The sequence below is a fragment of the Urocampus carinirostris genome, chromosome 2 (genome assembly GCF_059441175.1).
Source record: "Urocampus carinirostris isolate Australia breed hairy pipefish chromosome 2, RoL_Ucar_1.0, whole genome shotgun sequence".
Lineage (NCBI taxonomy): Eukaryota > Metazoa > Chordata > Actinopteri > Syngnathiformes > Syngnathidae > Urocampus > Urocampus carinirostris.
The window spans coordinates 6,888,863-7,031,738 of NC_142350.1; the positions used below are offsets into that span (position 1 = coordinate 6,888,863).

The 142,876-nt window shown below is 39.3% G+C and overlaps 9 protein-coding genes across 11 annotated transcripts in view; 5 read left to right on the plus strand and 4 right to left on the minus strand.

Moving 5' to 3' along the window:
* Window positions 1-18,415: 18,415 nt before the first annotated feature.
* LOC148370834 (uncharacterized) lies at window positions 18,416-26,818 on the plus strand. Its single transcript, XM_088326164.1, has 5 exons — window positions 18,416-18,431; window positions 18,769-18,935; window positions 19,018-19,110; window positions 22,720-22,887; window positions 25,423-26,818. The coding sequence occupies exons 1-5, from the start codon at window positions 18,416-18,418 to the stop codon at window positions 25,597-25,599; spliced, it is 621 nt and encodes a 206-aa protein (XP_088182290.1). The 3' UTR covers window positions 25,600-26,818.
* A 1,140-nt stretch (window positions 26,819-27,958) lies between these two features.
* On the minus strand, window positions 27,959-35,023 carry LOC148370835 (saxitoxin and tetrodotoxin-binding protein 1-like). Its single transcript, XM_088328609.1, has 7 exons — window positions 35,005-35,023; window positions 32,095-32,209; window positions 30,986-31,113; window positions 30,811-30,905; window positions 30,563-30,691; window positions 28,684-28,803; window positions 27,959-28,117 (listed from the first exon to the last, which is right to left on the minus strand). The coding sequence occupies exons 2-7, from the start codon at window positions 32,194-32,196 to the stop codon at window positions 28,086-28,088; spliced, it is 606 nt and encodes a 201-aa protein (XP_088184735.1). The 5' UTR covers window positions 32,197-32,209; window positions 35,005-35,023; the 3' UTR covers window positions 27,959-28,085.
* A 237-nt stretch (window positions 35,024-35,260) lies between these two features.
* Window positions 35,261-40,260, minus strand: LOC148370836 (uncharacterized). Its single transcript, XM_088328605.1, has 6 exons — window positions 40,092-40,260; window positions 38,756-38,901; window positions 37,338-37,402; window positions 37,098-37,265; window positions 35,406-35,510; window positions 35,261-35,327 (listed from the first exon to the last, which is right to left on the minus strand). Exons 1-6 carry the CDS (start codon window positions 40,233-40,235, stop codon window positions 35,281-35,283), a joined length of 675 nt encoding a protein of 224 aa, XP_088184731.1. The 5' UTR covers window positions 40,236-40,260; the 3' UTR covers window positions 35,261-35,280.
* Window positions 40,261-46,716: 6,456 nt separating this feature from the next.
* On the minus strand, window positions 46,717-52,942 carry LOC148370837 (uncharacterized). Its single transcript, XM_088328607.1, has 6 exons — window positions 52,775-52,942; window positions 51,274-51,419; window positions 48,159-48,223; window positions 47,913-48,080; window positions 46,861-46,965; window positions 46,717-46,785 (listed from the first exon to the last, which is right to left on the minus strand). The coding sequence occupies exons 1-6, from the start codon at window positions 52,892-52,894 to the stop codon at window positions 46,745-46,747; spliced, it is 645 nt and encodes a 214-aa protein (XP_088184733.1). The 5' UTR covers window positions 52,895-52,942; the 3' UTR covers window positions 46,717-46,744.
* A 1,882-nt stretch (window positions 52,943-54,824) lies between these two features.
* On the minus strand, window positions 54,825-60,976 carry LOC148370838 (uncharacterized). Its single transcript, XM_088328608.1, has 6 exons — window positions 60,782-60,976; window positions 57,689-57,834; window positions 56,801-56,865; window positions 56,553-56,720; window positions 54,973-55,077; window positions 54,825-54,891 (listed from the first exon to the last, which is right to left on the minus strand). The coding sequence occupies exons 1-6, from the start codon at window positions 60,899-60,901 to the stop codon at window positions 54,854-54,856; spliced, it is 642 nt and encodes a 213-aa protein (XP_088184734.1). The 5' UTR covers window positions 60,902-60,976; the 3' UTR covers window positions 54,825-54,853.
* Window positions 60,977-69,584: 8,608 nt separating this feature from the next.
* ube2g2 (ubiquitin-conjugating enzyme E2G 2 (UBC7 homolog, yeast)) lies at window positions 69,585-74,777 on the plus strand. The gene is made up of 6 exons (XM_088328615.1): window positions 69,585-69,712; window positions 69,972-70,007; window positions 71,035-71,080; window positions 71,180-71,298; window positions 72,805-72,945; window positions 74,258-74,777. The coding sequence occupies exons 1-6, from the start codon at window positions 69,670-69,672 to the stop codon at window positions 74,368-74,370; spliced, it is 498 nt and encodes a 165-aa protein (XP_088184741.1). The 5' UTR covers window positions 69,585-69,669; the 3' UTR covers window positions 74,371-74,777.
* A 1,498-nt stretch (window positions 74,778-76,275) lies between these two features.
* LOC148370840 (uncharacterized) lies at window positions 76,276-93,502 on the plus strand. Of its 2 annotated transcripts, XM_088328612.1 has the most exons (22): window positions 76,276-76,418; window positions 76,640-76,702; window positions 77,695-77,837; window positions 77,906-78,043; window positions 78,109-78,186; window positions 79,137-79,207; window positions 79,278-79,443; window positions 79,510-79,616; window positions 80,368-80,565; window positions 81,421-81,469; window positions 81,552-81,671; window positions 81,732-81,835; window positions 82,114-83,427; window positions 83,494-83,542; window positions 83,604-83,681; window positions 84,933-85,117; window positions 87,512-87,639; window positions 88,399-89,276; window positions 91,105-91,185; window positions 91,254-91,520; window positions 92,763-92,936; window positions 93,002-93,502. In XM_088328612.1, the coding sequence occupies exons 3-22, from the start codon at window positions 77,700-77,702 to the stop codon at window positions 93,224-93,226; spliced, it is 4,548 nt and encodes a 1,515-aa protein (XP_088184738.1). In that variant the 5' UTR covers window positions 76,276-76,418; window positions 76,640-76,702; window positions 77,695-77,699; the 3' UTR covers window positions 93,227-93,502. The 2 variants fall into 2 exon arrangements, with proteins under 2 accessions (XP_088184738.1, XP_088184739.1); XM_088328613.1 differs by lacking the exons at window positions 77,695-77,837; window positions 77,906-78,043; window positions 78,109-78,186; ... (1 more) ...; window positions 79,278-79,443; window positions 79,510-79,616.
* A 4,472-nt stretch (window positions 93,503-97,974) lies between these two features.
* LOC148370841 (semaphorin-6D-like) lies at window positions 97,975-129,396 on the plus strand. 2 transcript variants are annotated; one of them, XM_088328610.1, is made up of 21 exons: window positions 97,975-98,199; window positions 99,314-99,372; window positions 109,643-109,817; window positions 109,921-110,035; window positions 110,112-110,169; window positions 111,116-111,172; window positions 111,254-111,355; window positions 111,430-111,520; window positions 111,581-111,703; window positions 116,169-116,347; window positions 118,402-118,529; window positions 119,395-119,526; window positions 119,586-119,741; window positions 121,232-121,405; window positions 122,781-122,924; window positions 122,999-123,076; window positions 123,194-123,249; window positions 123,326-123,364; window positions 123,488-123,732; window positions 123,792-123,902; window positions 128,278-129,396. In XM_088328610.1, exons 3-21 carry the CDS (start codon window positions 109,706-109,708, stop codon window positions 128,986-128,988), a joined length of 2,811 nt encoding a protein of 936 aa, XP_088184736.1. In that variant the 5' UTR covers window positions 97,975-98,199; window positions 99,314-99,372; window positions 109,643-109,705; the 3' UTR covers window positions 128,989-129,396. The 2 variants fall into 2 exon arrangements, with proteins under 2 accessions (XP_088184736.1, XP_088184737.1); XM_088328611.1 differs by lacking the exon at window positions 97,975-98,199 and adding an exon at window positions 98,261-98,351.
* A 2,198-nt stretch (window positions 129,397-131,594) lies between these two features.
* LOC148370842 (cell adhesion molecule CEACAM5-like) overlaps window positions 131,595-142,876 on the plus strand; it is a 25,786-nt gene continuing 14,504 nt past the window's right edge. The window contains exons 1-5 of the mRNA XM_088328614.1: window positions 131,595-131,758; window positions 131,833-132,168; window positions 134,670-134,830; window positions 134,901-135,027; window positions 136,868-137,146. Of these exons, the coding sequence (XP_088184740.1) occupies window positions 131,632-131,758; window positions 131,833-132,168; window positions 134,670-134,830; window positions 134,901-135,027; window positions 136,868-137,146 (1,030 nt within the window). The 5' untranslated portion in view covers window positions 131,595-131,631. The remainder of the gene's footprint in view (window positions 131,759-131,832; window positions 132,169-134,669; window positions 134,831-134,900; window positions 135,028-136,867; window positions 137,147-142,876) is intronic.

The window sequence follows — 142,876 nt, forward strand, 5'->3', positions numbered from 1 at the left end:
AAAACTGCTAGATTCAGGGAAATTGATTTATAATGAAATTATATCATTTCAAATTTTAAAATGTATTGATACAATATATGTGGAGGAAACTGTTCGGTTAAAATGTGCATTTCCTTTGCATGTTAGCTTACTAGTAAACTAAGTTAGCACTTGCATCGGTTTTTTGAACATAGCTAATAAATATTGGATCTGCAAAAGATAGAAAACACCGCAAGGTGTGCAAAATGTTCATACGAAAATGAAATTTTGCGAAATTACGTATTCATAAATAAATGAGAAGATATTTTTGATTAAAGATCTGCTTCTTACGTCAAGATATTAGATAGTGGTGTGGCGGTCACGTGACTGTGACTCTGTTAAGAAAAGTTAGGTTCTTTATTTATTTATTAAATAAATACATTCATGATCTTGGATGAAAGTAAAATTAAATACCATGTCAAATAAAAGAAATGGTAAAATTAACAATAATCAAAGAATAACAGCCGAAAGAAATTTCTGTAAACGTCCCTGACGTAAATTTTATTTTGAAAAGGACTCACATGCCGTTGCATTTCCTGAAACAAGCCCAAACAACAGGGAGAAAGCACACGTGTAATTCAATTTAGATTGTATCTGTCTACTTATTCATTTATTTGGAAGTTTTATTAATTATTTTGTATTTTATTTTTGAATTAGTTGTGCTTAAGGAGAGACACTATTTGACTGCCTGTTGTTAGCAGTGCTTGCTTGGCACTCGCAGCCTAAAATCTTGCATAGCGCTATCTAGTGGTTGGCGGGCTGACGACTCAAGATGAGACAGGCCGCCTTTTAAAATGCCTTTTAAACATTTATTTATATATTTTTAAAAATCCAATTAACTAGTTTGTTATTGTTTTTCATTTGTCCGAAATTTATTTTAGCTAATAGGACTCAGATAACTAAAAAAAGGCGAAAACTGTGTCCGTTTACAAGTCGCGTTTTTAGGCACGGACTAGGCGGGCAGGCATTCATACCATGATGTCACAGGGGGGCGGCATGAAAATGTTCCAAAAAATAATAAATGTAAGCCACAAAGAGGTTTTGTGTTCTTTAACAACATGCCACTTTGCCTCTTGTCAAATGGGCGCCCCATTCGTTGCAGGTTTGATGCCCCTGTTTACTGCAATGGTGTGCAGAGAGACCGACAAAGCAAGATGTAAGAGACAAGGAAAAGCGTAGGAGAGGATGCGCGGGGGACAGTTCACCTCTGACTGGGTCTCTCGCTTGGACGGGGTTTGATCCAGGGGTTAATATAGTGTAAAACCACCACTGCTGTTTACTTCTAATGTCATAAAAAAAAAGTTATACCCCAACACACATCCCGACAAAAAAACTCTTTGCGAATGTGTTTAGTTTTGAAAAAGAAACTCCGGAAGTCTCAACAAAACGTAAAATGTAAAGAAAAAGTACAGTACTTTTCCAGTAAAATAGGCAACCAACCACTTAACGACTAAAAAAAAAAAAAGATAAAAAGAAAACAATGGACCTACATTTCCACATCTTCCAGTATTTTACCGCATTTTTAGTTGATAAAGATTTTGCCTGTGCGATCAATAATAACAAAAATTAAATTGTTTCTTTGTGGTCAAGCTTTTTAGTTTCCACAGGTTAGAGGGAAACACAAGTTTCAAGCCAGAACGGAGACAGGACCCATTTGTGTTGCGTTTCTCACAAGTTTTATTAGAAAAAAGAGAAAGGGTTGCGCCCACGATCCGGTGATTACTGGGTGCCGGAAGCAGGTCGCTCTGAACGCGGAAGTGGAACTTCAGTGGCGGTGATGGCGGTGTCGGGAACTAAAACGGGTCAGTAGCCGGGACACAGAGCAAAAACTTGATCGGGGTCGGAAGCGAGTTGTAAGCCAGGAAAGGAGAGTAGATGTGGTCAGGATCAAAACACGGGTCGAAGCCGGGGTACAGACGGAAGCAAAATACAGGTGGGAGTCAGGGTCGAAAAAGGCTTGCCTAGTGTAACTGAGGTTAGCAGATGGACTGACAACAGGGGACAGATAGGAGTGGGTTTAAATAGGGTCAGGGAGCCAATCAGAGTCCAAGGCTGTTGGCGCCAAAAGAGCGGGCACAGGTGCATCACATCAGTAATCATGTCAACAAGGATTTTATATCATGTCGTTGCTATTGAGTTCTCAAATCATGTTGATTTTTTTTCAGAAATAAGAATTGAAAGAATAGAAAATATTTATAAAAATAATGCATTGCCTTTTAGTATTTGTCCATTTAAGTAAAAGTTAAATCATTCATAATAACGAAGGCTGTTGGTAAGAAATACTTATTTTTTATTTTCTAGTTTACATATTAATGCTATTAAATTTGTCTCCAATTTTTAGGAGGAGGTTTTTTTCATTTTAAGCCATTTTTGTGAAAGACTTAACCAAGTTAGTGGGCTAACCCCTGATCTTAGTACCAACATAGTAAAAACACAGTAATAAAATAATGCTAACATTTATACTATTTTATTGAATTATTGTATCAAGAGTAAAATTATCGATGACACTGATGCTTAAAACAAAGTCAGGAAGAGACGCTAGATCGTCCGGAGTCCGTCAAAAGAAAGGACGGATCTGGAAAGGGAGGCGCGCGACTTGATCTGAGGGTGAGTGAGTCTACACAATTTTGTTTGTTGTCAGGACGCTTCATTGTTTGCAAGTGTGATGCAAACCTTAAAGGTAGCTATATTTATAGTCGAAATGAATTAGCCTTTTATCTAATTATGTTCAAGAAAATTGAAGAGTTATTTGAGACGCCTGATAGTTTTTCAAAATAATTAAAGAGGGTCAATCTGAGTAAAGTTGTGCTAAATTGTCATTTTTAATAATTTGTTGTTCTACAGGGAAAACATTTTAAGTATTATTTTTATTTTGCTACACTAAAAAATACTTAAAATGAACACAAATATTTTATATAGCAGAGGTTGTTAACTTGACTACTTTTAAACATGTTTTGATTTTTTTTTCTCAATCTTATGAAAATGAATTATCAAAAATAATCCCTAACATACGTTTTTAAAATGGAAAAAATAATTTTAAGTATCCATTTTTTTTGTTTTATCAAATACTTTTAAAATTAGCAAAAATACCTGTTTTTGCAAAGCTTATTATTATTTTATATTTTTCGAACCTTTTTATTTTTCTTATTTTAAGCATATTTATTAATATATATGTTATTTTCCGCAGCACGGCGCCACAGTGGTCAGTGCGTGTACGGCACAGTTCTGAGGTCATGAGATCGAACCTTCCTGTGTAGTTTGCATGATCTCCCTGTGCTTGCGTGCCTTTACTCCGGTTTCCTCCCACATTCTAAAAACATGCATCTCAGGTTAATTGGCTGGTTCAAATTGTCACTAGGTGTGAATGGGCGAGTGAGTTGTCTGTCTCTGGGTGCCCTGCGTCTGGCCGGCAACCGGTTCAGGGTGTCCCCTGCCCACTGCCCGAAGATAGCCGGGATGGGCTCCGGCAGCCCTGCGACCCTACTGAGGATAAGCGGTGCAGATAATGGATGGATGGATGGATGTTATTTTGACATTTTACTCAAAATATATCTCAAAATAAATCTCAAAATAAATATATTGAGGAACAGCAAAATATCTTTTAAAAAGTTTTTAATCCAACAATATTTTTTTTCTTATTTGAAAAATATGTTTTAACAATTCAAAATATATATTTATTTCCCATTCCACTAAATGCACTCATTAAAATAATTCATAAAATAAAAATATTTAGAATCAGCCAACCTTTTTTTTTTCACCAATGATTAATATTGTAATATTTTGGGTCAGCTTAAGAACATTTATAAGTATGTTTTTTCTTATTTTACTAAATATATTTATTGAAATAATTTGTTTAAATTTAAATGTGTAAAATCAGTTAAAAATAGTTTCAATGATTGATACAAGCTAACAATAATAATTGTATTCATTTAGAATTACAGTTTCTTCTTTTTAGAATACCTATGAGTACATTTGACTAATTTAGTAAATATGATTATTGAAGTACTTCTTGAAATAAAATTACCAAATCAGCAAAAATGATTCAAATAAATGATAAAATAATTTTACAATAATATGTTGTCTCATTTAAAAAAAATAGTTTATTCGTTTGAAGAAAATGTATACGGTAAGTATATTTTTCCCATTTAAGTAAATATATTTCTTGAAAATAATACTCAAAATAAAAATATTTTAAATCAGCAATATGTTCTGAATGATCAATATGATAATAATAATTTTAAAAATATACCTTCATTTTGTTTTACTAAAATATACATTAAAATGCTTCTTAAAATAAGAAAAGTAAAAATAAATACTATATCAGAATATGAAAAATAATAAGAATATTTATCTGCCCATAAAAAACAAGATAATGTATTTGAAAACATGATTATTTTATTTATTTTATTACTTTTTTGAGAGAAGTTTTTACAGTAAATTGTGTTATTTTTGTTGTTGTTTTGTTGTTGTTTTTGCTTTTTTCCTCCTCAGTGATATTTTGAAATATCAGGGAATATTTACATTTAATTGAACAATGATGACAAAAAAACAGGAATATGTCATGACCTATGTGGGGGGTAGAAGTCCCATGTCAATTAGGCCTTCATTTTTGCAGCTACACAGGAAGTACGTGTCTTCGCAGGCAGAGTTTCATCAGAATTGGAGAAACCCACAATTCTCTGGAAAAGAATGACATCATCGTTAGTGGGTGATGTCAATCTCACCGATCTCTGCTATTACACTGGTGACAAGTCAGTTGTCCTATTATTTATTAGGTGACCAATTGGTTATTTTTCATATAGTGGCTTTTGCAAGGCGGCAGCGCTCAATCAGTATCAGTAAACCCCACAATTCTCTGGAATAAATTGACATCACCCCTGCCACTACTGTCAATCTTCGCGGTTAGTGCCAATGCACTGGTGACAAATCGTTTGTCCTGTTTTTAAGCAAGCGACCAATCGGTTATTCTTTTCATTTCGTGGCTTTTAAAGTAGAAGGGGCTTAATCAAAATCCGGAAAATAGCATAATCGGCAGAGGTTATATAAATTTTGATGGTCACCACCAATGAACAGGCAACCAGTTGGTTGTTCTGTTATCTAAAAGGCGACCAATCGTTTTTTTTTTTTCATTTTTTGGCTTCTGAAGGGGGCAGAGCTTCATCAAACCCACTCCACGCATCGGCCCGGTATTGCAGTACCTCCGGGAACGGTGCATTCGCAATGATCCAACAAGGCTTTAAGGCTAGGACCTTAGCTTGGCCTTTTGGCTGAGAGTAAGAGTCCCGGCTCCTTGGCTTTGTAGCGTATTATGAACTGACCGATAACGGATAATGGATAATTAATAAAGAAAATAGAACAATAAACCTTACCCCCCCCCCAAAAAAAAAAAAAAAAACCTACATATTTGGCAGGCAGGCTGCAACCTCAACAGTCACTACCAATGCACCAGCACCTAATCGATTGGTCTGTTATTTAGAAGACTACCAGTCTGTTATACATTTTTTTTCATTTTATGGCCTTTGAAGGGGAAGGGGCTTCATAAAAATCCCCAAAATAACATAATCGTCAGGGGTAAAGTCAATCTCGACGGTCACCTAAAATGTACAGGCGTCCTGTCATATGGAAGGCAACCAATCAGTTTTATTTAAGGAGTTTAAACATTAACCAAAAAATTACATATTCCGTAAGGGTGTTGTCAATCATGGCGATCACCACCAACACACAGATGACTAGTCGATTGTCCTGACATTTGGAAAGCGACCAGTCTGTTATTTTTTTCATTTCGTGGATTCTGAAAGGTGGATTGGCTTCATTACATTTCCAAAAATAACACAAGTAGCAGGGGTATTGTTAATGTCAACGCAACAGCAACAAATGGGTTGTCCTGTTATTTGGAAGGCAACCAATCAGTTCATTTTTTTATTTTGTGGCTTCAAATTCCAACAAATGACATAATCAGCAGGGGTTATGTTAACCTCAACTGTCACCACCATTATCCCGGTGACCGGTCGGCTGTCCTGTTGTCTGGAAGTTGACCAGTCTGATTTTTTCTTCATTTTTTCTTGCCTGAGGTCGTGTGACCAGATAGACTGTTACGTCACGGATTTCCTTCCCACTAAATGTTCTCTTCGTAGACCAAAAAGAAGCGACTTATCATTTTTCACCATTCCTCCGTGACAAACTTTAAAGCTGATTGTTTCGTCGGTGATTCGTCGCGTCACATCCAGCTTGGGATGACATCATCCTACAGGGGGTGGGGCCATTGGGGATTGCTCGGTTCATTTTCTGCTCATCTTTCTTCTCTTTGCAGGACTTAATCAAAATCAGGAAACAATGACATAATCGGCAGGGGTAATGTCAATTTCAACAATCAGCGCCAATACATATGCGACTAGTCTAATATCCTGTTATTTGGAAAGCAATTAATTGGTTATTTTTTAATGATGTGGCCTCCAAGTGGCTTCATCAAAACCCCCAAAACATTATTGACAGAAGTGACGTCAATCTCGATGGTCACTGCCAATGCACCGGCGAACATTTGATTGGTCTGTTGTCAAGAAGTTTACCAATGTTTTTTTTTTGTGGCTCCTGAAAGGTGGGGGGTAGCTTCATCAGAATCCCCAAAACAACATTATCGGCAAGAGTGACGTCAATCTAGTTGGTCACCACCAATGGACAGATGACCAGATTCAGATTCAGATTCAGATTCAGATCTACTTTATTGTCATTCTAGTACACGTGTATACAGAACGAAATGTCGATGCATCTGACCCCCACAGTTTCCTTGAATGTACAGATATAAATAAAGTTGTATTGTAATTGGCTACGTATAGTATTTTACCATAGTGCCGATAGTGCAAGAAGAGTAGCTAACCAGATGTGCAAAATGGGCAGCCAGGTTAACAAGTCAGGTACACAGTAACATTAACACTGTAACAATAACGCTGTAATTACCATAGTGCAGAGAGCAATGTGCAATGAGTGGCAAGCTATAAAAACTGCCAGTAGTGCAAAAAGACAGATTAGCAGCCGTTTAGATTTAAGTTAACTATATGTTAGATTGACCATTTAACAGTCTAATGGCCAGGGGGACTAGACTATTGCGGAGCCTGGTGGTCCTGCACCGCACACTGCAGAACCTCTTCCCAGAGGCTAGCAGAGTGAACAGTCCATGATGGGGGTGAGAGGGGTCCCCGGTAATGTTCTTAGCATGGGATAGGCAGCGCTTCTGGCCAATGTCCTGAATGGAGGGAAGTGTAGTCCCGATTATTTTCTCTGCTGTCCTCGTTACCCTCCTCACACTACCCCAGTCGGTAGCGCTGCAGCCTCCACACCACACAGAGATACAGCTGGTCAGGATACTCTCTATGGTGCCCCTGTAGAATGTGATGAGGGAGGGTGGGGGCAGGTGGGCTCTCCTCATCCTCCGCAGGAAGTACAGGCGCTGCTGTGCCCTCTTAACCAGTGATGCAGTGTTCACGGACCAGGTGAGTTTGTTTGTAATGTGCACCCCTAGGAACTTGATACTGCTGACAACCTCCACAGCCTTGTTGTTGATGCAAAGTGGGGCATGGTTGGGCTGGTTTTTCCTAAAGTCGACAATGATCTCTTTAGTTTTGTCAACATTCAGGACCAGGCTGTTGTACCTGCACCAGCCCACCAACTGCTCCACCTCCTCTCTGTAGGCTAGGTCGTTGTCATCCCTGATGAGGCCCACCACTGTTGTGTCGTCAGCATACTTCACGATGTGGTTTGTGGCGGACCTAGGGACGCAGTCGTGTGTCATCAAGGTGAACAGCAAGGGGCTTAGGAGGCAGCCTTGGGGGGAGCCCGTGCTGAGGTAGATGACATCTGAACTGTTCTGACCTATCCGCACTGATTGGGGTCTGTCACAGAGGAAGTCCAGCAGCCAGTTCCGCAGGGGGGTGTTGAAACCCAGGAGTCTCATCTTGAGAGTTGACTGTCCTGTCATTTGTAAGGCGACCGAACGGCTATTTTTTAATTTATTTTGTGACTTCTGAAGAGAGCTTGTTCAACATCCGAAAAATGACATAATTGGCCATGGGCTTAACCAGCCCAATTTTAGGAGTGCTCAACCCAAGCACCTTCAAAAATTATTGTATCTCTGAAACAATTTTCCTTAATAAAAGACAGGATAGGCTTGAATATGGTGAAAAAAGCGAGTCCACTTGATTCCTAGCACCACTCTCGCTTACCTCCCCACTCGTCTTTTGCTCGGTTAGTGTCCCTTGCGGCATTGCGCCAGAGTCTTAATCCGTAAAGTAAAGGGTACAATTATAAAGTGTTGAATAGAATGCATAATTTTCTAATAAGTCCCATGCTTCTTCTTCTGTATGTGTATATGTATGTGTATTATTTTGGAAATAATTGAGTAAAAACTAGGCATGGTTTAGTAATAGTGTTTCTGCTAATCACAAAGTGTAATATGGTATTCACAAATAAGAAGAGACGCTCCTGAACAGTGTTAAATGATCCTAAATCACATTAGTGAAACGAAACATTTTTCTAACCATTTAGACACTCTGGGTGCCAAGCACCCCCAAAGCTCTGGACCAAAAATTGCCCCTGTTGATGTCAATCTGATAGGTTGTCCTTTCATTTAGAAAGCAACCAATCTGTTATTTTTTTATGTTGTGGTGTCTGAAGAGGCGGGGCATTATCAAAACCCGAAAAATGACATTATCTGCAGTAGTGATGTCAAACTTCATGGTCACCGTCAATGCCCCACGACCAGTCGATATTCGTATTATTTGGCAGGTAACCAATTCTTCTTTTTTATTCATTTTGTGGCCTCTGAAGGGGGCAGGCTTTCATCAAAATCTAAAAAGTAATATGATCGGCAGGGGTGATGGTGGGTGATGGTCACTGCCAGTGCACCAGCGACCAATCAGTTGTCCTGTTATTTGGAAGGCAAACAACTAGTCATTTTTCATTTTGTGGCCTGTGAAGGGGGCAGGGCTGAATCAAAATCCGAAAAGTGATATAATCGGCTTCATTTAGTGGCTTATGAAGGGGGGGAGGACATCATCAAAGTCTGAAAAAATACATCATTGGAAGGAGTGATGTCAAATCCTAATCGTCACTACCAATGCATCAGCGATCATTCGGTTGTCCTGTTGTTTGGAAAGCGACTAATACGTTTTCCAAAATTTTGTGGCATCTGAAGGGGGCAAGGCATCATCGAAATCCCCAAAAATCAAATAATTTGCAGGGGTGATGTCAATCCCAACGGTTACCACCAATATATCTGCGACCAGTCAATTGTCCTGTTATTTGGAAGGAGACCAAATCCTTATTTCTTTCATTTTGTGGCCTCTGAAGGGAGCAGGGCTAAATCAAAATCCAAAAAATGACATAATCGGCAGGGATGTCGTCAATATTGATGGTCATTGCCAATGCACCGATCGATTGTCCCATTATTTGGCAGGTGACTAATTGTTATTTTAATCATTTTGTAGCTCCTGAAGGGGGAAGGGCTTCATCAAAGTCTAAAAAAATTACAAAATTGGCAGGGGATTTTTAAATCTCAACTGTCACCACCATTACAAAAATGACCAGTCGGTTGTCCAGTTGTTTGGCAGGCAACCAGTCGGATTTCTTCTTCCAATAAAGGGGATTAAAACCTTGATGGAGGTCGTGGGACCAAACAGCCCGTATCATGACATTTCCTGCCCCCAAAACTTTCTCTTCGTAGACAAAAAAAGGAAGCGACTTATCATTTTTCACCATTCCCACCCGTGACAAACTTTCCAGCAGATTGTCTCGTCTGTCATTCGTTGCGTCACATCCAGCTCGTAATGACATCATCTTCCATGGGGCTAATGTGGATTACTCACTTCACTTTCTGCTTGTCTTTCTTCTTTTTGCAAGACTTAGAAAAAAAAACTTTTTTGTTTTAGTTAAAAGGGGGGGTTGGAGTGGTAGGAGAGGGTGGTCAACGTGGGCGTCGATGCTTGAATAGTGGCTGGCTGATGACTCAGGTGATGTGTCATACTCATATGCTATAAAGGGGAACTTTCACATGTCCACAAACACACGCTTACTGTACAAACGTACAGTAGACACACACACCCATGCTGGATTTATTTATTACAACAGGACGGGACGCACAGCATCATGAGATGTAAGTTGTGCTCCTTTGTTCACACTTTTTGGGACGTGCGTGCTTATATAAACATATAAATGTGGGCGGGGCCGTGTTGACGTAAGCGCGGTGTGTCAGAGTCATCAAAAAGTTGACTTAGACGTTATTTATACTCAAAGGCATCAAATGAAACTATTTTTGACTGACAAAAAATAAAGCTCTTTTTTTAAAGAAGGACACCTAGTAGCTGTACAGGGAAGCACTCTAAGATCAAATTTTTCATAAAAAGTAGCATTGTTGCAAAATCTATAGTTTCCTTGTATTTTCATAAACAATTGACATTTTTATTTTACAACAAATTTTAAACATATTTTTAGAGTAAATGTTTTCATTATTTTACATTCCCATTCAAAATATTGTGCAAATATTCTCTAAAATAAAAAGTATTACTTTTTGTAGTATTTTAATAGTATTTCTGCAGTAATGTAGTAGTTCTATCATCGTGTTGTTGTTGTATTTCTGTTGTAGTATTTCTGTAGTATTTCAGTAGTGTTTTTTAGTATCTCTGTGGAAGTATTTTTATCTTTTATTACTTACCAGCTCAGTAGCCTAGATGGTAAGGCGCCCGCTTTGAGACTGGGAGGTTCGGGTTCGCGCCCCGGCCGAGTCATTCCTAAGACTTAAAAAAAAGTGGTCGGCGGCGCCCTCTCTTGGCTGCGGCTGCATCGGGTCAGATGCAATTGACATTTCGTTCTGTGTACATTGTTACACAGAATGACAATACAAGGAAATTATTATTATATTTCATGTTGATTATCTCTGAGTATTGTCTGTACAGGACTTTGAGACTTCTTGTGATTAAGGGCTATACAAAAATACATGACTTGACTCGACATGTGTGTTTTGAAAAAAATGCTGGAAACAAGATTTAAAATATAGTCGAATGAAATAAATAATAATAGGAAAAAGTATAATTTTAAGAATTTGTTTTATTTCTATGTTATTTTTGTATGGTCAATTTAATAGTAATAATAATAATTCACATATTTCAGTAAACAAAACATCTTGAAAAATATTGTTTGAAATAGATAAAATTTAAAAAGAGCGTTTTATTTTGCTGAAAAAGGGTAACGTATGATATGATTTAAAAATAGTAAGAGGACTTGGAGGCACTGCAAGATTGTAAAACGTTTCTTAAAAAGTAGCAATGCAAAAAAGAGCTAATATCTATAGGGTTAGGATTATGGGCAATGGTTAAGGTTAAGCGTTAAAGTTAAGGGGTTAGGGTTACTTAACCCTATTATTTACATTTATTTTATATTGTACGTATTTTTGTAGTCATAAAAAAAGACACATTTTAAATAATAGTTTTATTGTTTTTAAAAAAAACGTATAAAATACCTATTATCGGTTTTTTTTCAATGAAGAAAATGTTACAAATTTAATACAATTAATACAAATTAATAGTTGTTTTTGTTTTTATCTTATTTTAAGCCATGATCATTAAGGGTCAAATATAATTTTTTAAATAACATTTTATTTGAAAAGTAAAAGCAACAAATCCTTTTGCCTTGTTTTAAAGACGATTTTCAATATTGTTTAACAGGGTGGAAGCATTTGTTGTCCTGGAGAGGGAGGGGCACCACCAGCCTAAACTTGCCCAAGACACACAACTGGAAATGGTGCCCCTATGACCCTAGTGGTTATGAGATCCAACCAACCACCCAAACAATTGAATTTTTATTTTGTGAAATAAAATTCTAATAGTGGTATTTTTATTTTACCTGTCTGTCCCTGTGTGCCATGCGATTGGCTGGCAACCAGTTCAGGGTGTCCGAGGATGGGTGGGATGGGCTCCAGCACCCCTGCGACCCTACCGAGGATATGGGCAGACAATTCGCTCGCTCATTCACACCTAGGGACAATTTGGACTGGCCAATTAACCTAACATGCATGTTTTTGGAATGTGGGAGGAAACCGGAGTGCCCAGAGGAAACCCACTCAAGCACGGGGAGAACATGCAAACTCCACACAGGAGGTTCAATCTCATGACCTCAGAACTGTGCCGCACACGCGCCAACCACTGTGCCGCCATATAAAAAAAAAAAAAAAAATATATATATATATATATATATATATATATATATATATATATATATACATATATATATATATATATATACATATATATATATATACATATATATATATATATATATATATATATATATATATATATATACATATATATATATACATATATATATATATATATATATATATATATATATATATATATATATATATATATATATATATATATATATATATATATATATATATATATATATATATATATACATGTATCCCTGTATACCTTAACCACCTGGGTCATTAGGGCACCACATTTTGTAGTGTGTCTTGGGCAATTACAGTCTGGTGGCACCCATCGCTCCCCAGGGTTTTCTCCCCCACATGAAACAGATTGTAATGGTTTCCATGGTTCTGATTCAGATACAGCACATTTTTCAACTGGTCACAGTTGTTTTTTCTGTGTTAAGCATTATCTTTGATTTGTCTTACAGAATGAAAAAGAAAGTTACAGAATTTTGCCTTATTAGCATCAACAGTCCATTTGCATCTCCATACGGGCAGTCACTTCTTTGGACAATGGTCGTAAGGCTTTGATTGGCCTGTGTATCTGACTCTTGAAAAAATAATAAAAGTATTGTCCCAAATTTTCTGAAACGTTGCTACTTTCGCATCAAATGACTGTTAGCAATTTTAAACAGGAGTTGTCACGTGACTCGGGTGGCAGCAATTCATTGGACGACGGTCATAAAGCTTTGATCTGCCTGTGTGTCTGACACTTTTGAAAAAAGAAAAAAATTAAAAAGTGTGGGTGTGTCGTGTCAGGATGTCGCAAATGATTCACGCTTTTTGGCCCGTTACCTTTTCTTCCTGGCGCCTCGCCGCCAGCCTGTCAGGAGGTCGCGACAATGTCTGAGTTTGTGTGTCTGTGTGTGTCCATATGCACAAAAATCCTACGCGTATTTTTGTGTGCACAAGCTCCGGTTTGTATATATATTTTTCTGCGTGTGCCAGAGCGTGTGTGGGCGTGTGCAGACAGCCATGACATCATCGGCATTAATGCATCCTGAGCGCGCTCGCGAATTCATTAAGAGGTCACAAAGTGTGTCAAGATTTCCAACGTCTAGACAAGGCGAGGATTGTGATGTCGCTCAAGGTCGCTGGGAGGTCGTTCAAGTTTGCTGTGACCGGACACAAAAAATAGCTAAATGAAGCTAAACTTGATTTTAAATGAACTAGAATTGACCTAAAAATATACAGAGTGGGATCAAAAGCTAAGAAGTTGACCTAAAGCCACTTATAGCAGAATTTAAATGAACTACGGTACAACCAAATAAAGCTGAGTGGAATAAATGAGCCACAGAAGAGTAAAAATAAACTAAAATTAAATTAAATTAAGAAGGAAAAAATCGCGTTAAAAGAAATATTAGCCCTATCAAAAATTGTAATTTATAAGCTAAAGTTGATTGAAAATGAACTATAATTTAGATAAACATATGCAAAGTGGGATTAGAAGGAGATAAATTGACCTAAAAAGAGTTAAAGCAGGATTAAAAGGAGCTACAATTGAAGTAAATAAAGCTAGAAATGAAATTAAATGAATGAATGAATAAAATAGAATTAAATAGGAAAAGCTGGCATAAAATTAGCATTAGAACAAATAAATGTGGCTACTTTTGAGCTTAAGTTGATTTAAAACTAACTACAATTGAGCTAAAATATATAAAGTGGGAATAAAAGGCAAGAAGTTGAACTATAACCAGTTAAAGCAGAATTAAAATAAGCTACAATTGAACTAACTAGAATAGAATCGAATAGAATAGAATATATGAATATAATAAATGAATTTAGAGTGGAATAAAAAGAGCAACAGAAGAGTTAAAATAATATATATATAAGAATTAAAAAGGAAAAGCTGGTGTAAAATTATCTTAGCACAATTAAAAGTGTCTTCTTATGATTTTAAGAATATAAAGTGGGATTAAAAGGCGAGGAATTGACCTAAAACTAGCTAAAACAGAATTTAAATGAGAGACAATACAACCAAATAAAGACAGAGTGGAAATAAATGGGGTTAGAATAGTAAAAAATGGAGATAGATAGGAGAGGTTTAGCTCCAAGGAGGATTATTGCAGTTAAAAGGAGCTAGTTATGAGTTCAAGTTAGTTTAAAATGATCTGTAATTGACATTAAAATATATTAATTTAGATTAAAGTGGATAAAGTTGGCCTAAAAGGAGTTGAAGCAGAATTGAAATGATCTACAATTGAACTGAATTAAGGTAGAGTGGAATTAAATGAGTCACAGAATGGTTTAAATAACCTAAAATGGAATCAAAGAGGAAAAATTTAAGCAAAAAGAAGTAACTTAAGCTCATAAATTCGTTTAAAATGAATTACAATTGACTTGAGAATATATAAATTGAGATTAAAGGAGGTAAACTTGACCTAAAATGAGTGATATCAGGACCCTAATGAGTTACAACTGAACTTAATGAAGCTCAAGTGGAATTAAATGAGCCACAGAAGAGTTAAAATAACCTGAAATTGAATTAAAGAAGAAAAGGTTGAGCTTAAATAAGCTTAAGCTGTGTTAGATGCTCACAATTTATTGGGGGAAGAGGAGGGTGCGCACACTCGAGCCGGGGATCGATGGTCGCAGGAGTGCGAAAAGAAAAGTTGTCAAAAAACAAACGGATCTGACCAAAAACAAAACAGGATCGAATACGGGCATATTCACAGAACTAGGCATTTTAACAGGATTTAACAGAAGTCCCACATAAGTCTCACAGAGTTTAACCAGGTTTGACAAACGTTCCAGCGACGTACCCTTCACAGGAACACGCTTAAATACTGTCAAGAAGCAATCAGCAAATGCGACCCAGCCGGTGTCCATGGGCGGGGCCAGCTGGACGCCATGGTAACCGCGCCAGAAATGACATAAGCAAACAAAAATAAAACAAAACAAGTCAAAAACAAAACAATCTCAACATATATGTGCGAAAAGGAATAGGAAGAAGCATATGCTTACTTAATTCTACCTCCCTCTTTCATACTTGTGTCTTACAGCTAGATCTTCTATGTATTTACACGTAATAAACAGCGTATAAATGTACAGATTTTCAAAGGTTCTCTGGACGCACAGTCACCTTATCATCATCAACAACATAATAATCACCACCACCACCACTATTTCCACCGCCTTCATCATCAACATTGTTGTCTCCATATATTTTAAGCATACTATATAATAAGAGTATTTATTATAATAACAAAAGATCTCATTGGTGCTCATTGTGACAACTAACTGTTTTGTGGTGTGTGGTGTCCATCATACAAGTAGCTGGACCTGCTGCTATCGGGGGCATAACCACCCATTAGTAAGTGACCTGATCTGTGCAATAAAAAGACGATATAATACATGGGAGCTTGAGCCAGATACCTCCAGTATCAAAACTCCCACTTGTCTGCCCTAACTATGAGGTGTGCAGATATGTCTCATTTGTGTTCTTATTAAAGTTTTGTTTATAAATATAGATTGAAATGAATTTTCACAATATAATAATGAAAGCAATATAATAACAAAAACAATGTACAACAATAATAATAAGAATAGTCATATAGTTGATGATGAAAATAAAAATAACAATAACAACAACCAAAATTATAGTTATAATAAAAGTAATAATAATAAAAAGCTTAATTATTAACTTGACCCATCTATTGACTCTATAAGGCTTCTGCTCCAACATTATTTGGATACCAATAATACTACAACTAATAATAATAACAACAATAATAGTCAAATAATAGTTATAATAATCATCATAATCATAATAGTTATAACAATACCAGATTAATTGTTAGTTTTACCAATCTATTAATTCCTTAATGCTTCTTATTACTAAATATCATCCAGATACCAACAACAATGACAATAATAACAATAGTGATAATAACAGTTACTGGTAATAACAGTTTTGATAACAACAATTGTAATGATATTAATAATAATAACAAGGTTGAATATTGGCTTAAATCATTCATTTGCAATATGATGGTTCTAATCTCTAAATATCATTCAGACCCTGACAATATTTTTGTATTTGGATACGAAGAGGTGAATAGTTGGTCAATGTTTGAGCTTATCCTGTAATTTATTTCAAAGTTTCTACATACAGACACACACATTCTTTTCCTGGTGGTTCTCACTCGGTTGGATCTTGAAGGTACTACATCCCCTTAAATTATAACTTCCTTTTTTGTGTGAATAATTTTTGCATGTTTTCTGGCAGTACATTTTGGTTCTCTTTAGATAGTAGTTGTGAAGTGGAACACTCCACTGGATCAAACAGCTTTAATAATTTGTAATGCAGAAATAAAATATTGGTGTGATCACAGTATTCTCCCTTGTGTATAGTTGTTATTGTGGTTTTTGGAGTATAAAAAGGGGATGGAGTGAACTTTTGTAATTATTACCCCAGACGCCTACCTGCACAGTATGTTAAATATGGCAAAATCAGAGAACAATATAATAAATACAATGCATTATAAAAAGACGATGCCTTTATTCATATTTGATTGTCATGATTGCCGATGCAAGGCACCTGTGACTGCCCAATTGGCGCCCACAGCCCTGAGAGCTGATTGGCTAAGAGACTCTTTTTAAACCCCTGGCTTTCAAGATGACACCGTCAGATCGTTGCGAACCGATGCTCCCAGCTAGGCAAGCTCACGCTTTCAGACATTTTTCCCTGTTTTCCTCTGGCTGATACCTGTTGCCGACCTGTTTCTGGACCCGATTCTGCCCTGTTCTGCTATCCCGACATTTGACCTATTTTGCCCCGCTACCTGCCTGACACCTGTTGCTGACCTTGTTTCCAAACTCGATACCGCCATTGCTCTCCCTTCCCGGCTAACGACTAGTATTCCTGCAAATCTACGATCATCCTCACCCGACATGGAAGTGCCACTTCGGCGTTTCCAGCGACCTGCTACCCTTGTCCGTCAACCATCGGATCGTGGAAGCAAGCCCTACTCTCCCTCTTTATTAACAAAACTGAGTAAAAGAGCGCTATTGGGTCCTGTGTCTGTTTCTGGTTCGTGACCACACCATTTATTTTCACCGCCAGGTCTATATTTGCGTTGTGATTACCAAAGAATATCGCTTTAGTTTTATTTGAATTTTTAGATAACTTATTTAGGCCGATAATTTACGATTAACATTTGTTCCCATATTAACATAATTATCTATTGAGTCGGAAATGTTCAAGGCCTCTGCAAATATGAATAATTTTACTAGTTTTGAAACATGAAATGTATCGTTAATATATAAATTGAATAGCTTTGAACCTAAGCCTGAACCTAGTGGTACTCCACAAAAGATGTCCAAGTATTCAGATGTCAACGCTCCCATTTTCCCATTTTGTTGCCTCAGAGTCAAATTACTTCAAATCCATCCCAAAGCAACTCGACTGATGCCATATTGGTCCAATTTTTTTAAAGAATATATTAAGATTAATGGCATCATATGCTTTTTTTTTAAGACAATAAATATTCAAGCTCCATATCTCTTCTTTTCTATGCCATTGGTATTTTGTCCTACTGCCTCAATAACAGCCATTGCTGTTGATCTGTTTGCTCTAAAAGCATATTGACCTTTATTAAGTAATTGATGCTTATCTACGAATTTGTTTGGTCTATTATTATAAAGTTTCTGTAATATTTTAGAGAACTGAGGAAGCAGAGATATCGGTCTGTAGTCTGTGTTTGTTTCAGTTTTTGTATATTGGTATAACTTTTGCTATTTTCATTTTATCTGGATATGTCTCCGTTAGAAATGATAGATTACATATGTTGGTCAGTGGTTTCACATTGTTGTGTATAATTCGCTGAACTAATACCATACATACATCAAAACAATTTGTTTGTGTTCAAAGAAACCAACAAATATTTAAAAGGAGCTACAGTGGAGCTAAACACTAAATATGAGCTAAAGCAAGCTAATGTTATATTTAAAGAAGATAAGGTTGTGTTGAGAGAAACTAACAAAGAATTAAACGGAGCTACTAAAAAGAAACATTGAGGAGATTGTTTAGGTGACCGCTTCAAAGTGGTGACGGTCACGCTTGGCCCCAAGGGGCCCCGGGGCCGCTTCCTGCCACTTGGGAAGTTTGTCTGGGTCAAAATTGGAGCGGGAGAAATGTGGAAAGTCCAAAGTATGTCTGACTCAGCAAACACATGTGGGCACTAAGCATGTTTTCGCATTTGTGACCTGCTCAAGACATTAGTGAGGTCGCTTGTTGGTCACAGTGCTTAGAGGACATTTTTTTCTTGGTCTTCTTTTTTTGTTTTATCTGTTTTTGTTCATTTTCTTGCTGTTTAGTGAATGAATTGTTCTTTTGATTTTTAAAAGATGTTTTATTGGAAGAAATAACCTATAAAACATGTTTGAAAAAAATTAAATATACTTTTCTTACATTAATATCCCGCAAGAAATAAATAATTAAAAAAATAAAATTGTCTTTCTCTGTCTTTACCACGGTTTTTCCTCAGTGCTCCGTGACTCCGCCCCCTGTCTGCTACACCTGCTGCTATTGGTCGAGCTGTTCCGGCACTCGGCCTGTGGCCCTGTCCATCACAACCCCGCCCTCTGCAGCGCGCTGAAGTCAGCTGTCAATCAAATGGACGTTATCAGGAAGATTGCGCAACGACTCCATCGTGTGCGTTTGTTCTTCCTTCTCCTTTAGGTTTGTATTTTGTTTTATTTTTTTCTCATTTTATGTCGAATTTTGGGGGGTTTAGGACGAAGACGAGACAATGGACGACTTGTTGGAGGAGCGACTCCAAAGTCTTCCACTTCTGGCTACGAGCGCGGCCCACTTCCGGTCGTGGAAGGTAAACAGACAGAACAGTTGGGTTATAATTTATAAGAAATGATTATATATATATATATATATATATATATATATATATATATATATATATATATATATATATATATATATATATATATATACATATTGGGATATGAATATTTTTTCATTTATTTGTTTGCTTTTCTGATATATATTTTTTTCTCCTTAAATTATACATTTTTAACTATTTAATTTTTTTCTGGTAACATGATAAGTATAATTTTCTTTCTTTGCTAATATATTAACTTCACTCGCTGTTTTATTGAACATTATAGAAAATTAACCATACCTTGTACTAAAGCGAAAGCTCATTTTAAGGTTTTTTGTAACAAAATATTCATTCAAAGGAAAAAATAAATAATAAAAAAACAACTATAAAAGGAGCACAATTTGCACAAGTTTATTTTTTTCCCTCCTTTTACTGAGTTTTCACCTATTTTGTACGGTAAGAAATAATGATCATTTTAAGTTTTATTTATTGTTTCGTGTTTTTTTACAAATCTGTGAAATAAAATTGTGTTCCCATTAAAAGCCCATTCTAAAAATTGTAATTTAAAAAAATAACCCCCCAAAAATATAATAGCTATCCTCAAAATGAGCAGTTTTGAGTTTCTTTGATTTCACTGTATTCTGTATTTTATTGTTTTGGTAAACTACAATTCTTATCTTATTGATTATTTATATTTCTGTGTTTTTATCCTTTTTGTCTTACTCCATTTTTAAATACAATATTTTGTATCTGGTGACATACAGTGCATCTGGAAAGTATTCACAGCGCTTCACTTTTTCCACATTTTGTTATGTTACAGCCTCATTCCAAATTGTATTAATTTAATCTCTTATCTCAAAATTCCACTCAAAATACTACATTATGACAATGTGAAAAAGTTTTTTTTTACTTGTTTTGAATTTATTAAAAATAGAAAACTAAGAAATTACATTTACATAAGTATTCACAGCCCTTGCCATGAAGCTCAAAATTAGGCTCAGGTGCATCTTTTTTCCACTGATCATCCTTGAGATCTTTCTACAGCTTAATTGGAGTCCACCTGCAGTAAATTCAGTTGATTGGACATGATTTGGAAAGGCACACACCTGTCTATATAAGGTCCCACAGTTGCGTGTGCATGTCAGAGCACAAACACCAAGCATTAAGTCAAAATAATTGTTTGTAGACCTGCGAGACAGGATTGTCTTGAGGCACAAATCTTGGGAAGGATACAGAAAAAATTCTGCTGCTTTGAAGGTCCTAATGAGCACAGTGGCCTCCATTATTCGTAAATGGAAGACATTTGGAACCACCAGGACTCTTCCTAGAACTGGCCTGCCTTCTAAACTGAGCGATCGGGGAAGAAGGGCCTTAGTCAGGGAGGTGACCAAGAACCCGATGGTCACTCTGTCAGAGCTCCAGTGTTCCTCTGTGGAGAAAGGAGAGCCTTCCAGAAGGACAACCATCTCTGCAGCAATCAGGCCTGTATGGTAGAGTGGCCAGACGAAAGCCACTCCTTAGTAAAAGGAACATGGAAGCCCGTCTGGAATTTGCCAAAAAGCACCTGAATGACTCTCAGACCATGAGAAACAAAATTCTCTAGTCTGATGAGACAAAGATTGAACTCTTTGGTGTGAATGCCAGGCGCCATGTTTGGAGGAAACAAGGCACCGCTCATCACCAGGCCAATACCATCCCTACAGTGAAGCATGGTGGTGGCCGCATCATGCTGTGGGGATGTTTTTCAGCAGCAGGAACTGGCAGACTAGTCAGGATAGAAGGAAAAATGAATGCAGCAATATATAGAGATATCCTGGATGAAAACCTGCTCCAGAGCGCTCTTGACCTCAGGCTGGGGCGAAGGTTGATTTTTCAGCAGGACAACGACCCAAAGCACACAGCCAAGATCTCAAAAGATTGGCTTTAGAACCACTCCGTGAATGTCCTGGAGTGGCCCAGCCAGAGTCCAGACTTGAATCCGATCGAACATCTCTGGAGAGATCTGAAAATGGCTGTGCACAAACGTCTCCCATCCAACCTGATTGAGCTTGAGACTAATTGCAAAGGAGAATGGGCAAAACTGCCTAAAGATTGGTGTGCTAAACTTGTGGGATCATATTCAAAAAGACTTGAGGCTGTATTTGCTGCCAAAGGTGGATCAACAAAGTATTAAGCAAAGGCTGTGAATACTTATGTAAATGTGATTTCTTAGTTTTCTATTTTTAATAAATTCCAAAAAAGTTAAAAAAAAAAACTTTTTCACATTGTCATAATGGAGTATTTTGTGTAGAATTTTGAGATAAGAGATTAAATTAATACAGTTTGGAATGAGGCTGTAACATAAAAAAATGTGGAAAAAGTGAAGCGCTATGAATACTTTCCGGATGCACTGTAAAAGACTCATCCATCCATTATCTGCACCGCTTGTCCTCAGTAGAGTCGCAGGGGTGCTAGAGCCCATCCCAGCTATCTTCGGGCAGTGGGCAGGGGACACCCTGAACTGGTTGCCAGACAGTTCCAGGGCACACAGAGACAGACAAGTTGCTCGCTCATTCACACCTAGGGACAATTTGGAACGGCCAATGAACCTGAAACGCATATTTGGGAATGTGGGAGGAAAGTAGAGAGCCCAGAGGAAACCCACGCAAGCACGGGGAGAACATGCAAACTCCACACAGGACGGTTTGATCCCTTGATCTCAGAACTGTGCAGCACATGTGCTAACCACTGCGCTGCCGTGCTGCCCATAAAAGACTCATTTTAATATATTTTTTTTTTAATGGGAGGAAAAACAAATATCCCTAAAACTAGCAAAATTCACTGTTCATTTTAAGTATTACTCATTTTCATTTTCTTTACAAATATTTTACAAAAATCTGTTGATATAAAAAGCTCATTCTAAGAGTTGAATTTTAACAAAATAACCAGAAAAAATAAAATGATAAAAAAAGAGCAGTATTTGTATTTCTTTCATTTTATTTTATTCCATCTCATTTTTTTCTAGTAACATAAAATCCTAATTTTAATCATTATGTTTCTGTGTTTTAATCAGTTTGTTACTACATTTTTGAATACAGCATTTTTTTTATCTGATGGCATAAAAGACTAACTTGAGGAATATTATTTTAAGAAAATAATAAAAAAAATCCTTAAAACGAGTAAAACTCCCAGTTAAAAAAAAAGAAATAATGTGTAAAGATACATGAACTCTGATACCAAAGGATTTTTTAATTTTTTTTTTGTATTACAATAATAGGTTGAGAAAATCACATTTATTTTATGTAGCCATACCTAGAAATCGACACCTTTTTTGTCTGGTATCCTGCTGCCATTTGGCACTGGTTTTCTTTCACATTAAAGAATACAGTGCCATCTTGTAGTCAAATATTAATATCAAATGTATAAATTATTAATATCAAGTACAGTATAAATATTATTTTTCAGTAAGATAATACTCTCATTTAAATTTAATAATTTTGCATTTAATTTTAAAATTAATTTACCAACCACTAGAGGGGGCCAGCGCTGTAACGACTGACAAATGTATAGGAATTTACATACAGTATACTAAATTGGAGATTTTCTTGTTTGTTTCGCCAGGCCAATGAATCGCTGTGGAGATTGTACGCCAACACGCTAAGTTTCCGCAACCATGCTGATTGGTTAAAGACAGCTGCGGATAATGTTAGTTTGCCCTCCGAGGCAGCGGGGGGCGCTGCTGCTCACCTGTTGCGGCTAGCCACCCTGGTCAGGGTGGCCCTCATCCAGGTGAGCCATAAACGGGACGAAAATATAATCGAACAGTGTTGATCAGGGTGTCCACATTGCGATCAGGCCCTTAAGTCAGAATGAAAGATTTTGGTCGTTGCCTTGGTAAAGCCACAGTGCAGGGGCGGCAAACTATGGCCCGGCAGGCTTTTCCTTATGGTTTGCGAAACAATAGAGGTCAAAACATGACGACAATAATAAACAGGGTAATACTGTACCTTTGTGTGTTTACACCCCTGCCCCAGTGTATAACACATAGTTACCCCTAGTTGTGTAAAAATAGTTCATTTGTTTCACTAAACCCTTTTGATTATAACCAAAAACTAACGTAATATCTCCTAACATGATTTTTGATTTAGAAATTTGTAATTATATTACACAACTTGGAGAAGCAGACATATTTGTCCTCAATCTTAATACTGTCCAGACCTACGAATACCTGGGTGCGCAGCTCGACAACAAACTGGACTGGACTGCCAACACAGAAGCTCTGTGTAGGAAAGGTCAAAGCCGACTTTACTTCCTCAGAAGGCTGGCCTCCTTCAACATCTACAAAAAGCTCTTGAAAATATTCTATGAGACAGTTGTGGCAAGCGCCCTCTTCTATGCGGCAGCGTGTTGGGGAGGCAGCGTCATGAAGATGGATGCCTCTCGTCTCAATAAACTGGCGAGGAAAGCGAGCTCTGTTGTGGGCACAGAGCTGGACAGCCTGACAACAGTAGCTGAGAGACGGGCACTAAAATAGCTGCGGTCAATCATGGACAATTCATCACATCCACTACACAGCATTATATCCAGACAGAAGAGCAGCTTCAGCGACAGACTGCTGTCACTGTCTTGTACCACGGACAGACTGAAGAGATCTTTTCTTCATCATGCCATGAGGTTCTTTAACTCCACCCGGCAGAGTAAAGGCCCACATTAAACCACACCCCCAACATTGCATATTACCGAATTTTATTGCAATATGTATTCTGTGTAGCATTATCTGGATATTCTATTTAACACGCTTCAGTGGTTATTAGCACGTCACATTGGGTATTTGTATATTGTATTCTTTTTGCTTTATTATTGTATTGTTCTCAGCTGGAAATGAGGGGATGAATAAAGTATCTATCTATCTATCTACTGCGGAAGCCTGGATAACGATTTTTGTAAAGCTAACTTGTCCCGGTGGTGCCTTTGGAACCTGACAGCCTCTTACCTTCCACAAATGAGACCCGTGTGTGGTGGTTGCCAAGTCACGCTGTTCTAGATTCTTCCTTGTTTTTCTTCACAGTTTCTAGCCACTCATATTAGCCAGATGGGTGCAAGCAAAGTTTTGCCGCAAGGTGATAGATAATTTTAGCTGCTCAAATTTAGTCTTTTATTGTCACTCGCCTTCCAAAGCTGAGTTACATTATTCAGGCATCTATGAATTATTCCCCATAGTTTCTCTCTCTAGCCAATCATTTTAGCATTTTGAATTCAGGCTATGGCTTGTTAATATTTGCTTCTCCTGTTTTGTCTTTCATTGACCCTAGCCGTCCACAGCTGGGTTATGTAATTCAGGCATCTTTGACTTATTTCGAACAGTTTCCCTCTCTAGCCACACATGTAAGCCACTTGGCTCTGGTTTGGGGGTGTTGTTAATGTTTGCTTCTCCAGCTTCGTTCTACAGTGTCACTCACATTCCACAGCTATTCATGCAAGCAAACCTTGTTGACTTATGTGATTTAGGCATCTGGTGCCTTTTTATTTTTTTCCTCTCTAGCCACTTACTTTAGCCACTTGGCTGCAGGTTTTGGCTCGTGGCTATTGTTAATGTTAGCTGCCCCTGTTTGTCCTGTAGTGTCACACGCCTTCCACAGCTGCTTTTGCAATTGAACATCACTGAGTTATGTGATTCACCCATCTGGCGCTTTTTCCATAGTTTTCTTTTCTAGACACTTATATTAGCCACATGACTCTCGGCTATGGCTCAACAATAGACACTATTGTTATTGTAAGCTGCTCCGTGTAAATAAATCGTGTTTCGTCCTTTAGTGTCATTTGTCTTTGGCTGCTCAAGCAAGCTGACATCGTCAAGTCTCTTGATTTAGGCATGTTCTGCTTTTTCCCCGTGCTGTTTCCTTTTCTAGACAATTATGTTAGCCACTTGGCTGCAGTCAGTGTCCTAATGCTTGATAAATTCTGGTTTTGTCTTGAAATATTTTATGGGCTTTTTAGTAGCTTCTCCTGCTATCCGCCAGCTCTGACCAACTCTGTCTTTTCAGTCACTCTGGATGCATCCAGCTCGCTTGGTTTTTCGTTGTCCATAGGTGGAAATGATACCAGTTTTCAAGTTCTGTCGCTGGCTGAAATTTGTCCTAGTTCATGGAAGAAAATTAGGAAATAAGCTTACAGATTTTATCCTTCAGGCTTCCGTAGTGTGTCGTCCTCTCCACACACTTCAGCTCCATTCTAAGCTACATCAACCTCTAATGTAAATTATTACGCGCTGACACTTTAAATTAAATTTGTAGTATCAAAACTACATGTCTTTTGGCTTTTCAGATGGATGCGGTCGTCCCTCCGCCGCCACCGCGTCCTTACCTTCCAGTTGTCTGGACAGCCTTCGAGGCGGCACGCTATTCGGCCGAGATGTCTCGCCGTTTGAGCGTCTTCTGCAGTTTCTCCAAGCGACTCTTACGTCACTTGTCTAGAACAACCTGTCCCCCGAGGAGGAGATGAACTCTGTAGGACCGGTCTCTCCGGTCATTCATTTTTCCCCACGATGTACGATGGGAGGTTGACACATTGACGAGCAACCTGTTCCACTTTTTTGAGCCAAGGATGTACCAATGGGGGAAAAAGGAGACCTCCTCACCAGCAGGGGGCACCACAAGCTATACATGCATCAAACCTTGCTGCATTCAGGTGCTCGCTTTACACTGGACTCCGTCATCTCGCTTTTCACGCTAGCGTAAAGTGCCACGAACATCCTACCAGTACACAGATGCAAGTATGCTAAAATATTGGACGTGTAAAAGTATTTAATTTAAAACAATTGGTTCAAAAATAATCTCTTTGAAAGATTTTAATAATTGTCCCCGAGTTATTTAAAAAAAAAAAAAAAAACAGCCAAAATGTTTTATTTTTCTCACATGTAAAAAATTGTAAATTTGTTCAAACTCCCTTTCACACACCCCAAAATTGTTTTTTTGGGGATGAAATTCTTTTTTGGGTCCTATTGGTCAAAGTACCACCCTAAAGTGGATCAGTTCATCTATTATTCTTAACTTTATATTAAAACCAAGATTGTTACTTTATCAGGGCCTGCTCCCCTCCAAAAATTGTCACTTTACACAAATTAATGGCAAAATGCCTCCCTTAAATATATACATTTGTGTAACACAACCGCAAAAAAGGGTTGTATTGTAAAAAAAAAAAAAGTCAAAAACGTGGTATTCTTGACTAGAAAACATTCCAAAAACGATCGCGGTCATATTGCTCAAAGCAATGACCAAAATTGGATCCATTTATTTACCATCATTTATTATCAATTTACCGGTAATATTAAAACATAGGTTGTTCCTTTTTTCAACCCTCTTCCTAAAAATATTTTGGTCTAAAATAATTTGGGGGATTTAGTATCATTAAAAATACTTCAATATGTGTAAAACAACCCCAAACATTGTTTTGACTAGAACACAAATGGCTGATTTCTTTAAAAACCCTCCCCCACCTGTATATTTTTTTAAATAGGGCAATATAAAATAAAAACGAATATAACAATAGAAAATCAACACCCAAAAGGGGATCAATTCATTATTAATTTATTATCAAAGCTCTGTTCCTTTCAAAGCCTCCCCTTTCTCCAAAAGTGTTAACACAACACAAATTATTTTTAAAATATGTTATTTAAATAACCTCAATTTGGGCCGTGTTGTAAAAAAAAAAAAAACCCTGAAAAAAACCCCAAAGGTTATTTTTTTGTACAAACCGACCAAATAGTTGGACTCAATGATGGGTCCTTTTTTTGTTTAAGTCCACTTCAGTTTATTTTTGTTTTAAATGCGTTTCAAACATGACATGTTTCAAATGTGGTGAGCACATGTATTTCTCGATGTTTAAAACACGCACGAGCACGTCGGTGCGTTTACGGGTCCACATGCGGTTTACAGTGCCAGTGCCCATTTTATTTTTGTGAGCATATTTATAAGGACGGGGTGCTGGCGTCTCGTCTTCGAGTCCGATAGAATATTTAATGCGAGCGATCACCTGGTTGTTCTACACTTTATTTATGAGTTTGGTTAATAAACTTGTTTTAATATCATTTTTTGTCAGTTTATTGATGCAGTATGTGAAATCACTAACAACAGGTGGGAACAGGTGACTTCATCTTCATAGCGGTGTGACTCACACCAACTATTTTGTGTAGATTTAATTTAGGTCTATTTAAAAGTGAACTTCATATCAAAAATAGAAAAGTTTGCTACGGAAATTCAACAAATTTTCCCTTTGAAGAGGCATACAGTATATCTTGTATCAGATTGTATGTTTTAAGTTTAAAATTCAAGCAGTTAATAAAACGTTTTTCATTACGTAGTCAAACAGAGATTCAAGATTGAAAAACCGCACCCTCTGCAATGTTTATAAGAAGTCCAAGCGTATGGTACCCAAAGTGTGTCAAAACTAAAAGCGACTTCTGAAATTTACACGTTTTTTTCTACATGACTTGTAGTTTTAAAGAACAGTAAGTACACGTTTCCTAAGGACACGCTTATTTTAAAATGAATAGCCATAACCACATAATTGCCTGTTATTTAGCTTAATGTTTATATTTTAATTGGTTGTTTTGGGTTAGGGTTTGAATTGTAGTATTATTAAATGATTATGGAAAATTGCTCATCGAAAAAAACAGCCCATTAATAAAGGCTCATCCTTTTTACGGGTTCATGCTAGTTATTTTAGTAAAAATAATTATCACCCTGCAGTAAAATACTGTTGATATAAAAACACATTTATAGACGAACATTGCTTTTAAAGACCAACGTTGTAGTCAGATCATTCATAAATTAAAAAAAAAAAAAAAACTATCTGACATTAGTTCTCCATATCCCCTTCCAAACTTGTTTTTATTTGATATATTTGTTTTCAAGTGATTTGTACGCAAGTACACACACACACATTATTTTTTTCTTTTTGTTGTCTCTCCATCAGGACCAAGCTGCTTGCTAGTCTGTCGTCACTTTCACCTTGCAAAATTCTGTGTGGATAAAGAAGAATTTATTTAGGTACAAAATTGATTCATTTTATTAACACTTTCCATCACGTTTTTTCTAAAATTGATTTTAAAGCCCCAAGGTGTAATATTTGACCACTAGACAGCACTGTATTGTCTTATGTGAACAAAAACCAAAGCCAAATGCAGCAAGATGGCAGACAAACATGATTGCGACCTCTAGGTTGGGATTCCACCATGTAAAAGAAATACTATAAAAAATGTCTTAATCCATTTAAAAAAAAAAATACTTTCGTATGAAGTTCAGGTATTTTTCCCACTAGTATTAAAATCAACAATGTTTCTTTTTACTGAATGAAAGTATTTTGTATTACTAGGAGGCACTAAATATCACACACTGTCCCTTTAATTTTTGCATCAATACAAAGCCCGCTGAACGAGTGCCGGTCCATTCAAACAAATAGCAACTACTGGTCAGCACATTCCCATGTAATCAGTCATTTACCTTCAGTTTTCATTGCAGAAATATTTGACATTTTTATTTTTGTGCAGATGTGACACATCCCCAATCAAACATTTTGTTGTCTTACCTGCTTTGCCGTCATCAATGAAAGGTTTCTTGGTCACAAAGGACAAACACGTCACCATTTTCTGAAGCTTTTCCTCCTCAGATTTCAGCTGCTCGGCGTCTATGTCATGCCCTATCCTCGCTGGACGCAAACACAAACAGAAGTGAATGCTGTACAGATATTTTGTGTGCCTTCTTCATATTTATCATGGCAAGATTTGTTTCCATGGTTAAGTTTTTGCTTCTCCCTTTAGCATCACTGCAAACCTTAAGACCCATACCGGATAGATATAGTACAAGAAATAAAGTATTGTATCGTCAGCTTGCCAAGTCTTTACAAATTATATGAGCTTCTGATCTGAATGAAGAAAGGCATTGTGGGAAGAAGTTCAGCTAATAGCACAGATGTGTCAAGATCATAGCCTGCCACATTTTATGTGGCCTGCGAGACAATGCTGAGAGAATCACAAGAGAAATTAGCTGCTTAGCGTCATAGAATGACTTGCAGATTTTAAATATGTCCACTGGATGTTGCCACTCGCAATGATCTGCATTTATTTGAAATGATCTGCATTTATATAGCGCTTTTCAAGTCAATGACTTCCCAAAGCGCTTTACATTGTGCTTCACATTTCCCAATAGCGGCCGTGATCTGTGCAGCCATATAAGGCGCTAACCTGCTTATTGGGGGTATTGGGGTTTCAGTGTCTTACCCAAGGACACTTTGGCATGTAACCCGGACAAGCCGGGATTCGAACTGGGATCCCTTAATCCTAAAACGATCGCTCTACCTCCTGAGCTACAGCCGCCCCAATGCACATACTGTAGCTGTATTTGCTGACTACCATTAATCAATTTTAGAAAAAGTTGTCTAACTTTAAATTCCACTTAGAAATGCCATCTGCTGGCTGTAATCATGATTGCAACCTCTGTCAATTTCCTTTTGTTGGGCGTGCAAGTAAATTAAATTCTTAGACGCGTTAGAATAAACTACATTTTTTGGGGGTCGGGTAGGCATTTGGATTATATTAGAAACAGTCTTTTTCTTTCACCATTTTCATCCTAGGATGGATAAAAACCACGAGCGAGTAGGTGAACTCACTCCCCCTTTTGTCTTCCCAGTCTTCTTTCCTCCAGCGTAATGTGCTCCATGGCCGGAACATCGATGGTAAAAGTAAAATAAAAGCAGAGGTGGCAAAATATATGTAAAGGCTCAGTGAAAAGGCTTTCTTTTTCAAGGTTACATTGTTCATTTAATTTAAACAAAATTTAATTGTATTTATAGTGTGTTAATTTTGTTTCGTATTAGCCCCGGCCGAGTCATTCCTAAGACTTAAAAAGTGGTCGGCGGCGCCCTCTGTTGGCTGCGGCTGCATCGGCTCGCTACAACGGGTCAGGTGCAATCGACATTTCGTTCTGTGTACATTGTTACACAGAATGACAATACAAGGAAATTATTATTATTATTATTATTATATTTAATAGAGTAATCCAAAAGTAATTGAAACTAATCAAGTTACATTACTGCAATGCCATGGTATTCAGATTACCTTAGATTACATTTTTCAACAAGTAACTTGTAACTGTACTGGATTACATTTTTAAAGTAATCCTCCCACCCCGGGCTGTGACACAAACCTAAAAGAAAACCAACATTTTATGTAACGTTCACCCATAGAAAACGACCAGTAGATTTGTTGTCAATGTCGTTAAGTGGTTAAAATGCTGTTAAAAGAAAATGTCATAAGTCAGGGGTCTACTGTAGAAATATGCTTTTGTAACAGACTAAGTCCATAACCACACTCACAATAACATAGTAATAACACAATTACATAGTGACAACACAACTAAGTGGCCCTCAGCTTGAAAAAGCTTTTTTGGCTTTTGATGTGACCGCTTACTGTAGCTGAGCAGGAATCGACCCATGTGGCCGGACTCCACAAATATCAACATGGCGTCCTCGGATCTCTCATAGAAATGAAGAGTGAAGCTGATGTTTATTGCCAAGTCATTACCGTTGTTCGTCACGGCTGGCAAAAACACACAAATTGAAAAGTAGTGAGTAAAAATAGTGTGAGAAAATGTAGAGCTTTTTAATGTCCAAAGGTCATTGGCCATGCAAATGTCTGCGTGCACGTGTGTAACTTGCTGTCAACTACAGCCTGGAAGACGAGAGGTTCCTCTTTTGTTTTGTCAGCGGGTGACGTCATGTTTAAGGAGTAGACGATGCAGGAATTGTCGGCGCTGCAGATTAACAACAACAGCAACATAAACGTGTCCATGGATGACACGTGCATGCACGTACTTGTACATACACAACTCACCGGTACTTGTTCCTCTCCAAAAAGTGGACGATATCGTGTTTGGGGTGAAGACTGACGGCAGAACTGGCAAGTTCGGAAATTTCCAGGATCTCGGCGCCGCCCCAGACCAAACGCCACTCGCCAAATATCTGCGGAAGACCACGGCCACACTTTCAGCAACCAATCACTTTTGGTTTCATGTATTTATTGGTTAAAGCCTGAATGGGATTTGGACATTAGATTTGGGGTCAAATACAAGGGAGAGAAGAAGCTGCAGTTCCACTTTAGACCAGAGAAGAATTTTGTAAGTCAAAATGAGACAAATGCGGTCATTATATGCCTTAGATTTCCTTGCTTTAATCACAGTTCAGGCTGTCGATTGGTTACAACCATGCAACTTAGTGAAGGTTGCAATAATTGTGCCTTGTTTGCATTTTTTGCTGGTCGCAAGCTTCGTTTCCACGGTGTTTTCCATCTCCCTTTAGCATCAATGCAAGCCACGCATAGCTAATGAATACAGTACAAAAAAATACAGTACTGTATCGCCGCTTATCGATAGGTAACAACCATGCAACCTAGCGAGGGTATTGATCCATGTGCATTTCCGTAGGCATCACTTTTTTTTTTCTCAAGCGTTACTGAAAGCCTTGGGAAGCACAGCTAATAAATACAGTACAATCGATCGTCGATATGTTAAAACCATGCAATTTAGCGAGGGGAATGGTCTATATGCCTTCTTGGTTATTCTTGATAGGCACAAGCTTCGTTTCCATGGATACGTTTTTGCTTTCTTCTTTTAGCGTTACTGCAAGCCTTGGACCCATAGCTAATAAACAAAGTACAAAAAATATAGAATTGCTTTACAAACTAAATGAGGGGAAAGGCATTGTAGGAGGTGTTTCAGCCAGTAGTACATCAGCTTTTCATGATGCCGTGACCAATAGCAGACAGGCATCATGCGGACGCAACTCATTTTTAATTTCAAAGGTTTTTGTGAGCACAAATTGATTTGTTCCTCATCTCTTCGGGTGGGGAACACGCCTTGGAGAGGGTCTGAATAAAACCTCTAATTTTAATGTGAAAACTTCATAGACCGGGGACACCATGTGGCAGGGGTCTACTGTACTTACCTGATCCAGGTGTTCGGTGGGGAGGGGCTTGTAAAACTCATCACAAGTGCTCCCGTGCGCCAGACTGATGGACACCGCCATTATCATCACTGCCAACTTCATCTCTGCGTTTCTCCTGAAAGAAATGACACCAAGAACCTTACATGTGCCTGTTTTAAAGGCACAGAGCACCCCACCCTCTTTTGTGCAAGTGCGCTTCATGTTGTTGACCCGTTTTTGTTTGTTTAATCAAGTTGACTTAGTCCAAAGTCAGATTTTGATTGATTGCTCTCACCAATGTTGTAGCAGAGTTCAGATCAGGTTTGTTGCCTGCAGCCTGATTATGAAACACTCATGAAGATGGTCAAGAAATAAATAGAAACATCACATGGCTTTAAAAAAGTAAAGGAGGTTATAGCACAGGGGTCGCTAACCTTTTTTAAGCTGGGCGCAGATTCATTTGTAACAGATTAGGGCAAAGGGCTACCAGTATCATATGCATTTCTAAAACAACATGCTGTTTTATGTTGTTATAATCAGGTTGTAATTTTTAGGTTTTAAAAAGGTTCAGTCAAACACCAAACATGTCAGTTAGAATTCAAATATCCTAGAAAATCACAATGACCCATGATATTTTTCTGAACCCATTTGTGGGCTACTGAGGTGGCTACCTGATGCGGGTACGGATAAGAAATTATTCCGTTCTGATGTCTAATAAACGTGGAAATTATTAAATTAAAACATATGCAGGTAAAGGAAATATGAAATTCAACTCTGGTCTGATGTGACGTGAGGTGAGGTGAGGTGGTATAGCGGCGTTAGCGAGTGGATGCAGTGGGGACAGACGGCGCACATGAAAAAAGAAACCGATTGTAAACCTTCGATTTCTTTTTGCTTTAACGGCCACCCATATTTTTAATAACAGTCCCAATCGTTGATTCGTTAGTGAAGGTAGCCATTCGTGTGCCCATTTTATATTCCCTGAGAAAATAAACATTACTTTCCAGGGTTATCATATTTTTGCTTCTTCCCTTTAGCTTCATGCAAGTGTTGTACCCATATAGAATAAATGGTTTGTCGGATGTAACCCTTAACCAGTGGGATCATAGGGGCACCATTTCCTGTGGTGTGTCCTGGGCGAGTACAGCCTGGTGGCACCCATCCCTCTCCAGGACAACATATGTTTGGATTCGTTTTATCCTGGGGGTCTATTGTGCTAACATGGTATTGAACCCAAAGATTAAAACGTACAAAGTTATGGTATTGAAAGTTTAAAACACTTAATATTTCATGCAATATATAGAAAATAAATAACTTTATTCAGTTGAGGTCAGACTGTTCCGAAATTATATTTGAAATGTTATTGTTACACAGTTATACACAAAAATTGTATTCAGAAAACAGTGTAGCTGTAATCCAGCAGTTACATAAAACAGTTCCAAAAGATGATTCACTTCTTTTTTCTTTGTTGATTCATCATAGGGGGATTTAGAAAAGTTTGCCAAAGAGGTGGTAGAGACTTACGTAACAAAGGAAAAGATGACGAAAGGTCCTTGTAAAAAATTAAAAAAAGAAATACTTGATTATAAGATAATACTTTCATTAATATCTTGCATTTATTGATTTAAAAGTGTAGTATTGGGATTCATATCCTTGGCCGGACTGGTCATTTAAACAAAAAAATTACCCAAAATGTAGAAAAAGAAAAAAATTCGTTCAATAGTTACTTTCTATTGGTACTCCGTGTAGTCAAATGGCAGTTTTTTTAGGGAAAAGATCCAGCAGGTGTAATGTAACATTCTGATACAAAATTAGGTAATTGATAAAATTAGTAGGGCAGCATGGCGGCGCAGTGGTTAGCGCGTGTGTGGCACAGTTCTGAGGTCATGAGATCTAACCTCCTGTGTGGAGTTTGCTTGTTCTCCCCGTGCTTGCGTGAGTTTCCTCCGGGCACTCCGATTTCCTCCCACATTCCAAAACCATGCATGTCAGGTTAATTGCCTGTTCCGAATTATCCCATGGTGTAAATGAGCGAACAAGTTGTCTGTCTCTGTGTGCCCTGCGACTGGCTGACAACCAGTTGAGGGTGTCCCCTGCCCACTGCCCGAAGATGGCTGGGATGGGCTCCTGCACCCCCGCGACCCCTACTGAGGATAAGCAGTGCAGATAATGGATGGATGGACATATATTTATCTTTTTTTTTTTTTCTTTTTTATAATTGTTTTTACTTTAAATTCTCTACATTTGTACCTCAAGTCTCGATTTTCTCGCCAGGCCTTCAAATAGAATTAAAGAAATATGTATCTTCTTGTTTTAAATTTAATTTAAAAATCTTCTAAAAATATTCTGCCATTATTTTATCTCCTTTTTACCACGAGGAGTAACTCAACGTCCTTACAGGAGCAGTTAGAAGAGAAACTTACTCCAGCACCTTTGCGACCCTACTGAGGATAAGCGGTGCAGATAATGGCTGGATGGATTATAATTCGTAGCTAATAAATATCAGTCTGATAATTTTCACACCTAATAATTGGTATATTGTCACCGATGTAAAAAAGGTAAAGCACATGATCATAATGAGGCAGTGAACAGTGTACTTTACTATTATTAAACTTTTTATTTTAAATAATGCTTCAAAACGTATTATCCACTACATTACCCACATTTACACACGAATACGCTATGACAAGAAGACCAACTATTGTATACAAATTTATTTAACTTACATCCTAATTTTTTAGGGACTAAATGTATTTTTCAAGGTTTTTTAAAAAAATATTTATTAGGGCGTTGATAAAAGCAACTCGTGAATCTTCTTCCTGCAGCGTGATCAGTTCGATTATTTGTGACGTGGAAAATCGAATTTTAATGCTTTGGTTTGTTTTGGAAAAAAATATAAAAAAGCACAACAATCTGCTCAGGTAAACTTACTTGCAGGCGTGTTGTGTATTCCAGAGTTGCAAATTACATCAATTGAAATCACCCGGCTTTTGTCATTTTAACTGCGCATGCGTACTACCCAAAGAATACCAACAGAGTTCCGAAAGTAATTTGTAAAACGAAAGCATGTAAGCGGTATGCGTTAGTGTCCAGCAGGTGGTGCTATTAGCATGGTTAGCCAATAGCATAGTGGAAAGAATCATTTGGTCCTTAATTTAGTCAAGTGTCATACAACAGACAAAACACATTTTCCTTTTTTATATTTTATTAAGCCCCTGTGTCAATTGTGACAATTTTGTGGCCCTCACAGGTGTCTGTGGGAGGAAATAAGAATACGTAAGCGACAGAAAGATCAGGATTGATGGATAAAATGTAATGGAAGAATCTCAAACCTTTTTTCGGGTCAATCATGTAGCTGGGTTCCCCAGTGAAGCCCAAGCAGCTGGCCTGCTTCTTGAACTGTTCCATGTCCGAATCCTTCACCGTATTTTCCTTAGCTTTAAAGAGGATAAAAAGCTTTTTCGATACAGTTTAGCTGAGGAGCAATGCCACAAGATAGCGAGACAGGACAAAATGTTTTGGGGGGAATGTAAATTACACTACTTCATACTTGTAAACCCATACGATTTTAGGTGTATTTTCCTCCTAAAAAATAGAAATGGAGCATAAGTTCATAAGGAGTAATTAAGTCAGCTTAAAGCACAGGTGTCAAACAGGCGGCCCGCGGGCCAGATCAGGCCCGCTAAGGGATTGAATCTGGCCCGCGAGACAACACTCAGAGCAGCGCAAGAGAAAAACAAGCTGCAGGTTGAAATATGTCAACTTGATGTTGCCAAAGCCAGGTGCCTCAAACAAAGACACTGTACTTGTATTTATTTCTCTCTCTCTCTCCCTCTCTATCTTTCTTTTCCACCCCTTTTCTCCCACTCTGTCTTTGTCTCTTTCACTCTCTGTGTCTCTCTTTCTCTCTCTGTGTTTTTTAACCTCTTTTGCTCTAATTTCCTTTTTTCCTTTTCTCTTTTCTCTTGTTCTCTTCATACCCTTCGTGCTTTCTTTTCTCTTTTCTCTCCTTCCGTCTTTCGATTTCTCTTTGGATTTCTTTCTTCCTCTCCCTTTCTTTTCCCCCCTCTCTTACGACTTTTTATCTTTTGTTTCTCCCTCTCGCTCTTTTTCTTTCTTTGTCCCGCCCTCTCTCCTTTTCCCTCCCTCTTTCTCTTATTTCTTTATCCCTCTTTTTCTTTCTCTTTAATCTACTAGTCCGGCCCCTGACAGAATGTTTGTTCTATCGTGTGGCCCCCGGGTTAAAATGAGTTTGACACCCCTGGCTTAAAGCTTTGGTAAGAATATATGTCATAAGTGACACAATCAAATCAAGCATCGTTTTTTTTTGCCTGAAAAGTACTATACAAATACATTGTGTTTGATTGATCCATGACAATATATTTACACTTTTTTTTACACTTTTTTTTGGAGAGGACTCCTTTCTTTTCTTTTTTTTCCCGCTTAACCAGTACACATTGTATTCCATGGGTCTACAACCCTTTTCAAGCTGAAAGCTAATTTTGTTACTAACGCAAAGGGCACCCAGTTTGATATGCATTTCTAAAAGAACAACTTTTTTATGTTATTACTATGTTGTTACTATGTTATGACCAGGTCCTTTATTGGCAGTAATGGTAGATGAACTCAGTCAATCACTGAAAAAAATTATTTTACTAGAAAATCAAAATGACCCAGCACCGGTGAGTTCTTTTCAGAAGAGGTCCACGGGCACCTTAGCCATCCTTAGGAACATTTTGGAACCTTTGGGCACCACATTAAAGACCCCTGTTGTGGTCACTCAGGGTTGACAGGTGTGCCTCACTGATTTGGACCTTAAGGTTACCCCTTTATGTTAACACTTATTTAATAACATACCAGAAGAAAAAAGTACATTTTTTGGGAAATGACTAATGTTTTTGTATGACCTGTACAATTTTTAGTCACTTAACGTTGACAGATATGCTACTTTAAACTGCAGGAACCTTTTTGTGCTTTCAGTCTCTTCAAAACGTAAAATAACATCAGGCTTTATATTTCCTCACCTAACAGGTAAAGGGCCCGGACCCTGAACTCATCGTTGACAAAGTCTTTGTCGTGGATCCCGAAGACCCCCATGAGGTCCTTGAAGTCCCGAACTGTGCTGTTGATGCTCATCACTTGACAGCCATCGCAGGTGGGAAGCAGGTGGTAGACGGAAGAGATGTTTTGCACTGAGGGCCACACAACAATAGCGTCAGGAGCGCCACAAACCACGTTGGTATTTAAAAACTTTTCGAACGGACTTTTAGCGGACGCCGCATCGCCATTAATGGAGATGTTGAGCTTGTAGCCGTAGCAGATGCCGTTCCTGGAAAACAGAAGTTGATGCAATAAAAAAGTAAGGAAGGACCTCATAAATGTGCTGTAATCTAATCTTACCTCAAGGTTATATTAAAAGGGCAGTAATTTATGTCTAAAATAACAGGTGTTATTGCATATTTTAGTTGTGTCTGTTTTTAGTTTTACTGCAGATTAAAAAGTTGGTAATGTGCAAATGTTTAAACAGAAATATTTCCACATTCTTCCTTACAAAACAGCCCAAGCTCCTTAAGGTTTGATGGTGATCGTATGTGCACAGCATTTTTCAGATCTTTCCACCAATGCTCTACAGGATTAAACTCTGAGTTTTTGCTAACACTTTTATACTGTTCGTTTTAAACCGTTCCATTGAAGAGTTTGCTTTATGTTTAGGGTCAATGTCCTTTTGAAAGCTGAACCTGTGCCCAATTTTTGGGTGTCTTGCAGAGTCTAACAGATTTTCTGCCAGACTCGCCCTGTATTTGGCTCCATCTATCTTCCTATAACCTCTGAAGATCTTCCTGGTCCCTGCTAAAGAAAGGCAACCTCAGAGCACGATTTTGCCACCACCATGTTTGATGTTAAGGATCATGTTTTCTGGGTGATGTGCAGTGTTACTCTTACGCAAAATGTAATACTTTGCATTTAGCCCAAACAGGTAAAATTTGGTTTCATCCGATCAGAGCACCTTGCTCTATATGTTATTTGTGTCCCCCATGTGACTTCTTGCATACGCTAAGTGGGCTTTTTTTTTTTGTATTTTTCAACATAGATTCTTTCTCCATAGAAGGCAGGTTTATGCAGAGTACGACTATTAGTTGTGCACTTATGCACAGATTGTCCCACCTCAGCTGTGTATGTCTGCAGGTAATCCAATGTGATCATGGGCCATTTGGTTGCTTCCCTGGTTTAGAGAGATGGTAAGGTTTTGGAAGGTATGCAGGGGTTTTATGCCCTCTCTTTTTTGATATTATTGCTTGCACAGTGATCTGGGAGATTTGTAAATGTTCTAATGTAAAATCTTCTTATATCCCATTTATGGTTTTCTCATTTCCACAACTTTATCCCAGACGTGTCTGGTGAGTTCTTTGGTCTTCCTAATTCTGTCTGTTCGCCAGTTTCTCCTTTCACAGATGTCTGAGCCTTCACGGAGTAGGTGCATTTAAACTGAAATTTAATGACATACTTGTGCACTCTGTTTCTCTTTCTTAGTCATTTAGGTCAACATTGGATCATTCAGAAGCCATTAGGGAACTTCTGGAGTCAGCCGGCTGGTTGGGAATACTTTTGCTATGCACTGTGGCCTAGCGAACAAATACAAAAAATATTGAAAAGAATGAAACATTAAAATATGTGCACTCACATCATGGTTTCCTCGTAAATAACCATGTCCTTGTCGTTGTGGGGGGCCGCGGTGGTGTTGACCCTACTGCTCCCGGTGATGTTGAGGATGACACCGAAGCTCTTGTGGTCAGTATAGCCCGAGATGAACACCCGCGAGCCGGAAAGCTATAAACAAAGCGACCGGAATCCAGCAAAGACCTCACGGAAACGCACGTTAGCATAACTACTAACAATTTCCAGCAGCAATTTGCTACGATTTACATTTTGCTGGAAAACCCGGAATCAAATCAAATCGAATTTGTTTGCAAAGCACTTTTAAGCCAATGAAATGTCACTGAAAATGCTGTATAAAAACATTCAATAAGAAAATGAAATCCCCTCCTTTCCCCCCACCCAACAACACAAAACTGCTAATACACAGACAGACACAATAAAATAAAATAAAAAAAATAAAAAAATAATAGAAGTAAATGCTATACCTAAACATAGGGGGACTATGAAATGTGTTATAGTGCAAGGGTTACGTATCAATTATTGACATTTATCATTTATCTGCAACTGAAAATGTAAGATACATATTACTGCCATTATTGCACCTTTTTGGGGGAGGGATTTGTCAGAAAAGCAAATGTATTCGTGATTTGCTCAAGGTCTAAAATTCATGTCCTGATAAATGCACATGCAAGATTAAAAATCACAAATGCAAATCATGGATATATCGGTGGCTCTGCAAAATACATTATTCACACCAGAATTATTTCTTTTGATGGTACTGGAGAAATGAAAAGTGCTGGAATTTGGCCATGAAAAAAGTGCATAAGGCCTGGTTGTTCTTGGTCTTTTGGATAGTTTGTCATTTTGCGATTGTTTACTCTGAAAGTAGCATTGTAAATTCACTGCTAAGCTTCCGTTTGCAGCTCTCTACATCATCTGAGCAGTTTGATATCTAATCAAATCATTTAATTTTAGGAGTTTTGCCTCTATGAATTGGTCATGTGTATGTGCTACTACTTTTAAAAAATTGTTCTGATTACCTTTTTATGTATCATAAATACAGGATTTAAGGTTGTTGGATAGACATTTCCCCAGATCTCTGCTCTCTGCACAACTTTTTAAATAAGGTAATATAAGTGAACAAGTCCTCTACCCAATTCGAGCTGTATAGGACCTGGTTCCCATTTTATTCAAAGAAGCAAATATATGTAACACATATTGGAAGTAGTGCAAAAATAAAAATTTCTGGCCAGCATCCAATTTGAAACGTCCAGTGACTGCCAGCCCACTTTAACCCAGTCAAAATGAATCTATGACGTTCATAACCGACACTGACACTCAGCAAGTTACTTTGGGCTCACCTGTTGACGGTCGTTGAGCGGAATCGGTGCAAGCAATGGTGCACACTCTTCAGGCGTCGGCATAGCGACAGCCACGGAGCAACATAATGCAAAAAGGACGGAGACGATAGAGGCTTCCATGGCTAAGAAAAACGTGGCAACCATTTCCCCAGTGTTGCCGTCTTTATACTTTTTTAGACCAGTCACGTGTTGTTGACCCAGGGTCTCGGGGCCTGCGCCTAACGCGTCAATCATTCATGCTGTCATCGACCTCGTCTAGGTCCAGTCCGTCCATTTGAGCTCTACAGTGCAATAAATCCAAATTCACGTGTAAAGCACTATTCTTTAACCTTTAACTCAAAGTCCTGTGGTTGTCATGCAAGGGGGTAGTTTTGACCAATATCGAGCAATCTTTGTTTTATCCCCACCAGTATTTTCTGATCGCTTTATAAATATTTGGTATGTAACCACCAATGCCAAGACCAAACCTATGCCCCTTGTTGGAATGGAAAAATCACATAAGTCAAACTCTGCTGATTCACAGCGCAACAATCACATGACTGGAAGTAAAATATTTTAGAAAAAATATTTCGATAAATAACGACACGAAAATCCATGTTACAGAGTGCCTTAGAGTTCACCTGATAACGCCGGCTTGATAAATAAGTGTTTATTTTTTCTATTTAAGTTAACATTAGCGCAAATATTTTGGAGAAAATGCAAGGCTCACAGCACTACTGTTATACAAATGAATATAAAATCAACAATTTATCATTATATATATATACATTCACAAATACTTGGGGAAGAAAGTCCAAATAAATACATAAATAAAATAAAAATGCATGCATTTTTGAATTATTTTTAGCAATTAGTTATGTTATAGTTTTATTCATGCAAAAATTTCTATTCCAGCTTGTCACTCTCACCTTTACTGCCTGGGCGCCTCTGGCGGCCGTTAAAAAAATCCATCGTTGAATAAGCCGCCGGGTTAAATGCTTGGGACAAAAGTTGCGGCTCATAGTCCAAATGTTATGGTACATTAGTGTCTACACACCCCTTTTCAAATGACATTGTTTAGTGATATTACACTATGTGATCTGTAATGACATTTTGCCCCATTCTTTTCTAAGCAAATAAAAAAATAATGTTACAAATGAGGGCAGCACGGCGGCGCAGTGGTTAGCGCTTGTGCGGCACAGTTCATGTCATGGGAACCTGTCGTGGGTTCAAATCCAGCTCCAGACTTCCTGTGCAGAGTTTGTATGTTCTCCCCGTGCTTGCGTGGGTTTCCTCCGGGCACTCCGGTTTCCTCCCACATTCCAAAAACATGCATTTCAGGTGAATTGGCCGGTCCAAATTGTCCCTAGGTGTGAATGAGCGAATGAGTTGTCTGTCCCTGTGTGCCCTGCGATTGGCTGGCAACCAGTTCAGGGTGTCCCCTGCCCACTGCCCGGAGATGGCTGGGATGGGCTCCAGCCCCCCCGCGACCCTAATGAGGATAAGCGGTACGGCTGATGAAATGAGATGTTACAAATGCGTATATCCTTCCATACGCAGGTTGCATTTGTGTTTACAATTAACTGATTACATTTAGAATCTTGTTAAATCTGCCACACTAAATTGTGGAAATTTGGAGGTCTGCCTCACCGAGATAAAAGAGTGGATGTCACTCAACTTCTTGCGCCTTAACTCTGAAAAGACCGAAACGCTAGTTATTGGTCCATCTAAATGCCGTGACTTATTCTTAAAAACTGCTGTGAACATTGACAAATGCCACATCACACAGAGTGACTCAGTTAAAAATTTAGGTGTCATATTTGACACCGATCTGTCCTTTCAAACACATGTGAAGAAAATTACTAGAACCGCTTTCTTCCATCTTCGCAACATTGCTAAAATTTGTCCTATACTGTCTCAGTCGGATGCGGAGATTATAATTCACGCGTTTGTTACCTCCCGTCTCGATTACTGTAATGCGCTACTCTCCGGTCTCCCGAAGTCCAGAATCAAGAGTCTTCAGCTGGTACAAAATGCTGCAGCGAGGCTTTTAACTAGGACAAAAAAGTCCGATCACATCACGCCGATTTTGGCTAACCTGCATTGGCTCCCTGTTATCCTAAGATGTGATTTCAAGGTTCTCTTAGTGTTAAGCAAAATCATACATGGACTTGCTCCCTTATATCTTTCATATCTGATTTCCCCCTATGTTCAGGTCCGAAGCCTTCATTCTGAGAGCGCCGGTCTTCTGGTGATCCCAAGAGCCAAGAAGTGTTCCGCTGGTTCGAGAGCGTTCTCCATCCGGGCACCGGTGCTGTGGAATGCTCTTCCTCCTGAGACCCGATCTGCAACCTCAGTGGAAATGTTTAAATCTAAGCTTAAAACTCACTTCTACTCTATAGTATATGAATAACCTATACTTTTCGTGGACAATATCTTTGTATTATTTGTGAATGCAACCTCCTTTGCTGTCTGGTAATCCTGGAAGGGGGATATCACATGTGCGGTCCCTTCTCAAAGTTTTTTCATTTTCCTCATGTTGAGGTTTTTGAGTTTTTCCTTGCCCTCATGTTGGTTCAAGATCAGGGGATGTGTCAGAATGACCAGAACAGAACAGGAAACCCCAGAGCGTTCGTTACAGTTCTTTATTTAGGGAAGCGTACAGGGCTAGCGGGAGACGCGAGGGCTGTCGGACGTCAGCAGCGAAGACGTGAAGGTAGCTTCGGAACACGTAGCCAATCGGAGTGCGGAAGTCTAGCAGGTCAAGTTTACCGGGGCTGGAGAGAAGATCGTAGCGTGGGACGGAAGCAGGTCGGATTGGAGGCAGGCAGAATCAGGTAAACAGATCAAGAGGGAACAGGTAATCAGGAGAGTCATACAGGGTACAAACGTAATCCTCGGACGAAGAGGTCTGGGCGAAGCGTGCTTAGGGCCCGGTCACACAGCCGTTTGCGGCTGAATCACGGCCAGAAATTTCTGCCTGTGAGGCGGACGCTATTGGACGCTTTGAGATCGCCATTCAGACGAGATACAGCAGTGCTTAACAAGCGGTCGGAAATTCACGCGCGGTTGGCAGCGCGAAAAAGTTTTGCGCTGCTCAATACTTTAGAGCACGGGTACACAGCCTTTTACGGGCGTATCGAGGCTGAATCACGGCCAGAAATTTCTGACCGTGAAGCAGACGCTGTTGGGCGCTGTTGGACGCTTTGAGACCCCCATATAGACGAGATACAGCAGTGATTTACTCGCGGTCGGAAATTCACACGCGGTTGGCCGCGCGAAAAAGTTTTGAGCTGCTCAAAACTTTGAGCACGTGCGGCACACGAGGTAATGACGCGGAAATGACGCGGAACGACGTGCTCTGGCCGCGGCCAGGGCGTGGTTACACATGGGTAGGACGGGAAATTTCAGCGGGTAATCGTGGGTAGAGCATGGTAATAGCATGTTCTGCGCCTGTATCGCGGTGTTATTACGTGAAATTAGCGTGTTACGCGTGTGACGGTCAAACGCCTTTTTCCGCATATATACAGCGCGATTTGCCGAGCACACGTCAGTTGTGCTCGAGACGTCAAGGGGGTGAACATGGATCCCCGTCAGCGTAGTGACCTCGTCTTAATCCATTTTTATTTCTTGACATTTCTTTTCATTTCATAACAAGATAATAAAATCAAAATGAAAAACTATTACAATGATAACATATTGGCTTCTTCGGTGCCATAGCTTGAAATCTTGATCTTCACGGGACTGTGTCTTGAGCGGTTATGATTTCTACAGCCCGGGCTTATGCCGAGATTTGCATCCCTCACTACTACAACCACTTTTACCTCGTTTTATCTCACTTTTATATCACTTTTAGGGAATGTAATGGCGAACATATAACCAAAACCACTTCGTCTTGCATTTGTTGGGAATGTAATACAACTTAAACCATTCCGTCTTTGTTTTTGTTGTGAATGTAATCGAACGGTAATGCACACCGTATATGATTTTGGGATTTTGCGTAGGAGTCGGATTTGGGCACAACACCGGCTCGGGAGCTTTTATACCCATGGTCCACACGAGAAAATGACGTGGAAATGACGCGATGAGGAAGCGGAACAATCGCCGGCGTCTGTTTTGCGGGCATACCACCGATGAACAGCGGGTTGGCCAATTTTGCGCATTTTCCATCGCGGGCAACCACGGGCAAAAAAACATTTTTTACCCGCGATACAGACGCAAACGGCTGTGTGACCGGGCCCTTAAAAAGGGAAAATAAGCCAATCAGAGGGCATCTACGTGATTGCTCTAGGTGACTTGAGTTAGCAATCACGACAGGATGGTGTAATAATAGTCTGAAAAAATAGTCTGTGTACTAACCCGTGCAGCCTTTTGAGACGCTTTGTGATTAAGGGCTATACAGATAAAAATGACTTGACTTGACTTGACTTAAATGGAAGTCTCAAACATGCTATGATTTGGCACCTTTGATTGATCTACTTTTGCTAATTAAAATATTGTCCAAAAAAGTCATTATTATAAAAATAATTCAATTTGGTATAAGTGTAGACGTTGGCTTGTATGGAGCACATAAATTATGGGTGTGAAGACTCCTTGACAACATGAATTGCACCCTTAGGCATCAGTAATCCGGAAGGAGCCGAAGGACCTTCTGGCCTTAAAATGATCAAAAGTGAAGGCTTAAATTTGCTACCTAAAATGTAATATTTGTTCCTTAAAATTGCATCCATTTGTTTCCAACTGCCTTTATTTTCTACAGTGGAATTTTCATTGATTGCACTGCTTCTACTACATGTGGAAGTTGTTTTGCTGAACTACTGTTGTTGCAACGTCTAATCATTAGATGTAGTGCAGTGGTTAGCACATTTGCCTAACACGCGAAAGATCCTCGGTTTGATAACGGGTGGAAACATATGTTGGCGTGGAGAAGGATGGATGCCACCAGGTAATAGTTGCCCAAAAGACACCACAGGAAATGGTGCCCCTACAACTCTAGAGGTTAAGGAATCCAAACAACTATTTATGCATAATTGTATTTATATATTTCTTTCCATTTATTTGTGTTTAACTTATTTTGTTATTTTGTCTTTAGCGTTTATTCAGTCGTTTTTCTTCGGGCAGTTTTGGTCTACCATGCAGCAGTATATTAGTTATTTAGTCTAAGGTATTAATGATCAAAGTAATAAACGAATAAGTGAATGCCAGGCATAAAATAATAATTCAAAATTTAAATATGAATCAATGGAAATAAAGTAAAAATAAAAAAAATGAAAACAAAAACACTCAAAATATCTATCCATCCATCCCTTATCTCAGGGGTCGGGAACCTATGGCTCGCGAGCCATATATGGCTCTTTCTATGAGTATCTGTGGCTCAGAGACCAATTTGATTGCATGCAAAATGTCTCCATCTTGTTCAAAACCGGAATAGTTTATCCTATTCAGGTACACGTAAAGCCAAACCAAAGCAAGATGCGAGGGAAACACTTCGCAGTATATATAGGGCACGTTTTTCACTACAATTTACAGTCGAGGTGTCACACAAAAAAAGGGGGAAAAAAACTCGTTTTGGCTGTACAACGCTAAAGAATCCTTTATTTAAAAGTTCACTATATAATCTGTGTTCAGTGTTCAGATACTTTATGATGAATCCACAGAACTGTAAATACGCCAAAACACCGGAAGAGAACTTAGTCATTTGATTGGGTGAGTGGGAGGGATGGGTGGAGCTATGCAAAAAGTACAAGCATTCCCTCCCATCTCTCGCCAAAGGTAAGCACATAAGGCTCCCTATTCTCAGAATGTTGTGACGTTTTTACAAAATAAATGCTTGCATCTGGTTTTGAAACCAATATGTATGAAAAAAAGGGTCAAAAGGAGTTTAACCGATCTTGAGTAATTGCAAGAAAGAGACAAGTTTAAAGTGGTCTGTTTGTTGAATTTCGGACAGGGGCTCTGGCATTATTCTCTTTTCATAATTTTTATCAAATCATCAAAAATAAATGTGCTGAAGACTAAGCTTTTGTCTGGGGCGCCGGTTTAGCAATTTAGTAAATTTGTCTCATAATATATGGTGTGGCTCTTTCCCAAAATAAAATTAGTATTTTTTGCTTTTATGGCTCTTTGAGTCAAAAAGGTTCCGGACCCCTGCCTTATCTGCACCACTTATCCTCAGTAGGGTCGCCGGAGTGCTGGAGCTATCTTCAGGCAGTGGACAGGGGACACTCTGAACTGGTTGCCGGCCAGTCGCAGGGCACAAGGAGACAAACAACTCACTTGCTCATTCACACCTAGGCACAATTTGGACCGTCGAATTAACCTGACATGGAATGTGGGATGAAACTGGGGTGCCCGGAGGAAACCCACACAAGCACTGGGAGAATATACAAACTCCCCACAGGAAGCCTGGTAGCTGGGTTTGAACCCATGACAAGAGAACTGTGCCGGGGACATTCTAACCACTTAGCTGCCGTGCCCCCTGGTATTTATTATGTTTTCGTTTTTTCTATTAATCAGTATACTTACTCATTTGTGGTGTTTTATTCATAATTTTTGGTCTCCACTGTCCAGCAGATGGTACAGGAAGCGTCATATTTTCACCAAATCATCTGTGCTAATGCGAACGAATGAAGCAGACAAACACAAGTTGCTTTTTGTTTCCTTTAATAAGCACTTCAGTTAATCATGACAACTTTGTGGCCGTCACAGAAGTCCGCTGTAGGAAATGGAAAAATAAGTAAGCAACAGAAAGAAATTTATAGGACAAGTTGTGATTGGACGAATCTTAAACCTTTTTTGGGGTCAAGCATGAAGCTGGGTTCTCCGGTGAATCCCAAGCAGCTGGCTTGCTTCTTGAATTGCTCAAGGTCGGAATCCTTCACAGAGTTTCCATCCGCTGCGGAAGGACAATTACAGTAATCCGCAATACATTATCCCCAATCGCTGTTCTGTCCACCAAAATGTGAACTGCACTTGTACAGTCTCGATCCCTTATCCCCAATCGACTATTGGTGTGAGGACCTACAGAAGGAACTTTTGTCCGGGAGCCGTGTCGTTCTGGCCCGCCTTAAACGAAATACATGGTTGTGGCCGCGATCCATTATTCTTGGTCAACTATTACTGAAAGCATGGGTGAGAAATTGCTTTTTTTGGTTCAGGCCTCTGAAGCAGCGATTGTGTCCCGTCAAAAATGAACTGCACGGTTTTGGCGGAGTTCTATTGTTTAGGATCACATATTGGTGCGTGGGGGGACCGGCAGAGCACAATTTTGTCTTGCCCGGTCTCTTTTTTTTTGCCGTTGTTATCCATTATCTTGCGACGAGTGGGAACTGGCAGAAGGCACTTTTGTTGGGAGGAGTATTGTTTTGGCGTGCAAAAAACAAAAACACACTGTTTTGGCTGCAACCCATTATCCTTGGTTGCTGAGAGCGGCGTTTATAGAGCCACTGAAGTTAAAAATTAACTTCACTGATTTGGCCACAAACCATTCCCCCAGCCAACTATTGCTGAGAGCAGGGGCAGAGAGTGCAAATTTGTGTCTTGCGTGATGACACGATTTTTCTGTTCTTTCAACCTAAAATGGTCGTGATCCATCATCCTCGGTCGACTATTGCTGAGAGCGGTGGCTAGCAGAGCGCTTGTTAAAAAGAGGGAGGTTGAGAGGATACTTTTCAGATTTTTGCATATTGCAGGGGGTTCTGGTTGACATGAACTGGGATAAATGTGGGATAACTACTTTTTTGGGTTTGGAATTACAAAAAGATGCCACAAGAAGGCGGCAGACGGGCTACAACTCGCTTTGGGTTTTTTTTTTGTTCCCTGTTACGGTTTTTTTCCCCTTACCAAACAGGTAGATAGAGCGGGCGTGGATCTCGTCGTCGACAATGTCGTCGCTGTGGATGCCGAAGTTGCCTAGGAGATTCTTCAGATGGTGAGCGGTGCTGTTTATGCTCCATACTTGGTAGTGCTCGCCCGCCCTCAGAAGGTGGTAGTCAGATGTGATGTTTTGCACTAAGTGCCACAAACGAAAACGTCTCCATCACACAGCAAAAAGACCACTCTGTTATTTAAAAATAGAAATTGGCTGACTCATGGCGTGCGCCTCATTGCCGTTGATGGAGATGTTGACTTGGGCGCCATAGCACATGCCATTCCTGGAAAACCAAATGTGTACAATACACATAATTTATTTGCCTTTTAAAACACAAGCTATTATTTACCTAAAAGAGTCGCCATTTCGTAGTTTGTGTCATTAGTGCAGCCTCTGTCAGCTCGTTTATGATGCGTGTGCAAGTATGTGCATTTGTTAGAAGCACTCAAAAAACTTTTTTTCTCATCTTTCTTAGGGTTTGGCATTTTCTTACTTTAACTGTTTTCATGTTTCACTAACAAATAGACACATAAAAAAATCCTGGGCCGATCATTAAGTCGCTCTACAGCACTATCCCCAACCCCCATTCCTCATACTTAATGTATTCTGCCCCAAGCTTATCTAAAAGTAAGATGAAAGCAGGTCGGCAAGGTTGGAAATAAAACATAAGGGGCTCTTTGAACTCAGTTCAGCATTGTTAACACACAGTTAATAGAGAAAATATTTCACTTTTTTAAGGACACCTCAAAAGATGCACCGCAACTTTAACGTCTAAACAACCTCAAATAGATAATCAAAATAACATAATTCTATTTAGTTTTAAGAAATTAATATCTATGTGCTAGGTTTTTATTTTAAAGTCTAAACAACCCCAAAAAATGAATAGATTAATTAATTGAATGATTTTATTTGATTCAATTAATGTTCATTATTTCATCTATTTAACAATCATAAGCCAAGTTTATTTTTATGTCTAAATAACCCAAAATACAATGAACGAGTCTGATGAATCAGTCAGTGTGTTTTCCGCACTATAAAGTGCGCTCGAACACCCACCCCATTGGGCCGGAAATTTGAAAGCTCACCTTATAATCCCGTGCGCCTTGCATAACGGAAAGTGCAGTGGATACAAATGAAAATTAACAGTTGAAATGAACTTAAAGTGCATATGATAACTGTTCTGTCTTTGAGAAATACATAGAGTGGTCTCTAAGTGCCCTCTTGTGGTTTACATGTTAGTTATTTGTCGCTTAAAGGAAACAAAGGAGAAGCGCAAAACTTGGACAGACGCTTAGTACCATTAGAAAAATCCACTTCCATTGACTGAACTGGGGGAAAAGAACAGACATTACATAACACACCTATGCAATGCCAACGTGTTTTACAAAAGTACATACTCTTGTCTGCATTGTTGTTAAATGATACTTCATTAGGTAACTGTTCTGCCTTTGAAAACCAAATAGAGTGGTCTTCGAGTGCCGTCTTGTGGTTAACATGTTAATTGTTTGTTGTTAAAATTCTTATGGTGAAACAAAATATCATAATGTTAATTCGTGTTCTATGGAATGAAGTACTATTTGTTTTTTAATTCTTTTTATGCAAATCTAACACTTAGCGTAGTTTGAATTCCATTCGCTTTAAAGTCTTGTATGAAAACTATTTCTGGGAATGCTTCTTACAATCTGGTGCACCTATAGTGCGTAAAATACTGTAATGAATTAATGTCTCAATAAGAGCAGGCGCTATATTTTTGCGTAGAAACCTAAGTACCGTATTTTCCGCACTATATGGCGCACCATGTTATAAGGCGCACCTTCAATGAATGATATATTTTAAAACTTATGCCATACATAAGACGCACCCCATTATAAGGCGCTATAAGTGCATGCTGGTTTAAGATCAGGTAATTGTGCAATTTTGTAATTGTAATCCTGTGCAGTCCTTCGAGACATTTTTGGGATTAAGGGCTATTTACGGTAAATAAATGTGACGACTTGACTACAGTAGAGAATGTAGTTACTTTATGCAACCTCTAGATGTTGCCACGCTCAAGGGAATGTCAACAAAATATTCAAAAAGGTCAAACTTTATTAACAAACAAGCTTTCCACAACTCCATTCACTCCCAAAATAAATAAACAGCCGTTTTATTATTTTCTCTGAGGTAAAGCATTTTCGTGACACATCTTTGAACAACATCGACATATCATTTTATTTTTTGTCCATTTAGTCAACACGCAAAGAAAAAAACGTCTGATACTGTTATTTTAAATGAAACGTTAGTGCAATCGCAATAAAGTGACACTCGTAATGTGCAAAAACAACGAGTGCAAAGCAATAACATAATAACTGTAAAATGTAAAACGTAAACACACAAAAGAAAAACAAAGATCACTCTATAAGCTCCTCATCGACGAATCCCTCGAATTCTTCTTCTGCTGTGTTCGAATTGACCATATCTCAGTGAATGGGCCATCCAACACGTCCGGTGTTTTTGTGCCAGCGCTGTTGCCTTCATACGTATAGTTATCGTACTGACACTTCTGCTTGCCGCTCTTTGTTGAACAACCCACTGTTCAAGTGTCTCCTCTAACTCTGGCCATCTTGCTTTATTGCCACGGAAACTTTGTTGAGTTTTCCTTACTTGGCGGAGCTTATCTTCATCCTTTCTCCACTTCCGTACCATCGATTCATTTAAGTTTAACTCTCTCGCTGCCGCTCTATTGCCGTGTTGTGCTGCGTGACTGATCGCTTTGAGTTTAAACTCGGCGTTGTACGCGTGTCTCTTAACAGGAGCCATTTTTTATACAAATGCACGTATGAAAGAGAATCTCGCTCTCTCTCTCTCTCTCGCTCTCTCTCTCTCTCTCAAACGTGACATTCTGAATAATTCTGCGTTTGTTTAAGGTAAATTGTGCTTTACATCTTCACCAGTCATAACCCTGGATTCAGACAAATACTGTATTTGTTGAATATGAATTAAGCAGTTTAATGGGGTAGCCATTTTGCCACTTAGTAAACAAATACAACACGAGCCCCGGCAACTACCAATCGTTTAATATTTCCCAGTATGCACAGCGCGAAAAATGGAGTCGGCGGCTGTTTCTCGTAGTTGCGAGACCTTGCGAATTTAATATTGAGCCATATATAAGGCGCACTGTGTTATAAGGCGCATGGTCAGCTTTTGAAAAAAAATAAGACTTTTAGGTGCGCCTTATAGTGCGGAAAATACGGTAACAGCAGTGGTCTTCAGAATGATTTTTAGCAGAAAACATTTAATTTAACCACATTTTTAAATATTAAAATACAGAAAGATCATTTGATGATCACTTACATCATCATTTCCTCATAGACAAAGAGATCTTTGTCATTGTGAGCTGCGGCGCTTGTGTTGAGTTGAGTGCTGTTGGTTATTTTGAGGATAGCGGCGAAAGCTTTGTGGTCCGTGTAGCCAGAAATGAACGTCCGATGGCCCAAAAGCTGTAAAGACAGCCACCGGAATTCAGCAAAAACATCACAGAAACCAAGGTCTTAACATTTTGTGGTAGTTTCAATTTACTACTCATACATCATTAATTAAAACTGTGAATTTAAAAATGTTTTTCCAGATTTATTTAAAAATACAAAGGTTGCCCTTTGCCACAGATTTTTTTAATCCATCCATCCATTATCTGCACGGCTTATCCTCACTAGGATCACGGAGCTGCTGAAACCCATCCCAGCTGTCCTCGGGCAGTGGGCAGGAGACACCCTGAACTGGTTGCCAGCCAGTCACAGGGCACACATACTCGCCCATTCACAACTAGGGACAATTTGAACCGGCTAATTAACCTGACATGCATGTTTTCCGGATGTGGAAGACACCAGAGTGCCCTGTAGAAACCCACGCAAGCACGGGGAGAACATGCAAACTCCGCACAGGAAGGCCAGTAGCTGGATTTCATCCCATGACCTCCGAACCATGCCGCGGACGCGCCAACCACTCAATCACCGTGCCGCCCATTTAAGTGGTAGACTCTTTAACCCTACTTAGTTAGATTTCATTGATTGGTCCCCTTAGAGAAATTCTCTTTCACTGGCTGTAACGGGAGAAAACAACAGACATTACATTACATGATAATAAACAAACAAACAAACATATATGTCAATGGGACAGTGAGGGCAGACTGATTGGATAGATCAGTGGGGTTTGTTTTTTAGAAGGGTGATGGCAGAAGGGATCAAGCTTTTCCGAAGGCGGGCCCTCCATTTTCTTATTGTCCTGCATCCTTAACCTTTTTGTCCTACTAACAATAATTAACCTGGTAATAACACAATAAGTTGTGTTTTTAGAAATGCATATCAAACCCTCTGACAAAAAGTAGCTCTGAGCTCAAAAAGGTTGGTGACCTCTGTTCCAATGTTTCAGAGTTCCCACTTTTAGGTTGTGAAGGGCCTGCTTTACATTTTCATTATTCAAAGAACAAACTACTGTATATTACAAATATGTACATGGGCATAGTGTGAGAAGAGAAAAGTTTTTTTCCCTAATCTAATTAGACACATTACATACTTACCAACACTACTTTTTTATGTGTTTGGCATTGTAGCAAACTGCTACAAAGATCGAATTCCATTTCTGTTTTGGTAAACGATTGCAACTATAAACAAGCACATGATGTTTTTTCACATGTATTCTGCAGTGTTTTGAGCTTAAAATAGATCTGCATAACATCTACTAGTTTTAAATGTCAAAAGCTTGACATGTACGACACAGATTTACTGCCAGCCCGGTCAAAATGATTCTATGACGTTTATAACCGTCACTGGCACTCAACGAATGACTTTGGGCTCACCTCTTGGCGGTTGTTGAGCGGGAGTGGTGCAAGCAAAGGAGCACACTCTTCGGGCGTGGGCATGGTGACGACCACGGAGCATCCCAGCGCAAAGAGAACAGAAAGAAAAGCAGCATCCATGGCGAGCGAAGATGTGGCGACCCCTTCATCAAATTTCAGTTTTTATACTTTTGCGGCCAATCACGTGTTGTTGACCCAAAGTTACGTGTCCTTTGCGTTGATTATTTACGCTGTCATCGACCTCTTTTGGGTCCGGTCCGTCCATTTAAGCCCTCTGTCGCAATAAATCAAGATATCACATGTAAAACACGTTTTTTTGCATTGACTTGTACCTCAAAGTGGTTACGATATAAAAACGACATATAATCGAACTCTCATACTTCTTCCCCAACATCATCAAAGGTTTTGCATGCTAGGTTAAACATGTGACCACAAAAAAAAGAGTTAAAAAATAAAATAAATAGAAAACACAGGGGAAATGTTCCTGAGTGTGCTAGGGTTCATCTGATAAAGCAGGCTTGATAAATAGTAAGTGATTGTCTTCTTTCATAGACATTAGCGTAAATAGTTTAAAGAGAATGTGGAGCTGGCAGTACTGATAGCTGAAGGCTCACACAAACTGATTACTAATAAATAAATACCATTTCAAGAAGGAAACAGGAAAAATATTGAAATTGAAAAAAGCTGATACAAGAATTTCATTTAGGGATAATATGCGAATAAATAACATAAAATCAATCATCTAAAAATTTATATTCATACATATCTTTATAGATACATGTAAAAAAGTATAATATCTATAAAACTATAAAAACAAATCGAGGAATCAAAAATAAACATATCAATTCAATTAAATAAAAACAAAAATACGCACCTGTTTATTTTGTATTTGTTTATACTTGTTTATATACAATATATTCCATTTATTTGTATTGAATTTTATAATGATATTGTTTTATCTTTCATGTATTAACTTTTTGGGGGGCTGGTCCTTTTCACATTCCTTTAGTGTTTAAATGTCTGAATGGGCTTCTTAAGGCCAAAAAATAAGATCCAATGAGTAAACTAATTAGTGAAGGCTAAAAGTAAATTAATAAATCAGAAATTACATATGATAAATGTGAAAAAATATGTAATTACATGTATGAATAAAAACATCGAAATAGAAAAATATAAATCAGTAAAATATCAATCATTAACAATGTGATACTCAACATTTCGGAACAAATTCTTTTTTCCCAAATAATAAAACCAACAGCGACCAGATGATGAAGTCAGATCAGGAGGACTCTCCTGCTACTGGTAACAATGGAAAGCAGTATTCTCTGTTTAATGTGGGGGAGCAAACCTCTACCCAAAAAATTGTTCTGGAGAGTAATAAGCACCACCATGCTGTACTTGCCCAAGATTGCGCTACAACCCTAGCGGTAATGGATCAGTGAACTGCGAAATATAAACGCCTGATTATTATGAACTGTTTTATTCAAAAGTTGTTTTTTTTAATTGGTTTATTTAAGTGTCCAGCAGGTGGTTGTTGCTAACGTCACATTTTCTTCAAAACCTTTGATTTGTTATTTTTCTATTGGTATGCATGCACGTAAATACTTTTAGATTGTTAGTATTATATTTGTTACTTTGTATATCTATTTTTGTTTCTGCTCTTATTCTTCCTCATGTTGAAGTTTTTGAGTTTTTCCTTGCCCTCATGTTGGCCCCAGATCAGGGGATGGTGTAATTATAGTCTGAAAAAATAGTCTGTGTAATAACCTGTGAAGCCCTTTGAGACTCTTAGTAATTAAGGGCTATACAAATAAAGATGACTTGACTTGACTCAATTGTAATTTTTTCTTTATTTCCTAAAAAAAACATCTTGTTTTTTATTTTCTATTATTTTCCATAATATATTTACACAGTTTTTTATATTTATTATTATATTTTAATCATCCACAGTGTTTATCAGTTTGTTTGAGTGTCCAGCAGAAGGTGTTTAGTGTCACATTTTCTTCAAACCATTCAACCTGTTGCTAAAAAGAGAAACAGACAAAGACAATTTGCTTTTTGCTTCTTTTATTAAGCGCTTCAATTGATCATGACAACTTTTTGGCCGTCACAGAATTCTGCGAATGGAAAAGAAAAGAAATGTAAGCGACAGAAAGATCGGATTGATGGAACAAGTTGTGATAGAAGAAATCTCAAACCTTTTTTGGGGTCAAGCTTGAAGCTGGGTTCCCCGGTGAAGCCCAAGCAGCTGGCTTGCTTCTTGAATTGCTCAAAGTCAGAGTCCTTTACCAAGCTCGTATCAGCTGTGGAAGGATAAACATGATGATCTGTTATCCCCCATTACATATTACTGCAAGTTGGGGCATTTTTTCCGGGCCTGGTGGCTCTTTATTGCGGTTCTGTCCACCAAAAGGTGAACTACACTTGTGCGGTCGCGATCCATTATCCCCAATCCTGTATGGCTGAGAGTGGGGACTGGCAGACAGCCCTTTGTCTGGAAGAGTACCAATCTGGGTCGCCTAAACCAAAATACACGATTTTGCTTGTGATCTATTATCCTCGGTCGAGCATTGTAGAGAGCAAGGGCCGTCAGAGTGCTTTTTTTCCGGTTTAGGCCTCAGAAGCATGCCAATGTCTCATCTCATCTCATTAGCTGCACCGCTTATCCTCAGTAGGGTCAGGGAGGTGCTGGAGCCCATCTCAGCAATCATTGGGCAGGGGACACCCTGAACTGGTTGCCAGCCAATCGCAGGGCACACAGGGACAGACAACTCGCTCATTCACACCTAGGGACAATTTTGGACCGGCCAATTCACCTGAAATGCATGTTCTTTTTGGAATGTGGGAGGAAACCGGAGTGCCCGGAGAAAACCCAGGCAAGCACGGGGAGAACATACAAACTCCGCACAGGAAGTCTGGAGCTGGATTTGAACCCACGCAGGAGGTTCCCATGAACTGTGCCGCACATGCGCTAACCACTGCGCCGCCGTGCTGCCCTGGCCACAATATATTTTCCCCAATTGCATAATGCTGCGAGCGAAGGCCAGCAGAGCACACCTTTGTTTCGCATTGTGGCTCTTTTATGCTGTTATTTCCACCTAAAAGGAACTGCACTCCTCAATCCCATACTATCCATTATTCCCTGTCAGAAATTACTGAGAGCAGGAGTCGTAGAGCGCTTTTTTTTCAGTTTGGGGCCTGGAGCAGGCCATTGTGTCCCACCTAAAATGACAACCCTGATTTTGGCCACAATCTATTCTCCCCGGTCCACTATTCCTGCGAGCAAGGACACCTTTTTGGCCTACCTAAAATCAAAATGCATGGTTCTGGTTATGATCCACTATCCCCAGGCGACCATTGCCGAAAGCAAAGGCCGGTGGGGCACATTTTCTTTTTTTTTTTTCAGTTTGGGCCGCTGAAGCGGACTATTGTGTCCTGCCTGAAATCAACAGCATTTTTCTATTATCGCCAGTTATCTATTGTTGAGAGCAGGGGCCACGACAGCAAATTTGTGGCCTGCATGGTGGCTCTGTTTTTCTGTTCTTTTTATCTACATTAAACAGTAACCATGCGGCTACAATCCATTATCCCGGTCTACAATTCCTGCTGATCGGACCAAGATTTATTATATAGCTGGCGGTTCTGGCTCCCGTTTCCGCTGGATAAGAGTATTTTTAGCTTGTTTGTAATTACCGAAAAATACCACAAGATAGCGGCAAAGGGGCAACAACACCGTTTAGGGAGCATTTTAGGCGTCGCTAATGTTTTTTCTCCTCACAATACAGGTAGATGGAGCGGGCATGGATCTCGTCGTCGCCGATATCGTCCCTCTGAATGCCGAAGTTGCTCAGAAGATTCTTCATATGGTGAGCCGTGCTGTTGAAGCTCCACACTCTGCAGTGGTCACACGTCGGCAGCAGGTGGTAGACGGACGAGATGTTTTGCACTGAGGTTCACGAACAACAAACATCCCCGTTACACACCATACAATCCATTTTAGTCGTTAAAACTACAAAGATGGCTGACGTGTGCCGTGTGCCTCATTGCCATTGATGGAGATGTTGACGTTGGCGCCGTAGCACTTGCCGTTCCTGGAAAACAACATGCGTTGAGGAAAAGAATTGCAGAAAAGTCTAATTGGGGTCATAAAAGTGATAGATAGCAATACCAAGTACCGACTCCACTCATGTGCATAATTTATTCGCCTTATATCAAATATGACTACAAACAAATGATCATTCCTCTGGGCAGCACGGCGGCGCAGTGGTAAGCGCGTGTGCGGCGCAGTTCTAGAGTCCAAAGACCCCAAAGGCCAACCCCAAACCCCAAAAAGATTAAACGAGTTTATTCGAGCGCGTTTGAGAAATGTTTTGATTCATAGATAATTAACATGTAGTCATGCGTTATTGTCTGTCGCCATCTCCTGTCTTAAAGTCATGATTGCGTATTCAAATCCCCACCTTTCAAAAAGATCCAAGATTGGAACTGGCCCATTCCTCGTCTAAATAATAATAGTAATAATAATAACAACACTTATTATCATGGCTGCGATTGGTGTGTGTGTGAATGGGTAAGTGTGAAGCACATTGTAAAGCGCTTTGGGAGGTCTTTAGTGACTTGAAAAGCGCTATATAAATGCAGACCATTTACCATTTAGGCCAGCACGGCAGCGCAGTGGTTAGCGCGTGTGCGGCACAGTTCAGAGGTTATGAGATCCAACCTTCCTGTGTGAAGTTTGCATGTCTGAATCACTTCATTTTGATTCATTTTAATTAGAAAAAAATTTAATCATGTTCTCAACAAAAGCAAGCGCTTTATTTTTTTGCGTTAAATCTTATGAAAATGAAAATGAGCGAGGAGTATTCAATTGATTAACATAACATCAAAATAAACAGGAATTCTCCTTCCACTCACATCATCATCTCCTCGTAGATCAGGAGATCCTTATCATGTTGGGCATTGGCGCTAGCGTTGAGTCGATTGCTCTCAGTGAGTTTGAGGATGGCTTCGAAGGCCTTGTGGTCGGTGTAGCCCGCAATAAACGTCCAACGGCCCGATAGCTGAAACCACGACAAACACATTTTTTATTGAAGGGACTCAAAATTGTTTTTAAGAGAATCCCCTTTTGTATCGTCTTCTGGGGGGCAAAGACTAGTCAAGTCAAGTCATTTTTATTTGTATAGCCCTTAATCACAAAGAGTCTCAAAGGGCTGCACAGGTTATTGCACAGACTATTTTTCAGACTATTATTACATCATCCCCTGATCTGGAACCAACATGAGGGCAAGGAAAAACTCAAAAATGTCAACATGAGGAAAATGAAAAAACCTTGAGAAGGGAGCGCACATTTAGCATCCCCCTTTCGGGATTACCAGACAGCAAAGGATGTTGCAATCACAAATAATACAGAGATATTGTCCACGAAAAGTATAGGTTATTCATATGCTATAGTGTAGAAGTGTGTTTTAAGCTTAGATTTAAACATTTCCACTGATGTTGCAGATAATAGAATAGAATTCATTGTCATTGTAACATGTGAAATGCACAACAGGCTTAAAAAGTGCCAACCTGATGGTGCAAGAACATTTATAAGATAAAATACCACAGTTTACAAAGGTTATTTAAAGGTAATGAGATAAAAAGTAAATTGAATGAATAAATTGAATGAATGAATAAATAAATGAATATATATTATATGTGGACTGCACAAAGATGTTGCTTTTGAGATCAGGGGTGCAATTGTATGTGTAGGGGTTGTGGGCAGGGGACTTAACACACATCCCTGAGGTGTGCCAGTGTTGATGTTGATGGGCATAGATGTGTGTTGTCCAAGGGATGAGCCTCCCAAACCTTGGAATTTGGGCTACGTGTTGTTAAACAATCATTTGGGACCAAAAAAATGACTTCTAAAAATGGGTTTTGTGCTGCATATCTGACGTGTTCCAAATTTAGTTCAAAAAGACGTCATTCCAGCAACTAGAAAAGGACATTTCTCAACTCTTTTAACCATCTTTTCAAACATTAATTCTGCCTCTTATGCAGTTTGTCGATGATCAAGTATATTCTGGAATATGGGCTGAAGATACTGGTATTTTGGCTACTCAAAAAAATATGAGGAAAGTTTTTATTCCAATGCCCAAACAACTCAAAATAGATAAGTAAAAAAATAAACTAAAAAAACGAATGAACGAATGGATATAAACGAATACATTTATGTTGTTTATTAGCTATGGGCTAAAGTAATATTTCAAAGTCCATCTAACCCAAAATGATTCAATAAAATTCATTCATTAGTTGTGTCGATTTTGATTAGTCCCCCTAAAATGTGAATACAATCGGTTAACTTTTAAATTTTACGTAATATTTTTTGAATTAGAATCTACAGACCAACTACTTATTTTAATTTCCAAACTCCCAAAATAAATGTGAATAAAACAACAGTTCGATTATTTTCACTAGTTTTTATTTTAAATGTCCAAACTTATAAATCAAAAATGAGTACATAAATACAATATAATTAATTCATTTTGGTTATAACTATGAGCTACAATGATTAGATAAATAAAACAATGTTTTAAATGTGATACATTTTTCTTAATACAAAATGCATACATTTAAATCAATGTTTATTAGATAAAAACTGTGGAGCATTTTTTATTTTAATGTCTAACAATTTAATACATTTATCACACATTTTCATTCATGAATGACTATAGGGCGAGTTTTTCTTTTAACTACTAATAATTGATAGGGAAATTATGGTCTAAGTGTTCCTTTCATACTATATTCTATATTTTACACCCAATATATATCTTTATTTGTTTATATATTTCTGTATTGTACTGTACTCCATCCATCCATCCATTATCTGCACCGCTTATCCTCAGTAGAGTCGCAGGAGTGCTGGAGCCCATCCGCGCTGTCTTCGGGCAGTGCGCATGGGACACCCTGAACTGGTTGCCAGCCAGTTGCAGGTGTATTGTACTCAAAACCGGTTAAGTCTTCAAGTTGTTCTCAGGAGCAAGCACCTTCAAGGTCAGGACAATAAGGTTCCCAAGTCAAAAGAATTTGTCTCTAATTAAAAGCTACAATTCAGAGGCTCGTATCTGTTATCAAACAGAACTCCCTTGCTAACCATCTCCAACTTGAAGGCCGCTGGGGACGTCTTGTTCTGTGGAAGTTTGACTCCCAAATTCCAAGCCGGCAATTGCTCATTTATTATACCCGCACGCTATCTAGCGACCAACATTATACACTGCATTTCCTGTCCGAACCCATCAGAAACCTTACTGTGTCCTCCAATCAGAATCCACAAGACTGTATAAAAAAGAGGCGCACACTTCAGTCTGCGGAAGTATTTTGTTTCCATTCAAGAACGCAAATTTTTCTCGTATCAACGTGCTTGCTTTTCTTGAATAAACGAGTTTGATTGTAACTCAAAAGTTTCTTAAATCACCCGGACATCGTTTTCAACCTGACACTAATAATAATGAAAATAAATATGAATGAATACATTTCACTTAAATGTAATCTTTCAAATAAATGAATGTGATGTACCAATGAATAATTTATAAAGTAGACTTTACAGACTACATTTTTGTTTAAATTTCCCCAAATGGATGTGAAAAATTGAATTAATGAATGACTTGGTTTGATTTATTTTAACACATTTTAATTCAATAATAACTATGAGCCAAGTTGTATGAATGACTAAAACATACACTGAAATCATGACTATAGACTACAATTCCGTTTCGACGTCCAAACAACCCAAAAAGAAAACATAAAATGAGTTTTCTTCTTCCTAGTAAGAGGCGTGACAGGAATTAATTGAGAAGCAGGAACCATATCATTTTCCATCATCAATTTTTTTCAAAAGCATCAGGGAGCCACTAGGGAGCGCCAAAGAGCTGCATCTTGCCGAACCCCGACCTAACCCCTGTAATTGTTTTTAAAAACGTTTCAATTTATGAATAACTACAAAGCAAGCTTTATGTTCTGGCTCACCTGGGGGCGGTTGTCCAATGGCAACGGAGTGAGCAAGGGTGTGCACTCCTCGGGCGTCGGCATGGCGACTACGGCCCAGCAGGCCATCGCAAGCAGGAAAGCGAGACACGATGCGTTCATGGCGGGCGGAGACGAAACCGATCCAGGCACGATCGGCAATCCCGCTGGTGACCTTTTTTATACCATTCTTACTGTACTTGATCCCAGGGTCAGGCGACGGCGGCCCCCGCCGATTGCGTCAATCGTTCGCGTGGCTGTTGAACCCGAGGGGCCCCAATGCTGGCAAATGCATACAGCAGGGGTGTCTGATTTGTTTTAACCCAGGGGCCACATAATAGGAAAATAACATTTTTTTTTGGGGGGGGGGGGGGGGGGGGGGGTAGATTAGAGAGAATGAGAGGAAAAGAAAGAGGAAGAAAGAGAAAGAAAGAAAGAGAGAAAGAGACACAGAGAGCAAGAAAGGGAGAAAACAAAGGCAGAAATAACTAAGAGAAAAAGGAAGAGAGAAAGAAATATAAAAAGAGAGAGAGAGAGAAATAAAGTGAAAGAAAGAAAGAAAGAAAGAAAGAAAAAGAGAACGTGAGGAATAAAGAAAGGATGAAAGAAAGAAAGAACAAAAGAAAGAAAGAAAGAAAGAAACGAATAAAGAGAAAAATAAAGAGAAAAATAGAGAGAAAGAAGAGGGAGAAAGAAAGAAAGAAAGAAAGAAAGAAAGAAAGAAAGAAAGAAAAAAAGAAAGAAAGAAAGAAATGAATAAAGAGAAACATAAAGAGAAAAATAGAGAGAAAAAAGAGGGAGAAAGAAAGAAAGAAAGAAATGAATAAAGAGAAAAATAGAGGGGAAAGGGAGAAAGAGAAATCATGAGAAAAGAGATCAAGAAAAGGAAAGGGTGGACAATTAGATTGGAGAGAATGAGAGAAAGAAAGAGAGGAAGATAGAGAGAAAAAGGAGAAAAGGGAGAAGAAGAGAAGAAGAAAGAGAGAGAGAGACAGAAAAATATAAAAAGAAAAAACAAAGAGAGAAAGAAAAAAATGAGAAAATAGAGAGAGAAATATAAAAATGGAGAAAGGAATAGAGAAAGAGAGAAATGAAGACAGATAGTGAGAAAGAAAGTGAGAGAAAGAAAGAAAAAAATAGAGAGAAAGAGAGCGAGACAAAGCTATGGAGAGAAAAGAGAGAGAAAGAAAGAGAAAGATGGGGTGAGAAGTAAAGAAAGAGAAAGAAATGGTGCAAGAGATTAAAAAAAGAGAGAGGAATAGACAGAGAGAAAGGAAAACGGACAAAAAAAGACGGCAAAAGGATAGTGAAAGATAAAGAAAGCGGGAGAGAAACAGAGAGGAAGAAAGACAGAGAGAGAAAGAAACAAATCCATTAATTTTCTAGCTCAGGAGGCAGAGCGCTCGTCTTGGGATCAAGAGATCGCAGGTTCGATTCCCGGCTGCTCCATGTCATATGTCGAAGTGTCCTTGGGCATGACAATGAATCCCTAAGCCCCCAATAAGCAGGTCGGCACCTTGCATGGCTGCATGGCCACTATTGGTGTGTGTGTGTGTGTGTGTGTTTTGTCAATTGGATTAATTAAAAAAAGATTAATTTACTGAAATAGATATACAGTAATCCCTCGGTTATCACGGTCAATGGGGACCAAAACCACCCGCGAAAAGTGAAAATCCGCGAAGTAGCGACGCTCCTTCAAAAATGCTTAAAATTTTTTTTTTTTATTATTTTATTTTATTATTATTATTTTTTAGACCTGCAAAGCTCTGAACCCGCTAATGTGGAACCATGAAGTAGCAACGCCCCTTCAAAAATGCTTAAAATTTTTTAGTCAATTCCTGTTTAATTGACTATACGTTTTATAAATCACACTTTTAATTTATTTTTAAATATATATTAATTTACTGAATTATATCCATGTATTTTTATTGTTTTATTTGTTTATCTATTTATTTATTTATGTTTGCACATGTTTTTGGTTCATTACTGTTTTACTGTTTTTTCTCAATTTTATTCATCATATTTTCGTTTTTTTAATGTATCAATTTACTGAATTATATCTATTTCTTTTTCATTGCTTTATTTTATTTTTGCATCAGATTTTGTTTCGTTAATTTTAGTAATTGTATGCGTCACATTTTAAATCATTTTTCAGAAAAAAATGTTTGACTGAATTACATCTCCTTTTTTTGCATCTCATTTTAGTGCAATTATGTTTTATTGATTTAATTGATTTTGTACATCCATTTTTCAAAAGTGTTTTTTTAATATATTAATGTCCTGAATTACATCTAGTCATATTTATCTCTATTGCATTATATTGTTGCTGCTATTTCCACTAGACATTCCTTATTTTTTTAATATATATTTTGCATTTTATACATTATTTTTTAATTGTTTTTACATTTTTATTAATATACTGTTTAAAAAAAATTCATGTATTGAAATGTTTATTTCTTTATTTGGTCATATAGATGATATATCTATAATTTTTGTATTTGATACATTTTATTAATTTTTTTGATTTTGGATTTCACAGATTTTAATGTTATCTTTTATGATATTAATATTGTAATTTATCAATATTATATTGGTGCGTTTTTTTCTCTCCATTTTTAAGCATTTTTTCTCTACTTTTTTATCCATGCTCAAAATTAAGAAATGCCTTTTTAGAATAGCAACAGTGATATATTATGTCATTTTGTATTATTTAATATTTATTAACATTTAAATGTTGTTATCAAAATAAATACCCTACTACACATGTTCAAATATATGTTTTATAGCGTGACTATTTTGTGAGATTACATACTTTGAATTATTATCAATCAACATTTTAGAACATGTGTTTTCCGTCACATAATATAATATTTATTAACGGTAACAATTTTTGAACCAAGTAAATTAATCATAATTGTATTTCAAATAATGTAATTCAATTAAAAATGTAAAAAAAAAAAACAATGTACAGTTGAACTTTGTGTATGTGGCCGGCCAGGGCAAAGGTTATTTTCTTGTTGACAGTAATGAATCAATGAGACACTCAATGACCCCCTGAATAAAAAAAGGCGCTGGTCAGGAGGACTTTCAACTTTGATCTTTGCCATCTTAATAATTTTGAAAGGCTTTTTGGCATGATGGGAAAATTTGAGCATGAAGTCTCGCGCGTATTAAGCAACAAAATGTAAATATGCAAAAATCACTAAATTCAAGGTGAGCATTTTATCAATATAACATTCATTCTTTTGGAATATTTGAACAATGTACTTTTGTAGACACTCAATTCATGAATGTCACAAGATACGATGCACAGGCGGGATGCCGCCGGCCAATCAGAAGCCAGGATTGATTGCACAAACAAAATCGTACAAATGTTGAGGGATTCATCTAAAAAAAAAAAAAAAAAAGAGACACCCGCTAATTTTCTTTAAAAGATCACAATTGAACTTACGCGGAAAAAAGAGAGGAAACAGATAACGAGTAATTCAATTAGCAAATTTAAAAAAAATATTTTGCAGTAGAAATGTAGTTATTTTTATGTATTTTAAATGTTAAATTTGCCTGTTTAAATGTAAAATGTCTGTTTAAATGTAAAAATGTAAGCCAGAACAGGATCAGGACTCAAACGCGTGACATTACTCACACAAGCCTTTTATTTTACGGGAAATGGGGAGTCATGCACGTTAGGCAGCAGTCTGACGTGAAATGATAGGAAACCACTGGCCGACGAGATCGATACCAATTGCCCGAGTTGATATCAGACAAATGGGGTTGATAACGGACAGGACGGGACAGACAGGATAGATCATGAAACAGGAAATCGAAAATAAACAGGACAAACTAGATTGGAACCAAAACTGGAGAAAATAATAAAAAGGACAAAAATAGACGGAAACAAAACTGGAAACCGAAATTAAACAGGAAAAAATAAACTGGAACAATACCGGACAGGAAATACCAACAGGGCGCCATGGCAACCGTGACAATAAACAAAAATTAGTACATTGTTTTGTTAAATTTAAATGCATCATTAAACTTAGTTGTATTGTTTTATTCATCCACTATATTTTTTTAAATACAATAAATGTGCTAATTTTAAGTTTCATTATTGGTATTATTTATTCTTTTTTGGGGGGATTTTTGGTATTCCTGCTTTTATGGCAGCACGGAGGATGAGTGGTTAGCATGTCCGTGGCACAGTTCTGAGGTCATGGGATCAAACCTTTCCGAGCGGGGTTTGCATGTTCTCCCCGTGCTTGCGTGGGTTTCCCCTGGGCGTTCCGGTTTCCTCCCACATTCCAAAAACATGCATGTCAGGTTAATTGGCCGGTCCAAATTGTCCCTAGGTGTGAATGAGCGAGTCAGTTGTCTGTCTTTGTGTGCCCTGCGATTGGCTGGCAAGCAGTTCAGGGTGTCCCCTGACCACTGCCTGAGGACACCTGGGTTGGGCTCCAGCAGCCCGGTGACCCTACTGAGGATAAGCGGTGCAGAATATGGATGGGAATTCCTCCTTTTTTTTTAGTTTATCTTTGTTTTACATGTTCAGCTTGCCTGAATTGACAGTTTGAACATTGAAAAAATAACAAATGAACTTTAGAATGCATTAATATATTTAGGTCTATTCATTTTATTTTAAAACAATACATTTGAAAAAAAAGTAAAACTCAGCAGGTTTCACTGAAAAATCATTTTGCTTATTTTGAGCATTATTTAAAAAAAAAAATACTTTTGCTGATTGCTGATTCAGGGCAGCTGTGACTGCCCGATTGGTGCCAACAGCCCTGAGAGCTGATTGGTTCAGAGACTCCTTTTAAACCCCCGGCTTTCAAAAGGAAACTGTCAGATTGTTGCGAACCGATGCTCCCAGCTAGGCAACCTCATACATTCAGACATTTACCTGCCCTGTTTCCTCCTACCTCCTACTTCCTACTTCCTACTTCCTACTTCCTACTTCCTACTTCCTACCTCCTACCTCCTACCGGATACCTGATACCTGTTGCCGACCCGTTTCTGGACCCATTTCTGGACCCGTTTCTGCCCTGCTGTGCCATCCTGACCACTGACCACCGACCTGTTTTTCCCTCTTTCCTGCCTGATACCTGTTGCCGACCTCTTTTCTGGACTCGATACCGCCCTTGCTCTCCCGTCCCAGCTAGCGACCAGTATCCCTGCTGCCTACGATCAACCTCGCTCGACACGGAAGTGCAACTTCCGCGTTCCAGCCACCTGCTACCCATGTCCGTCGATCATCGGATCGTGGAAGCAAGCACTGCTCTCCCTCTTTTTTTTTCAATAAAACTGAGTAAACGAACGCTACTGGGTCCTGTTTCTGGTCTGTGACATTTACACTTTTAAATTGCTTGTCTTGACAATTTAAATGTTAGAAATTAAATAAATTGATACATTTTAAAACGTGTTAGTAAAAGAATAATAATTCTGATTTAAGCCCATGTATTTTAAATTTTTAAAAAAATATATTTATTTTAATTTTCATTAATTTTTTTAATAAATTTATTTTTCATTATTTTTATGTTACGATTGTTAGAATTAGTATTGTATGTTCCATGTTATTAGTTGACATGACATATTTGAATTTGTATAGACTATTTAAACTGTCAGAAGTTGAAACAATTCTGTCACTTGCTCGCTAATTGCCGTCACCTGCGCTGACACTTTCAGCCCTAGCTGCCACTCATTTCGTAATTTTTTCTCACCCTATTAATACACTTCATTCTTGATGACTCTTTGTCAGTCTGTCAGGGAACTTTCGCACATGCAAGGCAAGCATTTTTTGGACTGGCTCCCGTTTTGATTCTGACCTGTCCCTGCATCATGCCTAATTCTGCCCCCGATTTCTGTATCGATTCCCTGTCCCCGGCTTCCCAATCTCATCTGGGTACACTTGCTTCCGATCCCTGAACACGCTTCCCCAGTCCCTTAATAAAGCATTGTGTGAAATGTTACACATTTGTGTCCACTGCCTGTTCTGGTTAGGGTGACAGAAGTACAATAAATGGACACATTTTAAGATACATAAAATCATTTTGTTAAAGCCCCCCAAAAAATCATATTTTATGCCCCCCAGAAAAGATGTAATTGCAAATAATTCTCATATTGATTATTTTTTTATTCATTTATTTTCCTTCACTGTTTTCATAAATTGCCTGTTCTTCAACATAAATATATATATACATACATAAATCAACTTTATAGCAATACATAATACAATCAATACTATTGGTTATAATACGAATCTAATACACTACATTAAAGACATATTCTAAACATTTTCTATGGGCATTATGCCTCAGGATGTATTCAAAAATGGTTGTTAATGTTTTTCCAACTTAACAGACAGTATTTGGACTGGGGCTTTGGGCTTTTGAACGCCTCATCGTTGTCCATGATCACGTCAAAGAAAAAAGAGGAAACGGGGACTTGGCATCGGAGTGCCTCATTGTTGATCTAGATTGTGCGCCAGGTAGAAAAGAGAAGAGCGAGGCCGAAAAACAGGGTTTTTTTTTTCTTCCCGGCCTCCTCCTCTCACGCCGTCTGTCAGGACACGATTCGGTAGTCCAAAGCCTCCTTGTCGGTGTAGTCGGTCCAGTTGGAGGCCGGCATACTCCGATATGGGTCCAGAAGAATCCGGAAGCAGCGCACCATCAGCACTCCCAGAAACAGCAGGAGTCCTAGGACCAAAACCAAGGCCATTTTCTGCTCCAGGGTTATGAAGGACGAGGAGGGAGGCTGTCCGGTGCTGAGGACCTGCTCCGACATGTAGGTCTGCAGCACAACATCAACCAAATCAGAGACACTGATCCAAAGATAATGCACTTTCAAGTGGAGGATAAAATTAGTCCGTCAGCTCGTCAGATGCTCACCGGTTTGCAAGAAACTGTAATAACAATGTTGGTACAATGTAGTAACAACTAAAATTGATATGAACGTATGACATCCTGACATTTCTCCATCATCACAACAAAATTGATTTGCGATTCTACGTACCTGTCAGATGAGCTTGTCGACGAAAAAGAGAGATTCGGTGCTTCTTTACTTTTTTGTCTTTTGTCTTTCCATCCTTCTAGGGGGCGGGGCTTCAAAGGAAAACTGGAGATGTCACACGTCTGATTGGATGCTTGGCTCCGAGCTGTTTTTATATTTAGATCGGAACTTCATAGACGTTTTACACCGTCAGGTAATTTGTGTTTAACAGTCTTGAATTTGAGAAACCGATCATCAACTTTTAACTCATTCAATGCCAGAATGTTTCTCAGTTTGTACCAGCCATTTTTTGCCATTTTGACTCATTTTTGAAAGCCTACACAAAGTTTAGTTTTTAGCTATACAAGCGTAGGACATATCAAAGAATGCTTCAACGCTCATCTTTCTATAGAAAAAGGATGTTTCCCCTTTTACCTATGTTTAGAAAACAACAGTTAAACACTGCAAAATTCCTTGAAAATACTGGAAAACCTCTGAGAAAAATAGCTTTTCAATCAGAACTTTCACTTTGGTGTTTTTTTATTGGCATTTGTGATACCTCCAATATCTAAACATAAATTCAAGGGCACTTTGCTTGCAAAATAACAGACCACTGAACATATGCACGTACGATGCATGAACTTTGCAAGAACTTTTCAGTGCCCATTTTTTTAACGCTTTTTCACGATCGCGTTTCTGCGGATGTGAATGAAACGCTATCCATCTCTGCCTCGACAATAATAAAGCGACTTCGTCCTCTATTTTAGAAAGGAAAAAAGCTCTGTCTGTACTTATCCATAGCTTCACTTCTCTTGCACACGGCTTCACTACGCCTATACTTGCCATCAGTTGGGCAAGTTACTTTTAAAAAGTAATTTGTTATAGTTACTTCGGAAAAAGTAACTGAGTTAGTAACTGAATTACTATATAGTAAAAGTAATTAGTTGCCAGGGTAAGTAACTATTTCTGTTACTTTAAAAAGAAATTGTATGTCGAAGAATTTGAAATTTTCTGAGCAGTATTGGAGTCAGTTGAACAGAGAAGAACAGACCCCGCCCTGTGGTATTTATTGCATCTTATAAATCTACAAAAAAAGATAAAATGCGAAACAATTTTTACCTTTTTTTATGCTGAAAAAATGTAAAGTCAGCAACGATAAAATGCTTATTTACTAATCTTAAAATAAAATAAAAACGTCTCAGAGGGCACCAGGTGTTGATTCGTACACTTCCAGGAGCCGGCTCATAGAAACGATTCCTTAGCAAATGACATGAGTCAGTTGCGACTCGCCCTGATTCACATTTTCTTTTGGTGCATTAGTAATTACTATATTAGTTATCGCTACCTAACTATATGGTAATCGCTATTTTAAATGGTGACATGGTCTGAAAAGACATGATGTGAACCACTGGAGAGCCGCTGAAAATGGCGTCAGGTTTCGCGGGGGCATCCCGCCAATAATGTCTGCAAAGCAAGGCACCTCTTTTTGACAGTCAGTACCGGTAACAGAGGAAACAACAAATAGTTGGATTACCCTGTCACTGAAAAACAATAACGCCGTTACGTGATGGTGTTATTTATGACGGCGGTATTCCCAACACTGCTTGCCATAGGGGCCCGTCTACACATTTCAATCGCTGGATGAAGAAAGCAACACTGGGAAGTAATCATGAATAAGGGGAGCAAGTGACTGAGGTTGACAAGTATGTTCTCAACAGTTAGAAACCGGAAAATAAGCTTATCACTTCTAAAAATAAGTATTTATTCCCTCTTTTGTCATTGTAATCTAACTTGTTAGCTTCAAAAAGACGGACGTCCAGGTAGCGCTATATACGCATGCGCATTGAGTCCTCTGCGTCATCACGCCTAGACGGGAAGCTGTCGTGCCGACGACAACCCCGGCGGCGGCGATGGCTGGCACAGCGCTTAAGAGACTAATGGCCGAATACAAACGTGAGCGTTATTGATAACATTAGCAGCACCGGAAAAAAATGTTTTTTTTCAACTGTCTGTGAGATCGATAATCGATCTGCTTCGCTATCGACGAACAACAAGCTCGGACTTCGCCTTGTTGTTGTTTGGAGCTAAATGCTAACATAGCTTCCGCTCCGACTTACGACGCTCTGGCCCCGATATTATCTTAGCTTGCTAGCAGAGCGCACAGATGTTTTATCATGACGTATGTGTTCTGATTGTGTGTTTTTTTCCCCAGAGCTGACTCTTAACCCGCCTGAAGGAATTGTAGCAGGTATGTTGTGTGTTAAAAACGGACAAATGGTAAAATAAGCGAATGGTTTCGGGCCTATTTGGACTGTAGTCTTGATATTGACAGCAAGAGAGCAGCAAAGGACTTCAATTTTTTTTTGTCAAATATGTGTCATGCGCAACATACAGCACTGGTGAAATTACTTCCTCCTTCCCTGGTGCGAACATAGCAGCAAGGTCAAAAAAGAAACAAGTGCAAAAAATACATAAGGTTTCAAATAAGAAAATGTGCAAATTAAAGTCGGAATCTAAATGGAACAGTTTTGCTTTTATTTGGCAAAAGGCAGAGGAGTATGAGGGGGTAGGATGGAGTCCTGACAACCTGATGGAAGATGCTGTCCTTGAGCCTCCTTGTTCCGAGACCCTACAGTCATTTCCCTGACGGCAACAGGTTAAAGAGGTTGCGAGATGGGTTGGTAGGGTCACCTGCAATCCTGATGGCTTTGCAGGGAAGGCAGGTGTTTTTATTTGTCCAGGAGCGGCGTGAGGGTTACACCAATGAACTTTTCTGCTTTTCTGACGACATACTGCAGTTTTTCGGCAGGACATAGTGAAGGTGTCATACCACACTGTGATGCAGCTAGTCAGGAAGCTCTCGAATGTGTCTCTGTAGAATGAGAGCATGATGGAGGTCGGGGCACTTGCTCTCTTGAGTTTGCGGAGAAAGTACAGGGGTTGGTGGGCTTTTTTGGCAAGGGGTGTGATGTTATGGCCCTAGGACAAGTCATCACTGATATGCACACATACTGTATCGATTGTGAGCGGGGCCTGCTCTGCTTGCGCCCTCCTGAAGTCGACAACAATCTCCTTGGTCTTTATTTTGTTTGTGATGAGCAAAATGGTGTACTCAGGGCACTTTTTCAACATACACATTTTTTGGTGCATTTAATTTGTGGCAATTTTTCTAAAAAGAAATGACATTTGTGAAACTCAAAATCGCATCGTTCCTGTGTTGCGCTGTTGTGGATGTTCTTTAATTTATTAAAACAGAGTTTACTTCTTTACTTTAGGTCCTGCTAATGAAGAAAACTTTTTTGAATGGGAAGCGTTGATCATGTGAGTAATGTTTATGTGGAATAAGTTACTTTTTGGCAGATTACTTGTGCTTTGAGAATGTATTTGTTTATAAACATTTGGGGTGTTTTTGCTCTACAGGGGTCCGCAGGATACGTGTTTTGAAGGCGGCGTCTTCCCGGCTGTGCTCACCTTCCCTTCCGATTACCCGCTCAGCCCCCCTAAGATGAGGTTCACCTGCGATATGTTTCACCCCAACAGTATGTCTTCTTTTTTGAGCTGTACGAGATATCCTGGCAAAATATTAAAAGAAATCCAGTGGAGAGGGGATCCAGGCGTATACAGTATTCCGGGGTCTGCTCAGGGGCCGCATGTGTCTCTTTAGCGCTGCTCCCTCGCACTTTTCCAAAAATGCTTAAAAATTTTAATAAAAATGGGGGGAAATATATTTTTCCTTAATATGTTTTTTATCGGGGGACAAACGTGACACAAACTAACGTTTTCAAATACTATAAATATGTGTCGAATAAATATTATATTTCAACTCCATAACTATGGGGGGTGGGAAATCAGCTCCTTCACATCTGTCCTCTCTCCCATCTACCCTGTTTAAGCCCAGTGAAGAAAAAGGTCCACCTCTGTTAAATTGGCTTTGTCCCAATTTAACGTTGCACTGATTTCAACACAGAAGTCACATTAAACGGGCAAGAGCACAATGCTGTCATGAGCCTTTTTATAGTAACAAAGCAGCTGTTTTTCTTAAGTCATTTCTGATTCTGGTCAGTATATATATTGTAAGACACTTGGGGATATTATTTTTGTTTTGTTGTTCAGGCCCAAGGATGGGCTGCTTTTAGTATCAAAATAGAGGGAGGTGATGCTGCTGCTGCTGTGTTTTACCCATAAACTGACTTTAGCATTTTCACAGAAATCAAACTTAATCTGAATTAATGTGATTTTATTTACTTTCCCTTTTTGAAAGGGTGCTGTTTGGTTTTTATAAATGCAAGCTACGTTTTATTGCACTTTTTTGTTGCCCAGATAAGAGGCACGTTACGCACGTTCAATTTTTTTATTTTTTACGAATCCTCCAAATGAAATTGACATTGCATTTCTTTAATTTGGTCAAAAAAAAACCTCTTTTTCATTGATATTTAATTACGTTACTCTTGAGGAGGTATCTAACAATAGAGTTGTCACGTGGTGCATCATTCTCTACAGCAGTATTTTTCAACCTTTTTTGAGCCCGGGCATGTTCTTTACATTGGAAAAATCTTGCGGCACACCACAAACCAAAAATGTTATAAAATGACACTGAGCAGTATGTTTAATTACAATATTATTTATAATACCCCCAGTTTTTACAGCACAGACACTTGACAATGACATAATATTTGCAGAAAATGATTCATACATTTTTGATAAAATTTTAAAAAGTGACATTGGATAATTTCTCACGGCACTCCTTACGATCTCTCACGGTACACTAGTGTGTTGCGGCACAGTGGTTGAAAATCACTGCTCTACAGGATGCGCAGCTATAAGCTTAGAAGTGAGGGAATATAGCTAATATAGATACACAAAGCAAATGCTGCATTTATTGAAAGGCATATATAAAAGTTATAATTTTTGCTGCTCCAAACAACTTTGTTTTTTGGTCTAATATGGCTCTTTCAACTTTTTAGGTTGTGAGCCCTGTGAAAACTTCTTGCCTTGTCCAAAGGATGATTTCTGTGTTGTAATGGTGTGTTTACTGCCTCCCTCAGTCTACCCAGATGGCCGCGTGTGCATCTCCATCTTGCACGCTCCTGGCGATGACCCGATGGGCTACGAAAGCAGCGCTGAGCGCTGGAGTCCCGTCCAGAGCGTGGAGAAGATCCTGCTGTCTGTGGTTAGCATGCTAGCAGGTAGCCACTCCTCCACATAGAATAGACTAGTCTTTATTGCCGTTGATAACAATGTAGAGTACATTGTTTATGCTAAATGTAGGGTTCGTACAAGTGATGAAATCCTTGAAAATGCTTGAAATTTAACGTTTTGTTTTCAAGGATTGAAACTTGTTTGTTAATGCTTGAAATTGTTGCCATATTTTCAAAAAGAGTTCTTAAAAATCGCACCTTGCACTGAACCCTGGTGGCTTTGCTTTGCCATTGCATTATTTTCTTCCCTCAAATAACTGCAGCTTGTATTATTTTATACAGCATTATCCTATAAAGCATCATTGCTCCCTATGGGTCACGCCCAAGAAGACCGGTGCACGCTACTTCTAAACAGGGGACTATAAAATATATATAAGTGCATCAATTATGGACTTTTGTTATTGGTCAGGGCGTCACGGCGGATGGCTGTTAGCGGGCTACCCCACGGTGCAGCGGTTCAGGGTTCAAGTCCAGCTACTGCAGCCTCCCGTGTGGAGTTTGCATGTTCTCCCCGTGTCTGCGTGGGTTTCCACCGGGCACTCCGGTTTCCTCCCACATTCCAAAAACATGCATGTCAAGTTAATTGGCCGGTCCAAATTGTCCCTAGGTGTGAATGAGCAAGCGAACTGTCTGTCCCTGTGTGCCCTGCGACTGGCTGGCATCCGGTTCAGGGTGTCCCCTGCCCACTGCCCGAGGATAGCTGAGATGGGCTCCAGCACCCCCGCGACCGTACCGAGGATAAGCTGTGCAGATAATGGTTGGACGGATAATATGAGCCATGCAAAAAATTGAGGTAGCATTTCCCAGTGGTAGATTGTAATAGAAAGAACTTCCTGTAACGTAAAATCTAAAAATCATGTCGCACGCAAGACTAAAAAATGCATACCTGAATTGCAGATGTATTTGTGGCTCTGCAAAATACATGATTCCCACCGGATTTTTCCTTTTAACGGTTATGGATAAAATAGAAAATCGGGTTTAAAAGTCCTTCAAAAGTGCTTGAATTTGGCCATGAAAAAGGTGTAAGAGGTCATTGCACTATTTTCCGAAGCACATACAATTTAGGCCCGTCTACAAGCACTTACATGTGAATATCACCTATGCAAATAGTCTTGGTTATCTTATTTTATTGCATGATTAACCTGGAGTGCCACATCTAATGTATTTCGTAATGATGTACGCTACGGTGTAATCATGGAGAATTAGGAATTCTATTCTACTTTTTCATGATCTATTGATTCGATTATGAACACGTTGCCATGGTAACTCATCATCCTCACCTCACTCTCTTCTTGTGCAGAGCCAAACGACGAAAGTGGCGCCAATGTGGACGCATCGAAAATGTGGCGGGAGGACAGAGATCATTTTTACAAGCTAGCTCAGAAGATTGTACGCAAATCGCTGGGACTTTAGTGCTGATGTCATCCTTCGAGCAAACACGACAATGACTGTTGAGCGTGTCTCCATGGATACAGAAGCATGAGTCTTACTATCCTGTCACATGGCACCACCAGGAAGTAGTCAGCTGAGCAGGCACCCATGTTGAGAAATATTTACTTTGGAAAGCTGTTTTGAGTCCTTTTAATACTCATCTGTCAGAGAAATTAGTACACAAGTAGATTTAGTTGAAATGATCTTTCTGCTACTACTTTTGTTGTATTATTCTGGAGCTCAAAGAAATGTTCAAGCGGGTTTTAATGTGGTCCTGATTTACTATCAGTGAAATTTAAATATTTTTTCCTATAAAAAGAACCCTTATTTGAGTATATGCCAACTTTCATATTGGCATCAATGTTGTACAATAAATGACCAATGCAGAATATCTGTGCCTTCATTCCATTTAGAATGTCCTGTTCTTCCTGAAGATTTCAACTTCATTGTCAAATATATTGTATGCACAACATACAGCACGGATGATTTTAATTCATAATCCCTGCATGCAAACATACAATAAATGAGCCAAATAACAAATAGCCAGAACAATAAGCAAGTTTAACAAGTTTTAATTAAATTAAATGCAGGGTTGGGTAGGGTTACTTTAACTTGATTACTTTCAATTAATTTTGGATTAGAAACTAAATATGAATAAAATGATGACTCACAACACATGGTAAGCTTTCTCTCCTGGCTTTGATCTCCGGCAAAACTAACGAAATGAAAATTGAAATGATCTGCATTTATATAGCGCTTTTCAAGTCAATGACTTCCCAAAGCGCTTTACAATGTGCTCCACATTTCCCTATAGCGGCCTTGCAGCCATGTAAGGCGCTAACCTGCTTATTGGGGGTATTAGGGGTACAGTGTCTTACCCAAGGACACTTCGACATGTAACACGGACGAGCCGGGATTCGAACTGGGATCCCTTGATCCAAGACGAGCGCTCTACCCCCTGGGCTACTGCCGCCCCTAACATAAAATGCGACAGAAACAAAATGAAAATAAATTCAAACAGCTTGCCAACATCATTTTTGCCGTTCCATGTATTCCGTTACTCCCCAAGCCTGCACAAAATTTAGTCATTTTATTCATATTTAATTTCTTTTGTCTTTTATTAGCATATTTGGTATTGGAGTAATCCAAAAGTAGTTGAAAGTAATCAAGTTAAAGTAACCCTACCCAACCCTGATAAAATGAGTGCTATGCGATACTGTATTTTTGTACAATGCTTATTTTCTATGGTTCCCAAGGCCCAAGCGGCCCTAAAGTAAGACGTAAAAAAAGATAGTTTCAAGCTCATTTTAATAATTATCAAGGAATACATATGTGCAAAACATAGATTGTTACCCTAAGTTGCATGGACCCAATTTTTGCAAGTGGAAGTTTTAAAATCTGTTTCATTTTAAAACAATATATAGCCTACTTACACACCAATTAATACTGCATTGAGTTGCAAATTTTTTTTACACTTTATATGTTAATTTATTAAGATTAAAAGAAGGTTAAGGGTACAATCGGATAAATTTAAGTGGCCTTTTAAAAAAAAATGCATACAAATTTCAATACAAAACTGCATTGCAACGTTGGGTATCATTAAAGTCAACTGTACAACAGAACAAATACAGAAAAATAAGTAAACATGTCAGGTTCAAAAGCCTTTGTTACATAATAGCAAAAGGTTTACAAATATTAGTTTTGATTGCCTTTTGGTCGGGGAATAGACTAATGGATAAAAATATTGTTTTATTTTACATTGAAAAGGGATAAAATATATATTTTTTTCTGCCCATGAATTTGCAGTATGGCTAAATTTTTCATTCTTAAATGGCCTAATGAAAATCCTTCCAAAGGATTGTTCATTGTGACGTCATAGTTACGCGACTTCAATATTGTTGAATGGCCATGTTACCCGCATCATTTCTGCAAGTTGACAACACAAAGTTCAAAATTTGGAAACCGAACCTAAAACATGATTTTAAGAAACTTGTTTTGGAGATCGTTTCTGCAGTAATTGTCTTGGACAGGTAAACGCTGTTTTTGAAACAATTTGTTTCCCGAACAAGTTCTGGTTAGCATTATCCTGTTAGCATCTTTACGTACGAATATATTTCTAATTATTTATTGAGGTCGGGGTTTTTTTCATTACGTCCGCTTCTTTTTGAACACTGATATTTAACTTGGGTTTTTTTTAATGAGAAGGAAAATATCACAAACAAATCCTCAATTTTTATTCGATGTCCAACAGGTGATCTGGAGGCTGAATAGGATGGCGAGGATGAGAATGAGCCGGTAGTCTGCTGTTTTCAATGTAAGAATTGATTTTGCATCTGTATTTTGCCTTTGATTTGCAAGGTTTTAGCTTTCAATTGGTCCGTGGTGAATTTATCGACCCACGGGTTATAGAAGGGATGGACATTTATCTTGATTAGCTAATGCCTGGTGAACCTCGTTACCCCAGATTAAGAAAAAAAATGGTATGTATTACGTACTTCCTTTGTGGATTAATTAGGATGAACTAATATCATAAACAAATACACATTTAGAGAAAAAAAATATTAAGTTTTATTTAGCTTTGATGTGATTTATCTTGACTTGGGTGCGTGGAGTCGCGGGTGGATGAGAATGAAAGAGATTCTAAAGCTTTCACTTGTGAAGATTGTGGAAGATTTCCTTGAACTTATTTTTAATAACAATCCCAATTGTCAATTGGTTGCGGTCATGTCACCTAACAAAGGTAGCCATTCATGTGCCTTGTCTGTATTTCTTAATAATCACAAGCTTCGTTTCCATGGTTATGTTTTTGCGACCCCCCCCTTTAGCATCACTGCCATTCTTGGGACACATAGCAAACAACTACAGTACAAAAAATAAAGTATAGGAGTTTAAACTCAATATGGAAAAGGAAGAGGTATTTAGCCAGTAGAATGTCTGCATTAGCAGACCAGCGTATTGCATGACATCGACCATTAGCTCACAGGCATCTTCGAGACTTAACTGATGACACTTTTGAATTTTATAAACTTTGATAATTTGTTGTTAACAGCATAGTGGGGAAAATGCCCAAAGAGGGACCCAAAAACATTTTATTCCACACAGTTATGTGAAAATGCATAAGGTGTGGTCACCATATCCCATATCTGCTGTAATTTATTTATTTTCTTGTTTACAAAATAAATGACATTTTGTTGCTGTCTTAATCACAACACAAAGTCCATAGGAACTAAATAATTTTTCTGGGTCTTCCACTTAAATTAATGTCCGCAATCCGAAGTATCGACAGCAACCATTGATACTTTTCAGTTGAAATGGATTCGCAGCCGAAGGATGGATGGCAGCTGGTGGGTGAGCTTAAGGAGGAAGTGCGCCTGCTTCAGGAAGAGCTGGCCGAAACTCGGGCTGAGAGGGAGGAGCTAGCGTCCAGGGCCAGAGCCCTCAGTGAGAGAGTAAGAGCCCTTCATGGACGCTGTCACAACTGTTGTCCTAATTACTCTTTGTTTTACCTCCCCTTCAGTTGGAGCAGTCGTTGTCTTCCTCGTTATTCTACGGCCATCATGAAGAGGAGCAGAATAGAGAGAAGAGGAGGCAGGAGAGGGAAGCCAGGGAAAGGGAGGCCCGCCAAGGGCTGATTGTGCACCGGCTGCAGAAAAAGGTCAATACGATTTTAGTGTGTTCGTATGTCTTTGTTTTCATTGTTGCTAATGTGCTAGCTTGCAGGTTCTGGAGTACAGAGAGCGATGTGAAAGTTTGGAGTTGCAACGAATGGCGGAGCACAGTCAGCTAAGAAGCATGCAGGTGAAATGTGTGGCTGATTTGAAAGCAAAGACTGAAGGAATTAGCTCTTTGCATTGTCTTGAGTAACCCTAATTTGAATTGCGCAGGATTAAAATTAAAGGAGTGCGTATTATACAGTGAATTCTCATGGAAAAAAATACTTAATTAATTTAAATAGAAAACTATTGGGGCAAATAATAAGTGAAATCATGTTTACTATCTTGATTTTAAGTTTAGAAACTTAAATAAGCCATATAATTCACGGAAGCTCGGAGGACGATTTTTTTGAAGTTAGTTTGTCCCAGTGGTGCTTTCGCCCAAAGCTGAGCCCTGCATATGATTGTCAAGTGCTGCCATTCACTTTTTTTCACTGTTTCCTTTTCTAGCTGCTCATGTAAGCCACTTGACTACAGGCTACAGCTAGCAATTTAGTTATCTACTCGCCTTCCACATTTCGTATTGCATGAAAACATTGCTGAGTCCCGTGTTTCAGGCATCTTCCACCCTTTTTTCCATTCAGTAGTCACTTATGTTAGCCACTTGCCTGAGTTCAGGGTCCCAACGCTTGAATCACTGATTTTTTTCTTTCGATTTTTTTACTGGCCTCTCAAGTATCTTACTTCACTAGCTGCTAAAGTTAGCCTCTTTGACCAGCTCCCAGCAACTCCAGCTATTTGATCACTTCAACCGCTACAAGTGAATGCAGGTTCCTTTTCTTTTTTTTTTTAATCACTGGCGGGAATGAACAGAAGTTTTCATATCTCGTTACTGGCTGTAATTTCATACTTGCTCATGCAAGAAAATATGTAATTATGTTTTTTAATTTCGCCACGTTAAGTCGATGAGTTCTGTAATGCGCCTTTTCTGAATGGATACGCTTCAGCTCCATTCTAAGTTACAATGACCTGCTACCCCTGAGGAACCTGATGTGTCCAAAATCCGCATTAAAAAGAACTCTGCATGTTTCGTAGATGAGTCTCAGGAGAGACACCTCCGAGTCACTCGAGAGCACCCTCATCAGGCTGGAAGAGGAACAGCAAAAGTGTGTGAGCAAGAACTTCATGTAGCTTGTTGGACAACTCCACTTCCAAGTACATTTGTTTCCTTTTCAGGGCAGAACGCCTGAACCAGCACGCCTCCGTCCTTTGGCAGCAACTGGACGAATCCGAGCAAGCCAACCACAACCTCACCGAGCAAGTCCGTAAGCTGAAGTTGGATCTGACCAGCACACTAGAGGATGCCAAGCACAGGGCGTTGTTTTGGCAGAGGGAGCGACAGGTGTGTGGTTGGGGGGTCTTGTGCGTCCTCAGTTTTGCCTGTGCTAAAACGTAAATCTGCGTCAAGTGCGTTTCAAATGAAGCGGCTCGACGTCGGGATCAAATGTTGGAAGTTTGGAGGTGTGTGATGTCACTCAGGGAACACTGTCGTGTTGTCCGGACTGCCACTGACAGGTACGATAGCACACGTGCAACTACTTATCATAGATCCCTCAGATGGGGCAGCCCCTCTTTAATGGCATTCTTCCCACTATACCACATCAACAACAAATTATTTTGTGCGATCAAAACTTTGTAGTCTTTGTGCTCATGATGCCTGCCTGCTATTAATTGACTTATAAAACGCTGGTATGCTATTGGTTTGCATCACAGCATCATAAAAATTCCAATAACTCCCACAATGCCATTCGCTTCGTTCAGTCAATAATCTTGTGTGGTTTGTAAAGACTTTGCGAGTCTGCGTTACAACAGTTTTTTTTGTCCTGTACTTATTTGCTCTGAGGCCAAGGATGAATGAATGAATGAATGAATGAAAACTTTGTTTTGAACATTAAAAAGATTGCAGATATGCTAAAGGAAGAGGTAAAAATATCATAACCATGGAAATGAAGCTTGTAATTATCAAGAAATATGACGGCGGCACACTAAAAGCTACCCTCGATTAGTTGTATTCTTGTAACCAATCGACCCTCAGGATTTTTGTAAAAATAAGGAGTCACGTCACACTATAGGGAAGATCTGGCCTAAAAGATCAAAACAGCCCGAGCCTGACAAATTAACTTCATTTGAGAGACCATGCTCCGAGAAAACCCGAATCTTCATATTCTATTTGTGAGGACTCAGGAGAAAAGGGAGTGTTGCCACTCTTTGTGTATTGTGTTACTGTTAACAAATGTCTACTGTTACAAACAATTTATGTGTCCAGAGATCTTTTGGAGATGAAGACAGGGATGTCCCTTCTGTCGTTTTCCCTCCAATCCAAATGTGACTCCACCTCGTTACACCTTATCAAAATGCGCAGGCTACCGACAGCATCAGGCAGCTCCTCTCTGGCCCATTCTACCTTATCCAGTACAGGGCTGTTGACGGTGGAGGAGCTGCTGGAAGGCCCATCTGAAGACAGGTCAGTTTTTCTCTCGTATTTTTATTGGATGTCGACCGATTATCGGGCGGGCCGATTACCGGCACAGATATCTGGGAATTTGACTGATATCTGTATCAGCATTTTTATTTATTTGACAGGCCGATTATTTAGGCTTAGATGCAGCTGAGCCTCTCTCTGCCTCTCTTCCCTTTCTCTGTCTTGGACACTACCCAACCTGCGCCTTCTGATTGGATACGCGACTGAGGTGGAGCAGCTGAAGTAGAAAATATAATGTTAGAGCAGAGTAAACAGCGGCAGCTCTGTTAACTCTTAAGTCCCATCATGCCTATGAATCAAGCTGATAAAATTTAGATTTTATTTAAAAGTCAGTGGTAGAAAAGCGTGTTTGTGATAGCGTAAAAAGTGTGGTTAACTTGTTTCAGAGTAGCACGTTCAGGTGGCGACTGATATATTTCCTATATCATATAATTAGTTTGATAAATCAAGCGTGTGTCTTTGTGAGAGAAAGAAAAAAAGAGAGAGAGCATGAAAAGCACACTTAAGTGGAAGGCTGAGTGATTAGCTGGCGCTTAAACAGGATTGCCCGCACTTTTTCTCCCGCAAAGTCCGTTTAAAATTCGATACACTTTCCTACACTGTTAGTTTTAGGTTTTATTGAAAAAGATTATCTATGTTAAAGTTTCAGGGAGCTATTTAAGTTTTTATGTACCTTTATGCGAGTTACAACAAATAAATAATGGCTCCAAATATTGGTCATCAACCTCATCTTAAAACTAATACTTTGCATCGGTATTTGCCTGAAAAACTCATATCGGTCGATCCTTAATTTTTATATGATTTCTATCAAATGATGGTCCGCTCTGGGTCTTTCAGGGGCAGCGAGGGAACGCCAGAGGTTGTGGCGCATGCCATTGGCAAGCTGGTGATATATAATTCTTAAAATAAACATGCAAAGATCTTCTCACTGTGTGTAATGTGACCTTGTGGCGTTATCGCTTTTCTAGTGTCACATATTGAACGTGAGCATCCCGTCTCAGTCCATTCTCCGTCAGGACGTGTCCCTCATGCTGTCTGTCCTCTCGAAGACAGAGAGCGCACTTCAATTGAGACAGGAGGAACTGCATGTATGTTTTTCACGCCGCTTGAGGTAAAATAATCCTCCAACAGTTCTGTTCCGTTTTCAGAGGGCGGAGCTTAGTGTGCGACGACTCAGCGAAGAAAAAGCCTTGCTGCAGACCTGCATTGAGAAAATGGAGGATGACGAGCGTGAACGAAGGAGACTTGACAGGTTTGAAGCTGTCAAATTTCAATTGTCATGTTCCTTCTTGAATTCAAAACAATTCCTGCTAAGGTTAGCAGTTTACACCAGCTCTGACCAACTCCAGCTATTAGCTCTTTCAGCTTCTCCGGTTATGTTTTTATTTGTGTTGGAATAAATTTAGCAAAAGTAGATAAACAAACATTTTAAGGAGCATTAAATCTTTGTATGAGTGGAGTCCTCTGCAATTTGATCTACTGGTGAAGGTTGAGTGCACCTGGAATGCGTTTGGGTTTTTTTTTCTACAGAAAGCAGGAGGCCACGGCCCCGCTGCAGCAACAGCAGGCGGATCTTCATAGCAAAGAGATAGAGCTACATAAGATAAAGGTGTCACTGCAAAGCAAGGAAGAGGAGTTACAGAGAAAGGAGGCACAGCTACACAAAATAGAAGAGGAGTTGCGTCAAAGGAAGATTGAGTTACAAAAGAAAGACGAGGAGATCCACAGGAAGGAGGCAGAGCAACGCCATGGTGGGGAATGTTTGCAGAGGACGAAGGAGGAGGTGCGTGAAGCACAGCGGGAGCTTCAAGACAGAGAGGAGAAAGTGCATAAAAGAGAGGAAGTGCTACACCAACAAGAGGAGGAGGTGCAGAAGAGGGAGGAGGATCTGCTGAAAAGACGGCAAGAGATGCAGAAGACAGAAGAGGAGATGCTTGAAGAAGAGGAGGCTTTACACAAAAGAGAAAAGGAGGTGCTAAAAACTGAGTGGGAGATTCAGAAGAAAAGGGAAGAGGTGCAGATGAAACAGGAGGAACTACATGCAAGAGGGGACGAGGCACACAAGAGGCATGAGGAATTGCAGAAGAAAGAGGAGGAGGTGCAAACCAAAGAGAAACAGGTGCAGGGGAGAGAGCAAGCGCTAGAAAAGATGGAAGAAGAGGTGCACAAGAGGCAAGAGAAGCTACAAAAGAAAGAAGAGGAGGCGGAGATTAGAGAGAAGATGCTGCAAAGGAAGACGGAGGAACTAGAGAAAAGAAAGGAGCATGTGCATACGAGAGAGGAGCAAATGCAAAAGAGGCAAGAGGAGCTACAAAAGAGAGAGGAGGAGGTGCAAACTAGTGAAAAGCAGGCACACAAGTGGCTAGAGGAACTACAAAAGAGGGAAGAGGAGGGGGAGACCAGAGAAAAGATGCTGCAGAGGAAGCAGGAGGAACTAGAGAAGCGAAAGGAGGATGTGCAGATCAGAGAAGAGGCTCTAGAAAATATGGAGAAGGATCTACAGGAGAGGGAGAAGGATGGGCAGACCAGAGAAAAGGTGTCACACAAGATACAAGAGGATCTACAGAGGAAAATGGAGGAGGCGCAGACGAAGGACGAGGCCTTGCAGAAGCAGGAGGAGGTAGTCCAAAAGCGGCATGAGGAAGTACATAAGAGAGAGGATGCAGTTGAGAAACGGGAGTGGGAGGTGCACAAGCGGCAGGAGGAGCTACATAAGAGAGAGGAAAGCAGGCAGACCAAAGAGTGGGCTGTGCACAATTCTCAAGAAGAGCTGGAAAAGAGAGAGAAGGAGGTGCACAAGAGGCAGCAGGGCCTCCAGAAAAGTGAGGGGGAGGTGCAGAAGAGGTACAAGATAGTGCTATCTTTATTTTTATTTTTTTTGAGCACTCATCTGACTTGTTGTAATTGTAGTTTTGACGTCGAGCTGCTAGAAAGGAAGGCGGTCATCGGAGACGTAAAGGTAAGTTAATGGCCTTTTTTCCTTTTTGTCTTTAAATGCGCTGACACTTATCCTCCTGCAGGAAGCGCTGGAGAAGGAGGAGCTGGCCAGAGCCAGAGCAGAGGAAGAAGTGGCAGTGTTTAGAGAAGCTCTTCAGAAGGTAACCAAATATTCTTAACTTATTCAATGCCGGATGTTTCTCTCATATGGGAAGAGCCGATGCCTGCCAATTTTGGCCATTTTGACTAATTTTTGACTGCCTTAAACTTAAGTTCTGTAGATATTTATAAAAAAAAAGAACATATCAAAAGAAAGGCAGCACGACGGCGCAGTGGTTAGCGCATGTGCGGCACAGTTCAAGTCATGGGAACCTCCTGCGTGGGTTCAAATCCAGCCCCAGACTTCCTGTGCGGAGTTTGTATGTTCTCCCTGTGCTTGCGTGGGTTTCCTCCGGGCACTCCGGTTTCCTCCCACATTCCAAAAACATGCATTTCAGGTGAATTGGCCGGTCCCAATTGTCCCTAGGTGTGAATGAGCGAGTGAGTTGTCTGTCCGTGTGTGCCCTGCGATTGGCAGGCAACCAGTTCAGGGTGTCCCCTGCCCACTGTCCGATGATTGCTGGCATGGGCGGTGCAGCTAATGAGATGAGATATCAAAAGAAAGTTTCAACCCTTTTCCTTCGTGAGAAAAAAAAAGTATGTTTTTTACAATTGTTTAGTGAACAACATTTAAACATTGCTAAGTTTCTTGAAAATATTTGTTACCAAAATGGCTTTTGTGAAAGGGTGCAATTTAAACAGAACTGTCACTTTGTTGCTTTTTTTTGCATTTGTGTTACCTCCAATATCTAAACAATGCTTTTCATAAACCGACAATGACACTTTGCTTGCAAAATAACACTGAACGTATGCATTAATGATGCATAAACTTTCAGCGCCCGATGTTTCCTGTGACGTGATCACATGATTTCAGTCACCATGGCGATCACGTTCATGTGGACGTGCACAAAACGTCATCCCTCTTTGCCCCCATGAAGGGACTTTGTCATCTTATTTAGAAAAAAAAGCTGTTGAAGCATTAACTGTCTGTATTTATTCATATCTATGCTACTACACCGTGCTTCACAAGGCCTATTCAGTTTTAATTGTTGGATTACAGGTAGCAACACTAGGAAGATGGCACCTTCTTGTTGTGTGGATTAAGCTCTGATCAAAGCCACCTTTACATTCTAATTAGGATTTTTCATACTGGAATCATTCCTAAAGCATTGATACCTACTGATGAGCTGTGCCAAATCCTTTTTTTTCACAATTTTTAAAATAGAACAATAAATTAATTAGTTTTACGTTACTGCCCTGAATGAGTTAAAAAGGGTTTTTTAAGGTGGCAATTGTTTCGATCATTTTATTAGCGCTCCTCCCAGCATGCCTCAGTCCTGCAGGAGCTCAGGGAAACGCAAGAGGAGTTGCGGCGAGTGGCTGAAGAGATGGCCAGGGTGGAACAAGTCTACGAGGAGCAACGCAAGGAAAGTGTAAGACTGCAGGAGGCGCTAGATGCTCAGGAAGTGCTCCACCGGCAGGAGGAGCAGGAGCTCAGGTAAGGTTGGAAAACAGAAGAGTTGGTATAAAGGAAATATTTAGAGTTAAAAAAATATAAATATTTTTTTATATAAAATGTTTTTGTTGTTCCTGTGGGCTTCGTCTAATTACCGTAAATTCCGGACTATGAGCCGCTACTTTTTTCCCAAACTTTCAACCCTGCGGCTTGTTCAGTGATGCGGCCAAATAATGTAATTTTTCTAACTGCCGCCAGTGGCGCTCGAGTACAAAAGATAAGATTTAGACTGCAACTTCTTAGCCTGTGCACAAATTAAATTAGCGTAGACATATCCTCACCATGCATATTGCAAAAAGGAAAGGCACATTACGCAACTTTCAAGCTAAACGCAATCGAGCAGTCCGATATAGAAAGAAACAGAGCTACCGCACGTGAACTTTACTTCGCGAACGTGATGCTAGCGTGTTTTCGAATAAGGGAGCGTGGGACGACGTCTATGTGACAAAGTCTCTTTCCCATACTGAACGAAGATGACTTTGATGACGTCAGTTATAAGGAGGAAGATGAGGACGTTTTACCGTGCTTACTAAAAGTACGATATGTTTTCTTAACAGAGCTGTTTACTGTGTTGTGAGCGTGTTGCAAGTAGCCTTTTGCTACCCTTCACAGGCACGGTTTGGGATGAAAGTTACAATATTATTATTAAAGCTTTGAAAACTCGGTGTACCGTCTTTCTTTGTAAATGTGTGTAACAATGTATAATATGTATTTGCAACTGTATATTTTTGTAATGTATTTATTTTAGAAACTTATTCTGATGTTTAGCACGAGCAAATGAGAAAGAAGGGGCGGGGCAAACGCGGGCTGACGGGAAGTGGAGTAAAGGTGAGACGTGTTTGTGGACGCGACCGACAATAGTGGATATATATTTTTCCCACCCTTACCTTTGGAAATATACACTTTTTTTCCTTGGATTACTTTCAACGGGCACCCGGACTCTGCAGGTCTGCATTAAATATTAAGTAACGGTATCATTTTCCATTCATTTTGCTGGCTGTGTTTTTTGGACTGTATCGGGTACGGGTTAATTCCGTGTTTGTATTGAGTTTTTTCAATGTGGGCGCATGCGGCTAATATACAGGTGCGGCTTGTGTATGTATTTTCCTCCCGAAATATGGTAGGTGCGGCTTATAGTCAGGTGCGCTCTATAGTCCGGAATTTACGGTAATTTGGCCTTCAGCCATCCGTCCATTTTCTACGCCGCTTATCCTCACTAGGGTTGTGGGGGTGCTGGAGCCCATCTCAGCAGGGCACACCGAGACAGACAACCCACTTGCTCATTCACACCTAGAGACAATTTGGACTGGCCAATTAAGCTGTCATATTTTTGGTTTGTGGGAGCCACCAGGCACAGGGGAGAACATGCAAACTCCAGATGGGGAGGCCACGTTAGCTGGACCTGAAGTCTCCACACCGCGTGTCTGTGCGCTAACCACCCAGCCGCTGTGCTGCACTATCTGGCTTTCAGTAATTTTTTTCTCTGTTTTTTAATGTATGAATAAACAAGATTGATTTCTTCTTTATTCTCCCGTAGGCCTCGTCAAATTATTTTGCCAGGCTATTAGTTATAGTTTAAAAAAATATATTTTTAATAAAAAATAAAAAAATGCTTTTTTTAAAAAAAAAAAAAGACTTTTTATTCCCTCCGTCGGCTTTGTCAAAAATTGTTTTGCCAGGCCTTAAATTAAAAAAAAAAAAAAAAAAAAAAAAATTATCTGAATAAATATATATTTCCTTCCTATGGACCTTTTTTTATTGGGCCTACACTTGAAAAAAAACCTATTGGGCCATTTTGAGTTATAATTTAAAAAAATGCATATCTTTATCGGCAGCACGCAGTGGTTAGCTCGTGTCCGGCACAGTTCTGAGGTCATGAGATCGAACCTCCTGTGTGTAGGTTGCATGTTTTCCCCGTGCTTGTGTGGGTTTTCTCCGGGCACTCCGGTTTCCTCCCACATTCCAAAAACATGCATGTCAGGTTAATTGGCTGATTCAAATTATCCCATGGTGTGAATGAGCGAGTGAGTTGTCTGTCCCTGTGTGCCCTGCGACTGGCAGGCAACCAGTTCAGGGTGTCCCCTGCCCACTGCCCGATGATTGCTGGGATGGGTTCGGCACCCCTGCGACCCTACTGGGGGTAAGCGGTGCAGGTAATGGATGGAGGGATGGACATATATTTATCTTGTTTTTTTTCTCTTTTTTAGATTTTTTTTTTTACATTAAATTCTCTAAAAAAAAATTTACCTCAAGTCTCGATTTTCTCGCCAGGCCCTCAAATAAAATTAAAAAAATATGTATCTTCTTGTTTTAAATTTCATTTCAACAATCTTCCAAAAACATTCTGTCATTATTTTATCTCCTTTTTACCACCAGGAGTCACTCAACGTCCTTACAGGAGCAGTTAGAAGAGAAACTTACTCTATTGTCACACGCCAACATGGAGCGAAGCCACCCTATTGCACATGTACACACCCTGCAGGACACCAAGGAAGCGCTCACTGGTGAATATCGTTTTTCTTTTCCTTTTTATTTCTCTGCCTATTTCTAAACACGAGGTTCTTACTGGTGCTTAAAATCCTTTTAAAAAAAAACAACTGAATTTTGATTATGTTTTTTCAAGGATTGAACAGTGCTTGAATTTTGGGTGAAGTCCTTGTAAATGGTTGATTTTTTTTTTCTTTCCTGTTTCTCAACAAGTCTGCTTAAAAATAAAGTTTACGCTTCTCTCTGGTATATTCGCTACCATTGCATTTCTTCCTTCCTCGTGATAAACGGCAGCTGGCATTAATTTGTTTGGCATTGTCTTCGCCCCCTATGGGTCATGTCCAAGAGAACAGGTACATGCTACATCTTAACTGGGCACTATTAAATGTGTATTTGTGAAAAGATTACATGTCATTTATGGACGTTTATTTTGGGCCATGTAGTATTCCCAGTGGTAAATTGTAATGGGAATTGAACATGCAATTTACATATGACTGTCAATTTTACCCAAAACCAATATGGGGAGAGATTTGGTTTAAAAACAAATATATTTACTCAATATTTAAAAATTATATGTCCTCATAAATGCACACACAGGACTAAAAATAGCATAAGTAAATCGCAGATATATTTGTGGTTCTGCAAAACACATGTTTCACACAGAATTCATTTTATTGGTACTGGAGAATTTGAAATATTGGCTTTGAAAGTCCTTAAAGTGCTTGAATTTGGAAAGAGGTGCGTTGACCCTGTAAACTCTCATTATCCACTTCTAGGTGAGATTCAGTGTCTGCATGAAGAAATGCAAAGACTCACTTCTGAGAAGGAGCACCAGACGGAGAACGAAGAGTCATGGAAAAGGGAAAAAGAAAAGCTGGAGAGAACCCTGGTTACAAAAGAGGAGCAGGTGGAGACCTTGACAAAACGCCTTGATGGAATACTAAAGGTGGTGAAGGAACAGGAGGAGCTCGTGAAGGAACTCAGGAAGGATTTGGGTACCAAAAGTGAGGAGATGGAGAACTTGGGTAGCCTATTGGCTAGTCTGCGGAAAGAAATCAAGGAAAAGGAGGAGCATGTGAAGGAACTCGGGAAGGGTTTCAGAGAAAGAAATGAGGACATGGAGAACCTGAGGAGCCATATGCAAAGTCTGCAGGAGGAAACAAAGGAAAAAGAAAATCTCATCAAGCAGAAGTTGGCATCCATGGAGAAGAAAGCTCAAGAAACAGAAGAAGAGAAGACCGAGCTCCTCTCTCACATTGAACATATGAAAGAGGAGAAGCAGGAATTGGAAGAGCTTGGGGAGGAACAGGTGAGAGACATCTGGGAGAAGGAGGAGCAACTCAGGCAAATTGCAGAACGCCTCAGTTTGGAAAAGTTGCATCAGGAGGAGCAAACCAGGAAGCTTCAGGACATCGATGGAAAGCTAAAGGAGAAAGAGAACCGAGTGAAGGAGCAGGAAATCCTGCTGGCTGAATTGCATCAGAGAAGCAGTATGGTGGAGGAGAAGCTGATGAAGACTAGAGAGGAAATTGAGGTTTACAGGCAGACTTTGAGGAAGGAGGAGAAGAGGAGATTGGAGGTGCAAGAGGAACTGAGGGGAGCTCAGGAGGTGCTACAGAAGATGACGATGGATTTCGCCATTCTACAGGAACAGGCATGCACTTTTTTTTTCTTTTGTGGGAGGACAAAGTATTGAATTCCAACATAAATTGACATAAATTCATGCAACAATTTCTGCCACAGACTTGTTGACACAGAACAAATAAATGAAAAAAAAATAGTGACAAAATTAAGAAATAAAAGAAACCAATTGGAATTACTCTCTAAATTAACACTGAATTATTATTATTATTATTGATATTTTTTACATTTTTAAAATACAGTGAACCCAAGGATACAACATGAATCCATTCTGAGGTGGGCAACGTAAAATTGCCTTAGAGTGGGCGATAGAAACCTATATTGATTAACTAATGCGTTTCCCCCAGTACCCCAGGTTGTATACATTAAAACAACAAAACACTTGATAAAAAGTACTACTTAAATGTTATGTTTGATTAAGTAATATGAATAAACATAGATGCCGAGGAAACATTGAATTTGATTTACCTTTAGTATTCTCTGGCCTAAACTGGTTGAGAAGAGTAGTGGACGCAGAGAGGGGAGGAAATGGCAAATTCAAAATAAAACATTATTTAAAAGCTTCCACATGTGAGTATTGTCATGGCCCTTTGAAGATTTCCTTCCTTTAATCACCTCAGAGGATAACCAATTGTGGGACTTTTTCATATTTCTTGAAAATTGCAAGCTTTGTTTTCCATGGTTATCATGTATTTGCTTATCCCTTTAGCATCACTGCAACCCTTTGGACACATAGCGAATGAGTACAGTACAAAAAATACAACATTTGACAGCTGACTCAGAATGTATTTTCGAAACACTGCGGATTCTGAGCTGAATGAAAAGAAAGGCATTGTGGGAGGGAATTCAGCTGATAGCATATCAACTTTTTAAAAATGCAATGACTCAAACCAGTAGCAGTCCAGCATTTCATATGATGTCAACCAATAGCTGACGGTCATCTTGTTTGGAGACATGACTAAGTTTGAAATTTTTTTCAACTTTAAATAACAAAATGATTTGTTGTTGATATTGTATAATGGGGAAAATTTCATTAAGAGGGGCTGAACAAATACATTAACCTACACCGTAAAGTGAAACATTGTAAGGCGGAGTTGCTGTATCCCGGTGGTGTAGTGTAATTCTATTACAGTACATTTTTAAAGTGCAGATTCTTTAAAATAGGATCATTTTATATCGCACCGATGATTAATTGTGGCGTTATCAGGGTCCATGGATCCCTTAAGCACTAGCATGATAGGGGCAACACTTCCTATGGTTTGTCTTGGGCAAGTACAGGCTGTCGGAATCCATCTCCCTCCAGACGATTTTTTAGAGGTTGGGGTTTGCTCCCCCACCTTTAACAGATAATAATGGTTTCTATGGTAACCAGTAGCAGGAGAGACCGCCTTTTAGACTTCATCATCTGGTCGCTGTAATCTTTCGGTTCGAAGCGTCATCCTGCTCTTCAGAGATGAGACGGACCTTATCTTACCGCACATAAATTGCTTTTTTACGTTTTAACGGATAGATTAAGCTCACACAAAAAAGTGGACAATTTTGTTAATTTTATTTTTTTCTTGGTTTTATTAAAATTAAGTAAAAAATTAAAATATTGAGATTTTTTTTAATTGTAAATGATTTATTTGTGCAGATAATATTGCCTTTCAAAGTATTTATTTGTGTTATGAAAAGGTTTGATATAAACATGATATTGAAAATGACAAGAATTATGTGCCTGGAAAATGTGAACATTTTAGATTGTTAGATGATTATTTTAGTTTTTATACTACTTTTGTACTGGAATTTTAGGAGTACAGTAATCCTTCTGCTTCACAAATTTGAATATTTTTTGCCTTTAGGCGAACATGAACCGCATCATGGCCCTGGAGGAGAAGAAGGAGCATGAGCAGATGACCAGAACACTGCAGAAAGCCCTCTCGGTAAAACTTTGGGATAATTCCCACACCATGGTTTGCTCAGATCATATTCAAATTATTCCTTGCACCAGGAAAGCCGCCATGAAAGCGAGAATCTGAGAAAATCTCTCGACAAGATGCAGCAGGAGAAGCGCAATGTCAACCGAGAAGAAGTCAAAAATGAGCTGCCAGAGAAGAGTGAGGAAGGAATTTGGAATGCAGAGGAGAAGAGGAGCCATGAAAAGGAGTCCAAGACTCTCTGGCTACAGGAGGAAGTCAGAATTGGCAGGAACAACTCTGTGCAGGAGAAAGGACAGGAGAACGAGAACAACCAGAGGAGTTTTGAGAAGGAGGCTCAGGTAAGACTGATATAGTCACATGTCAATTAGTCTAATTGCTAAAACATTGTTGAAATTGTATGTAATTTTGATATACAGTAATCCCTCGATTATCACGTTTAATGGGGACCAAAACCACCCGCGAAAAGTGAAAATCCGCGAAGTAGCGACGCCCCTTCAAAAATGCTTAAAAAAATTTTATTCTTTTTTTTTCTAAATTATTTTACTTTATTATTTTATTTTTTTATGAACCCGCGAACGTGGAACCGCGAAGTAGCGAGGTCCCACTGTAATTGTGCTTGTTAATTTACCCTGGGCTCGTCATAATTGTTTTGTCAGGCTTTCAATTAGAATGGAAAAAAATAATGTCCTCCTTTTTCTTTCGTCTCACTAAAAAATCTATTATTTTTTTGGCCCTTTTCCCCCACGTTTTGATTTTTTTTGTTAGAAAAAATATATTTTTGCATTTGATTTTTGCTGCCAGTTTTCACTTAACAAAACTAATTTTCCTATTTTTCTCCATTCTTTCTTTCTTTTTCATTTTATTTTTTACCAGGATTTTTTTTCTCTTTTTATTCATTTTTATTTTTTTCTATTAATTTCCTCTTTTTCCCTTCAGTTCGATTTTTTTCTGTTTCATTTTTTGTTTGACAATAAAAATGTTTTTCCCTGATAAAAAAAATAAAATAACACAAGGGAAAAAAGTGAAATATTTTCCACCAAAAATCAATGTCACACTCAAAAAAAACCTGTATTAGCCCTGAATCTTTTTTTTATGAACGAATAATTCAGTGTATGATGTGTCTATAATAAAAATGTACACAGACCTAGCTGCAGAAAAAAAAACATGATAGAGGGTTAGACTTTTACACAGAATAGTATTACTCACACTCTGTCTCTAAGATTTTTTTTCATCACATTGAAATGGGACTAAACTTTGATACACACTTTATACCAGCTCAGTAGCCTAGATGGTAGTGTGCCCGCTTTGAGACTGGGAGGTCGCTGGTTCGCGCCTCGGCCGAGACATACCTAATTGGTATAATGGCGGCGCCCTCTGTTGGCTGCGGCTGCATCGACTCGCTACAACGGGTCAGGTGTATCGACATTTCGTTCTGCGTACATTGTTACAAAGAATGACAATACAAAGGAAATTATTATTATTATTAATTATAAAACATAACTTGCCCCTATAAGTGGGGCCTTATTTTGAAATATATGCTTTTATTTTGATGGATTGGACTGATGACGGTCGCCCCGCAGACGATGGGCGATGGGGAGGCGTGGCCCTCAGAAGTGGGCGGGGCCAGGCTGCCGCTGCTGTTACATAGCAGCCTGGCTCGCCTCGAAATCAAACTTGAGCGATCACAAAAGAAGAAAGTCAAACTCAAGCAGCACAACCGCAAACTCAAACTGGAAAGAGATGTTCTCAGACAGGTAAGGTCATAAAATGACTGGAAATTAAGCGGTAAAAAAACGAATAAATCTTGTGTCGTTCATAGTCGACCAGCCCACACGTGTCACTGACGTTGAATGACCACCAGAGGGCGACATCTGTCCATTCGCCCGTAGGGATATACGGCGTTAAGCTCCATCAGGATCTCGGCCAATCGCTAACGGCCGTCACCTTGCGTCCAAACGCCGCGTCCGTTCTCTATTCTGAGACGCATCAATTGGACCATAGTCTCACGAAGGAGGAGCTAGACTTTGTGATGGACCCATCATGACAATCAAATTTTGGTGTAATCGACATCCACTTTATTTCCGTATTGCAGCGGTTACTACATTCGTCTAACATGCGAAAGGTTTCCGGTTCGAGACCGGGTGGAAACATGTTGGCCTGTAGAGCGATGGGTGCCACCAGGCTGTACTTGCCCAAGACACATCACAGGAAATGTTGCCCCTACAACCCTAGCGGTTTAGGGATCCAACCAACCGACCAATTGATTATACCAGTATTATATAATGTTTTGTAATAAAACGAAAATACATTTTTAATACCAGATTATGTTGGTTTTTGAGTACTTAAAGTCACAGTGTGTAGTAATTCTCCACTGCAGGTCGATGTAGCTTAGAATAAAGCCAAAGCCTGCATTTGGAGAAAAGACACTACGGAAGCGGATGTTGCTCCTTAATAGACCGGGTGAATTGGATACACCTGGAGCTGCTGAAGAGAGCTGATAGCTGGAGTTGGTCAAAGCTTTGTAAGTGGCTAGTGTGAGAAACAACTAAAAAGGCCAGTAAAGGATTGCCAGCACAAGATTGATTTAAAAGAAGTAGCTAACAGTAACAATAGAGGAGAAATTTGGCTTGCAACCAAGTGACTAACGTGTGGCTAGAGAAGGAAACACTTGGAAAAAGTCAAAGATGGCTATATCATGAGACTCCGCTGTAGAACATGAGTATCACTGAAACACGGAGCAAGCTTTATTTACACATAACAGCTAACAACAAAATAGTGGCTAACAAGAGTTGCCATCAAAGCAAACTGGGAGAGGGGGGGAAATCGAAATTTCCTGAATCATAGGATTCTGCCGAGGAAGGAGAGTGACACTGGAGGGCAATCAAGCTTTATATGTAGCAGCTAACAATAACATTAGTGAACATAAGTGGTTGGATAAAGAAACTGGGGGGAAAAAAGTTAAAAATACCTTAATCATAGGATTCAACTGTAGAAGTCGAGTGACACTGGAGGATTTTTTTATTTACAAGTAGCAGCTAACAACATGAGTGGCTAGAGAAGGATACTGGAAAAATGTCAAAATCCCTGAATTCTGTGACTCAATGTAGAACTGTGGACAGGTGGAAAACCCTGAAGGACTCACGGGAAATGTTCCCTCTAATTTTTCATGGGTCTGAGCGTTCACACAAAGTCGGTCAGCAACGCTTGAAACAACAGTGAGTAACCATAATCCCTAGTGTGGCAAGACAATTAATTATCAAATGTCCAAAATTTGACATCAAGTTACATTTTGCTGAGTTTCCGGCAATGCAAAATTATTTTTCTCTTTTACATGAATTGAAAGGTTGTACGGCCTACAAACGTCATTTGATTTTACAATTCTTTCATAAGATTTCCATTTCCGTTTTTTCCTGGTATATTTTGTCGCATAATACTAAAATTTGGCTTATTTAGTCGGTTGCAAGATACAGAACTGTACTTAATCATATTTGTTAGTGGAAGCACAATGTTGACAACAAGATTCACTTGATATAATTGGAAATTATTTAAATGCAACACAAACTTTTTCTTCTTTTACCTTGTTTTTTCTACTTTTTTTTTAAATTCCTTTAAAAAAAAAATCTCATCGTGTTTATTTTTTCCGAGCTGTTACTTTTTTCTTTTTGTTTTCTATTTACTTTTTTCCTTTGTTTCTTTTCTTTTTTTCTCAGCTTTTCACTACTTTTTCATTTTGGTATTTTTTTTTCTTTTTTGTTCTATTCCCCCCTTCCTTTAAGTCATCTTGTGCATAATTTTACATAATATTTGGTCATGTTTGGATTAAAGAAGCAAAAACAACCTGATGAGCCGTTCAGGACCCTTAAGAGACGGTTCCTTTTAGTGAGCCGAGCCGAAGAAGCCGGTTCTCAAAAAACTCTACTAACTTTACTCAACTCTGTTCTACTTCGACTTGACTTCAAAATACCGCATTTAGGACACAACGTCAGGGGAACCCGTTTATTTTTACCTTCATGCACTGTAACTTTGACTTGAGTCGCTTCTTAATTAGTAATTTTGAGCCCTCATTTTTGTGTGCTCGCTAGATTTTCTTGTGCGCTGAGAATGTGCGAGCAGTGCACAATTGCGCACGCGCGCAGCATAGAGGGAACCCTGCTCACGAGTAGCAGCTAACATTAACAATAATCGTCAGACATAGCCAAGTGGCTAATTTGAGTGGCTAGAGAAGGAAACAGTGGGTGAAAAAAAGCACCAGATGCCCGAATTACAGGACTCAGCTGGGAAATACAAGGGACACTGCAGGACGACACAAGTTTTTTTTCACACACAGCAGCTAATAGTAAAAATAGCTGCTGGCGGGGAGCCATAGCCTGTAGCTGAGTGGCTAACATGAGTGACTAGAGGAGGAAACCACTGGGAAAAAAAGTCATAGATGCCTTTTTTTTACAGACTTCATCAATGTTTGCATGCATGACCAGCTATGGAAGTTGAGAGACACTGACGGGTGAAGAAGGATAACTAACAATAATAGCTAGCAGCGAGCTATAGACTTCAGACAAGTTTTCAATTTGAGTGACTAGAAGAGGAAACTGGAAAAAAATTATTTTCATGAAATCTTACATGTGTCTTTGCTTAGTATTTGAAATAATCGTGTTTTATCTCAACGAATGAAGTATTTTGACACCTTTAAGGGTGGCTATATAATACACAGCGGGACTTTTAGCTAACATTCTTCCGTGGTTTGTTTTGCTTTTGTCAGCAAAGTGTCAAAAGTTAACAGCAAGCAGGCAAGTCCTACTTTTCCTCTATTGGTCTCTCGAGCAAATATCCCACAATGCATTTCGAATTTTCTAGGAAAGGCTTTTGCGGAAAGCCGAGCTTCCAAAATGTTCACTCATCAAACAGAAGTTTCGTCAGCAGCAAACCTTAGAGAATGTTTTGTGGAGAAAGAATGAATTATTCATAAATGAATAAAAAAAGAAAATGTAACTGTATTCATTATTTTCAGTTTTTGGAGCTATCTAGTGGCTTATTCATGAGGGAGCGAGCCTTGATATGCTAATGAAAAATGCTAATGTGCTATGCTAATGAACATGCAGGAAGTAAAGCAGGTCACAGGAAGTAGATTTGCACTCACACTCTGTGCTACCGGGCAAAATTGAATAATTCACTGTTTCAGAGACTTTTTCAACTCTTTGTTTTGGTCCTTACTGTAAAAATGAAAATCAAAAGAAAACATGACAAATAAAAAAGGGGAATAGGAAACAAAAACAAAAAGAAAAAGAGAAGGAAAGGGAAAGGGTTAGGCTTAGGGTTAAAAAAAATGGGAAAGAAACATGGGAAAATCAAATAAGGACAAAGAAAAACAAAAAAGGAAAAACAGCTAAAAAAGTGGAATAAAGAAAAAAAGGAAGGCAAAAAGGAAATTAATCAAGAGAATATGCAAAAAATAATAAAAATTAAATTATAAAATGAAAAAAGGAAAATTAGAAAACAATCAGGAAGGGAAAAAATAAATATCAAATAAAAATTCAAATGAGGAAAAGGAAAAAAAAAGAGGAAAGGGAAAATGAAAGAAAAACAGCAAAAGGAAAACAAGGAAGATAAAATGAAGAAAAAGAATAAGGAGAAAAAAAGGAAAAGAATTAAAGAGGAAAATCATAAAAATAAAACAGTTAAAGGAAATGACAATGGAATAAAGGCAAAAAAATAAGAAAAGAGGAAATTAAACAGATAAAAAAGAAAATAAATTGGAAAAAAATATGAAAATGAAATCCACAAAGTAAAAAAAAGAGAGCAAAAAGAGAAAAGGAAAAAATAAATAAGGGGAAAAATTGGAAAAGAAAAAATGGTAAAAGAAAAATTTTTAAAAAATGCAAAAAAAGGATCAAAATGAAGTTAAAAACAAAAGGGGAAGAAAGAGGACTTATTGAACATAGGGCCTTTAGAAATAGGTCAGAAAATCTATAAATACATGTTGTTTCCACATAAAACTATCCATCCATCCATTATCCTCAGTAGGGTCACGGGGCTTCTGGAGCCCATCCCAGCTGTCTTCGGGCAGTGGGCAGGAGACACCCTCAACTGCTTTCCCGCCAGTCGCAGGGCACACAGGGACAGACAACTCACTCGCTCATTCACAATCCATCGCATCCACTACACAGCATGATCTCCAGACAGAAGAGCAGTTTCAGCGACAGACTGCTGTCACTGTCTTGTACTACGGACAGACTGAAGAGATCTTTTCTTCCTCATGCCATGAGGCTCTTTAACTCCACCCGGCAGAGTAAAGGCCCACATTAAACCACACCACCTACATTGGATATTACCGAATCTTACTGCAATATGTATTCTGTGTAGCACTATTTAGTTACTCTATATAACACGCTACAGTGGGCATTTGCACGTCACACTGGGTATTTGTATATTGTATTCTTTTGGCTTTATTATTGTACTGTTCTCAGCTCAGGGATGCTGCTGGAAATGTGAATTTCCCTTCGGGGATGAATAAAGTATCTATCTATCTATCTATCTATCTATCTATCTATCTATCTATCTATCTATCTATCTATCTATCTATCAGTCGTGTTTTGTTTCAATGAAGGAAGTATTTCATCCATCCATCCATCCATCGACATTTGTTGTACTAAATTTCGTTATACTTGTATAATGACGATAAAGGCATTCAATTCAGTTTTGCAATCAAGAGGATTGCAAATGATCAGAAGGGGGTGGAGTCATGCTTGAATCGTCACCTATTTTTATTGGCCGTGCGTGTCGGAAGGCGTGGCCTGAGCCGGGCTACGCCGGGCGGCCGTCTGAGGAGATTAGCTGCTCTCGAGCGCCTTTTGTTTCCTTCGCTCTTTCTATTTCATCTTCCCTTTTTTTACTCTCTTGTCATTGTACACGCTCCTCGTGGAGTGTAAAAATCGCTTCAATTGGCTTAAAACGGAGCTTTTGCGCGTTCGTGGGCGTCGCCTGATGCTCTTTTTCTTCAACGGGGGACGTGCACGCGCAGAGGTGAGTTGGCCGTACGTGCGCAAGCAGGGGTGAGATTGACATTTAAAAAAAGACCACGCCCCTTTGCCGGTGGCGTCATCTAGCCTGTGGTCGGAAGTTAACCTCGCTTCGGCCAAAATGGTGCTTTTAATGTTTGTTTACATTCCGGCTCGGTAAGTTAAAAGTAATCAAATCAAAGATTAATTGGGAATGATGTAGAATAAAGGAGACGTGACAACTCTTTTTATGATTTGATTTATTCCTAGGAAGCAATATAACGGACAGGAAATAATAGATCGCAGTAGGAAGCTTATATCTTCGGCCGGGGTGGTCAAACTATTTCCACCAAGTGCCACACTAGCGTAATAGGTTTTCCTAAAGGACCTGATTTAACTTTTAATGTAACTAATTGTAATGATTATGTAAAATAAGCCTAACTACTACTCATCAATAATTCAATTAATTTGGTCCCCTTGGGAACATTCGTTTTTACTGACTGTGAGTTGAGTGAGTTGTTTGTCCGACGGTACAGTCAGTGCTGTCGCAGCGGAGCGTAACTCTGAATTGTTTGATTATTAAAGTCACAAATATTACAGTTGAAATGAGAAAATGTCACTAAGCTTACTGTATATGGTATACATCAAATACAGGGATACTTCTACATACGAGCTACGAAATATTCAAAATATAAGATGTCTTTCAAGCAAATATTTTGCCCCGACACACAAAAGAAAGTCCAAATCATGAGAATTTCCAGACATTACCACTAAGAGCAGCATATGTGGAAAAAAAATGAATTTTGTATGTATAATAAAACAACAAAATCTTAAGGACATTTTTAGGATCGTTTTTTTTCACTCTTTGGCATTGACATGACATACTGGCGTCTTGTGGTGCTGAGCCATCACTTTGCTGGCACCGTGGTAAATGTAGTTTTTGGTCAAAGCACTCCTTTAACCTGATTATCTGTAGAAGGTCTGACATAATAAGCTCTCGGGCCATGAGTTTGACACATGTCCGTCAACTCTACTTGAAAAGGGTGGGGCTTTTTCAGTTATGAAAACAAACTTGTCTGTTTTTATTTGTATTTTCAATATTTCTGTATGATTTATTAGTTTTATTTATTTTTGTCCAGATTCGATGAAAGCTTGGCCCACCCTCCCCTCTGATGGGCAAACACCTCCAGAATGCTCGGTGAGTTGAGCGATTGACAGGAAGTTAGAAAAAGTAGTATGTCAAAATAAGTGTTAATAGCGGTTGTCATCACAACATGATGCTGGTTTGGGGAGAATCATTTCCTATTTTTGTCAAGTGGAAGAGCAGTCATATGAGCTGCCTGTTGCTTAGCAACCAGTCTGCAGTGACATTCCCCGTAATGGTCTTCCTTTTTTAGAGAGAGAGAGAGAGAAAAATAATCTGACAGTTGAGGGAGGGGGAGAAGAGTTAAGGGTGTCCTAGCTCTCATTTGAAGGCATATCTCATTTGGAGGGCACTAAAGATGAACCTCATACAGTATATTCAGGAAGGGGTTTGTGCTAGTAACCTCCTTTTCATTAATCACCCCCACCCTGTGAATTCCGGGTGTGTCTTGCAATCCCCCTAAATTGGTAGCCCACCCCCCATTTCCCTACACTTTATATTTTAGTACGGGGGTCCCAAACACGCTGCCCGCTGGATGAGAGTTTGTGGCCCCCGACTTTTTTCGCCCGTTTCTGTGTTTTCTTTGGTTCTTGGTATTTGTTTTTTGTCTTGTTTGGTTGTTTTTTAGTCAGTTTTCATTGGTCATCATTAGGTTGTTTTTCCAGTTGATTTTCGTTTTTAGGTTCTTTTTTTTTTTGTGGTCTTTTTTGTCATTTTTTTTCGTCGCTTTTTACGGGATTTTCATACTTTTGAGTAATTTGTACTTTTCTACTCCTTTATAGTACTTCTACATTCTTTTCAGCTTTTTTTATAACTTTTATATACTATTTAGTTCTGTTTCAGTATCTTCACACTTTTTACTAGCATCTGTGTTTTTTATAAATTATCCATCCATTTCCTGAACCAGTTATCCTCACTAGGGTCAAAGGTTTTTCGATACTACTCGGTGCTCTTTAGTACTTATACAGTAATTTTGATACTTTTCTGTACAGTTTTTTTGTACTTTCATTTTTAGGTCAATTTGTGGGCGTTTTTCGAGCGTTTCCGTTGCGTTTTGGGTCATTTTTAGGATTTTTGTTCCCGAGTTAGCGTTTTTTTTGGGCATTTTTTTAGTTATTTTTTGAAATGAAATTAAATGAAATGATCTGCATTTATATAGCGCTTTTCAAGTCAATGACTTTGGTCATATATTATTTCATTCCATTTTTCAGTGGTTTTTCGTTCATTTTCATACTGTACTTTTGTACTTTTTGCTCCTTTTCAGAACTTTTCCATGCTTTTCAGTTCTTTTCATTCTATTTATTTCTGTTTCCGTACAGTTTTTACCAGCTTTAGTGTCTCTGCTATACTTTTCGTTATTTTTTTAATTATTCGTCATAGTTTTTAGTACATTCTTCAAATTATTCAAATGTTATATGTTTTTTTTTTTTTTGGTACATTTTCATTTTAGGGTCATTCTTCGGGTGTTTTTGAGTCATTTTTGCATCGTTTATTTTCGGTAATTTTTTGGCTCTTGTCATTTTTTATACTTTTTCGTTCATTTTTATTCTTTTTAGTAATATGTACCTTTTTACTACTTTCAGTACTTCTAAGTACTTTCCAGCACTTTCATACTTTTCAATACTTTTCATACTAGATAGTTACTTTATTCATCCCCGTTGGGATATTCACACTTCCATCAGTATCCTTGTGATGAAAATAAAATAATAATAAAATAAAAGAAATAGCATATAGAAATACCCAATATAACGTGTTGATATAGAGTATTTAAATCGTGCTACATAAAATACACACTGTAATAAATTTAATTCTGTGTCAGTACTTTTTCACACTTTTTACGATTACTAATAATTACTACTTTGTATTTTTTCTATACTTTTCAGTACCTTTTTAGTTATTTTTCATACTTTTTTTTGTTTACTGTTTGTGTCATATTTCTTGGCATTTTGAGGCTCGTTCTTTTGTTATTTTGATAAAAAAAACTCAGTTGTTTTGTGGTCGTTCTTTGGGTTGTTTTTTGGTGGTTTCTAGCAGCAAGAAGTAGGCAAGAGAGGCCATGTTCAGAACAATTCACGTTCACTGTTAAAGTTAATAGTTAAAGAAATGTCAATACAGACAATTCAACTGAATAAAACAATTTATATTTTATTATTTATTAATTTATTATACCTCTTTTCTATCTAGTCAGCAATTATATAGATAGATAGATAGATAGATAGATAGATAGATAGATACTTTGTTCATCCCCGAAGGGAAATTCACATTTCCAGCAGCATCCCTGAGCTGAGAACAATCGAGAACAATCGAAAATAACACGGGAGCTGCTGGAGTGGCTGCCATTCGTGACGGCGCCGGAAGAAAAGATTCAATTTGAATCATGTACAAACAAACAAACAATTGAATCATGTACAAACAAAAACAAACAAAAGTGGAGTGTTAATAAAATGGGGGGGAAATAATTTCTGATACTGATATAACCAGGTAAAACTAATTTTAAGTTACCTGTCCAAATGAATGTTGTGCCATCTCACCTTTCCCACTCTCTCTCCTCTCACCTTTCCCACTGTCTCTCCTGCAGTTGACTTGCTGCTGCTCGCTCCTGAAACTAATACTTACCTCTTTGTGTATTGTGCAGTCCCTCCCCAGGTGGAGTTAAAAAGCCTCATGTCCTTCCGACACGGGTCCCTTTGGGTTTCTTCAGTTGTTTATATTGCTAGTGTTATTATCATTTTATTTTTTTATTCCTGATTGTTTTCATCATTGATTTTTAATATGTTTATTTATTTATTCATCTTATTTTGTGTTAAAAAAAAAGATATTTAAGCACATTTGAGTGTTTTTTCTTTAGAACATTTCTGAACGAAGGGACCCCCAAGTAAATTGAGTTTGAGACCCCTGCCCTAAATGGTTAGCCCCACCCCCTTTCCCGACACTTTATCTCCTGGGTCAACACTCCAAACCCCCCCTCAATCGGTGCCCCCAACCTTCTGTTTCCAGGCAGGACAACCCCCCCTGCCTTCCTTCCTCATTTCCTAATCCCTTCCTTGATCCCCCAAATCTTCTAAAAGCCTCCCCCAACATTGCTGTGCTTCTGCCATATGTCCGCTGGTGATTGACACTTGAGCTTTGTCCCGCCCCTCTCCACTAGTTTATTTTAACGGATGCTAATTTATCTCAGAACGGGGGTTGCTATGCGGGTTGCTAAGGCGCAAGTCACACGGCTATGTTAGCGCTGAGTCATCCTTTTGCATGGAGTGCGCTTCTTTTTATTGCCGGGAGGCGCTTGTGCGTGTTCGCTTTTCTAATGAGATACTAGTCTAGAATTTCAAATTCTTTCAAACTTATCCGACTCAAAGTGGCCCATCCTGTCATCCACTGACAATAACGACTATCAATGTTTTGGGCATAAAATTATTCAATAGTCAGCCATTGACTGACTCATCAAATGAGTATGAAAAAGTACATAATGTACATTAAGACTTTTTTTTATTATCACACAAACAATAAATTATTCAATTAAATATTTTAGATCACTGTTCTCTTTGATTTCATATATATATATATAAATGAAAATGAATTGATAATTTGATGATTAAAACTGAATGAATATATCGATTTATATTATATATTTGTCGCCGATTTACGATTTCATCCTCGATAACACTAAATTTTGTGGACCCATAGATCTCTGTTGGGACTCAATAGATTTTTGAGCATGCGAGTCCCCGCGACCCATCACTTTTCAGAGGTAAAATGAACACTGGTACAGTACCCTTTGTTTGCCATTACTGAGTTCAAACGTTTCCTGTAGTCTTTCACCAGGTTTGCACACACTGCAGGAGGGGATCTTGTCCCACTCCTCCACACGGATCTTCTCTAGATCAGTCAGGCTACTGGGCTGTCGCTGAAAAACACGGAGTTTAAGCTCCCTGCAAAGATTTTCGATTGGGTTCAGGTCTGGAGACTGGCTGGGCCATGCTAGGACCTTGATATGCTTCTTATGGAGCCACTCCTTGGTTTTCCTGGCTGTGTGGTTAGGGTCGTTGTCGTGTTGGAAGACCCATCCACGACTCATCTTCAATGCACTGTCTGATTGAAGGAGGTTGTTTCCCAAAATCTCACAATACCAGGCCTCAGTCATCCTCTCTTTGATGCAGTGCACTCGTCCTGTTCCATGTGCAGAAAAACACCCCCAAAGCATGATGCTACCACCCTCATGCTTCGGAGTAGGAATGGTGTTCTTTATATTGTACTCTTCATTCTTCTTCCTCCAAACACGCTTAGCGGGATTATGACCAAAAAGTTCTATTTTGGCCTCATCTGCCCACAAAACCTTTTCCCATGACTCTATCATCCAAATGGTCATATGCAAATTCAAGACAGGCCTTGACAAGTGCTGGTTTAAGAAGGTGAACCTTTCGTGCCATGCATGATTTCAAACCATGATGTCTTAGTGTATTACCTACAGTAACCTTGGAAATGGTGGTCCCAGTTCTTTTCAGGTCATTCTCCTTTGCGGGCTGATTCATCACCTTCCTTAGGATCACTGAGACCCCACGAGGTGATATCTTGCATGGGGCTGCACTCCGATTGAGATTGACCGTTATGTTTAGTTTCTTCCATTTTCTGATGATTGTTCAACCAGTGGACCTTTTTCACTCCGTAACCCTTTCCAGCCATGTAGAAGTGTAGAATTTTGTCTCTGGTGTCTTTGGACAGCTCTTTGGTCTTTGCCACGTTACAAGCTAAAGTCTGATTGATTGTATGGGGTGGACAGGTGTCTCTATGCGGCTATGGGACATAAAGCAGGTGCATCTGATTCAGGATGATACATGGAGTGCAAGTGGACTTCTAATGGGTGGGGGTCAGAGATAGATGATACACAGGTGTTCAAATACTTATTTGCAGCTGTATCACACAAATAAATCGTTAAAAGAAAAAATCATTCATATATGTGTGTGTGTGTATATATATATATATATATATATATATATATATATATATATATATAATGGCAGCAACTGCATTTTTACTTTACCAAAATGAATATGTATATAGATAAGTTTTCTATTTTTCTCAATTTACCAGAATTAATTCTTAAAATAATTAGTTCGATAAGTATATATATATAAGATAATAGTATTTAAAATAAGCACAATAATCTGGGTAGTATGTTTTAAAAAAACATCATTTTTTTTATTAATATTAATATGTAAAATATATCATAAATAAATATTTTTTCAACCAAAATAATTTTTGAAATATATTGTTAAATAAGTGTATTTAAAATATATTCAAGTCAAGCCATATTTATTTGTATAGCCCTTTATCACAAAAAGTTTCAATACAATGTTATTTGAAATACATATAATCTACCAGTTCATTAATACATACAGATTTGGAAAAAAGGATATTTTCTTATTGTACATGAAGTAATCATTATAATATTATTTATTGTCTAAGTATACATAATATTATTTGCAATTCGCATTGCCTACTACTTGATTTAAACACATTCAATAGAAAATTATTCAACTTGTTTTACTACATTTTTCCTTTTAGAATTTATCTGAACACATTTACATACTAGATAAAGAGAAAAAAAATTCATTTTTTGTTGTACAGTTCCAGATTTATTAGGTAAAAAAAAAAATTCTATACGTAAGCTCGTAAGAAAAAGTTTATTTTTGACCTGAAGCCAGACAGAGATTAGCATTAGCATCCACATCCCGCTGTGCCGTCACATATTCGCTAATCCGATCCCGCCAGGCTTTTTCAGCTTTTCCGCAAGCGTTTCCCGCTAATTCCCGTCCGGGCCCGAGAAGGAGAACGCTATCGCCCAATCTTGACCGCTCTCTCCCGCTCTCGCCCGCCGCTTCTGAGAATGCAGGTTAAAGGTCAGCATCGGGCGTCACGTGACCCCCCAAGTGAGTGCGAGCAGATGGTTAATGCTAACGCTAATACAACACATAATCTCCCAAAGATTAATAGGGGCTTTTTTGTTGGGGAGCTTTAACCCAGAACATGTTGATGCAAAGGAAAAAGTATGTCAACAGGAAGGTATCGGTATCGATTACTATTCAACATTCGTGGTGCTGATACCATTTGGGGTGCCCTCTACGGGCTATTTATTATTCAGGACTATAATCAATAAAGAAGTAAAAATGCAATTTTATTAGATATATAATTTTGGGGACTTGTATGTCATTTTTGCATAGGAAAGGCAATTTTATATGCTAATAGGTGTCAGTGTGTGGGATCAGTATCGATGAGTACTCAAGATTGGTGTATTGGTATATTATTGTCGAAAAAAAACCCCGAAAGGGATTGTCACAAGAAATGAAATCAACGGGATATAAATGTTCTGCGATCGAAAATAAACAGGATATACAAATGAAAACAGAAAGTTGGCTGGGCACTTCCAGGAAGTTGATAGGAAGTGGACGGAATATTGACAAGAAGTTGACTGGAGGTGATGAGGAAGTGGACAGAAAATTAACAGGATGTACACGGGAAGTTGTCAGTTAAGGAATCAGAAGTTGATGGGTTGTTGACAGGAAGTCATTGGGAAGTTTACAGAAAGCTGACAGGACATTAACATGAAGTCATCGAGAATAGTGTTAGTGTACTGTTAGTAAATCGGAGTTGACAGGTAGTTGACAAGAGGTTTACAGAAAGTAGACAGAATATTGACAAGATATTGACAGGATGTCATCAGGAAGTTTACACAAAGTGGACAGGAAATCAACAAGAAGTTGACAGTAAACAAGAAGTTGGCAGGTGGTTGACAGGAGGTAAACGGGAGTTGAAATGTAGTAGACAGGAGGTAATCAGGAAGTAGACAGGAGATTGATCGGAAGTCATCAGGAAGGTTGCAGAAAGTGGACAGGAAATAAACATTAAGTTGACCGGAAGTCATCAGTGCATAGTCAACAAGAAGTAGACATTGACAGTTTATCAACAGGAAGTTGACAGCAAGTCAACAAAGCTCAAACAAGATGTAACAATCGTGACAACAGGAAGAAGAACGTTTTGGTCACGTTATCCAAAGTGCTGAGTGGTTGCCATAGAAACCAGGCAGCCAATTACATAAATCTATGAGATTTTGATGTTTTTTTAGTTTTTTTTTGCTGTAGTTGGATTGAGGGATTAACTCCGCCCCTACACTCCGGTTCACCCTGCACCTAAGTACAAAATTTAGGTTGGCGTATTTCCTGGCATCAAGGCGTGTCACTGCAGGTGTTGCCATAGCAGCCGCATCACAAGTAGCTGCCCAGCTCGCAAAGTCACCTTTGCGGATGACGAGGCGCTCTAAAGATACAAAGAAATGTGCTCACATACCTCTCCAACTTTTTTTTACTGCCTATCATTCCTGTTCAAGAACTTTGGTAAGGGTTATTGAAAATAAAATAAATACCAAAAAAAACAATCACTCTACGTATTTAAAAATGTCTGGATTTTTTTTTCTTTTTTCTTTTAATTACCTTAATAAAATTGAATCAAAATACCGAAGGGTTCGCACAGGTTCTTAAAGTCCTTAAAAATGCTTTAAATTTAATTTTGTGTTTTCAAGGTTTGAAAAGTGTTTGAATTTTGGATGAAGTGCTTGTAAATACTTAAAACTGTTTCTTTCCCGGCAGTCAGCCCGGTAGACCACACAATAAATTAATAAAAATAAATCAAGTATGCTTCAAAATGATGCAGATACTCTTGCTCTGGTGGCTCTAGTTTGCAATTGAATTTATTCTTCCCTCCTGACTAACGGCAGCTGACATTAGTTTGTATGGGGTTGTCATGTGAAGCGTCATTGCCCCCTTTGCCAAGAGAACAGGTAATGCCGAGCACTAGAGAAAATGGAAAATTGGCTTTGAGAGTGTTGAAAGGTGCTTAGAATTGGCCATGTAAAAGGTGTACGAACCATGAATAAGTCATGTTAGACTATTTTAGGGCATTTGAAATTGTTAGATTTTTTTCTATTTTAAACAAAATGAGTATTTTTTTCCGTTTTTCAGCATGATTTATTTTTCTTAATAATTTTTCAACTTTGTCGATTATTTTCTGTTATACTCAGTTATTGTTAAATATAGAATATATATATATATATATATATATATATATATATATATATATATATATATATATATACAGTGGGATCTCGGTTATCGCGGTTAATGGGGACCAAAAGAACCCGCGATAAGTGAAAATCCGCAAAGTAGCGGCGCACTTTAAACATTTAAAAAAAAAAATATATATTTTATTTTATCATTATTTTTTTTTAGGCCCGCGAAGCTCTGAATCCGCGAACGTCGAAGCGCGAAGTAGCGAGGTCCCACTGTATATATATATATATATATATATATATATATATATATATATATATATATATATATATATTCATTTATTTTTTTTCTCCTATTTGGATGTATTTTCCTGTTTTGGCTAACATGCATTGGCTCCCAGTTAGCCTTAGATGTGATTTCAAGGTTCTCTTAATATTATACAAAATCATACATGGACTTGCTCCCTCTTATCTTTCAGATCTGATTTCCCCCTATGTCCCGGTCCGAAGCCTACGATCTGAGAGTGCCGGTCTTCTGGTGATCCCAAGAGCAAAGAAGTGTTCGGCTGGTTCGAGAGCGTTCTCCATCCCGGTTTACTAATTTTTGACACTGTAGCATCGCTTACAAGGCAACAGACTATCGCAGATAGTTTGACGCACTCTGCTCATGACTTAATGGTCTTCTTTACTAAGAAGATTCAATGCATACAGGAAGAAATTGCTAAAGACATTATTAATACCACACATATTAAAGGGCTGAAATCTACAGATGCACGACCGGGTGGCTGTCCAGGGAAATTGTCCAGCTTTAATGAACTGTCACTTGATGATCTCAAACAGGTGGTGAATGCGGCCAAACCGACAACTTGCCAGTTCGACCCGCTCCCAGGTTCACTTATTAAAAGTCTTTTTTTCCTCCTTGGACCTTCAGTTCTAAATATTATAAACATATCACTCTCCTCAGGTGTAGTTCCAGCAGCTTTTAAGTCCGCCGTTATTAAACCCACACTGAAACGACCCAACCTTGATCCAGAAATCTTATGTAATTATAGACCTGTGTCAAACCTACCTTTCCTTTCTAAAGTACTTGAAAAAGTAGTGGCACAGCAGCTGAATGATTTCATATCCGAGAATAACCTTTTTGAATCTATACAATCAGGATTCAGGGCTAACCACTCTACTGAGGCAGCTCTGATCAAGGTAACAAATGATCTCCTACTGGCAATGGATTCTGGCGCTCCATCACTTTTGCTGCTGCTGGATCTTAGTGCTGCTTTTGACACAGTGCACCACAATTTCCTACTAGAACGGTTGGAAAAATGGATTGGTCTCTCAGGAACCGTCCTCTCGTGGTTCAGATCCTACCTCTCAGATAGGACGCACTGTGTTAAATATGGCGAAATGACATCTGAGCCCTTTAATGTTACCTGTGGTGTTCCGCAGGGTTCAGTGCTTGGCCCCCTTCTTTTCAGCATTTACATGCTTGCATTAGGTGATATTATTCGCAAGTACAATATCAGCTTCCACTGCTACGCAGACGACACTCAACTATATCTTCCGTTGGAGGAATCTCCCACACTAAACTGTGGAAATTTGGAGGCCTGCCTCATTGAGATAAAAGAGTGGATGTCACTCAATTTCTTGCGTCTTAACTCTGAAAATACCGAAATGTTAGTCATTGGTCCATCTAAATGCCGTGACTTATTCTCAAAAACTGCTGTGAACATTGACAAATGTCACATCACACAGAGTGACGTGATTTAAGCTTTATGGGCGCTATTGAATCCAGGACACTAGTCAGGGTAGTATTGAACTCATTAATGAGTGAGTCAATTGAGCCATTGTATGAAGGAAAGGACGCAACTGCTCCAGGAAGGAGTTCAAAGAGCTCAGAAACTGTGCTTATATTGCGTCCGCTAAATCCTTCAGCTTTTTTAGCACTACATTTAGCTAGCACCTCAAATGTAACTAAATAATGATCTGAAAAACATTTTTCCCAGATTTTAGAAAATCAAAGGAAATTGATTGGATCAGAATTTTGTTTAATTTCATTCTGAATAATAGTAACTTTCTTTAGATCTTTTTTTCAGTTTTTCTGATTGCCTACATTTTACAGATTTGTTTCTACATTATTCAGAATTTTTTTGTATGTTTTTATTACAGTATCTTTTTCAATTTGGTTTCAGAATTATCTTTTCTATTTTTAGAATTTTGTTGAACACAAAGCCCAAAATACAAAAATAAATAAATCTTGTTTTGTTGCAGCCGACGCCCACCATCATGCTACGCTGAACTGACTAGCCCCACCCACTCCCCGCCCCCCGCACGATGGCCTCGGCTGATATGTCACCGCAGTTGTGGCCGCTGCTCCTTCTCACTTCCTGCTTCCTGTGTGCCTCGTCGTTCCCGCAAGACCTGCGAGCAATTAGCGTGCTAAATGGTGAGCAACGTTGCCAGGGTGATCAAAAGGGGAATGGCCACGATGATTGAATGGGGGGTGGCCAAGACTCAACACGTATGTTTACACGTGTGTCGTCTGTCAGAGGCCGGAAAATTCCCAGCATTCCGAAGTTTGCTGCAGGACAACGACACACTACGAATGGGCCTCCGTTTCCAGAGGATGACGCGCGTTAACCGCATGCTCTTCATCACCGCCAGGTCGACATAACCGCACATACACCTGTTCGGTACCGCACTACCTGGTTTTTACGCTAATTTATTGTTTGTATGTCAGGGATCACGTGTTCGCCGTCAACTTGACCACAGCGGAGGAAGCCTTCGTCCCTCAGATGGTGAGTATCAAATTGGTTTTGTTCTAGAGATGTTCGATACCACTCAGATTATATAAAATACAACTTTTTTTTCTTATACCGGTACTAACTTTTCCCTAACTAGTCATTGATACTGATATGGTAAATGTTGTATGTAAGGAGTTTTGCTTTAATTTCAATATATTTAGCTGTTCGGCTGCGGCTGCATCGGCTCGCTACAGTTTAACTGTTCGGGTCAGATGTATCGACATTTGGTTCTGTGTGCATGGGCACAAGAATGACAATAAAAGTAAATTCTTCGTCTTCTTCTTATAGAGAGAATATTTCTTTATTTGAAGCACTTGCTAAATTTTCCACTAGAAGGCGCTAGCGAATCAACAAGTTTAGTTTAGTAATCGTAAGACAAATCCCACTACATTCATTTAACTTTTAATTCTTTTAAATACAGTTCATGAATTTTGATAAGAACATTTGGTCAAGGTACTCAAAAGGAAGTTAATATTATCTAAAAGGAACGGGATCTTTTTTTTTTTTAGGATATTCATTTGTACAGGTGATTCAGCTAGTATTAAATCACCTTTAGTGTTCCAGAGATGAGCTGACATTCATGTCTTGGGCAGGGCCACAGGGTGGGGACCGATAAGATCTATTGGTCCTGCTGAACGGGACCACGTGCCGGTTCACCGCAGTTTCACGGCAGTGATTATGGCAAAGCAGAGACTAACAATGTGAGGAAAGGGACCTGTGGGAGTCTCAACCACGCTGATAGTGATAGCAGAAGATGGCCGCAGGATTTTTCAGCCATGGAATTTATGGAAATTAACCATTCCTTTCATTTCAGCCTCCTGATCATTAAATGTCCACTAGAAGGAGCCGATAGTATTATTGGCTAGCTTGCTCAGTATCAATACCTCAAAGAACTCTGGTATCTTATCGCCTTTTCTCCGTTTCATTTTAATGTGCTCAGACGCTGACGTGGCGTTCCACGGATGTGAGCAAGTGCGCTGTGCGAGGAAAGGACGGCGTGAGTTCCACCCACGCAAGCTAGTCTTTGCCGCGAGCTAGCATTAGCTTCCATGCTAACACGACTTTCCCCGGCCCGCAGGACGAGTGTTACAACTACATCAAAGTTTTGGTTCCACGTGACGACGAGACGCTTTTCGTGTGCGGCACCAATGCCTTCAACCCGGCCTGCCGCGACTACAAGGTGACCCTGAGTCTGACCCGTGACTTTGAAGGTGACCTTTCGCTTACCTTTCTGTGATCTTTATGCTTTTGTAGACCGCCACGTTGGAGCAGGTGGGCTTGGACCTGCCGGGTCAGGCTCGCTGTCCCTTTGAATCGGGACAATCCAATGCAGGAACTTTTGCAGGTAACGTCGCTCAGATTTTTATTTTGTTGTTGTTATTGTAACCTTTGAACTGGGCGGTAGGTGGAGCTTTCTACTCGGCCACAGTCACTGACTTCCTGGCCAGCGACGCCGTCATCTACCGAAGCCTTGGGGATGCTAGGCCCGTCTTGAGGACCGTCAAGTACGACTCTAAGTGGCTGAGAGGTTTGTCACTTGTATCGGTTTTATCTGATACTTCCTGGGCTTCTTATACTTAAATCCCTTCCAGATCAAGATATAAATATGTCAAAAAACTTTTACTACACAAAATGTCTTTATAGTGTTACCATACTAATATATACAGTATTAGAGATGGGCAAATAATAATATCAGGTAATAGTATTGGTGCAGATACCAATCTTTCTTTAGGTACCATTTTTGGTTGTAGCCAATACTTGAGTCTCTCTCTAATTAATAGATTAAAAAATGACAAAGCTGCAAATGTTTTTACAAAAACAAATCATTATAGTGTTTTCACATTACTATTTATTAGGGATGGACATATATTGATACCAAAATTTGGTATCAGTGGCTATTCCAACGTTTTTGAGGTATCCGTCCGTGATTGCAGCAGATACTTAAATCTCTCTCAAATCAATACCTAAGAATTACTAAATGGCACTTGTCCCCCCCCCTCCTAAAATATGGTACCTTATTGGTATCAGTGTCTATATTAACCTTCTGGTTCTCATGCTTGTAGCCGATGCTTGCTACAAAAGTTGCTAAAATTACCCAAAAAATGCATGTGTTTTCTCCCCAAAATATTATTACTTTTAATATTATTAATTAGGGAAAGAAAAAAACCTATACTAGGTATGGGTATCAATGCTGATACCAACATTTAAAGGTATCTTTTGAGGTTCTTGCTTGTAATCGATACTTCCTTCTATTTGTATAATTGGCAAAACTGCAATTATTCTACGCCTAAAATATTCTCAGTTTTGGAATCAGTGCTGATACCAACCATTTTTGACGTGTCACCACTTGTGGTTGGATTCATACTTATAGTCCTTTAATTAATACCTAAAAATGGAAACACTTTACTTGTTTTATGTTATTATTTCGTAGAGATAATAAAATACTAATACCAACCTTTTTTCAGTTATCGGTACTTGTTCTTGCAGCCCATACTTATATCTCTCTAATCCAGGGGTGTCAAACTCATTTTAACTCTGGGGCCACACGATAGAACAAACATTCTGTCGGTGGCCGGACTAGTACATTAAAGAGAAAGAAAAAGAGAGATAAAGAAATAAGAGAAAGAGGGAGGGAAAAGGAGAGAGAGCGAGAGAGCGGGAGAAACAAAAGATACAAAGTCGTGAGAGAGGGGGGAAAGAAAGGGCAAGGAAGAAAGAAATCCAAAGAGAAATAGAAAGACAGAAGGAGAGAAAAGAGAAAAGAAAGCGCGGAGGGTATGAAGAGAGAAAAAGAAAAGGGAGAAAAGGGAAAATAAGTTAAAGCAAAATAAGCTTCAAAGAGAGAGAGAGAGAGAGAGATACACAAGTACACTGTCTTTGTGAGAGGCATCTGGCTTTGGCAACATCAAGTTGACATATTTCAACCTCCAGCTTGTTTTTCTCTTGTGCTTCTCTGAGTGTTGTCTTAGCAGGCCTGATATGGCCCGCGGGCCGCCTGTTTGACACCGGTGCTCTCATCAATACCCAAACAGTGTTCATTTTACCTCTGAAAAGTGATGGGTCCCGGGGACTCTGATGCTCAATAATCCAGGGGTCCCAACCAATGTTCCCTCTAATTTTCCACGGGCCTGAGCGTTCACACAAAGTCGGTGAGCAACGCTTGAAACAACAGTGAGCAACCGCAATCCCAAGTGTGGCAACTAAGTCATTATCAAACAGGTCCAAAACTTGACATCTCGTTACATTTTGCTGAGTTTCTGACAAAGCAAAATTATTTTTCACTTTTGAATGAATTGACTAATGTACGATTGCAAAGCTTGTACGGCCTATAAACGTCATTTGTTTTTACAATTCTTTCACAAGCTTATTTTCTTTTCTTTTTTTTCCTGGTATCTTTTGTAGCATAATACTAACATTTTTGGGGGCTTATTTAGTCGGTTGCACGATACAACTGTATTTAGTCACATTTTTAGTGGAAGTACAATGTTGGCAACAAGATTGACTTGGTATAGTTGGAAATTATTTGAATGCAACACAAACTTTTTCTTCTTTTTCCCTGGTTTTTTTTCTATTTTTCTTTTTTAATTCCTTAAAAAAATCTCATTGTATTTATTTTTTCCTAGCTGTTACTTTTTTATTGTTCATCTCTATTTACTTGTTTTCCTTTGTTTCTTTCTTTTCTTTTTTTCTGGCTTTTTTCTGAATTTTTACTTCTTTTCATTTTTTCTCAGCTTTTCACTACTTTTTCATTTTGGTATTTTTTTCTTTTTTGTTCTATTTCCCCCCTTCCTTTAAGTCATTTTGTGCACAATTTTACCTAATATTTGGTCGTGAAGGGATTAAAGAAGCAAAAATAACCTGAAGAGCCGTTTGGGACCCGAAAGAGCCGGTACTTTTTAGTGAGCCGAGCCGAAGAAGCCAGTTCTCGAAAAACTCCACTGACTTTACTCAACTTTGTTCTACTTCGACATTTTACCTTTATGCACTGTAACTTTGACTTAATTAGCTTCTTAATTAGCAATTTGTAGCCCTGATTTTTGTGAGCTGGCTAGATTTTCTTGTGCGCGGAAAAGCTCTGAGTAGTGCGCAATTGCGCACACACGCAGCTTAGAGGGAACATTGCGCTGGATAGATTTTCTTGTGCGCTGAGTATGTGCGGGCAGTGCGCGATTGCGCACGCGCAGCTTAGAGGGGACATTGGTCCCAAAAGAGATCTATGGGTCCCCAAAATTTAGTGTTATCGAGGTTGAAATTGTAAATCGGCGACAAATACATAATATAAATTTATATATTGATTCAGTTTTAATCACAGTTTATTGGTAATACAGATCAGTTATCACTTCAAGATTTTTCAGTTCACAACAATATTGTACATTATACAAAATAATATTGCTGAAATAATTATATTAATCTCTATTTTCATTTTGTTTTAATCATCACAGTTAATTGGTAATACAAAGCAGTTATATCTTCAGATTTTTCAGTTCACAAAAATATTGTACATTATACAAAATAATTTTGCTGAAATATTAGTCTTTATATTCATGCACTTTTAATCATCACAGTTAATTGGTAATATAAAGCAGTCACTTAAGATTTTTCAGTTCATATATTCTTCGTGGTTTGCTGTCCCGCCACAGTTGTAATGCCTTCTCAAGGTCCAATCCATTATTATCCTCCTCATAGCGTCACCAGGAATATAATTTAGTCCATTTTGGCAGAAAAGTCCTTTTCTTGCTAGGAGTATTCTTTTGTTTATTATCTTTCGTCGAATTCTTCGCTTCAACACACGTGTTTTTCTTGCCTCCGCGATCTTCCGAAGAATTTCTCCGCCGTTTCTTTCGTGCCGGAATTATTGCCGTTATCACTTTCTGCATTATGTTTTGACTTATTACTGACACTGAAGAAATGACCAATTTTGTGTTGATTTTCACCTAATACTAATTGTCTTGCTCGACATGAATGATGTTTATTATAAAAAAGTTCAAAAATTAAGTAGCTTGGACGTTCACTGTAGAAGGAAAAAATACATGCAAATATAATAAAGTAGAATACAACATTTTCTTTTTCAAATTATCAATTCATTTTCTGCATTAAATTATTGTTGGTAATATACTGATTAAAGGGACAACCACAGACCTGTCTTTTTTCATCTTCTCCTTTTTTCTTCCTTTTTTTTTTTTAACTGCTTTATACAACATCATAATTTGTAATATAATACATCAAAGCAAGTGAGCCGTTTGAGAGCCGGCTTTCTTTAATGAGTTGAGCTGAAAAAGCCGGCTCTCTAAAAAGAGACGGTCTTTCACTACACAACTCAAACTCGTTTGATTCGATTGATTTGCCGTTACGTGATAGTCGATGTATTCCGGATGGTACCCATAATTGACAAATTTGCTTCTTTTTCCGTACAGATTTTCTTGTATGTGGTAAAAGTCTTAAAATGCATAATAAACGTACTTTGTACGGCAAAAACGTACAGGTTGACAGGTATGCATACTTAATCTTCACTCAACGACAAGCACCACAACAATGATGTAATCTCGAAGCAACGAGATCTTGTTTGCCGAGATCGACGTGCAGACTAAAACTTGAACCGCGAGACCAAAACAACAATGGCGGATCTGCCTGATGAAAAGTTTGGAGTGCAGTAAATCTTTGATAAAAAAAAAAAAAAAAAAGCTAATCGGGTAATAATGACAATTTTTGTGTCAAAAAAGTTGCGTCCCGGGGACGCACGTTGATTTGAGACGATGCGTCCCCAGCAAAAATGATGCGTCTAGGACGCACGGACGTGGGCAAACGAGATATTCGTCGGTTTCAATTCATACTTAATAGGGATGCATGCATTCCATTACCAAGTACTGCTAGCCGACACTAGTATCATCCGTCTTCTCGTGGCCACGTGAAATGACCACTCAAGATTTGTGTATAAGTATCGGCCCGGTGTCATTCCCATCACTTATATAGATATTATTTGACATGATCGACAGAGCCTCGCTTTCTGCACGCGGTGGAGTACGGGAGCTTCGTTTATTTTTTCTTGAGCGAGATCGCGTCGGAGTACACATCTTTGGGCAAGATGTTTTTTTCCCGGGTGGCTCGAGTCTGCAAGAACGACAATGGCGGATCCCCGAGAGTCCTCGACAAGCATTGGACTTCTTTCCTTAAGGTGAGATCACAAAACGGGAACAATATCATTTGTCTGTATATCCCTTAATCCCAAAAAGTCTAAAAGGGCTGCACAGACCATCATTAAAACATCTCCTGATCTTAAACCTACAACGATGAAACATGTTTTTGCAATTATCTTTCCCCAAAAAATCTTTTAGATAATTAAGTTCCGTCCCCTCTCATTTTGGGGGGAGGTCAAGATCCGATACGCATCTATATCTGCATCAATACCAGGCCTCGATATTTGAGACAGTGGGTGAAACAAGTCATGGTTAAACTCTAGTTGTATTGTCAGGAACATTTTCTGTATTTTTTGGGGGCGAGGCTCTGATACCAAGTATCAACATAGCACCAATACAAGCCCTATTTTACAGCATCTGTGACAGTTTAAGTTGTATTCTAGTTGTATTACCAGAGACATTTTGTGTATTTTGGGAGAAGTTCAAAGTACAATACCAAGTATCAATAACTGCACCAATACCAGCTCTATTTTACGTTAATTCTGACAGAAGTGGATAACAGTCCCAGTGGAATTCAAGTTGTATTATCAGGAACATTTTGTGTAATTTGTGGGAAGGTCAATGTCCGGTACAACTATTGATATACGTAGATGTACTCTAGTTGTATTATTAGCAACATTTTTGTATTTTTAAGGAAGGTTAAAGTCCAATACCTAGTATCAATATCGGCACCAATACCAGCCCTATTTTACTGCATCTTTGTTAGTGACTGAAAACAGTTTTAATTGTGCTCTAGCTGTAAATCAGGAACATGTGGGGTATTTTGGGTGAGGGTCCGATACTAAGTATCAACAACAGCCTTACGTTACAGTATCTGTGGCTGAAACCACTTTCAGTTTTACTGTATTATCAGTAACTAAAATTAAAACATATTTCAAGAAAGAATATAAACGATCTTTCTTCAAATATATGCATCTGTTTTTCTTATAGTTGTTTCTTTTAGTTATTAATGGTATTGGTGTCTGGTATCATCATTGACGACTACTCAATAGTTGAGTATCGGCATAGTTTTCAGTCCATTTTCAGTCTAGTCCTCAGTATATCTTTGCTAATGTGATCATCAAACTGTATTATTCAGGAGCTAATAAAAATAAAACAATTTTTGGAACCCTCCAAAATAAATGTAGTGTTGATTTCATGTAAGAAAATTGAGGGGGAATAGTGGTTTTTTTCCATCTTTCTGTAAAGAAAAAAAAAAGATTTTGAGATTTTTTTTTTCTCATGACAACAATGAATATAAACAAATAATTTCCAATACTGTAAATTTGTCCCTCTAATTACAAATTTAATTTGTTCTGGGAGTTTTGTAACCAAACATTTGTGAGTTGGGACGCCTTTTGAATGTAAATGCACTAATCCGTTCCAAGATCGCAATTTTTTTTTTAAAATCATGAAAGAGCTCAGAACATCAAATACAATACAAATTTAGATTACCGCACAAAAAACATGAAATTAGAGGCACTGAATGTAAAAATAACAAAGAATAAAGGAAACTATAAAAATATTCATTTACCTATTATATTTAAATGGGGAGATGAAGAGCATGCCAGGATCCACGCATACGCACTGGTTTCCACGTGTATGCAGAGTGGGAAGGGGACACGAAGAGCATGCGGAGATTCATGCCTTCTCACCGGGTTGAGGGGTCAAACTCTAGGTGCAGTGAATGGCAGTGCGTACTGTACTGTATTTTTGACTTGGTATCTTGAAACGCCTGTATAACTAGAGGCAAAATGTTCCCGTCAAGGTACTTTATAACCTGAAAGTAAGTAGGGGTTCCCCTGTATATATAAAACTTCACAACTCGGATATGTTGCGCTCTAGCGGATATTGACAAATCGCAGTTTAAAACTACAACTAAAGCATAGGTTTTACTTTCCTTTTTTGTGTATGAGTTTTTTCAGTCAGGATTTGTGACAGAAAACATTTGATAAATCATTTGCGTTTGTAAAAAAAAAGAAATACACGAAATAAAACAAGTGCTGAAAATGAAGAGAGTTGAAGAACCTAAAATGTTTTGGTGCCCCCCCAGGCTCGCTTAAACTGTTCCCTCCCTGGTGATTCGCTCTTCTACTTCGACGTCCTCCAATCAGTCACCGGTGTCCTGCAGATCAACGGACGGCCTGCCGTGCTAGCCGTCTTCACCACGCAAGCTAACAGGTTAGCGCTCGGTGTTGTGCCTAAATTCGACTCCCCTGCTAAATCGGACTCCCCTTTGCGTGAATGTTTGTCGCGATACGATGTGTTTAGTAAGGAACATTAATTGCCGCAACTAAACAAAAAAGTCTAATGAGTTTATTAAGACATGGAAGCGTCACCAACACTGGAGGCAACCCAATGTAGGTAAATGCTATCAAACCCACGATCACGACTAGTTGTACACAAGTAGTCTTTATTTGCTTTACTCTAGTAGCCTTGTCGTTTATTGTACGTAGTTGTTCTATGATCGCTGTGACCAGACGGCCATTGTGAATGAGACCGCCTGCCAAAATGTGACTCAGAGAGAAAAGTCTAAAACTTTTTAAAATCATCGCAGCGACATATTGAGATCACAGAGCGGTTCCCGAGAAGTCACAAGTCTGCAGCTCAAACAGGGACCAATTTAGCTGGGGGGTGACATTTTTTGCAACACCTGCCAAATTCTGACTCCCCCTAACTTCTGAGAGACAAGTCTGAAACACTTCAAGATTCCTCTGGTGACGTATAATACAACAAGGCTACTATAGTTCACTAAATGAAGCCTAATTGTTTACAACTAGTCAGGATCGCTCCCTGTGGTGGTGACATTCGCATGTTTTAATAAACCCATTGCATAGAACCATGATCCCTTTTTTGTTTTAATCACGTCATTCAATATTCTTTAATAAACACATTATACAGACTACGATCGCGGCACACGTTTTGTCGAATGCGGAGGGCTGAGAAGTCGAGTTCACGCAAAGGGGAGTCCATTTTTGCAGGGGAGTCCAATTTAGACACAACGCTAAAATGGACACTGAGTGTTTTGGTGTCCCATTTTTGGCAGCATTCCAGGCTCGGCGGTTTGCGCTTTTTACATGGACGACATGGAAAAAGTTTTTAACGGGAAATTCAAGGAACAGCGCGGCGGCGACGCTTCGTGGACTGCCGTGCCTGACGACGCTGTGCCCTTCCCGCGGTGGGTAATACCGACACCCGAGTTTTGGATACCGATACTACTTCTGATTTTGTCGACAGGCCTGGTTCTTGTGCAGGAGACGGATCGGCATCCGACTTGAAATCTTCGGCGGAGTTTCCTGACGAGACGCTAGCGTTCGTCAAATCTTTTCCGCTAATGGACGGTGCCGTGCCCGCCGTCAACCGGCGCCCGTTTTATACTCGAACCGCCAGCAGGTGGGAGTCACAAGTGGTTAAAATGTATTTTTCTCAATTAAGTTATTTTTAATTATTCAATTAGCTAGCATTGGCTAACTCAAAAGAGGATAGAGCCCTGAATGTCATTTCTGCATAGCTAATGATTACGCAACTAGCGTATCTGACACAGCTAAAGCTAGTTGCCATGTTAGCATTAGCAATATCTATGGTTCGTTCTATACTGATCAACTAGCATGTGGGCTATGACGAGTTGCCGAGCCACTATTTTTAAATACATAAACTCATGTTGAATGATTTACTTCGCTAGCAGTAAACCAACTCAATGGGTCTTAGAGCTGTGAACTTTCACAGCTCCAGCACAGCTCATGCTAGCACAATTAGCGAGACTGACACAGCTAAAGCTAGGTGCCACGTTAGCATTAGCAATGTTACCAGCACATTCAATACTGAACAACCAGCGTGTGGCTGACAGGTGGGAAATGATGAGTTGCCGAGCTATTATTTTGAAATAAATGAAGTTATGCTGCATTATTTAGAATTTGCTAGCATTTGCGCTTAACTAAATAGGCTCTAAAAACCTAAATGTTAGCAGCCATGGCATAGCTTATGTTAGTGCAACTAATGAGGGACACACAGCTAAAGCTAGTGGCCACATTAGCATTTGCAATGCTCGAGGATGTTAACATTGTCAGTGTTAGTGGCACATGCTATGCTGATCAACTCGTGTGGCCAGCATGGTAAATATATCGAGTTTGACATTTGATTTTTTTTTTTTAATAAATAAAGTTATATTTATTTAATAGGCTCTAAATGTAAACGTAAACATTTGCAGCATATTTTAGCATAAGCAACCTACTCCATAGGTCCGCTGACACAGCTAAAGCTAGTGCTTAAGTTGGCATCGGTAAAGTTCGCAGTAAATGCTATGCTAATCAATCTACTAGTTTGGCTGACATGTATATGACGGGTTGCTGAGCTATTAGTTTTAAATAAATACAAGGTATATTGTATTATCTTTTTAGCTATCATAACTTAACATTAGCTAACTTAACAGGTCTTAGAGCCATACATGTTTGGAGCTCTAGCAAAGCTAATGCTGGTGCAACTCGTGAGGCTCACACGGCTAAAGCTAAATACCACGTTAGCATTAGCAATGTTAGCAGCATATGCTATGCTGATCAACTACTTTGGCTGACAGGTGAGGGATGACGAATCATAAGCTTTTATTTTTCAAGAAATAAGGTAATATTCTTTTATTTAGTTAACTAGCATCTGTTAGCATTAGCAATGAACTCAATAGGCACGAGAGCTGTAAACATTTACTGTTTTAGCAAAGCTTATGCTAGTTCAATTAGCATAGCTCAAGCTACTGGCCATCAAAACACAACTCTAAAAATAAACAAACATTTAATATATACAGTAAAATAATTAAGTAAAAGTGACTTTGGTTTTGTTTGTTTATCCTTATACTTTTGCGATTAACTTTGCGATTAATTGCCCCCCACCAGGTCCCGGTTGACCCAGATTGTGGCGGACGTGTCGGCGGGTCCGGACAAGGATCGCATGCTCGTCTTTTTAGGCTCAGAGGACGGACGGATCTCCAAAGTTCTAGTTGGGACGGATCTACAAGACACGATCAAGACCAAACTCTTGGAGGACATTGACGTCTACGACCCGGACAGGTGCGTTCAGCCAATAGTCTTGCGGGAAGCCTTGCCACGCAACAAAGGCAAATTGTCTAATTCCTATTTACACCAAGTTCAATCCATCCATCCATTATCTGCACCGCTTATTCTCAGTAGGGTCACGGGGGTGCTGGAGCCCATCCCAGCTCTCTTCAGGCAGTGGGCAGGGGACAGACAGTCACAGAGCACACAGAGATAACCATTTGCTCATTCACACCTAGGGACACTTTAAACCAGCCAATGAACCTCACATGCACGTTTTGGGAATGTGGGAGGAAACCGGAGTGCCTGGAGGAAACCCACGCAAGCACGGGGAAAACATGCAAACTCCACATGGGAAGGTTTGATCTCGTGACCTTAGTGCTGCCACCGAGTTCAAATAATACTGTAAAGAGATTTCTCTTTAGGATAAAGTGATTAGTGACAACTAATTAAAGATAATACAAATCAACTTACATTTTTTAAAGTAATTGTTTAAAAAAACAATCTGATCAAAATGATGCTCCCTTCTACTCCTTCATCACTTCTTTACCACTTAATACACAGCTTCCTGCTTTCTTCAGAATAAAAGTGACATACATGTATTTCCTTCGTTTTGCTGTTTGATCAGTTATTGTGTCACTTACACTAAACGTAGAGCACATCTTCCTTCAAAATAAAAACAATATGTCCTTCTAATTTTTCTTCAGTTTATGTCAGCTTCTGGTTCCTTCAAAGCAAAAGCAGTGCACGTCCTATGCAGTTTTGTTTCTTCCTACCAACATTAAGCGAGGCTTTCTTCACGATAACAGGAAGACGTCCTTTTGCTCTTTTGTCGGTTGCCCACATCTGTATCTTTCGAAGTAAAAGCACATCTTTTTGGTCTTATATCAGTTATCTATGGAAATTTCTACCCACTTGGAGTACAACTTTCTTAAAAATAAAAGCTCCTTCATCAGTTGCTTATGTCTCTATTCCTGCTTCAAAATAAAAACAACAAACCTTTTTATTCTTTGGCAGTTGCTTTTGGCTGTTTCTTGCATCTTTCAATATAAAAAAAAAGAATGTTTCGCCATTAACTCATTTTGACTTATTTTATCCTTCATAATAGAACAAGCAGACTTTCTTTGTTTTTTTTTCTTCGGCTGCTCAAGTCTGCTTTCTGCATTCTTCAAAATAAAAGCAGAAAAATTCCTTCTGCTCCAATCTGTGTGTTATGTCACTTCCTACCAAACTGCTTCCTGTATCCTTCAAAACAGGAGCAATATTTACATTATGATCATGAAAATTATATTTGAGATTTAAATCTACCATAAAAACAATGATTTGTGTCCTTTACTATTCCATCCACATAAATGATACAGGCTGTGATTTTTTTTTCCCCCTGATACAGGTGTGACCGGGCACTCCAGGAAGAGGACCGTCGAATTTTGGGTCTAGAACTGGACAAGGATCACCACGCCTTGTTCATTGCTTTCAGCAGCTGCCTTATGCGCGTGCCTCTAAGCCGATGCGAACAGCACGGTGCCTGCAAGAGGTTAGCGTGACACAAACAGGAAGCAAAAGGCACAGCCCTTCACAATTAAAGCGAAATGGTGCGGTGTCTCTTAGGGCGTGTCTGGCTTCTCGGGACCCGTATTGCATCTGGCTACGTACTGGACGTTGTGCGGACATGGCGCCTGGATTCAAGTACGTGTGAAGCTAAGGGGCTTGGATTAAGGTTGAGAGGGGGTCCAGTTCTTGAGGACTCCTCCTACCCCCATTATTCACAGAATAGATCCTATTTGACTTGAATCTTTTCCACAGGGCGGGGTTCGAACAAGACTTGGAGGGAAACCATTCCAACATAGCCGCTTGTCACGGTGAGACATGCTGCGGCAACACCTTCTGCCCAATTTGGCACGCACGTGTTTATGTAGTCTTCTTTGTGTTTTACAGCCGACATCGACCAGGACTTTGCCGCCGACTCTGCTTACGGTAAGATCCGCCAATTCACATTTATCAGATTAGCTTCATGCTAACAAAATATGCAAACTACCATAGACGGGCTAACCGTTGGGTTTTTGTGGATAAAACGTCCAATTGACAATCTCGTTTCAGGCTTATCGGGCGCATACGAAGACTCTGCGTCTCACGTGCACTACACTCTCCTGATCGCTTGCGTCCTATTGGCCTTCTCGTTGGGCGCCGCCCTCTCCGGCCTCCTCGTGACCCGATTTTGCGGGGCCAGTTCCGAGTCCCGTCGAGACGCCAAATACCAAAAGGACTTGGAAGCGCCGCTGCCTCACGCTTTGTCTTTGCACTCTTTAGCCAAGCTCAGCGGCCTCCTGGACGGAACTCCTAAGGTGAGACTGAATTTCAAGGGAAAGTGAGCAAAAAGTGAGTTGAGATTTGTCGCCCTCAGGTGGACAAAAGCGGTAATTGGCCGTCTTTGGCCGCGGACGGAACCCCGCCACATCCGCTTACCGCACACCACCGACTTCCCGCCGAGCAGCCACAAGTTAGCTTAGTGCAGGTATACTTTGAAATTTTCCCATAAAAGAAATAAATAAATACAAGAGAGTTTTTTTACAGGGTTAGTACACCCTCTTCTTGACCAAATGTAATCACATTTTGAAGAACTTGTCAAGTTTTCAATTTTTCCAGTACCTTCAAAGGAAGAAATCCAGCGCCTTTCTGTTGTTGACTTTTATGACTGAAATGAAGTCTCTATCATACTGCTGGCACATATTTTGTTTTTTTGAGGTGCTATAAACTGACATGAATTCTGCCATTCTGTTTCACCAATGCACACACAGCCTCAATACGTCACGCTAGTTGACAAACACGAAAAAGGCTCTAAAGCTGTTGGGTAATAATAGTTTAATACGGAAAATAAAAAAAGAAAGTACTGTATGTATAAAAACTGCTTTGACTCATTTAAATGAAGCAATCTTTCAATTTTAGAGATTGCGTATTTTCTGCTTTTTGTTTTATTGCGATTTATATTTTTTGTATGTTTCTCAGGATCTGTGTCTGATTTGGTTAAAACAGAATTGTAAATAGTTAATAATTTTGTATTTGATCATTTATTTATAGCACTGAAGAGTTAATATTCTCTTGTTTTCAATTTTCAAGGATTTTGAATTATTGTTCAGTGTGTAAAAAGCTAAAAATCTTTTGTATTTTACAAATAAGTTTTTTGTAGATCTGCGAGTATTTTAATTAATATTTCACATGTTTTTTATGGATCCCCTGCAAAACATGTGAAATTACAAATCACTAAATAATTTTGTGCATAACGTTTTATAACTATTTATAATATATCAGATTTAAAAAAAGCCGTCTCTTCTTAGTGAGCCGAGCCAAAAGAGACTGTTTTCTAAATAGAGCTGTCCTTTTGGGTGTGACCAGTAGAGGGCAGTGACGCTTCACATGACAAGCCACCAGAGCAGGCATTATTGGCGTTCTTTTCACACACTTTAAAAAAATGTTATCTAATGCGTGGACTGGCATGAGAAATGGCAATGGCAACAACTTTAAGCATTTTCAAGCACTTCGCCCAAAACTCAAGCATTTTCCTGACCTTGAAAACACAACATTAAGATTCAAGCATTTTAAGGATTTCAAGCACCCGTGCCAACCCTGTATTCTGAAATGACGCCAAATATGTTATACTCTTAAAGTGGATGTCAACCCAAATTTCCCCCAAATATTATGATGAATGTGCAATATGAGGTAAAAAGCAAAACCTACTGTTTTTAGTTGGTGGCAGCCCTTTTGAGAAGGCTAACGTCACAAACACGTAGGTTTCAGCTAATGACCAATCACGACTTTGCTTCATAAAGCAGGTGAGCCACGATTGGTTGCTAGCTGAAGCTAGAACTTTTTTTACCTACCGTATTTATTCGTGTAGAACACTCGTCTTTATTTTTTTCTTACCTAAAAAAGAAGTTTTGGTGCACGTTATACTAGAAGTTTTACAGTTGTGCAATGATTATCGCAGACCACAGTCGGAAAATATCCCATTTAACCCGGGTCTCAACAGTGAGAGCTCCTAATCCTATCCACTAGATCACCAGTGATATAGATAACATATGAAAATAGATTAGGTTTTATCTTATTGACACATTATTTTTCCTCACAGTACCAGAGACAAATGTTAAAGAATGGAGAAAACACTTAAACTTATATACATAAATGCAAGAAAGCAGGATGGGGGAACCAACTCTTATCTGATGGATGTGAAATTAATACGTAGAAAATTTTATGTTTGTACTGTGTACATAGTTAACGTCAATAAATTATTTTATTCATGGCCGCACGCATTAAATATCACTTGCAATGCTTAGTTTGAGCAAAATTTTAGTTTGATTTCTAATCAAAGATTAAGGGTGCGCAGTTCATTATTTTGTTTGAATTGTTGTTAAATGCTAATGATAATAACGGTTACTGTTTTGCTTTTGAGAAACATTTAGAGTCGTCTTCCTGTGGTTAACATGTTAATTGTTCGTTGCTCAAATTAATTTTAGTGGTAAAACCCGATGTCATCATGTTCATATTTTTTTTTAATAAATATATGCATATACTGGACTGTCTCAGAAAATTAGAATATTGTGATAAAGTTCTTTATTTTCTGTAATGCAATTAAAAAAACAAAAATGTCATACATTCTGGATTCATTACACATCAACTGAACTATTTCAAGCCTTTTATTATTTTAATATTGCTGAATTTGGCTTACAGCTTAAGAAAACTCAAAAATCCTATCTCAAAATATTAGAATATTATGAAAAAGTATACAAGTAGGCTATTCAACTAATCACCTGAATCATCTAATTAACTCGAAACACCTTGCGAGGGTTTCCTGAGCCTTAAAAACACTCAGCTTGGTTCAGTAAACTAAATCACTGCTGATCTGACTGCTGTCCAGAGGACCATCATTGATACCCTCCATCAGGAGGGTAAGACACAAAAAGAAAATTCTCAAAGAGCAGGCTGTTCACAGAGTGCAGTTTCAAAGCATATCCACAAAAAGTCTGTTGGAAGGGAAAAATGTGGCCGGAAACGCTGCAAAACCAAGAGAGATGACCGCAGCCTTAACAAAATTGTGAAGAAGAGCCGCTTCCAGAATTTGAGGGAGCTTCAAAGACAGTGGGCTGAAGCTGGAGTCCAGGTATCAAAAGCCACAGTTCACAGACGTGTCCGGGAAATGGGCTACAATAGCCGTATTCCCATGGTCAAGCCACTTCTGAACTCAAGACAACGGAAGAAGCGTCTGACTTGGGCTATGGAGAAGAAGCACTGGACAGTTGCAGAGTGGTCCAAAGTCCTCTTTTCAGACGAAAGCAAGTTTTGCATTTCATTTGGAAGTCAAGGCGCCAGAGTCTGGAGAAAGGCTGGAGAAGTTGCTTGAAATCCAGTGTGAAGTTCCCACAGTCAGCAATGGTTTGGGGAGCCATGTCAGCTGCTGGTGTTGGTCCACTGTGTTTCATCAAGTCCAGAGTAAATGCAACTGTGTACCAAGAGATTTTAGAGCACTACATGCTTCCATCTGCTGAAAAGCTCTATGGAGATGAGGATTTCATATTCCAGCATGATCTGGCACCTGCCCACAGTGCCAAAACCACCAGTAACTGGTGCACTGACCATGGCATCACTGTCCTTGATTGGCCTGCTAATTCCCCTGACCTGAACCCCATCGAGAATTTGTGGGGTATAGTTAAGAAGATGAAAGACACCAGACCTACAAATGCAAATGAGCTGAAGGCCGCTATCGAAGCATCCTCAGCAATGCCACAGGCTGATTGCCTCCATGCCACGCCGGATTGATGCAGTAATCCGTGCAAAAGGATTCCCAACCAAGTACTGAGTGCATCAATGGACATTTTCAAATGTTTGATTTAGTTTTGCTGTTATAAATTTTTTTTTTTTTACTTGGTCTGAGGAAGTATTCTAATATTTTGAGATAGGATTTTTGAGTTTTTTTCAGCTGAAAGCCAAAATCAGCAATATTCAAATAATAAAAGGCTTGAAATAGTTCAGTTGATGTGTCATGAATCCAGAATGTATGACATTTTTGTTTTTTTAATTGCATTACAGAAAATAAAGAACTTTATCACAATATTCTAATTTTCTGAGACAGTCCAGTATATTTTGTTTATCACTAGGTCTTACTGTAGTATTCATTACAGTAAAATTAAATTTCATACCAATTTTTAACAAACAAAAATAAGGGGTGGGCGTTGTCCGTGAGTGCGTCTTATACTCAAATGAGTAGTTTTAAAAGGGGCAAAGTAAGCCACAGATCTGTTCTAATTATAGTTCTCTAATTCAGGAATAGCAAACATACGGTCCATGGGCCGAACCTGTTCTGTTGGATAATTTAACTTGACCCGCTTTAGATTTCGGAGCATGTCAATAAAAGAAGAAAGTCTCTCGGTCGTTTCCATCAAAAGTTATGATTTCTGAAATAAATGCAATGTTCCCTATGACAGCCAGAGGGCAGTAAAGGATATACTCTTAGTTATAGTAGGCCCAGTAAAAACTATAATTTTTCACAACTCCCATTTGAGTTTGTATGGCTTACTGAGTTGGTTCAGGTGTAAAATTGCATTCACTCAACTGTTAAACTAAAACACGGGAATCTTTTTTTTCCCATTTATTGTAAATACAAGTGTTATGCTTAGATTATATGATTATAAACATGCAGGGTAGGCTTCTAAAGTATGCTGAATAATTAAGCATAATACTGAAAAACTAAAGTAAGCTTAACAGTTTAATTTTTAGTGAGCTCGTCCGCCTGAGAACAAAGTCTGGATCCAGCCTCAGAGTTGAACAGACTTTGACATACCCACTCTAATTGGTCGATATTCAGAGAAAAAACTGAATTTGTCTGTTATTTCCGGCAGACGGACGGCGAACTTTCGGCTCTCCCCACTCCGAACTCCAGCCCAGAATTTTCCCGCCAGAAAAAGATTTCAGAACAGGTCAATCCCGCCCCCTTTGCGGCTGTGACTCCACCCTTGCTCCCGCCCCCTTCGGATCCAAGCGATGTTTCGGCATTGGACGAGCTCCTAAGGCAGATCCACCAAGTAAGCGCCCGAGGGGACGGGGGGATTCGGGTCCTGACGGCACCCTCGGCGGGCCATCATCATCATCACAAAATGCGAGCTCACAGCTTTAACCATCACCATGGCAATCAGCTTCCACAGACGAAAGCGCTACCGCTAAACGCTAACGGCGCTATCTTGCGTCAACAAACCATCCCGGAGGCGGAGGTTCGACCCCAAGGTCACGGCCATGTCAAAATAGCCGGCGGCTTGCCCCGCCATCACAGTTTCAACCAGCAGGGGGCGCTAACGCGGCAACATGTCCTAGCCAGGATGAACACCAATCATAGTAGTAACGGACCCCCGACACGGGCAGCGGTGACCTGCTTGACACGCCAGCATAGTTACAGCGAAGGCGTGCGCCTGCAGCGTGCTAATGCTAGCGCAGCTAATGCTAGTGCGGCTAATGCCAACGCTGTACGCCGGGCCGTCTCGCTCAAACCCAAAGTCCCACCCAAACCTTCGTTCTTGCCCTACGGATTGGCTGCCGGGGTGTCCTCTCGAAAATAATCTAGCGCGGCCGACGCGGCTATAAGCCGTTCCCCCCTTCCAGAAGCCCCGCCCACTACCAGCAGCATTTGTACCATATTGGTATGTGAAATCCCACTGGAGTCTTCAAAGGGGCAGGGCAGCAATAAAACCAACAGCACATATACGAATGCAAACCTAAATAATGCAAATATTGTTTGAAATTTTTTTTTTTTTTTTTACATGACAAATGTGAAATGTGTAAACGAAACCGTTTGTATTAAAACTTGAAGAAAAGGAACCCCAAGAGACCTCAGCTTGTTGATTCTTGTGATTGTGTAGCATTTGTTTTATTTATAAGCCTGTAATTCATAATGACAGTTTGTATTTATATGAGGAAGGAGAATGACGTCATTGATGTGAATGTCAATTAAAAACTTTCAACCCGAACTCACGTCTCAAGTGATTTGTGTTTACTTATGCATTCATGCAAAAGATGAACTAGTAACACCCCCTAAAAATGTTCCATTTTAATTCGTTTATCATCGCGAGTCACTATAAACATTGTGTATTGTTATTGGATAATATTGTTTGGTTTTTTTGATTGATCAAATCGTGTTCTGCTTTATAGCGCCCTCGTGTGGTCAACTTGTATAATGGTCATCGATGGATAATTTTCCACTTTTTTCAATTGAATTAAATCTTTTTATGCTTTCTAAATGATTATTGATATATATTATTCTTGAATAGATTATTTTTTTCTTTTTTTTTTAATTGAGAAAAAAAATCGTGTCCTGCCTGAAAGCGCCTTCCTGTGGCTAATTGGATATTGGTGATGGCTAAGTAATATTTTTTTTTTTTTAAATGGTGTTCTGCATTTCTAAAATGTATAGATTGTCCCTTGAGTACTCTCTCGTGTTCAACCTGTATATTATACTTGAATAGATAATTTTGTTAATTCAACATATCGTATTCTGGTTTCATACCTGTCAACCTCCACGGCTCCATGCCCGTACAAACTGTCGTATTTTCCCATACAAAATACAAAATAATCGTACACCATAGTTTTTTTTTTCCTGAATGATGCATGATGGGAGATCCCCAGGCGACAGACGCATCTGCACAGTAGCATCAAACCGCTCGCTTCGTTTGCAAAAAAAAGAAAAAAAACATACCGAGATAGAGACTTCCGCGGCAAACTCGTTTGACGTGATTGATTTGCCCTTTCGTGATAGTCGGTGTTTACCGGATGGTACCCATAATCGACAAATTTGCGTTTTTCCGTACAGATTTTCTCGTACGTCGTCCACGTCTTAAAATGCATAATAAACGTACTTTGTACGGCAAAAACGTACAGGTTGACAGGTATGCATACTTAACCTTCACTCAACGACAAGCACCACAACAATGACGTCATCTCGAAGCAACGAGATCTCGTTTGCCGAGATCAGCGTGCAGACGAAAACTCGAACCGCGAGACCAAAACAACAATGGCGGATCTGCCTGACGAAAAGTTGAGTGTGGTAAATCTTTGTTTAAAAAAAGTGAATCGGGTAATAATGACATTTCGTGTCAAAAAAGTTGCGTCCCGAGGACGCACGTTGATTTGACACTATGCGTCCCCAGCAAAAATAATGCGCCTAGGACGCAGGGACGCGGGCAAGCGAGAACACTGGTTACTTGTGCTAAAAGTTGTGAAACATTTGCACAGCAAACATTCGTCAACGCGTAAGAATTTGTGAATGAGTCACCAGGCCGGTAGGGCCCCGCCATCTCCCCTCATTGCGCAGGCGCGGCCTCACCTGCCTGGAGTGATTGGAATTCCGGCTCTTCTTAGAGAACTGGCTTTTTCGGCTAGACACTAAAAAGAGTCTCGACTCTTTCTGCTCCAAAACGGCTCTTCTGCTTTTTTTTAATGCTATATTGACAATAATAATGAAACATTTTAAATCAAATCCGTTCATTATGAAAATGTTTTATTCTAACATATTAGAGAGAGGGAGAGAGCAACAAAGAGAAAATGACACTAAAAGACAGGAACAGAGAAAGAAAGCGAGAGAGAAAGTGAGACAGAAATGGGTAGAAGAAGACAGAGAGAGGGGAGAGAGAAAACGAGAGAGAAAAGCTGGATAGCAAGAGAGAAAGAGAAAGCGACACAAAAAGCAAAAGGGAGAGAAAGGGTGAGAATGAGAGCGAAAGAGAGCAGGGAACAGGGAACGGAGAAAAAGCAAGAGAGAAAAAGGAAAAATTGAGAGATAAAGGAATAAAGACATAGAAAGAAATAGAGGGATGGAAAAAAACAAAATGAAAGATAAAGAGATAACAAGAAAGACAAAATAACTAGAGAGAAAAAAAGTAAAAGAGAGAGAAAGCACAAGAGAAACAGAAAGGGGGGGGAACAGAGAATACGAGAGAAAGTACAGAACAAAGGAAAGGCAAATGAGAAAGAGAAACTGTGAGAGAGGAAGTGATAGAGAAAGACATGGAAAGAGAGAGGGAGAGAGAGCAAAAAAGACAGAAATGAGAGAGAGATCCCCTGAAAGACAAGATAAGTGAAGTAAAAGAGAGCGAGAGAAAGAGAACGCGAGAGAGAAGTAGAAAGAGAGACAGTGAGCATATCTTCAAGAGCCAGCTAATAGTGCTGTTTCGTTCGCGAATAAAACATCACTGATCACCCGAGTGCGCATGCGCGGCCTCACCTGCTTGGGTGTGTCCGCGAGGAGTGAGGAACTGTCGGTTCTTTTTCTCAGCTCGGCAACGACCATGACCACGACGGCGAACACCTTCCTTGCGATTCTTCTCGCCTTGTCAGGTAAGCGATCTCTACCTCGCTCGCTCGCTCGTTTGTTTACCATACAGGTGAGTGACCCAACTCCCGGCCCGCAGGATGGCAGCCCTCAATGGCGCGCGACATTCTCCCTCCGGGCCCCGTGGACGCCGTGGTGGGCAAGAACGTGACGCTGCAGACTCTCCTGCAGAATCCCAAATACACCATCATCATTTGGAACTTCAGCGACGGGCGCGCGCAAACTAACGTGGGCACGCTGACCGCGACGGGCCTGAAAGTCAACGAGGCCTATCGGGGGCGCGCATCCGTCGACCCCCAGAACGGTGCACTCCGTCTGAGCGCGCTCACGGCTGCCGACAGCGGAGACTTTAGCATCACTGTTGTCAGCGAAGAAGGGGTCACCGAGACTGCCGAGATCGCGCTGCGCGTGCTCGGTGAGTCCCTAAGTCGAGAGAGCGTGCGCGTTCACGCGTGTCTTCAACGGGTTGGGCGTCCCGGGTTACTCCGAGTCACGGGTGTCGTCAAAACAAACGGAGACTTGGCTTATAGGCCCATTTGTTTGTTTTTTAGAAGGAAAAGTGGAAGGATGACTGACCTTTATCCTGTATTTATATATTCTAACACAGTGGCAGGCTATGTATTTCATACCTTGGCCTTCAGTAGTGCTACAACCCTCAATAAGGATTTTATGGCTAATTTACATTTACTGCTGCTACAACTGCAACATATAGTAAAAGGAATCAATACTAATCTCATAAAAATAGGAATAGACCCAACAAAAATCATTTTAATTCAAGAGGATTTAAACTTCAGGTCATCAATACTTCTCAATTCCATCAATAAGTTATTGTCTATCGTTATCAAAACTCATGTCGAAAGTCAAGCTTGTCCTGTCGTATTTCTAGCATACATTTTAATCCGATTCAGGGCTGAAAATTTCCGTTTGACGGACACAATGAACACAGGGGTTTTATTCTCTTTTCGTTGTGATACTTCCATTACTGCCCCCTAACCAATCATAGTTTGTGAAACCGCTGTTGTTTCCTTGAGCCTTGTAGAAGGGCCCTGGCTTTGACGACTCAAAATCTGATTGGCTAGGCCAACAGCTTTATTCTCACTGAATTCATGCCTGCAAAACTGACTGTGAAAGCCAACAGGTAGATTTCTAACCCTGGCAACAAGTAATAGCTTAAATGGGATTGGTTAAATGCTGAATATGAAAGCACACAGCAGCACAACCGGGCTAATAAAAATGAAAGGAATCTGACAGACAACTTGGAAGACAAATTATTAATATCATCACATGATTCTGAGGCTTTTAGGCCAGCATAGAAGGCTTTGCTGGCCCTGCGACCCTACTACTGGTCAATCCACTGTGTAATCATGTGCAATAAATGTCCTTGTAACATCGCACCTAAACTGCTTTCATTCATTTATACATTTCGCTAGAGCCCACCCTTGCCACTTTTTGGGAATGTGGGAGAACATCAAAGTGAGCACAGGGAGAACATGCAAACTCACACAAGGAGACTGTAGCAGGATTTAAAACTGAGACCTCTGAACTGTGAAGCTGACATGCCAATAGCAACACAGTTGAACAAACTGGTCGCTATCGTAACGTTTTACACAGAACGTAACACCGATCCATATGCCGAGTCATTAAAAATTCAAATTCACACCGGCAAAAAAACGACCACAAGGAAGCATCAAATGAAAATGATAACAAAAACAAAATAACGAGGTAGAAAATTTTCTGTGAAAACGTAGTAAAACAAAAACTTATTCTAGTTTATTTGGTAAGTATTTTTTGTAAATATTTATATTTTAAGTCAAATAAACTGTATTTGCTAGAGCAGTGGGGCGGCAGTGGCTCAGTAGGTAGAGCGCTCATCTTGGGATCAAGAGATCGCAGTTCGAATCCCGGCTCCTCCGTGTTACATGCCGAAGTGTCCTTGGGTAAGACACTGAACCCCTAATACCCCCAATATGCAGGTTAGCGCCTTACATGGCTGCACGGCCGCTATTGGGAAATGTGAAGCACACTGTAAAGCGCTTTGAGAAGTCTTGACTTGAAAAACGCTATACAAATGCAGATCATTTCATTTCAGATAGTTTGGCCAAAGTATTTTGGAGGGTTTGTACGGGTGCTTGAAATCTTTGAAAAGTGCTTGAATTTTGGGTTATGTGCTTGTAAATGCTTAAAATTGTTGCCATTTTTTTTTACAACAAGTACGCTTAAAAATGACGCAGACATTGTTTTCTGGTGCCTTGGCTTTGACTTTGCATTTTTTTCCCATCATAATTAACAGCAGCTGACATTAGTTTGTATGGCATTGTCCTATAGAGAGTCATGCCCCAAGAGGACAGGTGCATCCTACACCCAAACAGGGCACTATGAAATGATTTAGTGTAATAATTATGGACATTTATTATGGGCCCTGCAAAAAAAAATTAAGATCGCGTTTCCCAGTGGCAAATTGTAATGGGATGAACTTCCTGCAAGTGTAAATGTAAGCTACATATTGCTAATCAGTTTTACACCTTTAGTCTATGTGGAGAGATTTGTCTTAAAAACAAATGGGTTCACTATTTACTCAAGATGTAAAAATCATTATTCACACCAGATTTCTTCTTTTAATTGGAAAAATGGCTTTGAAAGTCCTTAAAAAAATGCTTGTATTTTGCTTTAGCGTGATACATCGGGGAAGAATTGCTTTGATGTATATGTATGTATTTGCGTAAATATGTGTATGTGCATATATGTACGTGTATGTGCAGTACATATGTATCTGTGTAAATTATTATATATATCTTTTTCTTTAGAAAAATATTGATTAAATTGTAATCCTCCAAAACACGACGTGTTTTTTTATAGTCGAAAGGATTTAAAGCTGACAGGAAGTAAATCTCTGCTGTGACATCACTTCCTGTACAGAACCCGTTTCGGGCGTGATGGTGACCTCGAACCTTGCGGAGGCAGTGGAGCACAACAGTACGGTGATTCTGACCTGCGGTGCCAAAGGTTCCTTCCTAAAGTTTGACTGGCTCAATGGCACTATGCCCATCGTCCCTGGGGGGCGCCTTTCTATCAAAGAGGTGGGACGTCACTCATTCCACCTTATCCGGGTCACAAGTAAACTTCGACCCTTGTTGGTTTTTCCACCAGGGAGAGTCTTCCAGTCTGCTGACCATCTTGAACGTCCTGCGCACTGACCTGGCAGGACCCATCTCCTGCAGCGTCACCAACAAGCTGGAGACGGAGAAGAGCGCCCCCTTCAGCTTGCCCGTCCACTGTGAGTACTGCAACTAAAACCGCTACCTATGTTTGTATCCTGATGCTAGATCAAACGACAGTCCGCTGGCCAAATTTCGCCTGGCATGCTTTTTAATCCGCCCTGCCCAATGGAAACGTTCTAAATATAATAACTAATATATAATATATATAAATGAAGTACTTCTAGGAAAAAAAGGTTTGTGTGCCAGCTTTGTCCCTATTGTCCCTTTTTGTATTAAACACATAACTAAATATAAAATTTAGTGCTTCAAAACAGGGACCTGATATATTATTTACTTTTATTTTGATTAGAAAAATTACTTCACAAATACGGCAATAATGCAACTACAATAATTCAACAAAAATTCTTCAGAAAATTACAAAACCTAAGACAAAAATAATCCAAAAATCCTACCTTAGAAATACTCCAAAAAGACTGCAACAAGAATACAATTATAATTCCACAAAGGTAAATATGAAATTTAGTTTTTAAAAACGGGGACCTAATTTGACTGTCATTTTAAGAAGAAAAGATACCACAGAAATACTATAAAAATAGAATATTAATTCAACAAAAACTACAGAAATACTAAAAAAAATCATACTACAGAAATATTTTACTACAGAAATGTTACAAAAATGGAATATAGATATTCTGCAAATATTCTACAAAAATACTTTACAAAATTATATCAAATTTAGGGGTTTAAAAAAAGGACCTGGAATTTTATCTACTTTTATTTTGATAAGAAAAAATACTACAAGAATGCAACAACAGTAATTCACCCAAAAATCTACAGAAGTACTACACAAAAAAACGACTACAAAAATAATCTAAAAATCCTACCTCAGAAATATTACAAAATACTACTTCCAAAATACAACAATCTTACTACAAAACTAACTATTAAATATAGTGTTCAAAACAGGACCCTAATTTAACTCTCATTCCAAGAAGAAAAAATACTACAAAAATCTTACTACAGTAATACTGAAATACTACAAAAGCACTTAAAACAGGGACCTGCTATATTATCTAACTTTGATTCTGAAAAGAAAATACTACTACAAAAAAATTGAACAACAGTAATTCTACAGAAAAATCTACTACATACGAAAAAAATACTACAAAAAAATTTACGACAGAAACACTACAAAAATACAACTACAGTTCTACTATTATCCTGAAATGCAACTACAGAGTAACTACAAAAATGCAACTAGAGTAATTTTACAGAAAAATCTACAGAAATACGGCAAATACACAACTAATAAAATTGTACAAAATAATTGACTTCAGAAATATGTGGGGGGGTTTTGAAGTAATTGTCATTTGGGGGGACAACTCAGTTCAATACAACAACACAAATAGTATAATACCGACGTATTACAGAACACCTACAGAAATCCAACTAAAAGTAATTCTCCAAAAAGATCTACAGAAATGCGACACAAATACTACTACTGAATTACTAGAAACAACCTAGACACAGCGTAAGAGAGCAAGAAAAAAGAGAATAAGAGATAGAAAAGGAGATGAGGAGAAATAGAGAGAGAGAGAGAGAGAGAGAGAGAGAGAGAGAGAGAGGAATATAAAGAAAAACGGCTCCAATTTCTTTAGAAATGGCACCTGGTTTTGGCAACATCCGTTGGACATATTTCAAACCGCAGCTCATTTTTCTCTTGTGCTCCTCTCAGCATTGTTTCCCGGGCCGGATTCAATCTGTTGGCAGGGCTTATGTGGCTCGCGAACCACACGTTTGATACCCTGAGTTAATGTGTGTTTGCGCACGAGTGTGCATATTTGAGTTGACGTTGCCAATCGCACTCAATGGTGACGCCATCTTTTTCTCGTTCAGACGGTCCGGACCAGATCACCATGAAACCGTCGGAGGCTTCGACCTTCGTGCGATCAGGTTCCGACTTTAACCTGACGTGCGCTACACGGTCCAGCCCGCCCGCCACCATCACCTGGTACCAGAACCAGACCCTGATGGACACCACTGGGCCCGTGTTGTCGCTGGCGGCTGTGCAGCGGCGCCCCCTGTGGCAGTACACCAGCCAGTACACGTGCAGGGCCGTTAACGCCAAAACCAAGCGGGACGTAGCCTCGACAGCCGTTTCCTTTGCCGTCATGGGTGAGTCCAGGCACAAAAAATGTATACCGTATTTTCACGACCATAGGGCGCACCTTGTTAAGTGGTCTAGTCTCCCTAGCTTGTTCTTTTTCGTATTTAAGACTACACAGGGCTGCAAATAAGTACTTGAACAGCTGTGTATCGCCTAGAATTCCGACCCTGAAAGACCTGTCAGTCCGCCCATTAGAAGTCCACCTGCAGTCCATGTATCATCCTGAATCAGATGCACCTGCTTGAGGTCCCATAGCCGCATAGAGACACCTGTCCACCCCATACAATCAGTCAGACTTTAGCTTGTAACATGGCGAAGACCAAAGAGCTGTCCAAAGACACCAGAGACAAAATTCTACACCTCTACGTGGCTGGAAAGGGTTACGGAGTAATTGCCAAGCAGTTTGGTGAAAAAGGTCCACTGGTAGAACAATCATCAGAAAATGGAAGAAACTAAACATAACGGTGAATCTCAATCGGAGTGGAGCCCCATTCAAGATGTTACTTCATGGGGTCTCAATAGATTTTAAGAAAGATGAGGAATCAGCCCGGAACTACACAACAGGAAGTGGTTAATGACCTGAAAAGAGCTGGCACCACCATTTCCAAGGTTACTGTAGGTAATACACTAAGACGTCATGGTTTGAAATCATGCATGGCACGAAAGGTTCACCTTCTTAAACCAGCACTTGTCAAGGCCTGTCTTAAATTTACATATGACCATTTTTGTGGTCAGATGAGACCAAAATAGAACTTTTTGGTCATAATTCCACCAAGCGTGTTTGGATGAAGAAGAAAGAAGAGTACAATCCGGAGAACACCATTCCTACTGTGAAGCATAGGGGTGCTTTGGGGGTGTTTTTCTGCACATGGGACAGGACGAGTGCACTTCATTGACTGGAGGATGAGATTTTGGCAAACAACCTCTTTCCCTCAGAGCATTGACGATAGGTCGTGGCTGGGTCTTCCAACACAACAACCACCCGTAGCACACACCCAGGAAAACCAAGGAGTGGCTCCGTAAGAAGCATATCAAAGTTCTAGCATGGCCCAACCCGTCTCCAGACCTCAACCCAATTGAAAATCTTTGGAGGAGCTCAAACTCCATGTTTCTTAGCGACAGCCCAGAAACCTGACTGATCTAGAGAAGATCTGTGTGGAGGAGTGGGCCAAAATCCCTCCTGCAATGTGTGCAAACCTGGTGAAAGACTACAGGAAACGTTTGACCTCTGTAATAGCAAATACAGGCTACTGTTCCAAAAATTAACATTAGTTTTCTCGGGTGTTGAATCACTTTTTTGCAGCTATACTCAAATACTTATTTTCGTCACTGTATATACATATAGCAAGACTTTCTCACCTAATCAATCATGCCTAGAAATCATCTAACGTCTGTCGCATCTGTTGGTGTGACATTTTGATGAATGCTCTGATCTTGCTTGGGTCTGGTTCCAGGTCCTTGTCCACTGACAATGTGACCAAGGAACTTGACATGGTTCGCAGTAAATTCACATTTGTCTGAATTAAGTGTTCTCTCTTTCATGTTGAAGTCCCTCCATCAATTTGTTCAGCCTCTGGTTGTGTTGTCCACGTGATGTCCCAAACACAAAAATGTCATTTGCGAGACGTACTTTTTCCTTTAGTCCTGTCGGCATGTGTAATAACTTCTTCTGGAAGTGTTCAGGTGCTGACAAAATCACAATCGATTATCTGTGAAAAAACCACCCAAATGGTGTGATGACCATTGGGCAGGGGGACACTGGGCAAAGAACACAGATATACCTGGGGTTATCCCAGGTCCAGCCCAGAACCCCCTCGAGAAGTCCTCAGAAACTTTAGACATTCCAGAGACTGCTACTGTAACTTGATCAGGGCCCATGATCAAAAGACCTGTGAGAATGTACTTGTAATAACATTGATTCATCCTTTTTCTGCACCGCTTATCCTCACTACAGTCACGGGGGGTGCTGGACTGCTGAACTGGTTGCCAGTCGCAGGGCACACAGAGACATAGAACCATTCACTCATTCATTCATATCTGGGGACTATTGGGAGTCACCAAATGACCCAGTATTCATGTTTTTGGAATGTGGGTGGAAACCTGGGTGGCGGGAGGAAACCCATGCAGGCACGGTGAGAACATGCAAACTCCGCACGGGGAGACCGGTAGCTCGAATTTAAAATTAAGTGCCTAAAACAGGCTGTGCACTCACCCCCAGCCACCATGCAGATTTGTAGTTGCTTATCTTACATAAAATGCAGTTGATGTTCATGTTGGTGTTAAAAGAAAGTTTGGTAACTCAATCAAAGGGGATAGTTGTTGGAATATTGGTAGGAACCAATAGGCGGAACTAATGTGCCTATGTTGGGAGCTGCCTGGGAAAATAAAAACTGTATGACTCAGACTCGTGTAACGAGAGTATCTTTACATGCGGCATGCTCCAAGCTTGTCGTCATCTCCCAACTTACTCTCTCTGGGAATGAGCTTTACCTCTTTCCCCGGTCAGGTACCTGGTATCCCTTAAGAACACCTGAGTAGCCCGTGGACAGGTTCTGAAAACCTCACCAGTTCTGGGTCATTGTGGTGTTCTAGTTAACTGGATTTTTAACTGACATGATGGTCAACTTCTAATAATTCCAACCTAGCACAGTAATTTCTTGATTATCACACTTAATGGGGGACAGAATCCCCCGGGAAAAGTGAAAATCCACAAAGTAGCGTCGCACCTTCATAAAAGCCTGGTTTCCCATGAGTTGTATCTCCAGGTCAGCCCGTTTCATGGGTAATGGATCTGGTGTTGGTAAAATACAGGCTTGGCAGCAGTGCCTCAGTTGCTTCGCGGACCCGGTAACTATCCACGGAACACCCGCTGGTGATCACCATTTCTTTGCGCTCTCCTGACTTTCCTCAGAGTCGGGTTTAATTAAGATTTCTTTTCAATGTAACGAAGCCGTGCTCCGCAGTTTATTTTGGGTGGCGAACTTGTGCGCTTGCCCCACTGTTTGACCGACTGCATGCACCAACCTATCGCAGTCGAGCCCACCCAACACACAAAGCCCTCCCTAACCTGCCTCTGTGATAGTATTTGCTGTGTATTATTTGCTCCGAACACAATGCACGATATATTGATATCAATGACAATAAAGACAATTCAATTCAACATCTGCCAAGTCGTGAACTATTAATAACCAAAGCATTAAGTAGCAAACGGTCTCTGTTATAACAAAGTACAGGGTTCGTACGGGTGCTTAAAGTTCTTAAAAAGGCTTGATTTTAATGTTGTGTTTCCAAGGTCAAGAAAATGCTTGAAAAAATTTGAAATTGTTGTCTGTGCCATGTTTCTTGGAAGTCTGACTCTATAGCCCACGCAATAAATGAAGAAAATATTTTAAAAAGTGCGTGACAATGACGCTGAAACGCCAGCTTCCAGTCCGAGTTCCCTACTGGTTGCACCAGAGAGGAAAGCACTATATGGAAAACCGACTCTTTTGATTCGACTCACTGAGAAGAGCTGGCTCTATTGGCTTCCAAACGGCTCCTTAGATTTTTTTCAATTATGTTTTATCAATCATAACAAACCATTATGCGTCAAATTATTTGGTAATTTTATGTTTCGCAGGGGATCCAGGCAAAACAAATGTCACCATTCACAGATAATACAAAAAAAAAGTAAAATACAAAACAATTTAAAGTTGAACAACACAAAATTCATCATCCCACAAAATCCTTCTGCAGTGCTATAAATAAAAAAAATGCAAAGAAATTTGATATTTACAATTCTAATTTAACCAATTTAGACACAGATCCTCAAACACACACACACACACACACACACAAAAGTATAAATTAAAATAAGTAAAACAAAAGGCAAAAGATCAGCATTCTTTAAGATTAAAAGATTAAATGGACACTGCTTTGAAGTAATCAATATTCTTAAAATGAGTCTAAATATGGCTCTTGTTCTGCTTTTTATACGTACAGTACTTTTGTCTTCCTTATTAAACTCAATTTTTACCCAACACGTTTCTGTGTTTGTAAACTAGTGTGATGTAGATGTGTGGGTAGCATTCTTGAGGCAGAATTAATGTCAGTTTATAGCAGCCTATTCACACAAAAACATCGTAGATAGGAACAGTTCAAAATAGCACAAAGAATATGCTAACAGCAAGATGGCGACTTTATTCCAGTCATCAGTCAACAAAAATAAATTATTTTGATCAGCGCTGGATTTCTTCCTTTGTAGGTACTAAGAAAATTGAAAAATTAGGCCTGAAAGTGCTTGAACTTTGCCATGAAAATAACGATATACTAATGACATAAGTTATTATTTTAGAAATATATATTCGCGCCAATCAGTATCAAAAAGTAGCTTCCAGCTTCAAAGGTTGTAGACCCTTGTTCTAATGCTAGCAAAACGCGTCTCTTGAATAGTTGCTAAATCCATGCTGGGGACAGCTAAGAAGTTGCCCATCCTTAGAAGTAGCCCTGCTGTGTCTAAGGTGAGCTAACAATATAGGAGTGGTAGATTCTACGGAAGCCCAAGAGGGCAAACAATGTGATGCAATATGTAAATACACATTCGTGTGCAGGCACACACACCCTGACTTCACAGGCTTTGTGGGGCCCCTCCCTGGCCTTATCCATCTTTACGAGTCCTGCAAACCTGCTGGACCAGTGTTGCAGTCGCTGCAGTTTGTGTATGGTGCCTGTATCGGTAGCATGCATGTGTGGCGCGAGGGTGGTCTTAAATTCTGCCCTGGGGAGTCGGACTCGTTTCCTTTGTGTGTTTCCTTCAATAAGCAAACAACGCCGTTACTATTTTGTCTACTGCACTTCTTAGGTATTCAATGCAACAGTATATCACAAAAGTGAGTACACCCCTTATATTTCTGCTGAGTTTTCCTCAACACTGAAGAAACATCGTTTTGACTTAATGAAAGGTAGTCTGTGTAAAGCTTGTACAGCGGTGTCAATCTATTTTTCAAAATACAGCCGTTAGTAGCTTAACCCTTTGTAACAAAAGTGAGTACACTCTTAAGTAAAAGTTCCTGAAGTTCAAGATTTTGTGTGGCCACCACGATTTTGCAGAACCACTTTAATCCTCATAGCCACGGATTTCACTAGGGCCTCAAATATTTGCCCTGAAATGCTGTTTCAGTACTTCATGACAACATGACTGAGCTGAGGGATATTTCAGATCTTGTGCTTAACTTGAGGATGCCCCCAAAGATGTTGTGGAGACCTGCTTGGCCAGTCCATCCCCTTTACCCTTTGCCCCTTTAGAAAAGCCTTGGTCGTCTTTGAAGTGTATCAGGGGTCACTGTCAGGTTGGAACATTGCCCTGCAACCCAGTTTCTGGAGGGAGGGGCTCATTCCTTGCTCCTGTATTCCACAGTACCTCCTTGAGGTTGTGTTTCCCTTAATGCAATGGAACTCCCCATCTCCAGTTGCATTCATGCAGCCCCAAACCATGACATTCCCAACACCCTGTTTGACTTGAGGCACGACACAAACATGTTTGCACTCCATACTTGGTTGCCACCACACATCTGAGCCGACTAGATTCATCTTTGTCTCATCAGACCAGAGGATATCTTTCCAGTAAGTCATGGCTTCCGTTCACATACTTCATTTCATAGTCTTCAGTGATGTTTTTTTAAACATTAGAATGAAATCTCTGCAGACGTGTGAGGGCTGTACTCACTTTTGTGACATACTGTCCTTCACATAAAGTGTGT

Coding starts and splice junctions, on each gene's coding strand:
- LOC148370834 (XM_088326164.1), top strand. Junction 18,936..19,017: donor TTGCGCAACGACTCCATCGT/GTGCGTTTGTTC, acceptor TGGGGGGTTTAG/GACGAAGACGAGACAATGGA. Junction 22,888..25,422: donor TCAGGGTGGCCCTCATCCAG/GTGAGCCATAAA, acceptor TTGGCTTTTCAG/ATGGATGCGGTCGTCCCTCC.
- LOC148370835 (XM_088328609.1), bottom strand. CDS start 32,196: ATGAAGTTGGCAGTGATGATAATGGCGGTGTCCATCAGTCTGGCGCAC. Junction 31,114..32,094: donor CCACCGAACACCTGGATCAG/GTAAGTACAGTA, acceptor GGTCTTCCGCAG/ATATTTGGCGAGTGGCGTTT. Junction 30,906..30,985: donor TTGGAGAGGAACAAGTACCG/GTGAGTTGTGTA, acceptor GTTAATCTGCAG/CGCCGACAATTCCTGCATCG.
- LOC148370836 (XM_088328605.1), bottom strand. CDS start 40,235: ATGGTTGCCACGTTTTTCTTAGCCATGGAAGCCTCTATCGTCTCCGTC. Junction 37,266..37,337: donor CGATGCGGCGTCCGCTAAAA/GTCCGTTCGAAA, acceptor TGTGGCCCTCAG/TGCAAAACATCTCTTCCGTC. Junction 35,328..35,405: donor CATGATTGACCCGAAAAAAG/GTTTGAGATTCT, acceptor TTCCTCCCACAG/ACACCTGTGAGGGCCACAAA.
- LOC148370837 (XM_088328607.1), bottom strand. CDS start 52,894: ATGGATGCTGCTTTTCTTTCTGTTCTCTTTGCGCTGGGATGCTCCGTG. Junction 48,081..48,158: donor CAATGAGGCGCACGCCATGA/GTCAGCCAATTT, acceptor TGTGGCACTTAG/TGCAAAACATCACATCTGAC. Junction 46,966..47,912: donor CCGCTCTATCTACCTGTTTG/GTAAGGGGAAAA, acceptor GTCCTTCCGCAG/CGGATGGAAACTCTGTGAAG.
- LOC148370838 (XM_088328608.1), bottom strand. CDS start 60,901: ATGAACGCATCGTGTCTCGCTTTCCTGCTTGCGATGGCCTGCTGGGCC. Junction 55,078..56,552: donor CCGCTCCATCTACCTGTATT/GTGAGGAGAAAA, acceptor ATCCTTCCACAG/CTGATACGAGCTTGGTAAAG. Junction 54,892..54,972: donor CAAGCTTGACCCCAAAAAAG/GTTTGAGATTTC, acceptor TTCCATTCGCAG/AATTCTGTGACGGCCAAAAA.
- ube2g2 (XM_088328615.1), top strand. CDS start 69,670: ATGGCTGGCACAGCGCTTAAGAGACTAATGGCCGAATACAAAC. Junction 69,713..69,971: donor ACTAATGGCCGAATACAAAC/GTGAGCGTTATT, acceptor TTTTTTCCCCAG/AGCTGACTCTTAACCCGCCT. Junction 70,008..71,034: donor GCCTGAAGGAATTGTAGCAG/GTATGTTGTGTG, acceptor TCTTTACTTTAG/GTCCTGCTAATGAAGAAAAC.
- LOC148370840 (XM_088328612.1), top strand. CDS start 77,700: ATGGATTCGCAGCCGAAGGATGGATGGCAGCTGGTGGGTGAGCTTAAG. Junction 83,428..83,493: donor GAGGGGGAGGTGCAGAAGAG/GTACAAGATAGT, acceptor TTGTAATTGTAG/TTTTGACGTCGAGCTGCTAG. Junction 92,937..93,001: donor AAAGAGATGTTCTCAGACAG/GTAAGGTCATAA, acceptor TGTCGTTCATAG/TCGACCAGCCCACACGTGTC.
- LOC148370841 (XM_088328610.1), top strand. CDS start 109,706: ATGGCCTCGGCTGATATGTCACCGCAGTTGTGGCCGCTGCTCCTTCTC. Junction 111,356..111,429: donor CGGCCTGCCGCGACTACAAG/GTGACCCTGAGT, acceptor ATGCTTTTGTAG/ACCGCCACGTTGGAGCAGGT. Junction 122,925..122,998: donor CAGCACGGTGCCTGCAAGAG/GTTAGCGTGACA, acceptor GGTGTCTCTTAG/GGCGTGTCTGGCTTCTCGGG.